The sequence below is a fragment of the Typopeltis vanoorti genome, chromosome 21 (assembly GCF_054136105.1).
Source record: "Typopeltis vanoorti isolate ZY-2024b chromosome 21, IOZ_Tvanoo_1.0, whole genome shotgun sequence".
Lineage (NCBI taxonomy): Eukaryota > Metazoa > Arthropoda > Arachnida > Uropygi > Thelyphonidae > Typopeltis > Typopeltis vanoorti.
Window position 1 is genome coordinate 53,617,978 of NC_143569.1, and position 144,179 is coordinate 53,762,156.

General features: G+C 35.5%; 1 protein-coding gene and 1 pseudogene across 1 annotated transcript; both read left to right on the forward strand.

The window, feature by feature from the left end:
* The first annotated feature begins 32,245 nt into the window (after positions 1-32,245).
* Positions 32,246-90,598, forward strand: LOC150094855 (glutamate receptor ionotropic, kainate 2-like). The gene is made up of 7 exons (XM_090411680.1): positions 32,246-32,329; positions 66,213-66,368; positions 82,806-82,964; positions 83,267-83,411; positions 84,255-84,484; positions 89,874-90,133; positions 90,328-90,598. Exons 1-7 carry the CDS (start codon positions 32,246-32,248, stop codon positions 90,596-90,598), a joined length of 1,305 nt encoding a protein of 434 aa, XP_090267806.1.
* A 45,892-nt stretch (positions 90,599-136,490) lies between these two features.
* Positions 136,491-137,479, forward strand: LOC150094856 (mitochondrial glutathione transporter SLC25A40 pseudogene; annotated as a pseudogene).
* Positions 137,480-144,179: the final 6,700 nt, after the last annotated feature.

Below are 144,179 nucleotides of genomic sequence, written 5' to 3' on the forward strand. Positions count from 1 at the left end.
AACCTCCCTCCCTAAAGTACCATTCATTCACCACTGGTGCTCATTGCGGGTGGGGGTCTACATGGACATCAGACCTCTTGCATTTTTCATAAAGAGGGGGAAACAGTAGGTTTCAGACTCTGTTAGCGCCAGTGCAATGTGAGCTTTCCGAAAAACCTTGCACAAAATCTAATCAGGCTCAATCTAAAAATAACACGTCTGATCTCAAAAATAGTCTAAGACAACATCTACCACTCACAACTCTTCTGGCCTTTATATATATATATATATATATGTGTGTGTGTGTGTGTGTGTGTGTGTGTGTGTATCTGTGTAATTCCTTTTTTACTGTATCTCGAATTCTTGTTTTCAATAAATGTTATATTTTAATGTGTGATTATTCTATCTATTTTCTTAAACAAATCATTATTCTATTTTCCCTAACACTTTCAGATATTAAATGATTGTCTATCATAATCCCATATCACTTCTTCTGGTGAGTTTACAATAATGTCAACAGAGCCTTCTATATCACTTTTTCTGCACGTATAAAATTGCATATGTAATAGAAAGCTGCAAAAGCCATTTATTATCTACCATGTGATATTTGTAAAAAAAAATGTCATGATGATGATTGGTACACAAAAACAGATATTACAGAGGAGGGAAAGAGCATATGATAATTTGAAATCATAATTTTATTATAATAAATTTTAATACTCCTTTATATAATATCTAATAACTACCATTTAGTTATACAGTAAATCCTTGATTTAATGGACTTCAATTTCCTTATTAATTAATTTCCTTATTAATTAACGGCCATCAATTTCCTATTGATGGCCTATTCGCCAAAACACATTTTGGCGAATAGGCCATCATATGTTGGAAAAACACTGTAGTACTTTAGCCGACATGAATGAGTCACCGCTCATAAAACATGTTCGGCGAATGATTAGGAAGTGAATATCACACCAACCGCACTGTAATCGATTCTTTTCTCGCGTGGCGTGAATTTCTGCGGCAGTTTTATTACACACATTTTCATAATTTTAGGGAATTAACTATAAAAAAAAACAGCAGAATTCAAAAGTTCAAAAAAGAAAACTTAATAGTTTTTTTCAAAGCAGGATTATCTAAACCAAGTGCCTCAACATCGAACATTAACTTCATATTAACTTATCTAAAAGTGTGAAAATTGTGTGTAAAACAATTTTTTTTGTTATTATATTATATTTTTGTTAACACAGTGTAAGTCCGTAAAATCGCAAAAAATTTGCGATTTTACGGACTTTCGATTTACCGGACACCCCTTATCCCGTATTAGTCCATTAAATCGAGGGTTCACTGTATAGAAATTTTATGAAATTAAATGTAATATTTAGTTATTATTAAATGGAAGTCAAATTATTTATATATAATCAACAGGAGTACGGTTTCGGTTATAGAAATATTTTAAAGTCTTTATAATAGGTTTATGCCCATAGCTGGCCTTCGTATCCTTCCTACACGTCCATCATCATGATGACTTCTACGGACATTCTTATTTTAAATTCAAAACATAGTATCCTGTTTAAAATCTTGCATTTTTGTCATCCTCTTTATGACCTTGCATTTTGTAAGAAATTCGGCTGTGAGACACAAAAATGAAACGATGTAACCCATAATCAGTAAGATAAAAGAACCTTTCATATGCTTCAACTGAAGAGCTTTAAAATGGTGCTCAGGAATTTCGTATTTCAAAGCACGTAAAGAGGTTTTAAAAAATATGTCATTGGTCCACTTTGTATCAAGTCCAGCTTCTCGCATTTTCATTATTCTGAAAAAAAAATAATAAAATAATATAATATACATATAACAAACAATCTGGAATTGCAGAACTACAACAATAAATAGTTGTATTGAAAAAAATTAAAGAACTATTGCTATTTTAAACAGTAAATCAATTTATCAAAATAATTAAAAAATATGAAATTAAAAGTACTAGATGTGTAGACAATCGTATATGCTATTGTAGTACAAGATTACACTTTTGGGAAAACAGAGAATAAATGGCTAACATATAAAACAGCCACTCAAAAATGTAAAATATATGAAGGAAAAATAGTGTATAGACTTAATAGTTTTATCTTACCGCCCCCTTCAAACACAGTGCATAACTTTCAAGCATGTGATCTTGATACGAGCCTTAGGATTAGGTTATTTTGATTTTATTGCCGAAGCAACTCAGGCTATTAGTTGTGTTATGTTTTATAATCCATAATATGAATTGTATTATGTATTAGGTTATATTCTAGTGCATTATGTAATATTCTGTAAACTGCTTTTGTTCTAATGACCGGTTTTCAGGATGAAAAATCTGAGTTTCCGGGATACAAAAACTCTGCCACCTTCATATAAGACCAGATAAGTCACATTCGGTTAAAAATCCCTTATAAATGTTCGTCGTTTCATACAAAGGGGCATTGTCAAAACCGTTTGAACTAAAGAGGATCCACAGCCTTGGGAACACATCTCATGAATTGTGGATCACTGTTTTAAATCTATAAGAACACGAGAGGCAGCTATCTCAGATTTCGGTTCATTGTTCTCTTCTTTCAGCTGGTCGGGTAAATTCATTTTTGTAGGAAGTCTTCTATTAGTATTTATTTCATTGTGTTTTAAAACCAAGGTGAAGGAATAGAATTCTTCAACAATAATTGCAATACCGCTCTATGCTTCTATAGTTTGCATTATTGTATTAATTTAAGCAACGTATTAGTGTTTAAAAAGAAAAAAAAACTTTGATGTGAGGCTAAAAGAAATTTTTTGTTGGTACATACTAGCGTGGTTTATTCTGTTTCGTTCTTATTAAACCACGCTAGTATGTACCAACATAAATTTTAAAACTATCATAGAATATTTATTTATCACACGAATTTGTGAGTTTTAAAATTTTAATATTGCTTTCAAAAATAACCTTAATTTAATTCAATTTGTGTTTTTAAACCTAAATCAAACGTCATTTCTGAAAATTAAGTATTGTTTATACAAGTCTATTTTTCTGTTAAATTAGTGTAGAAGATATCTCGAAAGCACACCAGGTGGAGCGACTTGATAGATGACTTGAGATTATTTCTAGTTTGTTTCTTTGCACTGTTTAGCTAATCAAGTTAAAGTATTGTTTTAATTTCTACGGTCTGCTTTGTTTAGTCAGTAACGTTCAGTAAACTTTATTTAAATTTGTGAATCTGTAAAAGTGTTTGTTACTCAAAGATTTATACTTACAATACGTTAAACGTTTCTCGACACGGATGAGAATGCTGCATGTAAATGCCATCGGAAAAATAATAAAAATAATCTCTTGATAATAAACAAATTCCACTTGGATACTGAGCACATTGCAGTTTGATTCCAGCATCGTAGGAAATAAAAGCATAGTTTTCTTCTAGCGCTCTTTTCACACCATCCCTAACGTTAGTCCTAATCAATGAAGATTTGTGGTTCCTTAAATGTTTTGCAAGTACTTTGAGAGATTCGATATCTGCATTCTTCAAAGAAAACAAATAAAAATTAAGAACATATAACGCTTTTACAAAAATAAATATTCCTTTAATTTTATCTTATACCAAAAGGACTAAGTTCAAAATTTTAATCGGAAATATATCGGAATACATTGGAAATATATTTTCGGTTTGTTTTTAATTTATTTATTTTTATTGATATAGTTATACTTCTGTTGCCATAGCGAAGTACGTAACCAAAGGAACAAAATATATATACATTTGGCGATTGACGATTGATGTTTCTGGCTAGATGGATAACAATCCCTTGAATGTTGATCCCTTTATCGCTTAGGAGTTAATTATGTAGGATGGGGGAAGATTATCGAGCACCTGGCTCGCCCATATTATGGCTGTGTGAGAGCGCGTGCACCGAGGAGCTGAGCTGCTTTCGGACGCTTGTGTGTCCATCTGTCGTTTTTGCTGTAATTAGACTACTCTTGAACGAATTGGTTGGGATGGAGAGCCGCCTGTGTGAAGTATCTGAAGGCAATTTCCTGAAGTAGCGTGGGAATATCTGGTATGGCTGCGTCTCGATGAAGATGAACATTTCTGACGAACCACCGGGCATCAAAAATCATTCGGAGGTATATATTTTGTAACACTTGGAGTTTCTTAATGTTGCTGGGGGAAGTGTGACTCCAAACCGGCGATCCATAGATTAAGATGGGTCTTAGGATTGTTTTGTAAATGCGCAGCTTGTTTTCAGTGCTAACTTGGCTTTTCTGGTTAATGAGGGGGTAGATTTGTGCAATTGCTAAGTTGGTTTAATTGCAGACATGTAAAATGTGGGGGTTACAGATGAGGCGACTGTTTAGTTGTGCGCCTAGGTATTTGGCTTTGGTTTGCCATAGGATAGCAACGTTGAACATTGTAATTATTCCGTACTGCGATGTTTATCTTCTTGTAAATAGCATAGTAGAGCTTTTGTCAACATTGACGTCATTTCTCCATTTCTTGAAGCATTTTTCAAGGTTTGTTGCTGCGTTTTGAAGTCGTTGCGTTACTAAGTGCGGCCTGAGTGATCTGGCCATACCGCCATATCATCCTCGTAGAAAGCCATTGTGGTTGATACTGTGTTTGGGACATCCGAAATATAGATGTTGAAAAGTAACAGGGATAGTAGGGAACCTTGTGGGACGTCTGTTGTGACTCTTCTCTCAGAGGATCTGAGCCAGCGCAATTTAATTTGGAATTTTATATTTTTCAGGTAAGAATCAATGTGTTCAGTGAGCCAATTTTACGTCTGCTCCAGGTCGTCAGCGGAAAATTAGCAGCTATTAATATGTAAATGAGGCCTTTGTGCCAGACCTTATCAAAGGCTTTTGCCACATCGAGGAAGATTGCGCCGGTATGTTGTTTCCAGTTGAACTCAATTGTGATATATTCTACTAATCTGTTAACTTGCTAGGTTCTGCTGTGTTCTGCACGAAATCCAAATTGGTCTTTAAGGATTAGATTGGTTTCGTTTGTCGCATCTTGCAGACGGTTAAGGATTATTTGTTTGGCAATTTTTCCCCACCATGATAAGAGGGTGATGGCTCTGTAGTTCTGGGGGAACTGAGGGGCTTTTCCCAGTTTTCGAACTAGGATTATATCTCCCAGTTTCGAACATGTGGGGAAATAAGTGAGCCCAAGCATTGCATTGATAATGGCTACTACATGCATGACAGCTTTATGAGGGAGTGCGTTTATAATCTTGCTGGAGATTTTGTCAGGTCCAGGGGCTTTTTTGTAATTAAGTTTTCTAATGACAGCATATACTTCCTTTGGTGAGGTGTGACATATATTTTCACGGCTGCTGAATTGACGAAGTGTACATCGAACGTGCTAATGAATTTTTTCAATGAATAATAAGTCCGCAAGTGTGTAGTTAGGGCTGCATTGTAGCTCCAGGGCGTCAGGGAAAGCGTCTGCTTTTTCATCGTCTCTGCACTATGCCTCTTTTTTGAATTGGTTGAATGTTGGAGCGGTCCATGCAGAGGACTTTGGATAGTTTCCATAGTGATTTATTCTCAACTTTCAGGGAGCTCAGCTGTCTTTCCCATTGTTGGTTCCTGTAATCTTTAAGTACATAATGAACTAAGTTTATTGCTTTGTTTAGCTCTTGGCGATCCTGGGGAAATAAGGTTTTGCAATATCAGTGTCTGAGCTTGTTTATGTCTCGGATTAGGTTTAAAATTTCAGCCTGGAGCAGGTTGGATTGTGCTGGGATTGCAAAGGTTGAGGCTTTTGTCAAGCCAGCATGTATTATGCTTTCTAAATTTATGACTTGCTGCGTCTATTTCCTCAGGGGAAGATAATAGCAGGTGCGGAGCTTAAGTGTGCAGAGAGTTACGTTGAATTTTGAGAAGTTTGTGCATATCTGGCTGAGGATGAGTTCACTGTCCACACCTACGTTTAGCAATACCGGGTTGTGGTGTGGTCAGAACTGAGAATCAACCAACTGTAACTGAAACTGATGTGAGGTGTTCCTGATTATGATATACAGTACATCAGGTCTACCGTGCGGACTGTGGTGCGTTGGTTTATATCTTTGCTACATTGTTCTCAATGTAGCATAGATATAAAGTGTCGCGCCATTTATATTAAAGCTTCTGCAATTCCAGGAGGGATGTTTTGAGTTCAGGTCTCCCGCCACGATTACCGCTTCATTAGTATCGAGGAGATAAGAGAGGTCAGAAGTTAGAAGAAGTTTGCCAGGATTGTATACCAAGTAGAATTTCAGGCTGCCTGCGTTATTGGTATGGATTTCAATTCTGGTTGCTTCAAGATTAGTGATTGTTGCCATCTTGATTTCGTTGTATTTGGATGTTCTTCTTAACAAGGATGGCTGTGCCACCTTGTCTGGCATTGGGCCTGTCATTTCTGAATAGAGTATAATATTTGAGTTTGTCGAAGGGCCGAAGATAAGTTTCGTTAATTAAAAAGATGTGAATTCTGAAGCGCTTGGAGCTCATGAAATTTGTTTTTTTGAGACGGTTGTCATTCTAGTATGCTATCTGTATGGAGTCATTTGAGATTATCGGGTAATTCATTATTTAGCATTGAAAATATGACTTGCGTATTCTTTAGAAATTTGTTTGCATTACTCTGGTTGAGAAGGTTTTTGTTAAATCTGGTTAGCATTTCTCCTAGGGTAGCAGCTTAGTTTTCACTGCTTTGGATGGCTTCAGCCGGTTTAGTTTGTGAGGCGACTGCTACGACATAAGAGCTGTGTCTTGTTGACCGCAGAGGCATTACTGATACAGGATGTGTTGCACGCTTCTGTGTTGGTGGAGTTCTTGCTTCTCTTGTTTTCGATAGACTGGTGAAGTGCACAGCCTTTGTAGTTCGCCAGGTGCTGACCACCACCACAGTTGGCAGGAATGATTTGGAGCACGTATAATTTGAGTGCTTGTCCACGCATTTGACGCATCTGTATTCTGCCCTGCAGAGCTTCTGCGCGTGTCCGTATTTCTGGCAGCGGTGGCACTGGCCTGCTGATGCTTTTCTTCTAAGTGGTTCCGTTTTTATTATAAAATTGCGTATAGTTTTTAGATCGTAAATCTCTCGCTGATTCTTACTGATTTCAACCAGAACCAGCAGCATGGGACGTTTGTCAGCACGATCCTTGAGGGAAACCTTTATGGATTCTAGGCCTTGTGACCTTAGATCATTAGCTATTTCCTCTGTTGTTATTGTTTCAATTATTCCTCTAATAATTACTTTTAAGTTTTTCTCGCTCTTCAGTTCAACCGTATGGAATGGGATCTCCAATTCATCCAGAAATTTGGTGAGCATACGGTAGTCTGATCCCTTTCAGCCTGAATGCGGACTTTTCCATCTACGTTTTTGGCCGACGTAAATTTAATCTCAGTGGTTTTCATAACCTTTTTGACTGTCAACTATTGATCTTTAGCTCTGAAAATTACCGGTGGGATATTCTTTAGAACGTATCCCGCCGGTAATTTTCTTGCGTTGCTGTGTCCATTGGTGCTTCAGGCTCTTCGGCTGGTGCCTCCTTCCGTTTCTTTTTCCCACTGACTACCTGATAGTCATCAGGATCGTCCAAGGTCTGAACTTCAGCTGTAGGTATGTAGCCTCTGAAATCGTTCTGAACAGTACTGGGGAGAAGGACAATGGAATTGTTTCCTCTGCTAAAACTGCTCGGATCTTGTGGAACTGTACCATACCAGATCATTTGGTGTTGAGCATTATTCTGATTTTCCGGAAAACTGAAAGAAGTTGTGCAGAATTTAGTTCTTGAAAAGGAAAGTTCTCCATATTGAGACTAGAGATAGGCTAATCTCTGCGAGCAACGATCTTAAAAGGGCACAAATAATATACATTAAATTACTAGAAATACGAATAACAATATTGCTTAAAAATAAAATTACTCAAATCTTCGAAAATTGACTGCTGTCCAACACATCACTATCAAAACACACCACTGATAAAAAATAAATTAAAAATATCAATTTGCCTCCAAAATATGATCAAACATATCCATTGAAACCGACGACGTTATAATCAAAGTGGGATATCTGTTTTTAGGAATAGTGTATGAAAACGTGCAGAGAGAAATAAGTATAAATAAAATATCATCGATATTTGAATGGTATTGAATAAGCCTTATTGAAGAAAGTAAACCTGAATTGAAGAAATATTATATACGTATTTAATAAGTTACGCATAGCCCTTCTAGGTTTATACAGGCTGGCCCGTAAATCACAAAGCAGTTTAAAATAAGTAGTTTTTCATAACTAATAAAAAAAAATCCTCCAGGTTCTTTACATTATAACAAAATGAATAAAAATAATTAAGAAACAAAACGATTTAAACTCACCATCAGAAATAAGTGCTCTGCAGAGTTTTTCGTTACACCAGAAGAAATTATTCCTTCATTTACTGCATTGGCTAATTTGTTAACTGTATCGATAGCTTTTGGTTTGTCAGTAACTGTTAAGAATGACAGCAATGTAGAGGAATATGCAGATACAATAACCAACATGGACAACCTCCAGAGGACGTAGAATATTCTAACTGAAGGATAAACTAGTAATCGTTCCTCTGCGCCTGGAAATGCCATGATATATTATTTATTTCTTTAATAAAAGCATATAAAAATTGAGGATTTCGAAATTATTTTATACTCGTAAATTGCTGCAACAAAGAAAATTTCAAACTAAAGTGTTTAAAATGAATCGTTTAGCTTAAAGTAAAATGGTTTGAATTTGTCTTACCGCGAGCCAGAAAACTTCCGAATACCAACCAGGCAAATTTAAAAATGCTAATCTCTCGTCGAAGGTACATTCGCGAAGAAACACAGGAAATGGTATACATGAACACGGATATAAGGATAGCAGATATACCCAAGGACATCCACAGCTGAAATAAATTCATCGGATAAAAATACATATAATAAAAATAGGATTGTTGAAAAACTTATGCAATAAAGAATAATTTCAATCTTATTAAGTCTTCTACGACTGCTTCAAATTTCAAACTTTGATTATTAATAAATACACTTTTCATTTCGTTTCAAATACCCTTACTAACAAAAATAAATAAATATAAACACAAAATAAAACTTACTTATGGCCATAAATTTATTGGAAAGTGGGTGAATCCACATCGGCTCTATACTTTTAATTGAAGGTTAGCCAAATATTTACACAGTGACTAACCGATACATTTTGGCTGGTATTCTGTTAAAGTCCATCCAGTTTATTTGAAGTAATATGAAAAAATTGCACTTTAAGCAAGTCGTCGTTTTAATAGTCTTTATGTTCTACATGTAAACAATAAATATTTTTTAACATAAAAATTCAGCCAATCCTTTAAGGCCACAACTGCCTTTTCAATCTGTTCGACCGCTCTTATCTCAGTCATCAACATCGTATTACTTGTGATTCGAATTGGCTCAATTATCTTTGTATCCACGGATAAATATCCTATTTGCCGACTAAGGAAAGTCTAAATCAGGGGTTCCCATCCTTTATGTTTCCTAGAGCATATTCTAAAATACCGATAGGTCGATGGGCACCATCTATTTTTTATGCAATTTTTTTTAATTCTTTTGTTAAATGAATACATACAAAGTTTACATTATAATCAAATGTTTTATTGTTCAACAGTTTACATTATATAAAAATTTAAATATATATATATATTTAAAATGTATAATCTGAAATGATCAAAATATATTTTGATCATTTTAGGATTAAAAATCTAAATATTTAAAAAATTTAATTGCAAGTCACCGTTAAAATTATGCGCATATAACTAACAACAGATAATGAACAGCTTCGAATGCGCGTCTACTTGACAATGTATGCGTTTAATACTTGTCACGTGTCATTAACGCATGCGTCATATAGCATGCCATGAATTGTTGCGTGATGTGCACATGATTATTTCAAACTATGCTGCACACGGTTGAACAGCGGCTGGCACACACAAATTGGTCGACGGGAGCTATGGTACCCGCGGGAATAGGGTTGGGAACGCCTGGTCTAAATCATGAAAGGTTTTGAATAGCTGCTAATCAATGATTTGAAACTAACAGAAGTTGATGAATGATTTAGCAACCTATTCAACACATTATAAAGATTATAAAAGATATGTAACTAGACATCGTTTGTCCCTCGAATGGCGAAAGTCAGAACATTCACCTCCCCCATCACCGGCGATAATCACGGATAAAAAGCGAAAAGCAGCGTAGAGCAAGAACAACCTCTAAAAAAGCACTAACTTGTTTAAAAAAGAATAACAATAAAAAAGACTTGACTGTACATAATTCCATATTTCTAATTCCTCCCCATATATCACCTTCCCTTTACCAACTAATGGGATAAATAAAAAATTAGCGAGTGATTATTAATATATTTATCATTTGTCAGCTCAACTTAAGCAAATTAAGTTTTTTAATAATTAACAAAAATATTTGTTTATGTTTATAAGATAAATTTAATGTAATTATCAATTTTTATTTGAATTGGTGTGCGCATTTAAAAAAATATTCATTATAGCTGCAAACAATATGCAACTTCATAAGCAAAGTGTATTAGTGCTTCCGTAGCGCAATTGAAAGGACGGCGGTATGTTGGGCACTTCGATTATATTTTTTTTTTCCCCTTTTAGAAAAGGCCTTAGTTCGATTCTCGTCATGATGAGAGGAATCTTTATGTGGACTTTTTTAATTGAAGGTGAGTTAGCCGATCTCATATAGAGGTAACAGGGTTTTTTCCTCCCGGAAACTCGGGTTTTTCATTCGCATACAGACAAAAAATATTAGCTGTAGTGGTGGTGGGTAGCAGATGGCGCTGTTGTACATGATTAGTAGTAGAGGTTCGGTGTAGTGATGGAGATGGAGAGTTGTACAGTGGGTTTCCTCCCTCGATGAGTCTTCTTGGAGGTGTCACGAATAATAATAATAATAATAATAATAATAATAATAATAATAATAATAATAATAATAATAGATCCAGCATTATTTCAAAGCCAAATGTAGGAACTATGAAAGCTTCGTAAGGTAAGTTGACCAGAGAGCTTACAGGAATACTCATCCCGGCAACCATTTCGAAACAGCTGTCAGATAGTCAAACATTATCAAAATGGACTAACAAAAGGGCGAATATATAGACGTTTGGGAGGCTCCTATGTCTTCTAAGTAGTCCATACTACGGCAACTCGTGAATGCCGGGGAGTATATTCCCGTAAGCTCTCTCTCTGGTCAATTTATTTTTACGAAACTTTCATACATTCGTCTTTGAAATAATGCTGGATCTCATATCCACTTTACTTATATAATTTTGCATCGCAGAACTGAAGCCTTTTGGCTCTTTATTTTAGTAAATTGTGAAACTAATTTATCTGTAATAATATATATCAAAATGAAAATATTTAATTTGCATTAAATAATGTTTAATTACGAAATTAAGCTTCTTATTCTTCTCATTATATATCATATGTATAGAAAGAGCAGAAATTACTTACCTGTTCAGTAAAAATAAAAACAATTACGTCAGCTCTCAATTCTTGATTTCCGGGTGCTCTCGTAACAAATATCTCCTTCATGTTATGGAAAGGGTAAAGTGTATCCGCTGCTAATGACCTTTCATAACTAAGCGTCAAGCCACATCCCGTTAAATCAGCTTTCTATAAAGAATTTCGTTTTGTACATTTTCTAATATTACATTTTTTCGATAACAATAACAACAACAACAATAATAATAATAAAAAACAGAAACCAAATGCGGTTACAAAAAGGAACAGCAAAATAACCGATATGTGCACTGGAAAAATAAACCTCTGCATGGCCAATTTCTAGCGATACTGAGGACAACATTGACGTGAACAAGACGTGGCAATGGCTACAATATGGATAAAAACAAAACAGACGGATTTATTCTAGCAGCTCGAGAATGCAATCAGATCAAAAATTTTGAACATCAATAATAACAGCAAATGCAGATTATGCGATCAGAAAGGTGAGACTGAAGAACTTCTAATCAGAGCATGCTGAAAGATTTCTCAAACTGACTATAAATACAGCAATAATCAAGTGGCCAAAATAATTCATTTGCATGTATGCAAAAATATGGCTTTCCTATATCTATAACTGGTGGCAGCATAAAATAGAGACTGTATTGGAAAACGAAACAGCAAAAATTCTCTGGAACTTTAGAATACAAACTGATCGGCATTTGGAACACAATAGACCTGACATCACAATTATCGAACATCGATTTCGCAGTACCCAGTGATAACAACATTAACAACAAAGAACTGGAAAAATTACTAAATATCGAGATCTGGCAATCGAAGTTGGCCGACTGTGGCTTAAACACACCAAAGTCATCCCAATAGTTGTCGCTGCACTTGGTGCAACTTCAGAGAAGCTATCCAACTATTTACAGCAATTAAACATCAACGAAGTCAACCCATATGACCTACAAAAAACAGCAGTACTTGGAACAGTTCATATTTTACGACGCTTCCTGACGGACTATTCTTCGATTTTTGGGTAGAATCTGAATTGTTCTGCATCACTAGTCAAATTGTTGTTTAAATAACGTTGTCTAAATATTGTTTTGACTGTGTATCAATTATGTGAATGAGCAATAATAATAATCTTTGTAACAAAAGAAAAAAATTACCCTGAATAAGTAAACAAAAATAAGTATAAAAAAAAATCAGTAAACAAAATTCAAGATATCTGCCATCTTCTCGTTTAATAAAAATTCGCAGAGTTCTTGAGTCAATTTTTGAATGGGAGCTTATTTCCCTAACACAGATAACATTCCAACTTACTTATTTGCAGCCGAATTCAGAATCGAAAATTTTAATTTTAATGAAATTTAATTTTACAGATTTATTCTCCTTAAACATATTAGAAAACTTGCTTACGTGTTGATACACCATTCCAACTATTCCCGTAAAAGTGCGGTTCAAAATCCTTCCTTTCTCTCCATCTTCAGAAAGCATAATTTTTATTCTAAAAATATAAAAAGGCGAATCATAAATAGTTATATAAAATAACTAATGCCTATAATTTCTTTTATATAATAGTAATTCGTAACTGAAAATTAATTTAACTATTTAATTGACTTAAAAAGTTAGTTTGGTATGAATTACGTTACATATTGTTTACATGGAATCCAGATATATATACTCACTTAAAATTCAATTTCTCTGCAAGAAGTTTAATGTAAAATGAATCTGGTCCTCCAGAGAACTCCCACAGTCCTTTTCGGTCTTGTGTAATGCGTGAAAATGCATCCTGAAAATATTGAAAATATTTAAATATTTTGCGAGAAGGTAAAGAATCAATTGTCCAGATAAAAGTAGTAGCAAGTACTTTTGTTTAAAACCAATTAAAATTAAACAATAATAGCCACGATCTTACTATCCAGACATGTCAGTGTTTTAATATGATCATGTTTTGGTGGCAACAAAAATTCGATATTCGTGATTTTAAATTAAATATTTATTTTAACCCAATATTTAAAATAGCCACATTTAATTAAAAAAATGTTTATCCATTGATTGGAACATTTAACATCCGTATTCGTTCAAGGTTGCTTTCCATCACATTCTAATTTTGCAGAAATACTAAATGTACCCAACCTTAAAGTACTGTTTCTCAGATTTCAGTGGTGCACCTTTAAATCTCTCTCTCTCTCTCTCTCTCTCTCTCTCTTTCTCCAAATTGTTTATGACGACTATTCTGCTCTCTTACAGACTCCTTCCACCCACTGTCTCACATAAGGTCCGTTATTTCTTTTGTACAGATATGTTTACCTGCTTTTCAGTAGATAAGTCATTCTCCATGATTATCAAACCTATTACTAATGGCAATCGTCCCACATCTGTTGTACATTTCACCTGTTTACTCATTAAACCTGTTACTCCCATATATCTTTCCTCTCAGCTTGCTCTGGATTTTTGAACAGCTTAACCACATAAAGTATTGCTCAATAACTACAACTTTCATTTCTTCCAAACCTAAGTTTCTAGATTCGAAAATTTGATAGAGATTGTGAGAATTCTTCTTTCTTCCTGTATGGGAATGATATCAAAATAATTCTCTTAGAAAAATAATATTATAAACAGAAAATTCCACTAAATACAAATATTCAATTCATGAAACAGTACAAACTTTATCATAATCATAAAATAAAAAAACGTTGTTGTTGTGTCATGAATAATAATACAGACAAACTTCCTTCAGAATTACTTGATATATTGAGTTAAATAAAATATATTTAAATCACACATAGTTCTTTTGTATCCAAAACAATAGTTATTTCAAAAATTTCTAAATTCATATAAACCAAAATATATTGAAATATATTCATACACACCTTTTAAATTTATATAAAAACATAATATTTAAGGGGTGCTTAAGGGTCAAAGCTGTATAACTGAGAGGAGACCTCCACATAGCCTTTAAAGGAATGCGGAGAACCGACCAGGGCTTCTGACCTAATGTCCAATCCTCACCTTCTCGTGGTGCACCCTGTTGGGTATCTACTTTGATACTGAACGAATGAGGATGGGCTGGCAATTTGGGATTTAGCCGACCAAATTGTATTATTATTGGTTAAACCAAAATAAAAAATGATGGTACAACATGACAAAATTTCATGCCGGCTGGGGCGTCGCCCGGTTAAACAAGGCCCCCGTTGTTTTCGCCAGGGAACCAGGGCGAACAGCGAAAAGTCAGCTACTGGAACAAATCTGAAAACAAACCCCAACTCAACATCACCAGAGTTAAAGATTGGTACTATCAACGTAAGAAGCCTGAATGGCAAAGAAATGGAGCTAGCTGAGGAATTAGATAAGTACCAGATCGACATAATAGGGGTGACTGAAACAAAAAAGACCAAAACTGGTGAGATCTTTCTGAGCAATAAATACAAAATGTTATATTCAGGCAATGACAATCAAGGAAAAGAAGGAGTAGCCATAGTATTCAACACAAAATACGAGGCTAATCTTCTTGAATGGCAGTCAGTCTCAAGTAGAGTAATGTGGGCAAATATGAGAATGGGGAACTGGACAATGAGACTTATTTGTGCCTATCGTCCCACAGAATGTTCTACTAAGGTAGAAGTGGAGGAATTTTTTGAGGCTTTAGAAAAAGCAACTGACACAATGAAAAATGAAAAGTTGGTCCTTGTTGGGAATCTAAATAGTAGAGTAGGAAATGATTGTGAGACATACAAAAATATTTTGGGAAAATTTGGAGAAAAGAGCAAAGCTCATAATAATGGCAAATATCTGTTGGATTTCTGCTCAGGACATGGACTGGTTATTACTAACACCATGTTCCAACATAAAAATGTGCACAAATTCACATGGAGAGAAGAGGAAAGGAATAAGAAAAGTCTCATTGACTATGTTATTGTTGATAGTGATGTTTTCTCCCTGGTGCAGGACACCAGAGTGTACAGAGGATTTGAAATTGGAAGAGATCACTATTTAGTCTTGAGCAGGATAAATTGAATTTCATATTGAAAAGAATAACATGTAAGAAAGTTTTAAAGCGAATTAAAGTTGAGCAGCTCTCAGATGTGAACTGTAGAATAAAATACAGAAATATTATTGAAAAGAAAATGAAAGAGTTTGAGAACAGGAATCAAACCTTGGAGATTCAGTGGCAAACTCTGAAGGAAACATTGATCGATTCTGCCAGAGAGGCATGTGGTGAGGTTGTGTGCAAGGATAAAAAAATCAGAACTCCCTGGTGGACACAGGAAGTTAAAGAGGCAGTGAAGGAAAAGAAGAAAGCATATCAAAAGTTCCTGGCAAATAAGTCAGCTTTTACTCTTACAGAATACAGAGACAAATGTAAGAGAGCTAAACAGTGTGTAAAACTAGCTGAACAAAAGTCATGGGAGGACTTTGGCAAGAATATAGAAAATAAATATCAAGAAGGTGGCAAAATATTCTGGAGGTTGTTGAACAAGCTTAGGAATGGAGGAAAGAGTGCTGTAAAAGGAATTAGAGATGATAAAGGTGAAATGGAAACAGGAGAAAAAGATATCCTTGAAGTATGGAGTAATTACTTTGCAAAACTGCTAAATGAAACAAGCAGTGATGACAGCACAGTGATAAAAAACACTGACCAGGCATGCAGTCAGGAATACATATCCATACTTGAAGTAGAAAAAGCCAACCAAGGCTTGAAATGTGGAAAAGCAGCAGGAGTAGATGATATTCGACCAGAAATGCTGAAGTATGGTGGTATAAGAGTCTTACAGTGGCTGCACTGCATAGTTCAGAAAGCCCGGACAGAGGGACGAATTCCCGATGATTGGAGTAGAGCTCTCATAGTACCCATATATAAAAAGGGAAATAAAACTGAATGTGAGAATTACAGAGGTATTTCCCTACTGAGTGTTCCTGGCAAGATCTATGCAAGTATACTTGAGAAACGGTTGAGAAGAATTGTGGAAGAAAAGCTTGGTGAAGAACAAGCTGGATTCAGGCCAAATAGAGGCTGTCAGGATCAGATCTTCACTTTACGACAAATAGTCGAGAAAGCATGGGAATATAACAAAGATCTGTATTTAAGTTTTGTCGATTTGGAAAAGGCATATGACAAGGTGCCAAGAGAGAAGCTATTCAATACGCTGCAGTTATATGGTGTCAATGGGGCATTATATCAAGCAATACTTAGTCTTTATTTGAGTTGTGAGTCAGCAGTTAGAATTGAAGGAAGTACAGGAAGATGGTTTAATGTTAAATCTGGTGTGAGACAAGGATGTACATTATCCCCTCTGTTATTCATTATCTATATGGATCAAATTATGAAGGAATGTGGTATTAAACCTGATATCAAAATTGGAGATGTTAATGTCAGCTCTTTGCTTTATGCGGATGATGTTATACTTCTAAATAAATCCGCTACGAGTCTGCAAGATTCTCTGACTAAATTGAATAGCTGTTGTAATAGATATGGTATGAAGGTCAGCAATAAAAAGACAAAGACAATGAAAATAGGCAGAATCATTGAAAATGTCAACTGTGTTGTGAATGGAGAACCTGTGGCACAAGTAAAACATTTCAGCTACTTAGGCACAATTTTTACTGAAGATGGTAAACTAAATATAGAAATAGACAACAGAATCAGCAAAGCTGGTATGGTGGGAAGTCAATTGAATAAATTCATATGGAATAAGAAAGAAATTAGTCGGAACACTAAATTAGCTGTATACAAGACTGTGTTCAAACCAATTTTAACTTATGGATCTGAGAGCTGGGTCAGAGGTAAAACACTTGACCAAAGACTAGAGACCGCAGATATGAGAGTCCTGAGAAAGATTAGAGGCATGAACAGATGGCATCAATGGCAATATCATATTAAAAATGAGGATATTAGGAAAGAACTTGACGTTGTCAGCATCTAGGAATGCGTTAGCAGAGCTAATCTCAGATGGTATGGTCACTTAAATAGAATGGGAGAGGAAAGATTAGCAAAACAAGTGTTCTCTGCCAGGTTGGCAGGAAAACGACCCAGAGGAAGACCAAGATATAGGTGGATTGATACGGTACAAAGTGCCTTAGACGATAGAAATATAAGATCTGATAATGTTGGAGTCTTGACAAGTAACAGACTGATTTGGAGGAAAATTGTAGATAGGAAGTTAGTAATGATGTAATTTTTTCATGTAGTACTGTCATATCCTGTACACCCCTTGAGGGTACACGGCAGGAATTTGATGATGGTGATGATGATGAACATAATATTTCATAAAATTACGTATAGCATTTATTACGTGGCAGATTGAAAAAGACGGCGGCTCGCAAAGTAGTCTCGCATGATGGTTGTTGTTGCGAAAAATGTTTTTTGATTTCAGTGGTGATTAATGAGTTTTAGATATTGTGAATCTGCTTTGTTTGCGGAATAGAAGGTAAGAATTTAACTTTTGATACAATTTTCTGGCCCTAGCCCGTTCTATTCGCCATCATACCTATCCGAAATATATCTTAATATTTCGTACACAAGAATGGAGAATGTAAACGATATCAAGGACGACATTCAACAGCTAAACAAAGATATGTCACTTGACATTATCAAATTCATCCTTAAGAAATTTGATACAGACTATCCTGGTTGCTTGAATCTCTTCATTCAAGTAAATGACACTGAAGATGATGATTTGGACATAGAAGAGGACATTACACCTGTTCTACCTACAAAGATTCCCCGACAGTTCGATTGTTTTCATGTGGAATAATCTAATAAAAGACGCAGAACATCGGGAGGTGGATTGGAAGATAATGTAACAACTCAACAAAATCAGATCTCCCAAGACAGAAAAGAAAAGGTTCCTCCAGTTATCCTTCGAGATAAAGACAAATGGACCTCAGTCTCAAGATCCCTAGGAGAACAAAATATCAATTTTTACTGGGCAAGAAATACTGAATAGGGTGTAAAGATCCACCCTACCACTGTCACTGATTATCGCCTGATGACGAAAATGTTTGACAACTCCAAACTGCCCTTCCACACCTTTGCGCTAGCAAGCGAGAAGAACTTAAAGATAGTTCTAATAGGAGTAGCTGAAGGCATCAAAATTGATGAGATCACAGCTGACCTCATCAATCAAGGACTGACTCCAACCAAAGTCAGTAGAATGTTGAGGTCAGATAAAACACCAATGCCACTGGTGTTGGTCGAAATCTCCAACACACAAAACTATGAAGTAACGGACATCTGTAAGCTTAAAATCACAACCGAACCTCTAAGGAAGAAGGCATCGGCACGGCAGTGCCACAGATGCCAGAGGTTCGGGCATGACCAAAAACTGTGCAGAGCTGCATATAGATGCCTAAAATGCGGTGAGGGTCATCAAACCAACTCCTGCACCAAACCCAGATCGACACCTGCCTGTTGTGCCAACTGTAGAGGACCACACCCCTCTAATTACAAGGGTTGTCTTTTCCATTCAAAAAACCGTGGATCATTAAGAAGTAACCACGCTCCTCCAAGAAATGACACAATGCACATCCAAGCAGTTCGCCCTCCAGATCATATTACCTCACATTCGACAACACAGGAAGGCACTCGACCCTCAACCATGTCCAAATCATATGCGGAAGCGGTAAGAACCCAGACTTCTTCATCGCAAGAGCGAACAAGCTCTAATCTCACATCAGCTTTAACCTCGTCACTTGCAACAATGCTGCATGAATTCAGCAAAGCAAGCACCTCACCATCTTCCAGAAAAAGATTCTACCTAGAAACCCAATCCATATTAACAGCTCTCTATAATGTTTAAAAAATTTAAACCAAATTCTCTCATGATAACAACATGGAATGCCAATGGCTTAACAAACAAAATTCTCGAGCTGCAAGAATTTGCAAAAAGATACAATCCAGACATAATCTTGATCAGTGAATTCCACCTCAGACCATCAAACAATGCAAAACTAAGAGGTTATATTTTATACAGGACAGACAGACTTAACTCTAGTGGAGGCGGAACAGCTATTTTTATCAAAAATTATTTAAGCCACAACTCGCTGACCAACCCCCAAACTCTAAACCTTGAGGTGACGGGTGTGGAGGTGCACACTAATAACGCTGGCAAACTCAAAATCTATGCAGCGTACAATCCTCCCAGTATTCTACTACTGACAGCAGACTTAGACTCCATCGTCGGCTCCACGGATTCCATAATTATAGCTGGAGACCTTAACTCCAAACATACGGCCTGGTTCAGTTCTTCAATCAAACCAAAGGCCGTACCTTATACAACTACACATTACTCAACTCATCAATAGTAGCTGGACCCACTGAGCCCACCCACTACAGCCCATCAGGAAGTTCTGATGTATTAGACATAGTTATCCTCAGAAACATCAAATATCAATACCAGCTGGAGACAGTAGAAGAGCTTAACTCAGATCATAATCCCATCCTACTCAGGTTAGGACTTCAAGACCAGCTCTCTCCCCATCATTCTTTCATACCATGGGACAAGCTCTCTAAGGTTCTTCCAATCCACATCGGTCCTCCCCCTGTTATTCGTAAAAAAGAAGGAACAGATCAAGCTGTAAACAATTTAACTAGGCAAATCAACACAGCAATAGCATCAGTCACTCAAACCACTGTCATCCACGCTCCTAACTGGATCCCAGAAGAGATAATAGACCTGATTAGGGCCAAAAACAACAAGGCAGAAAGCGATATCACAACACCAGAGCCCCGCAGGACAAAGCAATCTTAAACACTTTGAACAGACAGGTTCGAGAAGCCCTCCAGGTCCACAGGAACTCCAAATGGGAAACCAAACTGAAGGAAATCAACCCAGAAGATAACTCCATGTGGAAGTTTGTAAAATCTCTTCGTACCAAAAGACAGCCACTTCCCCCTTTAAAGACCAATCTTGGAGTTGCACACACAGATGAAGAAAAAGTAGAAGCCCTAATTGACAATCTGGAAAATCAATGCAGCCCATCTTATGCAAACTTAAATATCAATCTTATTTACAAAGTTCATCGTAAAGTTAGAAATGCACTAAGTCAGCCCAAGGATGATTCAGAAACCATCACCCCCACATCTCCAACAGAAATAATAAATATCATTTCCCATCTGAAGAATAAAAAGGCCCCCGGCCCTGACGGCATTACCAATAGAATAATAAAGCTACTCCCACGGAAAGCCATAATTCATTTAGTTAATATTACCAATTCCATTTTAAGATTCCAATACTTTCCCTCTGATTGGAAAATCGCGGACATTATAACTCTGAAAAAATCTGGTAATAACCCATAACTTCCCCAAAGCTACAGGCCCATCAGTCTTCTTTCCAGTCTTGGCAAAGTAATAGAAAAGGTCATCCTATCAAGACTACAATCAGCAGTGACCAACAGAAAATAATCCCAAATGAGCAATTTGGGTTTCGTAAAGCTCACAACACGGTGCAACAAATTCACCGACTAACAGAACATATCACTCATGGCTTTAACTTGCACCTTCATACTGCTGCTGTATTTTTGGATGTTGCCAAGGCTTTTGATAAGGTCTGGCATCCAGGCCTTATCTTCAAACTAATTGAAAACAATATCCCATTTAAACTAGTGAAACTCATATATTCATATATCAATGAAAGATACATGCAAGTAAAACTCAACGGAATTGTTTCTTCAAGGCGCAAAATCCTGGCGGGAGTACCTCAAGGTTCTCTTCTGGCCTCAATACTTTTCACAATTTACATGGCAGATATTCCTCTCAACCCCAAAACAACTACTATGGCTCTTTATGCGGACGACACCGCTATTCTAGCTAGATCTCTCAGCCCTCACCTAGCAATCACTAGACTCCAAGGAAGTATCAATGAGCTAGCAAACTGGTTCACCAACTGGAGAATTCAAGTAAACCCCCTCAAAAGCTCAGCCATGATGTTTTCAAGAAGAAAGATCTGCAACAAAGAAGACATCCTGCTCTCTGGTCAAAAGATCCCATGGCAATCAGAGACCAAATATCTTGGAGTATTGATGGATAAGAAACTCCTTTTCAACAAACACATCAATCTCATTTGCTTCAAATCTTCCAAAGTCATAGCTCAGCTCTACCCATTGATTAACCGCAAGAGCAAATTGAGCCTACATAATAAATTGCTTCTTTACCGGATGGTAATACGTCCAGTCATTACCTACGCCTCACCAGCATGGAGTCACACTTCAAGATCAAACATTTCAAAATTACAGAGAATCCAAAACAAATGCCTTAGGATGATCCTGGATGCACCGTGGTTCATCAGAAATTCACAAATTCACCTAGAAACCGGCACTCCATACATCTCCTCCCTTCTTCGTGATCTTGCGGAAAAATTCTTCGTGAAGTCAAGTTCACATTCAAACCCACTAATCGTGCAAGCTGTCAATTACAATGAGACTGATTACTACAAACACAAAAGACCGAAGGCTATTCTTCTCTCAACCGATCATAGCTAACACAACTGCCCTAAGAGGGCGAGCTTAATTGCTCACAAATCTCCCATTCCCAAACAACTCTCATTACAGATAAAGGGGAATATGAAAAGCACTTGTGCTTCACCCATCCTGTCAGTAACGTCAATGGTCAATGGTCATTTATTACGTACGTGTATTACGTACGTGTACGTCTGTTTTTAACGAACTTTCTTGATGTTCATAATACCAACCAATGAACTTGTTTTTCGTAATTTCTTATAGTTTTTGCTTTAAACTGTTCTCTTTATCCCTGAAGATATTAGTCTAACGAAACTTGTCATGTTATTTTTAGTACTTGTTTAGTTTAAAGAAGTACTACATAATTATCATAATAAACATGTGGTCACAAAACCGGAATATTTCTATTGAACTTCTACGCATGAACATAGTTATTTATCAGTTATAAACAGAATTTACAGCTATTTTGTTATCTAGTGAGAACAATGAAATAAAAAAAAGAAGATTTTAATGCAACAGTATTAATATAGAAGTATAGAAAGTGTACACTTCTTTTTACCGGTTGCAGAGCTACGTTAACAGTGAGTCCTTGTAGATTTTGACAAATGTTTCTTTGTGAAACGAAAACCCTTCTGAAATATTTTACCGTATAGGAAATCGAGTTGACAGACATGAATGAACCAAAGTAAGGTTTGCTATAATGATGCACTTGGTAATTTAAAATTTCCTGTAAAAACAAAACAGAACGAATTATTGTTGTAATACAAATTAAACTTGAAATTTCATTTGTAGTTTATTTTGTTTTAATTTAGGAAAGCTAATTTATATGTAGCAAAGGAAATTGGATAATAAGTAAACATAATTGTAGCTATTATTACATGAGTCGAAATAAGTAAAAGTACTGTATTTAGTAATTGCTTACAACTCTTAGCGATATTTATAACACTTCCAAGTCGTTTATGAATTATTTAGAGTTCAACCTATCACTTACGAGTATTGAAATAAACTGTTATAACTACTTTAATATATATCAAAGGTGTCTGCTTACTTTATTCACCATAATGGTATCATTTGCAGGACTAAAGAAAATGATTTCATACACACCATGCACTGAAGTTAAAAGCATATCTGATATATACGAGGCATTTACTGCTTCGGTAACGAAAACAAACCATCTGTTTGCAAATTTCGCTCTCCGATGAACCTGATGAAATAAGAGAAAGAGTCATGATATGCAGATGTAATGATACATTGCATGCATTATAACAATGAATACATAAAACCCTTGTTCTCTCTCGCTCTCTCTCTCTCTCTCTCTCTCTCTCTCTCCGAATTTTATAAATTACCTTCCGCAGCCTCTCTATTGCATGGATACTTGAATCCGAATCCAGAAATACAATGAACTTTGTGTCACCGAGACATGGTTGCCTAGTAACAAAAGGATCGCTCATATCACTAACGTACTTGACTCCTTTCGTGTCGTGAAAATGACTCAAAGAAATTCCTTTTTCCATAAACTGTTCAGTACGATATTCATGGGTTACCATAGCAACTCCTGAAAAACAGAAACAATACCAATTCTATAGATTACTTTTTTCCAGCTACATGCTTCAGATGTAAGAAAATATGTAATCATATATATCCGTTATACTGATCTTCGTTTCCATTTATTGAATATTACAGAATGTGTTCCACATTGACATTTCTGTTCGTTTTTTTAAAACACACTCATTAAACTTTGAATAGATAATACTGAATACTTTTCATAAATATCATTTTTTTTTATAATTTTAAAATTCTCTTCGCATATAAATATTATTATTACGTAACACCTCCAAGGAATCCAATGTCTCAGCGAAAGAGGGCACCTGCTCTACAGCTCTCCACCGACTACAACTACTCCAACGCCATTTACCGCCTACCACCACCACTAGTATTTCCACAGACAACCACAAACGTCCATGCCCACGGCGGGATTCGAACCCGCAGCCTTTTGGATGGAGAGCGGATACGCTAACCACTCGGCCAACCAGGCCGACAACATTATCTCGAACATTGCGGATCATTTCCCGAAAATATCGGCCATTCTTCATTTAAAACTAAAACCGAACTTACCAAGATTTCAGTTGTTTCATGTAGTACGTTATCTGATGGAATTTAAAACCAAATTCTTTTCAATATCTACATATTAAACGTATTTGTTTCAAACACTTTTGTCATCTTAATAGAGGTTTTATTAATTTCACACACACACACACACACACACACACACACACACACACACACACACACACACACACACACACACACACACACACACACACACACACACACACACACAAATATGTTCATAAAAACCTCATCATCTGCTGTAACCATGTTTTGTTTTTGGTAATTAAATTTGAATGCCTATTTGAAAAGGGATAACGACATAATAATTGTCACAAATAAATTATTTATTTATTTATTTGTGAAGGTAATATAACATTTTAATTTTGATTATTATTTGGCTCTTTTTTAGTACAAGATGTGACATAATTGGGAAATGACAACAAACCGGACAAATGCAAATATTTCAAAATGGAGTGGGCAGTGATATTTTCACTGGATAAGCAAATACCGGTATCAAAATTTAGTTCAACTACACAGTTTTACTAACATTTTAAAGCTAAAAAATTCACTTTTTGCTGTTTAGCACTTCGTGGGTCCTGTTCTTGCCTTTATTACAGTTTGGCATCGGCTGGGCATCGACAAAATCAATTTCCTGATGGATGCAACTGTTAATTCACGGTTCCATACCACTTATAATCTAATTATAATGGGTATAAATTATTGGATTATGGAAGATAATATTATTGGATTTCCCAAAGTGTTTTCGGATTCTTCTTTTGTATTTCAGTCTCCGTTTGGTTCCACAAATTCGGAATGGGATTGAGATCCGGACTGTTTCCTGGCCTCGGTAGTAGCTGAATCGAGTGTTCATTGAGCCACTTATTAACCTGCAATAAAAACTAAAGCTTTCTAAGTATACTGAACTCAATTCGTATGGTACATTTTAGAGTTATGATAACATTACTTACACTTTTATTGCCCATTGACAAGAGACAGAATCATCCTGAAAGATGTTGTTCGGCGTTACGGTCTAGTAGGCAGCATTTCTTCTTGTAAAATTTTCTAGTACGCTTGTGTATTCTCTGAACTTTTTGTGAAATCCAAGGGACCAACATCATGATGTGATATGCCGCGCAGATCATCTCCCTGGCTGAGAATTTGACTGTTAACACCAGACATTAAGGGTTGAATTTTTCCCCTGATCGTCGTCAAACTGCCTGTCTGCCGTCATCACCCTGCAGTTTAAACTTTTTTTTTCTCTAGAAAAAAATGACTATTTTCCACTGATCAGTGGTCCATTTAGCATGCTCTTTGCACTAATTTAACCGAGCCGGTCTCATATTTTCGGTTAACAAGGTCTTCGTTTTAGAGCTCCTGGCTATTAGTTCCTGTTGAATGTCTTCTCCCCTCAGTTACAGAGCTTGCCACAACTCCCGTTTGTCCTTACAGTTCAGTTTCAGTTCTCCGGGCTTTGTACGGCGGTTTTTAAGGCAGAGCCACTTTAGAACTCGATCTAGTCATGACGTAGACAGTGGCTTTCTTCACTTTCGACATTTTCATTCTTGAACACGTGATTTCATTCATGAAATCACGTGTTCAGCATATCCTAAACTTGACTCTCCGTCCATTCATAAGACAATTTTGCTATAATTCGTTGATTAACACACCCGCGTATAGCATTGCTCTTAGAAATCAGAGGAGTTAAGAAAATTAATTCATGGGCCGAAAATACATATTTTTACATATAATAATTGTTGATTCTTGGGTAGAATCTAAAATGCTCTACATTGCAAATCAGGCGTTTGAATATATTTTTTAGCTGTGTTTCAAGTCTGTGAATAGAGTCGTAATTCGTTTTTATAGAACAAAAATGTTTACCTTTGGCTTTAACGGCAACTAGAACACTGACAGCTGTATTTTGGGACGGAGTACTAGCTAATATAGAAGAAATTATTTTTTTTTATTTTATTCTCAGCTTGGATCAGGTTGTAACTAGCTCTCAGGCGTCAGAAGTGCTACAGGTTTGTTCGAGAGGGAAGGTACCATTTGCATGGCGTTACATCCAGTTATTAGGTAGCATTGACTATTAATTTGAACAACTGGTAATCATCAATACCACGTGCTTGTCATATAAACAAGTAAACAATTAAATAAATATGTATGTACAAGTACACAGTTTTTTCTCTCATAACAAAAATAAAGTTGAAGGAAAATATATAATCAAGAAAGAAGTTTATAAATTTTGAGCAACATACCATAATAACATAGATTATATGAATAAATTATTAATTTGCAAATAAATTATATGGTTAAAAATTTCTGAGAATTACGGCTATATTAATTTATCCGCATTCTTTTTTGTAAAGCTCATACAAAATAAAAATTGTGTTATTGTTTTAATTCTTCAACAACAACAACAACAACAATCAAATGACTTCTATTTTATTTTCATGCACTGCGATCACCATCTGATATAATTGCTTGCTATCATTGGTTTACCCACATTGGCCTAATTACAGGAGAGATCTGATACGAACTGCCTATTGTCCTCTCCGAAAGTTAGTTATTTTTTTATATAAATAAAATGACTAATTAGATATATTAAGAGATACGAAATTGCTTTTAAAATGCATGTTAAAGTAGTTATTTTTTAAACTCTATATTAAGGAAAATATAAAGAGAATACTACCTGGATTCTTTGAATATAGATACACCAAACTATACTTATCTCCTATATTTTTCATAGGAATTTCTTGTATCACCTTTTCCATTGCAAGGTATTTCCAGTCTGATTTGATTAAAAAATGTATATATATTTAGGCTGTTATACGTATGGTATAATATAATATAGTAATACATTTCAGAAAGAAGACATGGAGTAAATGCATAAATAAAAAATGATTTGTGGCAATATATATAATATCTTTTATATTATTACAGTATATATATATATATATATATATACTAGGGGGATCTGCCCCCCCCAGCGCCTAGGGCGCCCAACCCTTCAACACATTGTGAACTGGACTCAAACTTCTAACATCCATGTGTGCTATGATGAACTCGAGAGAAAGATTGTCGAATCTAGGGAAATTTCTCTACATTCCTCTCATATCAACAACAGCCTAAGTTTCAATCTCTCTGACGCACACGTTGCCTCTGTTCAGTATTGGCGCACTCGCGACAGCGCGTAGTATACTTTTGTTTGGAATTCAAGCTGGCATTTTGTTTTCAAACACGTTACTGTCTTTTTTGTACTTGTTCTGTTATTACAATTTTAAGTCCCTGTAATTCTTTATATATTTCTTTGATTGTGATACCTGAAGATGTTGATCAATTCAACGAAACTAGTAGTATATTTTCAAATATATCATGTCATCTTTTTATCTCTCGGTATCAGTCATTAAAGCTTGTTCATAATATTCCTACCGAGTAAAATGAATTCTGAAAAAAAAAAAAAAAAAAAAAAAAAAATATATATATATATATATATATGTAGAAAGTATTTTACCTTGGGTATAATAAATGTTAAAAATACCAAGCAATTTTAAACCTGGTTTTACTCCATTTCCCAAGTATGCAAACAAACAAACAAGTCAAGTTTGCGCCTGCAAGTGATGTAAGTCTAGCTGATCCTACAGGTAGTGCAAGACCAAGGCAACTCGTGGTAAAGGTGGCATATATATATGCCACCTTTAACTATATATGCTTTAACTAAAACTAACTAACTATATATGCATATAGTTAGTTAGTTTTCCAGACCAAGTTCCATCTTTGATAACAAAGCAACAGAGATGAGGGTTGGGCGTTTCCAAAAATGGCAGAAGTTGTAGTAATAGAGTATTAGAGTAATGATATATTACTGATGGACGATTAGTAATAAATCTTAGATGATTTGAATAGATATCGAAATTCGTTTCCAAATTTTCTTCAAGATTTTCTATAAAATATATGCTGGTAAACTGTACTATATTTATACATGAAATTACTGTCTAATATAAATGAAGGCAATTGGACAGTAAATCTACTTACCGGAATGCAACGAATGTGCCAAATAGCTGAACACCAAGACAGTAAGTGGTAAAATCAACATCTATAGAAACATTTCCAATCATTCGCAGACTCTTTCTGTGAAAATAAAAATAATTCATTTAGCTATGCTTATTTTTCGGTATAACTTAAATATCTCGGAAGCAGTGCAGAATATAGATAATAAATCTAGATCATACAACTCTTGAAAGTAGCCTATATATTTGTGTCAGTATGGCTAATAGAATACGCGCATGCGTGGATTGTATTGATTTGGAATTCAATTAGCCACTGTTAGATTAAATACAGGATGGGATGTTTCAAACTGCAGTGAAATATGATATAAACATGTATATGATATAAATATCTATAATAGATAACTATGGTACCCTGCCTATATGCGAAAATAATTTATCATCACTTAGAAACAGTGAAAAATTGATCTTCATGAATCATAATACTTAAATTAATTCAACATTAAAAAAAAAGTAAAAGAAATTTAATTTAGTAAATCCATGTTTGGTCAATGAAGTGGAATCATCAGAGATGATAGATAATATGATATTATTACTGAAAACAATGCGTTATACTAAACAGAAACAACACAGTAAATGATACTGTATTCAGTAAATGAAGTTTCTCTGATTAATACAAATTCATGTTTAAATGTGAAGAAATTTTAAAGAGTTAACGGAAGCGATAACACCTTCCAAGTTTAAACCCCAATGTTGTAATGCCATTCAGGTAACATTCTCTATATAAGAATAGCAAAACATGTAGAGAAAAATATTTTAAGTAGATGCGTTGCTTAGTTAAATCCTTTAACTAACAAACTTTACGAATCAGTACTATAATATTATCATGGCACTGCAGTATTATAAATTTAATATTGATTAAATTGATAGCATTTACCTGTACGATGCATACGCTTTCTCTATATTCTATAAATCACCAATGTATAAAGAAAGCAAGGTAACTACAAGTACAACAGCTTTTTATAAACAGAGTCGATTTCTTTCTTCGGATCTTTTTATTCTCAAAAATATGTAGCTGTCTGGATAAAAAAAAAAAATCTGGGGATAAAAATGTCAAAGCAAGCGGAAAGGTTCAGTTGCTATGAAACTTCTGTCATTTTGTTTTAGATACAGAAATATATTAATAGTAATGGAAAGTCTCCATTTAAAAAATCTGTCGTGAGTAATTATTTTTTCATTGAATGATTTTTTTCCGTTGTTATACGCATGCACGCACACTGTAGACTTTCTGTTCTTCCCGTTATTTCTCTATATGTAGGAGTACCGGTAATATAACCCTGTTTATTTTTAAAATCATTTTATGTAGTTCAAAACAGATTTCTTTATTGATTTCAACTTTAAAATCATTTTAGTTTGTTGGTTTATTTTTCAGTTGCCCTTGGTGTCTCTCCGAAATTTGGAACTTCAAATTAGGAACTAAATGACGAGCAGAATAGCCGTTTTTTAACATCATAATTTAATAATATTTCCTTCTCTTCTGCGGATTTTCGATATGCTTTTCTCATATTCACAGTTCAATGTAGTAAACATGTTTCGGTTTTAAGTTTGGAAGAACTTCAACATATCCCAACATTGTAAAACTTGGTTAAATGTTTTGAAAGTCCACTAAAATACATCAATTTCACTTAATGGCGAACTAACAGGATATCAAATGCTAAATGATACGACCCATCAGAACATTGTTGTCGATCAAGTACTCACTACTCATGTCATCTATTTGGCCAATCCTAATTTGGTAATGTGCGATTGAAATCTGACATTATCAAATTGGGTAATGTAAGATTGAAACCTCACATTACCCAATTTGTGAAACCTCACCAACAACAGCTTTGATTTACTTATGCTGGTTATGGTTGAACAAGCATTCTTGTGAAGGAACCACATCCATTTAATCCACTACATATTGGTGAACTGCACTCATGTTAGCGATCGAAAGCTGCATCAGAAAAATGAGTATTATTCTAATAAGGAAATGAAGTATCGATGAGCGCGCTACTGATAAATATTGTCTTTTAATAAACTCATATGCAGTGTTTTATTATTAATTGTATATGCATCTCTGAATTTCGTACTTCTGTTTATCATTCATTGAATGCAATCCTCAGATCACTCTTTGTGGATTGTCACTTTGCGTGTATAAGATATATATTTGGTATCTGGATGATATGCAGAAGGTTGGCATATCATGTTTATTTCATTAACTTTCATTTATACTACCCTTTATTTCCGTACATTTCCAGGAACTATCCACAATCAATTGTATATTTATTTGCGTGACGACAAGCTTCAAATCAAATCTGTTTCTGCTTCTTGAATTTCTTTGCGTGTCGTGCACACCAACAGTTACAAGATCGGATATGAAATTTATTTATTTTGACTTTTTGACACTGCAGTGCTGTGTGTGTTTAAAATCAAAATAAGCTTCTCGATACAACCAACATTAATTAGGAAATAGAAAAATAGATAGATAATTTACGAAAATGCGATACAATTAAAACATTTAAATATATAAATGATAGCAGTGTAACGTTTGCATTAGTCATAATCCGCGCTGACTGTAACAGGTGCAACGTGTAACCAGAGAAAGAGATAGTTAAATACTTAGAAGCATTGAGTCTTGAGTGATAATTTCAATAGTTACACGTAAGAATGGAATCGTATAACCCAAATGCAATGCTGTTGCTGTACTCCGACGTTTGGTGGCTTGAACAAATGTCGAGAGGTCCATTATCTCCGTGTGTTCTGTGACGAATGATTAGTTGTTTGAAGAAATAGGATTTTTGGAAGATAGACCTGGTAGAGGTCACAAACCAATCAGTTCACAAGTGAATGAAGTTGCTTCTGCCGTTGTGGAGCAGACCATGAATAACAGCATTGGTTCCTATAGTGCGTGTGCAATGTCGAGACATATGGATGTGCCTTACGCAATTGTCTTGAAAATTCTACAGACGATTCTGTATATCTACCTATTCAAGGTAATTAATCCTGACACAGGAGTTGTGCCGACAGGACTTTGAAAGTCGACCGACAATCGTGTTAAGATTCCTTGATCGAGTGTAGTTGGATGCTGTGTTGCCTTGGATGATTTTGTGGGGAAAATGAGACTTATTTTCAATTGAATGGAGCTGCGAATGCCCACAACTGCCGGATATTCTTCTTTGAGGATATTTGCTAGTCGGTTCCTGTGAGCTGCTCAGTTACTGCCGAGAGGTAATCGCTACATGATAAATAATTTTGTTATTTTACAGTGGCGTCTGTGCATGGATTCAATCATTTTCATGCAGGATGGGGGTCCATCACACGTCTGTTCGTTTGTACAGGAGGTTCTTCGAGAACCTCGAAGAATCTCCTGTATGAACGAATTCCATCGAAGCCACAGTGATCACCCGTGCGTTTCCTACTGTATGGCTCCTCATTCACCTGATCTCACCCCACTGTGACTTCTGGATCTACGGATTTCTTAAAGACAGGGTTTATCTGGATCCTCCTGATGACTTGCCAACGCTGAAAGACAGCATAATGCAGCATGTGAGCAAAATCAGTCCCGACTAACTGCGTTCTCTCGTTGAACATACTATGCAAAGGATAAGTTTATGGTTTTATACAGTAAAAGGGGAGGTACAGGGCACATTATCAGAGTGGCCTTTAGCCATAGATTTCGTGTGGGTTGGATTTGTGCAAATAGAAAGCTAAAAACAGGGGGAAATGGGGGGGAGAAATATATATATATATATATATATATATATATATATGCTAAAACGAGATACTAAAGATCACAAATTTAAGTTCAAATTGTCTCTAATCCACTGGACTGCATCCGGAGTGACTTGGAACAGGTCCATTAATGTGCCCCTAAAATTCCTCAGTGGGCAGTCCTAAATAATATGATTGATGGTCTGTTGACCAGCACCACAGTCACATATTGGGGATTGACGCAAGTCCCACTTGTACATCACGGTAGCACACTGGCATAGCCATTCCTCAGGCGGTTGAGTATGCTCCATTGTGGTCTGGGCAGGTCAAAGTCAGGGGCCTCTGTTCTGGGGTCTTTAATGAGATGTCCATTTTTTATTGTTGAAGTAAGCCGGCGATTCTTCCATTCAATTTCAAGAGAATATGTATTTGGTTGCTGGTTTTTGGAGATCGGGATGCGGAACTTTAAGAGAACAGATGATAGATTTCGGAGGTCCTCATAGATGGGTGAGTTGTTATTTCCCATGTATTTTATCTACTCTCTGTTAGTGGTAGCTTTTCTCCTTATGTCTGGTGGTATCATCTTAGAGAGTGTTGGTAGCCACTCAACAGGTGTAGACTTTACGCAACCCGTGATAATTATCATGGTATCATTAACTTGAACTTCGACCTTGTCATCTTGCTGACATGGTGACTCGAATATCGTACTGGAGCACAGTATTCTGCACAAGAATACACTAGTGGCGGGGAAGCAGATTTTAAAGTGTTGGCTCCTGCCCCCCCCCAGCCCAAACGCACAAGCTTCCTGATGACGATGTTCCTAGTTTTTAGCTTTAGGCAGACATTTTCCATGTGTTTCCTGAAGCGATCTAAGGTAACTACGAGATATTTTGGGTTGGGGTTGTGCTTCAAAGTTTCTCCTTTGAATGAGATACCTTCATCCGTTTATCAGCTTGATGGTTGTTCAAGTAAAATGTGCAAATTTCAATTTTAGAGGGAGTTGGGCAAAGATGCCATTTTGTGTAACAGTTGTACAAAACTGAGCACAGTCTCTGCCTCTTTCAGGTGTTTAGTCTGAGTTGCCAAAACCAGATCGTCTTCGATGCGAACTTTAGGGAGGAAGCTTGTAGCATGTCGCTAATGCATAAATTAAAGAGGAGCGGAGGTAGCACAGAGCCCTGTGGTAGTCCATTTTTTAGCTTTAAAGGAACTATTTTTACCATTCAATTGTACCTTGAATTTGCGCTTTGCTGTCATGCCCTTTAGGATGTTAATCTTCTTTGGGTCTTGTGTTACAGTTGCAAATTTCAGTATGAGTCCATTCACCCAAACTGAGTCGAATGATAGACATATCTGAATGCTATTGAGGTTTTAAGGCCTTTTTGAAAAAGTACTTGGCCATAGCAGCTTTGAGAGTCTCTGAATCGGGCTTGTTCATTTGGTACTATTGAATTAATCAATGGGTACATTTTAATTTATAATCGGCTCTTTGCCGATTATAGCTTAAAAATCGTTCAAACCGTTTATAGGGAATACTTAGTAAAGATATTGGTCGATAGTTTGCTGCATCAGTAGGCTCTTTTCCAGGATTTAGGAAGGCTATAACTTTGGTCGTCCTCATGAATTCCTTTGGGATGTTCCCAAAGAATTTTACAAAAATTCTTTTCTAGAATTTTACAAAAAAAAAACTTCAAAATCCACTTACGAGCATTACTTCCAAGATTTTAATGAACTCAGAGTAGCAGATAACCCAAGCCTGCCATTTTGCTATTTTTCAGTGATTTAATTGCTTTAATCAGTTCGTTTTCAGAGAATGGCATTGAGATGTGGTTATTTTGTTTGATACTTCTATAAACATGAATATATTTGGTCCTAATTTCTTTAGAATAGGATGCACTAATCTTTACGTTGTTATATGTTGCTAGATTCTAGCTGTTATGTCTTTACGAGTGATCTCCGTGAACTTTCTGCTTAGAAACTGATGCAGTTCCGAGTTTTCGAAGCAAGGCCCAAGCCTTTCGGCTAGAGTGAGTGAAGTCTAAATTTTCGGTTTTGATTTTCCAACGTTGACGTCGTTGTTCATTAAGCATTTCTAAAATTATTTTTTCCAATTTAAGAATCTGAATCTTTCTTGTATTTTTTTAACAGTTCCTCAGCTTTCAGAAACAGTACACCCTGACTAGCATGGGGTGGTGTACTGTTTCCGGAAACCTCTTGGTATACATAGTTTTGCAGCGCCTAACAGTACTCCTACAAAACGTTCGATTTTCGACTTCAGGTTGGACCCAACGGATGTTAGATTCAATTTGTTTAGAGTACTGTTTCCAGTTAACTTTGCAAAAATTCCATCTTGATCTTTCCATAGATTGTATAATTGGTGTTCCTATAGTGACTACAAGTCTATGTTGAGATCGTGGAAGTTTTCAAGTACTTTCCTATCAGTGGGTAAAGGATTATCCTGTGTTACAAGTGACAAAGCAGAGGTTAGGATTTAAGTCTTTCTTCCATCTACCTGATTTAATAGTTTCAGAGTCTTATGCATCAAAAACCAGTGATAGTCCAATGCTTTCAGTCCATTCCATCAGTTTAGTAGCGTTGATATCATTACTACAATAGCCCCAGGAGTAATGTGGACTTAAAATGTCCCATGTAGACTGCTGGATGTTAGTGGGCAGGAAGAGCTGGGATAGACCAGCTCTTCGTCCAATTTGTTTTGTTGGTTTATAAACTGATACTATGGTTGTGTCAGCTGTACATGGATGTTGAATTCTTTAGAGCAGGGGTCTTCAACGCATGGCCCGTCGGCCATTTTGAAAAAATAACTACTTCATATTGAATCACGATTAAATAAAAAATAATTTCAATGAAGCCCGCGGGTTACTAAGCTACACTGTGATATTTATAATTGTAAGATTAATTTCAGATTCACGAGGAACGCTGTGCATTTCATACTTTACATAAAATTCTATAAAATAAATATTAAATAGGCATGCTTCTTCAGCCATCTACTAGCGTCAAGCGGTACTTAAGTACCGCTTGGCGCAGATGGCTCAAGCAGTCGTTTGAGTGTGCTGTCTAGTACCCTCCAGATGCATCTCGAAGGTTCTCGATTCTTCGTTATTTTCATCTAAATACAAGAGGATCTCATCCACAGTCAGTCAGGCTTATACACGAATATCACGCGTAAACAGCGTGATCTTCGTGTATAAGCCCACTCAGGTTTGTCGTTTCAGCCAGAGCCTATTGTGGTTTTATATTGCCAGAGTTTTTTCATTAGTGTGAAACATATTCAGTGGATATTAACCGTTACACGGCCATTTTGGATCATTTTTTGGGTTCCCCTTCCATATGGAGTCTACGAGTAAAAAGCGTAAATCAAGCGATTCTTGTCTGGTTTTTAATGAAAAGTGGAACAATTTTTTACTTTTTTGTGCCAATCGACGATAAGCCAGTGTGTTTAATTTGTTCGTGAGTCAGTATCAGTATCAAAAGAATACAATATAAAACGACAATGTAAGACAAAGAATGAGTCCAATTTCGATCACCTTCAAGGGCGGCTTCGTGTGGACAAAGTGAACCGCCTCCAAATTGATTTAAAATGCCAGCAGGGTACGTTTAAAAGGCAGAGGGAAGAGAGAGAAGCGTGCGTCAAAGTAAGTTATGTAATAGCTAAAAAACTGCTAAAAAATCAAACGCCTTCTTGGACGGTGAGTTTGTAAAATAGTGTATCATCGCTGCTGGGAATATTTTGTGCCCAAATAACAAGAAATGTTTAACAAACCGAGTTTGTTTGGGGTACTGTAGCACGACGTGTCGAAGAACTTGCCAATGACATTGAAGGAACTTTAAAAAAACGGTCGTACGAATTTATTTCATATTCACATGTTTTAGATGAAAGCACAGATGTGAAGGAATTCCACACAACTAGCTATCTTTGTCCGTGGCATTGATCAACAATTCAGTGTGACAGAAGATCTGCTAGCGCTCGTACCTATGAAGAGAACGACGAAAGGCACTGATATTCTTGAAACCGCCAAGAAAACGCTCCAGCGTTTCGACCTCAGTTAATCAACCTGGATGGTGTGGTAACTGATGGTGACCCTGCTATGGTGGGAAAGAAAGAAGGAGTTGTTGCGATGCTACAGAAAGAACCGGAACTAGAAGGAAAAGATTTCGTACACTACCACTGTTTAATCCACCAGGGGAATTTGTGCCGGAAAACTATTGCATTTGAGAATGTCATGAAAGTTTTTGTGACTATCATTAACATTATTAGGGCAAGAGGATCGAATCGTCGTCAATTCCAAGAGTTTTTGACCCAAGAGTGCGAAGCTGATCATGGCGATGTGGTTTATTATAGTGATGTGCGTTGGTTGCGCAGAGGGAAGGTTCTTAAAAGTGTCTTTGACTTAAGGAGCAAAATACAGCAGTTCATGCAAACCAAGGGGAATCCGATTGCGGAATTTAACGATCCGAAGTGGATGACAGACTTTGCCTTTGTGACCGACATCTCGTTGCATATGAATGACCTAAATACGTGGCTACAATCCAAAGACTGATACACACTCTCTTTGATCAATCACATCAAAGCTTTTGTTGCCAAGCTCAAACTTTGGGAGGCATAACTCGCAAAAAAATACAACTCATTTTCAGCTTCTCGCTGATTCCAACTGTTCGTCTCTTGATGAATACGCTACAAAATGAGCAGTGTTGCGAAGTGAGTTCGAAGAGAGATTTAGTGATTTTCGTAACCAACAGTCTTCTTTAGATTTATTTTCAATGCCATTCAGTGTCAACGCTGCCGAAATGCCAGGATCGGTACAAATGGAGATGCTTGAACCCCAATACAAATCCATTCTTCCTATAGGGTAATTATTACTGTAACAAATTACACTAATCTTCAGCAAATGTAAACAGTTGATGTTTAAGATATATTCTGAGGGTTTACGTTTCCGAAAACAGGAAAGCCGGACATAAGAACACAGATAAAGGTGTAATACACTTGTCTCATGTTATTACTTGCTTTGACTGTAATTGAAAACAACCAACCCAAGACATATGCGGAGTTTTATTGAAAACATAATGTCTTATTATGAGAGTGTAAGGTTTATGATTTTCTATAATAAGAAATCAATTATCGGCATATACAAAATGACGCAAAAACCAGTACTGAATAACCACAACGATATATATGGAGTAAACGGGTTTATTAACAAAGAATTACACATGTTGATATGTACATCTACAACTATCATAGAATCTTGGTAGAATAAAACATTAACAATGGTAGATTACGTACTCGAAATGGACACCTTATCTTTCAAGACAAGTTTCTTAGCGCATACTAAGGTTCTGTCATCTTGGAGAATATGGATTAGGCCATCTGCTGGGCATATCGTGTCATTTTATTCCTTAGTTCATCAAGGTTTGAAGGTAGGTCATGGTGGAATATCCATTTCTTCAACATACCCAAACGAAGGCACACCAAGTGTTGTTAGATCAGCAGAACGTGAAGGGTACGGGAATCTACAACCCTCGAAATAAGCCTCCCGGTAAAGTATTCTGATAAATAAACTCTAGAACCACGTGATATGACAGGTTGCTCCGTCCTGTGGAATAACAGTGTACGAAATGGAATGTTTTTGCACGACACTTTGTATGCAAATCGTGGATGAACGGAAAATGAACACATTCTTCATGTATGTTCGCTATTCAAGGTCACAGTTACACTGCCCTCTTCAATGAAGTACCGTTCATTTATGCCATGGACGGAAACCGCACACCATGCGGTGACCTCCTCTCTGTGAAGAGGTTTCTCATGGACAAATTCAGATTTCAAAAAACCAAGAAACCCCATAGGTTCGTTTTTACATGATCGCTTAGATGGAAATGCGCTTCGTCCGTTGCTGTTTGAACACTGACCCACCTGAGTTATACGAAAAGGCACCCAACTTCTTTAGGATTCTCTGTAGTGACCGCCTCGGTATTCCAAGTTCACCCCTGTTCGGCGTTGACTGCGTTTCGGAGATTGTATCCTTTGCTCCAGCACACCCCCGTGATTTTCATTGATGTTAACAGTTCGTGGTCCCCCCGAATGCCCTTTACATTGCGGCAGAACACTGCCAGTACGTCGGAACCTCTCGATAAGGCAATGATGAATGACACTATTATTTGGTGTACGCTTACGGAAACGACCAACAAACTGCTCACAAACATGTCGTAGTAGTCTTGGGCCATTTGTTCTACCAACTCCGTATGAATGAAAATAATGCTAAAATTAAATGTCTTTTCTTCCAGCATCAACACCATTGCTACAGTTAAATGCAATCTCATAAACTCTCTCATATCTTATAGTAATGCACATGCAGTCGAACGGCATAACACATAGTGCGTATACCGAAGAGAATGTGTGGAAGTTCAGTACTTTTTTTGCCATACGATATATCGGCTGCTAAAAATGAAGTGCTATTTTGGCGTCTGTTTTACAATGAGTTTAATTTCGGCATTAAACCTTGTGGTCATAAAGTATAGCACATAGTATCGTAGATGTGAAGATGGCTTTCGAAGTAATTTGTGAAAATATACTTCGCAAATAGCGCATTTTAAAGAGTAATATTCGCTGTTCCTGTATGACAATATTAAAAAATAATAACAATAAACTTTCCGTCCTTATTAATATGAATCGAATATTATTGTAACATGTGAGAATAGAATTAAGTTTCCTATATTTACGGGCCCTTAAGGCCCACTATCTACCAAGCCTTGGCTTTCATAATTATAATTTTAAAATTTTCGTACGAGAGGTTAACTCACCTTGCATCGAATAACCTTGAAAAAAAAAGGTTTTTTTCCATCCTAGATAATTTGAACACAGCTCTCTGACAACTTAGGACAGAATCTGAAAAAAATTCGCCTAACTTATCCAAATGAGACCACACTTACTATTCTTCAATGCCATATTTGTTTATTGTACGTGTTATTAGGTTACCTTACTAAATCTTAATGAAATGTCCATCAGCGGAAGAATAATTAGAATCCACTACCTTGCTGCTTTATGCTATTTCTGAACAAGAAAGAATTGTAAATACACTTATATAAATTAAATTCTTGCAAACACTTTTTCTTTATTACTCTCACACAGCCTAGATTCCAATGCATTTGTTGAATTTGGCATACATTAATAAAGACAATTCTGAAGAAAGGTTTGCTATAATACCGTTTCAATTATCTTGCTTTGTCCTGAATGAATATTGGTGTCATTAAGTTTCCTAAACAGTTTTTCTCATTTTTTTCCCACAAAATTCGAAAATATCCCAATAGATTCATTTATACGCATGTGCGCATGTAATTAATCGTTTCTAGTTGGATGGGTTTTGTTGAAAACTGGTGTTTGTAATATTTTTGAAAAGATGTTGAGTCACCTCATTTTCTATTGATATCGTAGTATACGAAGGATCAAAAAGAGGTATAAAATATTCAAAATTGTCAAACATCATAGCACCGCTTTGGAGGGATGATATTTAATGAAATATTTTGTTATCTAAAATTATCAAAATTTCTTGACAATTTGATAGACACTTTTAGTTGCGAAATGTCGCAAATTAATTCAAACCAATGAAGAGTTGTACATTACAAGTAAACAACATAAAAAGCACACGTGTTAAAAGTAGTCTTGGGTCGATTATTTTGATAATATTAAGCTCACTGTACAAACCTTCGTGGCCTCAGATTATTTTCATATATGTCTGAGATAAATATGTTCACTGTAAAGATGGATTACTGTAATTAAACTATATAATCAGCACTTTGTAGATCTCTAACTATTGAAGAATATATAACGAAACATGACATTTAGAGAGTGTGGATGTTACAAACGCTGAAGGCATATAATATTAGAATTCACGAACACCACATAGTATACAGTAAAACGTCCACTAGATATAGGGTAGCTATAATATTCTCAAGACATGACGAGATTAAGAAATGCAAAAGAACTAAAAAACTAAATTAAAAGGCATTTGAATAGAAGCAAACCAATGCCTCGAGTGAGACATATAAATCAAAGATTGCACTAAATCAGAATGCGGTAGAAAATCAGGATCTTCAACCTGAATTAAGCTGAGGTGTTGTCAAGTGAAAATTAATGTTTGAGTATCCAAGCAAAGTCTAACCAACTGAGCATGTCACATTACGCTATGGAAAAATCTAATTCATATTAGCACCTATTTCTGTCTTGAACAGAACATCAGTAGGTCAGCAGCCACGATCTCTTTTGGTTACAAAGATCTGACTTCGAATCGCCACTAGGATGTCAAGAACTTCTCTGATGAGTTTTTCAACGTGTGTTAGCCAGTCGCGTACGGGGTCAAAAGATTCTTGTTAGCAAAACAGGCAAACACTCCAAAAGAGCATATGCATTTAACATAATAAAAGTGTCTCATAGCCTTTGTAAGCTTCGGTGATAATTATATACAACAACAAAGATGAAGACATCTTATGGCAATGCCACGTTTAAGCGAGCTGCCAAAGAAGTGACCTCGAAGGACTTAAAGGGAGATTTCGAAATATTCACTTTTCAAACATAATGAATTTGAACTCAAAGTGAATTAAAGTTTCTGTTAATCTGTAATAATCTGATGTGATGTCATGTGATGTTGTTCTGCCATCAGAGTTGGCCCATCTGTTATTATTCAGGTACCATTCTTCCTTGGAATGAAAATCTGTTGTAACTTGAGTCCTGAATATTTCTTTCAAGCCCATATGATTCATTACATCCGTGAAAAACACATGACGACAATACTAACCAAAGGTTATGATCAGTACCGACTGAGCTACGGAGGCTCCTAAGTAGAACTACTCCCCTTAAAGTTACTACCACCATTATCAAACTTATACTTCCACTATATATTTTTCTTCTTCTCTTTGGGTTAGAATTCTTAAAGAAATGAATATTGGTTTCTTTATCACTCGTCACTAGTGGCGTGTCAGTTTCTTAAGAAAATCTAGCACGTGACATTCATAACTCTATTGAATTTAACTCGTTGAAATAAGAGACTCTGAAATAGGAAAATATTTGCTTTCCTGGAGTTACCTGTCTTTACTTCTCTCAAAGCTGTCATTTGCCTAAAAGAGTTTTGTAAAATGCACTCAACGTAATTTATCAAATATATTTAAAATGGTGGACGTCGTGCAGTCATTATTTTAGGAATTTTTCAGTATTCTGCATCAGGATTTGTCGGGTTTTTAAAAGTGCACGAAATAGCTAGCATTATTGATTTTCGACTCCTCGTAGAATAAGAAATAAATATTGCATTACTGAAAGAGAAAAGGTGAATTAGTATTTGAAAATTCCTATTAGATAAATGCATATATAAATCGAAAAGTAAAGCATGTTATTTTATTTTTTATGTAATGTACAGAGTGAGATCTATAAGCTGTTCATGTGTACTTCTAGCGAAGAACCTTCATTGACGTAAATGGCTTTCAAAAGAAGGATTTTGGTGAAAAAGTTCAATCGAAAGGAAGAAATTGCATGTTTATTAGTTAACTATAAGACGCACAATAAGCATTGACAATTGGGAAGACAGGTTTACACTGAATAACAAAGAAATATAATATTATTCCCAAAATATAAAAAAAAATTAATCCAATATTTCGCCTAACATTGTCCAGGATAACTTAGAAGACAAATCAATCTGAATAATAGCATAGGGCATCAAATACGCATTCAGTTAGTTTGAATACGCCCTCCGAGCACAGTCAAAGTTGACTGTGCTCGGAGGGCGTATTTTTCCAATTTCAATTTCAAATTACAGTCGGGCAGTTTTTTTTTTTTTTTTGAATTTTTGAATTTTATTCTTTTTAAAGTAATTGTCCTACTCTATCTAAATGCATTTACTCTTTCGAGTACGTGGGTTGTTGATTCACTTTGTCCATGTTAATTTAAACACATATAATTCTGGTATAAAACATACTCCACATACTAATAATGGGTGAACTTCATCTTTTGGTGGACGAACAATGAATCTACTTTTAATATTGGTCTAGACGAAGTTTGTAAACGGTATTTAGTGAGCAAGAACCTCCATAGCTCATCTGCGATAGACGAGCCTTTTTCTTTGTTAGAATCTGGTCTAAGACTTGTGGAAACCTTTATTGGATCTTCTCAATGAAATGGTGAGTTAGCCTTTCTCATACGAAGGTAGAGAATGGCTTTCTCGCGGAAACTCGGGTGTTTCGTCTCTCAGAACAAGCAAAATGGCCCTGTGAACATAATAGTAGTTTTACAGACAAAATACTTACCCGTAGAGTTGCAAGCCGTCTGCATTAAATTACCGCAAGTTCCCTAAGAAACGGCAAAACTCGGATAGCTTGGACGGTTGGGAAATGAATGGATTTAAAGAGTGGCATCATATTTAGACAGAAATCATTACTGAAGTATGGCTAGAGAGCTCTTGATTAAAATCAGAATGCAAATCCTTTAACAAAATTTGATCTTATTATAGGATCTGTTGTATGTGCAATTAAGCATAATGAGTGTTACAGATAGACGAATATTGGTGACAGTATCCATCGATGCCAAGAATAATACATTAATTGGAAACAAAAACTGTTGACGAGAAGTTAGTAATTTTAATGTAAGTTGAATTAGGTGGTACTGTCATAGTATCCTGATTTAGTCATGTAGAGGACATGAGGAGCTTGATAAAAACATTCAGCTAAATGCTGCGTTAGCCAGTCTACGAAGATGAATATGTCTTCTTAATGTAACTGAGTTTTTCCCCTTGAAAAACATAGAAAGATGCCAGAAAGAGTACACATACTGAAAATCAATTAAGATTAAATACATTATCAATATAAGATTTAGAAGCAGACATGTTACTTGGCAGTAGCAGGCTTCTCAGCTTAACACCAAAAGAAAGATGGTGAATAAAAGACACTATAAGACCTGCTGTAATCATACAAAGCCCACAGACTGCGAAACGTAGAAAATTTGAGTCAATATTACTTACATCCCCACTCGCTCTAACGAATTCTGCTAAATTTCTAACTACTAGTGGGATGTAACATCATACAAGACAGTGTTTCCCAACGTGGGACAATTTGAATATTTTGGGGGGGAAAATAGAAAATAATGTTGCAATCATCACCTCATCACTGATATATAGTGAAAAAATCATCATTGTCGGCGATAAATTGTCGATGTTGCAACTCTGACTTTCCGATAAAAAAAAGCTGACAACACTAGTACAACAGTCAATATAAATTCAGTATTTTTTAATTACAGTATAATTTTTGATTAAAAAAAATACTGTTGCCCTCCCCGTTGTCATATTTAGTTGAATGTGATTTTAGTACTGTAAATGACTAATTAGTGAAAAAAATAAATCAACTTCATATCACAAACCGTGGAGATTGAGAAGGAAATTGACTCAATTAGTACCTCAAACAAAAACTCTTTGCAGCAAACATTAAGTTCGATTTATGTTTTATAATATACGAAGTGTAATATAAAATTATATTCATTGAATAAAGTCAAATTAAAAATTTGACCTATGTTTCTTTTTTTATTTAAAGTACTTATTTATATTCTACTTTTTTCAAAACTTGGCTGATTATTATGCTAGGGGGGGACATCAAAATCTTTGAGGAGTTGAGGTGGGGCATGATCCACAGACGTTGGGAAACACTGATACAAGGTGATAATGGAAAAATGTAGCTTATATATATATATATATTAATTATGAATAGAATTAATGTGTTATGTTGCTTAATAAATGAAATGATCATAAGAAATGTCTCGCAGGACAATTACCATTTAAGTCACCAAACAATATACTACTTAGTCTTTATGCATTGTTCATCAAAGTATTGAATGTCATGAAAGCTGTATACATCCATTACTCACTGTTATTTTTACTTTTAAAGGTGTCATAAATGCTTAGCCGCTTGTCATTTTCTTTTTATTGGTTCTCTGTTGAGAATCATGAGTGCAAAAGAAATGCCAGACGAATGGCACACTTGAAGACAAACGTAAAAATTATTCGATTATGTACGTATCGTTTATGTACAAGTATAGGAAGGAAACTGATGGTAGAAGGTTGCATTCTTGTAAGGTTCGCTATTTTTTCGTATAAAGAGCAGCCAGATGAGTACTACAGTGGGCTCTTCTAGTTTAGATTCTAATGAATAAAATAGTTATTATTTTCTTTTTTATCATGCCACGAGACATCTCGTGAGTTGGTAAGCTAAACATCGCAAGGTAACTGCTAATTGCTGTGTTATTATTCGATCCGATTATATCAAAATGAGATGAAATTTGAGGGTGTCCTTCACACATAATGCGAGATTACACATAAAATTCTTTATATCAAGCTATTATATCTCTTCAACTGCTACCTATGTCAGTCATACGACAAACGTTTTCTTTCATCATAAGAACACTCCTTATCGATACAAAGAACACTAAGGGCATAAAATGTTATCATATGTAATAAATTCCGAGGGGGATTGTATGCAAAATTTTTATCTCTTCCCCTTGCAAATGCTGCCTTCTTCTTAAACTGGATTTACTAATGTAAACCCAGTTTTAGAAGAGGGGTTGTTGTGGTTTTAACGACGTGTTTCATGAGTGAGGAATTTTCTAAGAGGAATGCCATGTTATGAAGTGTAATTTTTTACCCGCAAGCTGTTTATTTCTACCACTGTCATTTTTAAACTTAAAAGTAAGCTTATTGCATAAGATGCCGTCGAAAATTACTAATATGTAAAGTAGCATATTCACTTTTCGTTCATTATTCGTGATTATAAAAATATTTTATAAACATCTTTAAACGTAGAATTTAAACAAAATGTGTTCAGTTTATCCCTTTTTTCGTGACTCAGATACACAAAAAGAGACAAAAATATTCTTTCTTCTTCCCTTTCTCACGGCGATATTGGTTGGATGGGTGACGCAAATTGCTTTTCATATTGCCCGGTTATCTGCTAAGAGAGTTTACTTGTTTACGGCTGGTTTATTAGCTTTTCGCTCTCTCTTTAGGGGTGGGGGACTGTAAGTTTAGATGTGATCTGCAGATAAGAGGATGGATTTGGGTCTATTGTGCTTATAGGAGTTTCTTTCATTGTAGTCTGTAGCTTGTTTGATATTATGCTTTGGGAAATGGGCGTCCGATAAATACTTTACTGCTATAGAATGGACTAGGGGGTGGTATCTCGGTACATCTATTCATTCCTAGTAAACCATAGTGCATGACCTGTAAACCATGTCATGCGCAGACATTTAGTTTCAACTCTCTGGATGTAAGAAATCTTTGGACTTAGGACATAGTATCTTTTCAATGAACAGTACTTACATTTTATAAAGCTCTGTCTGTATATTTACATCTGAATAAGTAACAATCGTGAATAAGTAACAATCAGATTTCTAAGAATCCAATTTACATGTCCACCACAAGTCATACAACCTAACAACAAAAAAAGGAAGGATTGAAACAGAGATTATTGGGAGAATGACACACAGGTTGGGATGTGGTAAAGATCATTTCAGTAAGCTTCCATCCTACAGTTTATATTCCCAAGTTCAAATGTTGTTAAAGACCTAATGAATATAGTCTAGTTCAGGTCAATTATGGCTAAATTTTAATTCTCATCTGTCAGAAATTCCACCAAGTGGCCCACAGAAACATTAACAAATGAAATACTCACACTTCATTGGCTTTGCTGCAATTTATTTGATTCAAGATTCTAGTATGCAATAGGAAATAAGAAATAGAATTTCATACCAACTGAATTCCGTGCTAGTCTTCAACTTTAGTGACCGATGCGTAACTAAACATACCACTAACCAGATATATTTCATTCGATATATCATACTTGACAATTCAACTCCTGCCGATTATTATATCGCAAGTACTGAATTTTCGACTTTTATATCAATTTAAATCGATGATCAATTAATTCCTTGTAGTTTGTAGGTGTATTTCTTTTTTATTTCTAGAGTATTTTAAGAAATATTTCCATCATTAATGGGTGCAGAAACACACCATTTTGACACACCTTTGACTTGCGTTGAATGATAAACAAATACCGGTGCCATTCAGGAATACAGCACACTCTCCACCCCCCCCCCCCTGCCCAATAGATCGTTTCGATTCCTTTCAACTAGTATTCAAGAATTAGAACATCTTATGTATTCGTTAAAATTCATCCCTGCACTGCGTTGGTTGGTTATGACTGAAATATGAAATATTCAATAGTCATTGGACAATTGAATGAATCTAAAGATTCACCTTGAGCAAACTGTGAAATCCATTGAACAAAAGGAGAAGAGTTATGAGATATAACCATCCATCGCATTTGTGCCACAACCTTATGATCCCATATATTCCTCTTACAAAAAATAATCCATAGAAACACAACAGTACTGGATCAATAATCCTGCGAGATAAATTAAAATCATTTTCTTGAGAACAAGGACAGAAAAACTTTGGAGTTAATAGAAATATAACATGCTTCAACGGTCCTAAATTGAATGATAGCTTTTACCTGTGATTTAATGTCATTTACTGTACTAACTACGCAATAAATAATGCTGGAAATCGCATCACATATGCGTGAGGACTGCTTGAAACCCTATTCCATTTTCGTATTAGAAAAACATACAAAGTTAACAAGCATATAATACTTCTTTCGCAGCATCAGCATTCTATGCTTGTTAACGTAGAATACTGATGCTGCTAGAGCAGTATTCTATGATAGAAAACATAGAATAGAATACTGCTCTCGCAGCATCAGTTGTTTTGACCATAATTCTTTGAGATAGATGATCACAAAACTTTTCAGTATATAATGCATCGGTGAATTGGAGTAATGTAGTTATTTGACGCAACTCTTCCTTCCCTTGACTGAAATTTATTTTTTATATTCCGGTGTTCTTTTATTATAGACGCATGCAATCTGTTTTATTCAAGAACACTTGAGCAGAGTTAAAACTTGTGCGCGTGTGAGTGAGTGGGTAGTGTGTGAGTGCGTGCGCTCGAGCCTTTCAAACTATCATAAAATGTTTAACCACAATACATTTTGATAATGAAACCACCGGTCTGGACTGAAGTGTTCAGCATTATTATCATTTTTCTTTTATTCCGTCACAGTGGTGACTAACATGAAGTACATAAAGCAAACTAATTAAAATTAAGTGATTTTATTCTTCATTCCGAGTACCTCTAGAAATATCAAAGAAACTCGTCTTTAAGTGATATGCCCAAGACAGTCATTACTGCCAACAGACCATTATTCCGACACATATTGTGGACAAAAATACATCACAAAGCACTCAAGATAATATCTGGACTGCTTTTTGATTCATTTTTGTCCAATATAGAGTAAACAGTCAAATAACTTGACATATTTACTCTGTAATGTAAATCAGACAATCGTTTACCAAAATGCATTAAGATTAATATTTCTAATAACAAAATACTTTACAATATCACAGAAAAAGGAGAATAAAACTTCGAAACCTTAGAAACGGTATTGAAGAAAAACTTCCCATACAGCAAACTATTCGAAACAGATATCAAACTTATCTAATAGGTTATACGGTTCTATCTCATGCATTTAATTTGATTTTTAATATATATATATATATATATATATGCTTAGTAATCTCATGCTGGTCATTCGGAAGTAAATATTCTCTGTCAACTCATTTCTGAATGCGAGCCCAAACTATTTTTTCCATAATCGTCACCGCCACTCCTGAGATACTAATTGGTCGATAGTAGGATACATCACCACCCTTCTGCAATGGGATTACCATACATTCTTTCCACTCCTGCAGAATCTTCCCTGTCCTGAGACTGAAATTATGCAGCCTGGTTAAAGTAATAACCAGATCAGCTGAACACTCTTTAAGTACTCGTGCTGATATCCCATTAGTTCCTATTGCTGAATTCTTATTCAGTTATTGTAACAGCTACTTCCGCCTTACACGCATGAGTTTCTTCATACAGTGAGGAAGTAGCAGTGAGTTCAGTGTTGCATAAAATACGTAGACATCATTTAGCAAAAAGCCTTGATTAGCTAACCAATTTCTTCTGCTTCACACACCATCTGCATTCAGTCGAGTTGTTATTATTAGTATTATTGTTATTACTGTGTAGGCATACGAAAATGGGTGCACGGTATATCGCTGTCCCAGTTTTTTTTAAAGATTTAAAGTGGTTCCAACTCCTGTTATTAATTTGAAAGTATTCCCAAATAACCCTGCTTATCACGCCAAAGACAGTGATATAAGATTCACCGAAATCGGCTAAGAAGAACCCAAATTTTGAAGTGTTGAAAAGTGAACAGAGAGGAACGCGGTCAACAACGAGCGAGGACAAATGACGTCGCCATCTATACAATCACGCCACAATTGCTCAAGGGAAGAAAGGTGAGTCATGAAGTGTATCAAATGCCTCGAGGATTTATCGTCTGACGGAAATCAAATAGCCTGTACGAAATGCAGTAGGATTCTACACTTAAAATGTGCAGGCTTTCAGATTTAAGGCAGCCACCTACGACGCAGCCGATTATACCGGAGACAAAATCAGATGACGAACTGAACAGACAAAAAAAATCCAGGTGAGTCATATAATTTGAACTCTTTAAATATACTAATAGAAAACGGTCTAGAGACCATAAAAGCCAGCTTAGTAGATCTTGTGTAAGAACTCTTCGACAAACAGAACAAACAAATAACAACAAAATCTAGCGAATATGAAGATTTGGTCAACCATAATAACTTAGCAGTGACAGAAGTGTTGCAAACGGTAAAAGACATTAAAAATGAGCATTAACGCGCTAAATGACAGGCAACACAATTTGATGAAAGAGACGTCCGAACTCTATCAAGAACTTCATTCTCTAAAACTACAATACGAACGTTTAAATCAGCAACAACATAAAAAAGATCTTATATAAACGGTCTTCCTGAAACAGCACCTACACAAAACCTCAGAGACGTGGTTTTAAAATTAGGCCATGCAATTGACATCCCCATACAGATTGAGATCGTAAATCGGAGTCCTAGGAAGAGCAAAAAACAAGGCTTGCCATGACCAGCACCAGTCATAGTTAGTCTTACAAACAAATCCAAAAAGAGAATCTCATAAAAGCCATAAAAGCCAGCAGACAGAAAAAAATACTTGCCAAGGACTTGAACGCATTGCAAGACAATACACCAATCTTCCTATCCGAATATTTAACACCATTCAACCAGAATCGGTTGTACCAAGCAAAAAAAGCAAAAATAGGAAAAACATTAACAATCTTTGTGGATGAGAGATGCCGAGATATTCCTGAGGAAGTCACAAACTTCAAAACCGATACAAATTAAAACTCAGAAAACATAGAAAGGCTGCCACAGTGAAAATAAAGTCTCCTAATTAGTTCAAAAAGAAGACCACAATAGAAACGAATGTGAACCACCAAGACAGATGCAATAACACCAGAACATTCCGTCAATTTCACTTTGATCAGACCTTTCAGATCATTCATTTGCACTTCCAAACATTAGCCTACTTCCAACACAGGAATCAGATCAATAAAAAATACATATATCCAACCGGTGTCATCCTCAGATAAGCTCATTAAAAAGCTTCGAGGATGCAAGCTTTACATCTCAACTGAGATCAACAACAAAAAAAAATTATTACTTTTTTTATTATTACGGGCTACTTCAAGGAGTCCTTACACTCATCGAGGGGGGGGCCCTAAACATCATATCAAGAACTATCCAACATTTGTGCAGTATCTATCATACTTTGCTTTGAACTCATTCACAGTCATGGCATCCGCAACAGACTCTGGCAACTTATTCTACTCATTCACTACTCCCTCCAAGCAAAAAATCTAGTTCTAACACCATTGTTAACTACACTCTTACTCAGTTTTCATGGATGTAGCATAGTTTTCCAACTACCAGATCTGTTCTGAAACATTCGCTCTGAATTATTCTTGTACAAATCTCTCAATAATTCGAATTCCTCAATCATATCACCCATTTTCCGCTTATCAACCAATTTCTGTAACCCACAAATCTTCTACCTGTTCTCGTACGGTTCATTTCATAGACCTCCTACCATCTTGGTCACTCGCCTCTGGATCCTCCCCATCTTCTCCTTCTCATCATCGCTAAGAATCCCTGGTGTCCAGATATGTCTGATCCAGATGGAATCTAATCAAAGCTCCATAAAGAGGAATGATAACTTGCTTGTCTCTGTTCGTCCAAGTAGTTTTAAGCAACCAAGTAATTTGATGAGCTACTTTAGTCATTTATGCTATGTGTCCCCTAAACTTTAACTCCCGATCCACTAACACTCCCAAGTCTCTGGCTTTGTCAATTTCCTGGAGTACAATTCTACCAATGTGGTATACAGCTGGTAATCTCCCGCCCCAAACAAATACACACAACCTTACAATTTTATCACTTAAAAGTGATATGCATTCTCCTTTGTCCAGTCTCCCAATCTATCCAAATCATCTTCCAGTGAGTTTTGAAGTTATTGCAGGATGATTTGGCATCATCTGTATTAACTGTTGCTCTACCTAACTTGGCATCACCGGCAAATAACCGAACATTTCCTCTCAGATACTTTCCTATATCGTTAGGAAAGGATCTGAGAGAAATGTAGAAATTAAACAGTAGCGTCCTAGAACGCCCTGAGGCACGTCACTAGTCAGAAGCCTTTTTTTTTTAGACTGTACTCCTGAATAAACTACTCTCGGATATCTCCAATCAACCACCCTCCTATCCATCTCAGTAACCGTATGTCCATTCCCATATGATGTAGTTTACTGATTAGAACTCCATGAGGTATCCTGTCAAAGGCCTTGATACTGCCAAGTCCAGCAGTATCACTCTAAAACCATTAATTTTGTACGACTCAGCTGTTACTGTATAATAAAAGCAAGCAAGTTACTGAGGCATGACTTACCCTTCATAAACCTTTGTTGCTCCCATATCCATTTCCATCTATCCATTCTTGTATATTGCTCTTGACCAACTTCTCCAATACTTTGGTAACAACTCCTGATATGCTGATCGGTCCGAAATTTGCTACATCAATCTTCAAGCCTCCATTATTCAATATAACTATTTTCCACACTTTCCACCCCCTCTGGATTAACCCAGAGCTGAGAGTTAGATTAAACAATAAGGTCAAGGGTACTGACAATTCCCTCGCCGCTATACCTAAAACTCGAGTTGGTATACAATCCAATTACACAGCTGTTCATTTTGAGTATTGAGATTAACCCAGCCACTGGCGAGGGCAAATTAGTCTTCTCAGTGCCGGTCCCAAGCCCGGATAAATGGGGAGGGTTGGCGTCAGGAAGGACATCTGGCCATAAAAAAAACCATGTCAAAACCAATGATTAAATGTTGGATAACAGAGAAAGGACCACGGCTAGGGTGTCCCCCATAAGCGACGCGCAGTTCTGTCGCCCGAGGACTGTGAGAAGTGGGCTAGGGCTACTGAACCAAGGACAGGTTCGGCTAAAGAAGCGAGTCCAACAGAAAGAGAGTGTGTGTAAAGTAAGAATCGGGTCGCTGAATGTGGGTACGATGAATGAGAAGAGTAGGGAGATAGTGGACATGATGAGAAGAAGGAAGCTGAAGATCTTGTACATGCGGGTTGGAATAGTGGTGAAAGAAATGAAGACGGTAAAAGAATCATAGAATATGCTGTGGTCTTCGATCTAGCTATAGCTAACACGTGGTTCAAGAAGAGAGTTGGGCATCTGATAACCTATAAGAACGGGGATAGAATGAGTCAGATTGACTATATTATGTGCCGTAGGAAACATCTGAAGGAGGTGAAAAACTGGAAAGTGATTAATGGAGGAAGTGTAGCGGCAGAGCACAGGTTGGTTGTGATAGACTGTGATATAAAAGGGGAAAAGAAGAATAGACGGAAGTGGTGGAAATTGGAAGAGGAAAGCCCAAGGAATAAGTTTAAAGAAAAGGTATTGAAAGAAATGAAGTTACTAGATGATGTGGAAGAATGGTGGGACGTTAATAGTCGGAATATTAGAAAAATTGGAGAAGAGGTACTTGGTATAACATCAGAAAAGGGACCGCCTGAGGATAAGGCGGCATGGTGGTGGAATGAGGAGGTGCAGTTGGAGATCAAGGAAACGAAAGAGGCAAAGAAAAAATGGGACATGACTGGAACTAGAGCCAACAAGGAGGCACATAGATTAGCGAAGAAAATGCAAAGAGAGCTGTGGCTAGGGCGAAAACGAGGGCAGTTGATGAGGTTTATGAAGAACTGAAGAGAAACGGTGGTGAAGCTCAGTTGTTGAGAATAGCGAAAGCCAGAGATAAGGCCTCGAAAGACATAACATCAGTCAAGCAGATAAAGGATGCCTCAGGAGTAGTATTACAAGAGGAGGACAAAATCAGAGGAAGATGGGAAGAATATTTCCGTAAACTACTAAATGAGGAGAATCCGAGAGAGAGAGGTGTGAGGATGGAGAGGCAAACGAGAGATCGGTGCAAGGTATAAGTAGAGAGGAAGTGGATTGGGTACTGAGAAAAATGAAAAATGGAAAGGCTGTGGGGGCAGACCAGATACCTGGGGAAGGGTGGAAAAGTTTGGGCAGTGAGGGCGTGGATATGTTATGGGATCTGATGAGGAAAATAGCCCAACAGGAAAAGATACCAGAGGAATGGAGGGAAAAGTATTCTCGTCCCAATCTACAAGGGAAGAGGAGATGTTCAAGACTGTGGCAACTATAGAGGGATCAAGCTGATGTCACACACACATTGAAGATATGGTAAAGAGTAATTGAAGGGAGGATACGGCAGGAAACGAAAATTGGTGAGGAGCAGTTTGGATTTATGCTAGGAAGAGGGACAACGGATGCGATATTTGCGCTAAGGCGATTGATGGAAAAATATAGAGAGATGCAAGTGGAGCTGCACATGGTGTTTATAGACCTGGAAAAGGCATACGATAGAGTGGCCAGGCAGGAGGTATGGAAGTGTATGAGGAAGAAGGGGGTGTCGGAGAAGTACGTGAGATTGGTGAAGGAGATGTATGAGGGAACAGAAACTCAGGTCAGGTCTAGTGTCAGCATGACAGAAGGGTTCCCCATTGTCGTAGGGCTACACAAAGGGTCAGTTCTGAGCCCCTATCTCTTTGACCTGGTCATGGATGTACTAGTGGAGGATGTCAAGAAGGAGGCACCATGGAGTATGCTGTTTGCAGACGACATTGTTCTATGCGAATCATCCATAGAGAAGCTTGAAAATACCCTGGAAGAGTGGAGAAAGGTATTGGAGGAGAGAGGCATGAAAATTAACCGGAAGAAGACTGAATATATGTCAACTAGGAGTGACGAGGGTGAAAGGCAGGGAAGAAATTCAAGTACCTTGGGTCGGTCGTCGAGAGGAATGGTGACCTGGATGAGGAAATACAGAACCGAATAACATGCAGCTGGATCAACTGGAGGAAGATGAGCGGGGTCCTGTGCGATAAGAGAGTGAGTTGTAAGAGGAAAGGAAAGCTGTATAAGATGGTGGTGAGGCCGGCGATGCTTCATGGCGCGGAGACGTGGCCTATAACAGAGGCACAGGAGAGGAAGATGGAGGTAGCGGAGATTGAAATGGATGAGTGGTGTGACAAAGAAGGACAGGATAAGGAATGACTACATCAGAGGGACGGTTAAGGTGGGACCATTTGGCAAGAAGATACAAGAAGTAGGCTGAGGTGGTTTGGACATGTAGAGAGGAAGGGTGAGGAGTATGTTGGTAAACGAGTGGAGTATATGGAGTTGGAGGGAAGGAGGAAAAGAGGCAGGCCCAAGCTCAGGTGGAGGGATAAGGTGACAGAGGATCTTAGGGAGAAAGGATGGAGTCTGAAGGACGCCCTGGACCGGAGAACTTGCAAGAGGAAGGTTAAAGATCAGTGCGCTGACCCCGTTTAACATGGGATAAGCATAGTGAAAGAAGAAGAAGAAGAAGAAGAAGATTCTCACTGAGATTCTATAATATGCTATGCACCTCATTTTCATTTATCTCAGTTTCTGTATAAGCATTTGGCTCTTTCGTTACTGCAATATCACTACCTGGATGATATTCTCTTGCAAAGTGTTCACTTAGTAATTCTGCTATTTCGACTGATTCAGTTACCCCCCCCCTACCATCAGCACTCGTTAAAATCATTCTGCCTTCTATCTTTTACTTGCAGCATTATGTTTTAAAAATCTTTCTTTCTTTTACTTCCAGCATAACGATACAATTCTTTTGGGTTGTCTTTAACTTGCAGAGCCAATTTCCTTTCATTCTCAGATTTCATACAACACTTTTGTCTCTTCTGGCCTGCTACTTATAATTATCATAAATGATATCAGATCAAGTGATGCATAATGATGATGCACAAGGTTTTCCTTCCACATCATGTTTCTCTTATGAATCTCTTGCTTAATTTGATTACACATCCATTTCACTCCTACCTTATATATTCTTCGAACTATAGAGACTAATTCTGATATCATATCGTTAAAATATTTTTAAATACATCCCACGGACTATTGATATCCTTCCCATCCCACAAGTGATAGCATGCGCAGAACCCAGCATACGTCTCATGCGGTCATACGTTTCCTGCTCTGGAGTTCAGCAAGTCACTTTTTCTGAACGTAACATTCATAAACTTAGCTACTTCCAAGTGATTATCGCATACTATCACCAACCGGAGATGGAATAGTTACTTATTTAACTAAAACCCAGTCTGACACTGTAATCAGATCTAACACTCTTTGACCTCGATTTTTTTTTCTGTCATGTGCTGCTTGAGGAAGTTGTCTCACAACAGCTCAATAAATTCGGTTTTATTCTTCTCTCATGAGATTTCACACCTATCCAATTAGTGATCGGATAATTAAATTCCTCCTATTATGATTACTCCTTTCGCACCCATAGTCTTTATTTGGTAATGCATTCCTTAGTTACTAGCAATCGATCCCCTAGGTCTGTAACAACACTACACTACGTATTTAATCTTGTTCGACATCATATCACACCAGACGGCTTCAAAGGTACTGATCATGAAAATCTATTACTATAATTGCAGTCAAAAATCTCAACTATAACTGGATTCGAGGTGTATAATACCATTAGTAGCACACCTACTCTCCCATACTGTGTATCCTTCCTAAATGCTAAGTGGAGAAATGCTAAGTGGTATCGTCTCCAGCTGATAGTGGTATCTGATGTTTCTACGAATGAGATGTCAAGTACATCTGAGCTTCTAACTGGGCTGTGATGAGTGGCTTTGGTGTGTCCGGCTATAACTACAGAGTGTTGTGTTGTATATTTGTATAAAATACATAGATACCACTCGATACCACTTAGTATTTCTGCTTCTAAGAGGCTGGTCCTATTAATGCCTACAATCAGAGATCCCAGCGTATTGAAAAAAGGCAGCAAACTCTATTCCTTCATTTGTTTCTGATACTCCTGAAATTCGTGTACAGACATACTAAGTTACGTGCATGTTTATTTTTTCATATTCTTGTGTAGGGTGTGCGTCATACAGTTCGACAAATTACAGATCTCTTTTCTTATCTTAAGTATGCAGACATCGTTACACATTATTGATAGGTCTGAACCGGACGAAGACACGTTTTCCCTTCATAATCATTTCCATAATAACAGCCATTCTCATCATTAACACAATTACCCAACATTGTCACTCTTATACAGATATTTTCACGATTCCTATCATCAGAATTCAGTTTCCCTGCCTCTTTGTGTTGCGTCTCATATCAATTCATAATTTTTGAAGACTCCTGATGCCAAACGCATTCAGATGCAGGTCATCCCTGTTACATAAATCTATGCTTACCTCAAACTCATTCCACACATCCCAAAACTCTCATCCATTGCTTCTACACAGTTTACGTCTCGAATAGTTTGCCATTGTAGCCCTTCGTAATCCTTGCATGATAACTATAGTTTCTTTAGACAACTATAGTGTCTAACATGAGAACTTTAAGACGATCATAGAATACCTTCTTCAAATTATTTTGTACGTATTGTTTTCATAACTTATAATGATACTTTTAAATGAACTTTCAGTTTTATTATAGATATCATGAATTTATATTAAAATTTGCATTTCATAATATTTATGATAAATATGGTTCTTTTATTTATTAAAGAAAATATTCGATTAAAATTTGGCACACCTCTTTACCATTTTACCTGTTTATATATAATTCATACAAGGAACATTTACATCCACAGGAACTTAGAGATGACAGGCATTGAAATCCACAGTAACAATATTATGATAGAATCAAACTTTATGCTGTATACAACCTACCTAGCATTTCCATACTGACTTCTGATTTAGACTACATCATCGAGTGCACAGATCCACTATTATAGCTGGAAATTTTAACGCCAAGAATACAGCTTGGTTTAGCTCCACAACATACAATAAAGGACCTACTTTATACAAATATACAAAACAAAACTCTAGTTATAGCCGGACATACCCAAGCCACTCATCACAGCCGAGTTAGATGCTCAGATGTACTTGACATCGTCATTTTCAGAAACATCAGATACCACTCAGCTGGAGACGATAAACGAGCTATCATCAGATCACAACCCCATCTAGCTTCAATTAGGTATGAAAGAGCAACTCTCTCCCCTGCACTTCTTTATAGCATGGGACAAGCTTTCTAGAATTCTCCCAGAGCACATCGGCACAGTACCCGTCATCCACAAAAAACAAGAGGAGATAGACATAGCTATAAACAATCTAACCAGCCAAATCAATAAAACAATAGAATAAGTTACGCAAGCCACTGTCTTCCACCCGACCAGTCGGATCCCTGAAAAAAATCATGGACCTAATCAGAACAAAAAACAAAGCTAGAAAGAGATACCACAACACAAGAGCCCCGCAAAACAAAACATTATTAAATAATTTAAATAGACAAGTCCGTGAATCTTTTCAAAAACACCGAAATCACGAATGGGAAACCAAATTAGCTACTACCAATCCAGAGGATCCCTCCATCTGGAAATTCTTGAGACCCCTCCGTACCAAAAGTCAACTCATACCCCCCAATAAAGGAATTGCTCTAATAGATAACCTAGAAACACAATGCAATCCGTCTTATGAAAACATAAACATCAACCTTATCTACAAGATTCACTGCCGGCTCAAGAAAGTTTCACGTCAGCATAAGGATAACTCAGAACCGATCATCCCCACTTCTCCAGCAGAAATAATAAACATCATAACTCATCTGAACAACAAAACGGCTCCAGCTCCAGATGGCATCACCAACAGATTAATAAAATTGCTCCCAGCACTTTCCCATAGCTTAGAAGACTCATGGTATCATACCTTTAAAAACCCGAAAAAGAATCCTCCACTTCCCGAAAGGTACAGACCTATCAGTCTTTTATCCAGCCTTTCTAAAGGTTACCGAAAACGTTATATTATGAAGGCAGAAACAGATGAAATAAATAAGTTTGTTTCATCTGTTTCTGCCTATTTGGGATAATTCCAAACAGATAAGTTTGGAATTATCCCAAATGTGCAATTCGGATTCCGGAAATCCTTTTGTGATATGCTTGTGGAGCGTATCACAAAAGGCTTCATCTGGAATCTTCATAAAGCTGCGGTTTTCATGAAGGCCCTGATGCCACACGTTATCGAACGGCATTCGATAACGTGTGGCATCAGGGCCTTCTTTATAAACTTATAGAATTTAAGATGCAAATTAAGTTAACAAAAATAATTTATGGATACCTCAAAGACAGATATATGCAAATTAAAATAAACCGAATAGTATCAACCTGACGTAAAATCATGACAGGTGTACCACAGGGCTGTCTTTTGGCTAATCTTCTGTTCTCAGTTTACATAGCTGACATCCCACAAAACCCGAGAACAACCATCACTGCACTTTATGCAAATGATACTGCACTACTAGCAAGATCTCACAGCCCCCAACTGGCAATCAGAAGACTTCAAGGCAGTGTTAATACATTGGAAAAGTGGTTGGCGGACTAGAGGATCCAAGTAAACTACATCTCTTCCCTTTTCCGTGATCTAGCAGAAACGTTCTTCACCAAGACAAGCAATCACCCAAATCCGCTGATCAAACAAGCTACTGACTACAATATAGCAGAATGCTGCAAATACAAAAGACTCAAGTCAATCCTACATCTAGCTGAAAACAGCTAATCTCATTGCCCTCACAGGGAGAGCTTAAAGCTCAATAAAATTCGACTCAAAGATTTTCTTCTACATAAAAAGGGAAATATGAAAAGCATATATGCTTCACCCATCCAGCCAGTAAAGTTCTACTTTTCTACGTTCTAGGTCTGATAAACAAAGCTTATCGTTATCTCCAAATGGATATGAATATCGTTAAATTCGCTAGCTAACAATGCTAGTTTTATGTGCATCAGTTGCTTTCTGTGCACTAATGAGTGTACTTCAATGAGTACACAATCTACTCATTTATTTTTAATAATGTGCTGCATGAAACACTTGTTTACAATGAAACTAAACAAGGTAAGTGTGTCTATAGACGCTTTTGCTTTTGTTTTGTTTTTTCGAAAATCATTCATTCGAAAGTGAAAAACTAATTTCTGCTAGACAAACATATTAATGGATGTTTACTTGAGGCTCTTAAATGGATACGTGACAGAAATTGTCTCAGAAAGTAACGTTTATCGTGTCAGGACTTTTCTGAAATTTTTGCAAGAGTTGCAAAAGTAATCGATTTGTTTAACTATATATATCAACTCTATATAGATTAACTCTATATAGATCTGTTAGAACTAGATGTTGCTATTGTCTAATGTGGTAACTATGGCAATATTGCTTGAAATTGCAAACGAAATAAATAAATATCTTTATCATAGCATCGCATCGTGCATTTTATTTTCATGTGCATGTCAAACTATAAGACCACAATAGAAGAATAATAATGGTGTTTGGCGGATCACTTGTTATGTTGTTAAGATAGCATTTTCTCTGCAGAGAATGATGAAAAAATCGAATATGACACACAACATCTACGCGTATTCACCAGGCTATTCTCCTGGAATCGTTGTCAAAATAAAAGCGTGTCCACAAACTTCTAATTATATATTCAAAAAATAAATGTTAAGGTATAGTCGTGTTCAAGGATAATAATACGACTTTGCTTTGAATACCAGTGGGTATGATTTGGATATATAATTTTAATTTATTCATTTGCATATTGATTGTTGTCAATGGAAAGCTGAGAGACGCACTTTCGTGTCTGTTGTTGAATAATGATGAACTTCATGGACATATCATATCTGTTTTCTTGAAAGCCAAGTTAGATACACAAGTGAAGTTGGTGCTGAGAAAATGCAGCGATGGTTTCTTACTGGACTTCTATGCTAATACTGGTTTTATTAACGTGCGACGTAAAATATTCTACCCATGACACATATTCAGGTAATTTTGGAAAATATCATTTAATTTTTTTTTTCCAAAATGTTTCACAGAATTATTTTAATATTTCACATAATTATTTTAGCATTAAAAGATAACTTTGATCGGTGTTATTGTATTGATATCAGTTACCAGTATATTGCAGAATAGATGGAGTGGGAAAAATGCAAGCTCTATATATATATATATATATATTTTTTTTAAAGTGTGATTTTTGGTTCAATTAGCATTAATTATTTCATCATCTTCTAGGGATAAGACCTAACTTTTCTCCCCACCTACCAAGAGTTAAAAAACCCGCTTTATGTATACTGCAATATCCCTTTCGATACGTGTCAATGATATTTCCTTCTTCTATTTCTCAAACTTTTAAGATCATCAGTCACTGTTCTTATGTATAGTTGCAGTATATGCAGCATCTTTTAGACTATTTTTCATATATCCATCGAATTGAGATATTTGAGCACATAGTCATCCACTGTTACCACGGCTTCAGAAAGCTGGTGAATAATAGTGTTATTCTTAGAAGCAAGTGGTATTTTTGAACATTGCAGATATACGATGTGATATCATAATCACGTTTGCAAGTGGCCTGAAAAATTGACTCACTTTTCACTGTCAACTAGGTCTAGAGAACTTGCGCAGAAAATTACATTAATACAATATTCAGTCCTGCATGTCGGTCAATTCAACATGCGTGACCTGGCACTTAGTAAACTTAAAATGACTGTTTAATATTATAGAAATCAAGTGGATATTAAATTCAGCATTATTTCAAACCCGAATGTAGAAACAATAAAAGTTTTGTATGCAATTTGACTGGAGAACTTACGGGAATACACTCGCCGGCATTTACGAGTTGCCCTAGCCGGATCTTATAGGAGACATGATCGCTATGCCATATATTCGCCTCCTATTGTTCCATTTTGATAAGGTTTCACTGCCCTGACAGCTGTTTCCCACTGGTTGGTTTTCGCCAGAGACCAGACAGAAACCGTAAGAGAGCAAAAACTCTCTTTCAACACTAAGGAACTTGAAACGTCGGAGAAGTGCATTTTTCGTAAGCGAACTCTCGGTTGTTGCGTAAAAGTATTTATTAAAATAAAGAACCAAAAGGCTTCAGTTCGACGATGCAAAGATTCTATATCAGAGATGTTCCTTATTACCCAGTCCAACTAAGCATCACCAACATATATTTCAATATTTCTCTCCAGACCATTGCCATTTTCCTTACCATACAGTTAAAAAAGGGGGTCTAACCACAGATCCTCATGTATCTTCATTGGTCACTCATATTACTCATGTTGTCTCCAGTTAGATATCCTCTCCAATCCACTAGAATAAGCCTATTTTACATAGCAACTAGCCCGTTACAATTTAAATAATAATAATAATGTTTTTTTTTTCAATTTCAAATAATACTTTATTATCTGTCAAATAAATTATATACAGGGTGACCATAAAATAACTTTCCCTCTTTTGGGGCATCTGTAGCTAAAAACAATAAACGGAATGAGACCAAATATTATATTGAGACTTTTGAAGGCATGGAGAGAAGAATTCCGCGAAAAAAGATTTAGTACCAAAAGTCGCCGATAGGGAAAATTTTGGCGCTGGAGGAGCCGAAAGCAGTCAAATATTTGCAGTAAAACGCAGGTAAAAAAGATTATGCAAATTTTACTGTACGTACGTGACAGCACCGCCACTAATTCCACTTAAAAAGAGCTGTACATACAATTTAATTATGCATGCAATTTATATAAGACATATAAATTGCACATATTTATATAATACGTACAATTTAATATAATTACATACAATTTAAGAGATCGTACTACAATTTTTCGCTTGTGGTTCATTTCAGATTCCAATTTATCGCATGCTTTGTACTGTGCGCGAGTCATCGAGTTCAACAATTCGTGCGTTATTAGTAGTAATGACGATTTTAGTAATAGTTTATAATCAGTTATAGTTCAGTTACACAGGATAGAATACACAATTATCTATCTATCTATATAATTTTATTTCAGTACAGAATGCTAGGAAAATAACTTATTTAAATTGCATAAATAATGATAATAACAACACGTTTTAGATCTTTTTTCACTTTCATATTTACAATGATTCATTGTAAATTTAAATTAATAATAATAATAATAATAATAATAATAATATTAATAATAATAATAATAATAATAATAATAATAATAATAATAATAATAAGTATTTATTATTATTATTATTATTATTATTATTATTATTATTATTATTATTATTATTATTATTATTATTATTATTATTATTATTATTATTATTTAAAGCACCTTTAGGGAATCTAAAGACTCATCGAGGGAGGGCCCCTACTCTTCAACTCTCTGTCTCCACCACTCAATCCATCAACTACAACGAACTACGACCACCGTCATCATCTACACTGCCGCCATCTATCGCCCATTATGATTGAAAGAATTCCGCATAATGTGCAGAATTCTTTCAGATGGCTTAGCAAAATTCAAACGTAGCTTGGTACATTCATCATCAGTATATATTTACACTATATATGTGCCAAGTATTCTATTTTTTTTAATTCAATAAAAACACATTAATTATATCCTTAGTAATTAATTCAGTATTTTCGTTATAATTCAGTATCATGGTTTTCTCAACATTTAAAATTTCTATAAAAAGAGAAATATTATTTTAATATATGTATTGGTTTATGTTTTATTATTATATTTTCCAGGATTAACATTCAAAACTGGAATATGTTTATTTTTATATTTATCCTACTCCTAAGGAAGTTGTAAATCCGTGAATGGTAGCACAGTAGAGTAGTTAAGGGTTACAGAAGCCGGAACGTTTTAGTGTGTGTGTGTGTGTGTGTGTGTGTGTGTGTGTGTGTGTACACTGTTATTAAAGTTGCCTCTGTTATACACACATACGCAAGCAAGCAATGCATTGTTAAAATATGCACGTATGAAAAATTTGTAATTTGCTTGTGCATTTATGTTTTATTGTAATATTTTATTTTATATTTTATATTTTTTTTTTATATTTTATCTCAAGAATCAGGTTCGAGTAACAACAGTGGTTTGATGACGTTGCTCATTGAACAACTTAGTCATCAACTTTCGGTCAGTTATACGAGATATCTCCTCTTATATTCCACGCATTCAGGTAAGAATAAACGTTTGGAAACAATTAATTTTTTTCGAATAAAAAATATTTTCTTTCAAAAATCATATTGAAATTCCTTCATATTATATATAAATACGAAACTATTTCCAACTAAATAAAAGTATTAGCATAGCCGAATTAGATTCAGTAAATATTGTGTTATAACTGGATACTAAATTTTATTTATTTCTTTAATTTATGTTGTTATTTATCATTTAATATAATTAATTAATTAACTGAACATGTATTAATTGCTCTTCTTTATACTTGTCACTCGATAAACAATCCGTGCATGCATTTCTGATAAAGTGTGATATTTTTGCAATAACAAAATCGCCAATCTTGTGATTTGTTGCAGATAACAGTTTATTTAATCGTGAAAATGAAGCTAAAGCATTATTTGAAAGGGGAATTTCTATTAAGCTATTTCAAGATAAGAAAGGCATGAAGTACTTAAACCGCATAAACGATCCCATGCATTTACGAGAGCAATATAGAAAACAGAATCGGTTCGTCGTCATTTACACATCTACAAGTGTTTTTCGTGTATTAAGTTTCCTTAAAATGGTAAGTACTACAGTTTTTCAGTATTATATATTCCTTACTCTAATCTTTTGCACCCAAGTATACTTATAAAACTTAAGAGTAATTTAATCACTTTATTATTATTATTATTATTATTATTATTATTATTATTATTATTATTATTATTATTACGAGAGACTTCCAGGAATTCAGGAACTCATCGAGGGAGGCCATACTATCACCACGAGCTGTTATCCCTACTCTTGAATTCATTCACGCTACTTACCCACAGAAAATTCAATGACAATCCATTCCAATCACGCCCAGCTTTCTTCTTTTTGCTAGTGTCTGCAGTCTAGAAATCTCAATATGTCTTCATAATCTGTCTTCCGCAATCTCGATATCATTTTTGAAACACTTTCCTTTGCACTCTCTCCACTGTATCAGAATCAACTCGTAAACGAGGAGACCAGACCTGAGAACATTAGTTCAAGTGAGATCTTATCAAGGCCTTCTAAAGCGGCAAAATGACATCCTCATCATCTCATGTCAAGGCTCGTTTCAGCATTGCAATTGTTCTCTGACTTTGTTTTACCAATAGTACCCTTGAACTTCATTTTCCTGTCTACTAAAACTCCAACATCCCTAGCCTCATGAGTTTCTGCAAGCATCATCCCTACAATATAATACCACATTGGATATCTAACCACACCAAAGTGAACGACCTTACATTTATTAACATTGACATGACAACCATTTTCACATGCCCACATTTACAGCCTATTCAAATCATCCTACAAGTACTGCATATCATCAGCATTCTTGATTACCCTACCTATCCTTGCTTATGTTTATATTGCTCATGATTACCATAACTGACATCATCCTTTGCACACGATATGCCTTCCACATCATCTTTTTCTTACAAATCTCTTGCTTAATTATATTACACATCCATTTCACTCCTACTCTCTTTATTCTTCGAACTCTCGGGACACATTTTGATATCGCATCATTTAACTATTTTTTAAATATTTCCCACTCAGTGTAGCTATCCTTCCCATCCAATAATTGATACAATGGCACAGATCGCAGCATAACCCTCAGTTGGTCATAATTTCCTGCTTAGTAGTTCAGCATGTAACCTTTTCTGAATGGAACATTCATAAACTTAACCATTTCCCAAGTGAGTATCGCATGATCACTCTCACCAACCGGAGATGGAATAGTTACGTCTTTAACTGAAGCCATCCCCCTGACACTGCAATCAAATCTCTTTGACGTCTAGTTCCTTCTATCACATTCTGCTTGTGGAAGTTGTCTCGCAAGCGCTCAATAAATTCAGTTTCATTCTTCTCATGCGAATTCAAAGCTCGGCAATCAATGTTCGGATAATTAAAGTCCCCCAATTATGATTAATCTTTTCGCACCCATCGTATTTTTTGTTGATGCATTTCTTCTTCACCAGCAACCGATCTCCCAGGTCTGTAAACAACACCGCACTGTGTATTTAATCTTGTTAGACTCCACCTCACACCAGGTGGCTTCAAACGTACTGCCACATGAAAATTTGCCACTCGTATTGCATTCATAGGTCTGAACTCTAACTGGATTCAATACATTTGATATCATTAGCAGCATGCCCCGTCTTCTCCTATCCTGTCTATCCTTCCTAAAAACACTGTTATGTTTTCACTCCATTCCAGTTAGTACGTATGCTTCTGAAAGCCAAGTCTCATTAATGCATGAGGTCCCAATACTCTACTCCTTTGTTTATGATACTCCTAACACTCTGGTACATACATAATAAATTACTTGCATGTTCTTTTGCATGCACATGTCTGTGGTCTGTATGACACAGTTCAACAACTTGCAGATCTTTGTTATCTAGTTCCTTACTTATGCAGAGATTGTTGCACATGCTTAATAGATCCGAACCGGACGAACACAGAATCGTTCTCTCTTCATAATTATTTCCATAATAACAAACATTCCCGTCATTAACACAGTTACCTAATACCCTCGCTCTTACACACAGATTCTCTCGATTTCTCCCATGAGAATTCAGTTTCCCCTGAATCTCTGTGTTAGGCTTATACGAGTATCAGTTACTAATTTTATACAAATACGAGCGTATACAAATTATACAAATCCAATCTTCCCTCAAACTCACACCACACATCCAAAAACTCGCATCCATTCCTTCTACACAGCCTACGCATTGAATCATTTGCCATCATGGCTCTGCTTCTTAATTCATTTTTATGATATTGAGGTGATATACTTACTATTTTCACTTTCTCACTCTTCAGTCTCGCTCTTCCAACAACTCTTTTATGTCTTCTCTCACACTGAACTTATCGCTAGTCGTTAGTGCCTACTAACAATTACGGTCTCGTTTACTTTTTTTTTTGTTTTTGAATTGCTTTCGTTATAGTTTTACTTTTTGCACCGAGAAAATTGACGTTATAATCCCCTTATGAATGGCATGTTTTATGGTAGGGTCACCGTACCAAATAACATCATTCTTTTTATAATCAACTTTACTTAGAAGATTTTTGTTACAAGATATTACGCACTAACTTCCTTTTTATTCTTCCTGTGTTTCTATAAACGCCGCTCGATTTTCTGTAGTTCCCTTGTCTGTCTTAATCTGCGTTAACCCAGCGATATCGGAGGTTAAATTATTTTCATTATCCTCTTTAATGTCTTCTTTAGCGGAGAATAACTATTTGTTCACTACTTCTCTAGTTCTTGTTAGCATTTCATTTCTTCTGCGTTTTTGGCGCCATTTTACCTCTAATTAATATTAAAATATTACAATAAAATATATTATAAAGATTAAATACTCTAAAAACGCGAAAATCTACTCTAATACACTATAAAACTCTAATTTTCTTATGAAAAAATACAATAAAACAAAATTCACCAATTTTAAAGGAGCGCTAAATTACACCGACCACTCAGAATATAACCTCGATCCCACTAATAAATAATGATTTATTATTATTATATTGTTTTAATTTATTACCGTATGTCCCTTTCACTCATATTTTTGCAGATTGTTATATTTTTCCATACAATCACTATTTTTTAGTTTTAATAATTTCATATATATATATATATATATATATATATATATATATATTGTTTTTTATTTTTTTTCATTTCATATATAGGTACCTCTTAGAGCAAAATTTACTTGTACATGGTTTATATTACTAGAACAATCTATTAATGGTTCCTATGTATTACACACGCTTTCAACTTCTCTTCCTGGTATTTCTGATGTGACTTTCATTAGCCCTGAAGAGGAATTTCCTTTACTACCTACGGTAAGTAAATCGAAATTTATTATCAACCCAATTGAATAAATTCATAAGTTACATTTTAAAAATACCCCACTGTATTTATTTATTTGTTAATTGTGGGCTATCAAATAATTTCTTTTCAATTAATTTTTAATATCAGAGACACAATAACAGATTTTCCTCTTCTTTTGAAACAAATTAACCCACGTCTGTCAAGCAGACGAAGGTTTAACTTCGTCTGCTTGAGAAACAAAGTTAAACCTCCATCTTTCAAGCAGACGACAGTTGGTTATCTTTTTCTTAGTGCGATTTAAAGACTATAGTGGCGATAGTGCACTATAGTCTTTAAATAGTCGATAGTGCGCGAAAAAGGCGCTTATTTGTACACCCATTCAAATAAAATGTCATTAAGGTGAAAAGTTTACGTTTTAATAACCAAATTTCAAACAAACCCTATAAATACAAAGTTGACATCGCCATTAACCCAAATAAAAAAAAAATTAAAAAGTAATAATTAGTACAATTTTCTTTGATTTGTGTTTCTGAAAAGTCATAAGCATATGAAAATACATGAAAAGTCATGTGTAATTGTTTCTATTTCTCAAGAAAAAATTGCATCTTTGATGCCATTTATTTCAAATATTTAATAATGTAACTTTATTTTCGTTAGCTGTTGGACGAAAGTCGTCTAGCAGACGAGGTTGGAAGTGTGCAATAGTACTCTCATCATTATCCTGAATTGATGGGCAGATAATTCATTGTATCATTTGGATAATGCTCGTGAACATGTGTTCAATGGAAAACATGTAATAAGACATGAAGGCCGGAACAAAAAACGAAAAAAAAAAAGACACTATTAAATAGTAGACTTTTATTCACAATAAAAGACATCACATATAAATATGTAGTAATTCACAGGTTTACTTTGTATGTTTACAGAAACATCCAAAATATAAGGTTGTTCACTACAGAAAGCCTGTCTTTGGATCCTTATCAGTGCCCACGATGATTTCCTATTCTACAAGAAACTTTCAGAACTTTTCTTTATGGGTTCCAGAGTGTCGAAATTTGGAAGGCCAGCACTTGAGAATAGCGCTTAAAGAGGTATGTATCTTAGCTAAAAGAAAGACTCTACGATGTAATTCTGAAGTTAAGATAGGGCTTCAAAATGTACTAAAGATTGGTTGCTCGTCGGTCTGAATATTTTATTAAAATTTAATTCTGTACACACAAAGAACAAATTATCTGTTAGTAGATTAAACCATAAAAACACGAAGACGCTAGTAATTAATTTTATTAATTAGTTTAGTTATTAAATAGAAAACTTAAGTGCTATGCTATGATTGCACCCTATAACGAACAACTCCACACAAAACCCTAAACTGTGGATAAACACAGCTGCATCCTGCATTGTAATTAACTACAGATGATATAAATATAAAAAGAGAAATAAAAGTTAATTATTTTTGTTGAAAATAGTTTAATATCACTGCAATAAGAGATATTCTTGGGATACACCATTAAGGGTGCTAAATAAATATTAAGGTATTTTATATTTATATAATATAAATAATTTTATATATTTAAATATATAAATATAAATAATTTTATATATTTAAATATATAAATATAAATAATTAAATTAATAATTAATTAAAGTATTTTAGATTCAAAATTAGGAATTTGTATTGGAAGAAATGACTAAGTGTGATTTTGTAGAAATGAGGAAGTGCATTTTTCCTTTTTATTGAAAATACTGAACTTCTGTCATAAAGAAAATGATTCTACTGGATCGATGTCTTAAGACTGTTTAGTTTTCATCAATCCATTCAAGCTTATTTCATATTAATCTTATTTTACTTATTTTTAGTGGTTTGTGATATAAGCTGTCATCTAAATGACAGAGAAATAAAAGTGTTATTTTTTTATTTTAGTTGTTATTTCATAATAGTATTTTTTTTCTTTAAAGACACTCTTTGCCAGCCTGACAACATCCCCAAATGGAGAGTGTAAAATGTCTTCTGGATTAGACGTGAAATTCATGAAGACATTTGCTGAAAAATTGAGGTTTAAGTAAGTGCTTATACAATATCTATATTCTTATAAATGGAAGAAATATATTTTACAAAGAAGCATGTTTTACTTCTGCCTGTAAAATATAAACTTCATTTTCTCTAATATTTGTGCATAATATAATTGGAAGATATCACTTTCTTTATACTTTATGTTACACTAAAACCAAGACAATTGCAGAATTAAAGATAACAAGAAATTATATACTTGGTTGTATCCAAGTGTAAGCGAACAAAGTTTGCGCCTGAAGTATTTTCAGGACTGAGGCAACTCGTGGCAAAGGTGGTCTGGCTTCACATCACTTGCCTTAGTATCCCATAATGCAAAGCACATCTCCTTGCGGACATATATAATGCTATGCATTATGGAAATGTTCACTACCCAGACCCGTTTCGACCTTTATTGAGGTCTCATCAGTGGTATCCAGACCCAGAGGTGATAATTTTGTTTGCTTACACTTGAATGAAAGATTAAACGAAGTATATAATTTCTTAGTATCTTTAATTTATAGTATAACCAAGTGGAAACTTTCATGAACTTCGGTAACTATCTCTAATCCAGAGTATTATAATAATAAGGTGTGACACCTTTTGGCAACTCGTATATAAAAATATGACTTCTGCATTACTTCAACATTGGTATCACCTCTGGGTCTGGCTCCCGCTGATGTGCTTTTGTGCTGAAGTGGTTGTGGCAATGCTTCAGTCAATGAAGTTTTAAATGAGGCTCGGCTATTGCTGTTTCCGGGTCTGGCTTTTACGGATGTGCTTGTGCGCAAAAGGGACTGTGCTTTCTCCGAGATATGAGCGGCTCTGCTTGGGGGTAGGGTTTTGCCTGTCTCTGAGTGGGGCCACCCACTGCTGAGATTATGGTTGGGTAAAGCCAGCCACTTGGGGGGAGCCAACGCTGAGTTAATGATCACTCCGGTCGCTCATTGTTGGGTGATGGCCCGAGTTTTTGGAGAGGTAACCCCGCACTTAAACAGGAAAACCGGTCTGGGTAGTGGCCCTTCCCGTAATGCATAGCATTATATATGTCCGAAAGGAGATGTGCTTTGCATTACGGGATACTAAGGCAAGTGATGTGAGGTCATACCACCTTTATCACGAGTTTCCCCAGTCTTGAAAAGACTTCAGGCGCAAACTTTGTTTGCTTACATTTAAACCAAGTATATCATTTCTTGGTATCTTTAATTTATAGTATAACAAAGTGGAAAAACTTTCAGCAACAATTGCCGAATAATTTAAGAATATTACTGTAACAAATAAGAGTTGACGATTGTATGCTGGCTTTGTTGGCGTATCTGTTCGTCAATCTGTGGCTTCTATTCATACTTTGGCCATGGATGTTTTGAGAATGTCTTCAGGCTCTGAATGAATTCCATTACATCATAGGTCACCTTCCTTACTGCAAACTTGAAGTGATTTGAAAATGTCCCAGGTTTGTCTTCCAGAAGAGTTTAAAACTTATCTTCATATGTTTTCACGATTAATGCTAGAACACCCCGGAAAAGTTTGAATCTCGACATATCTCGCTAGCTATGCTCGAAATCATTGTTTCAGAATTAACAACAGTCCGATATCGTTTTGCTAGCTCTCACATGTGTGTGTGTGTGTGTGTGTGTGTGTGTGTGTGTGGTAAGAGTCCTATAGCACAGGAGCAAGAACGTATCGAGCTCTTCATCCCGTTAAATATTAAAACGAAAGAAAAAGAAAAGAATAAATTAGATAAGTGAGTCATTAAAATAGTCCCACAATCCTCAAATTACATCTCTCAATGGAAAAGAACAAATACCTTTACCAACACACTTTCCATGACTCAATACAAAAAAGTTCCAACCATAATCACTTACATTTAGATAAAAAACATGGAAAAATTGTGGGGAAAATAATGTAGTCGTCGATGACATAGCACTGGATGGAGTGGGTGATAAATATCTACTTACTAAGCAGTAATTTTATAGTCTTTGTTCTGCTTTTTGCAACTCTGGCCAGAGATTTCTCTCTTTTGGACATTCAATATCCATCATTATGGACACTTTCATTTCCACAGAGTTCCCACTCAATGCCGAATTACTCTAAGGCATACTCTTACTAAGAGCAATCCTTTCCACTGTTTTGCTGACGAAAGTACATATTTCCATTTTTCTTCTATAGCTCGCAAAAGCTGTAGGACTCAAATGATCCAATCTACATGGTCTTCCAAATCTGAAGCTAATAACAGAGATCAATCTGCCATTCTTCAATGAGCGAAAACCTACGTTATGAACTTTAGTACTGTCAAAATCACATTATATCTTATCCATAGCCACTAAGATCTTGTCTTAAAAAATGGATAATATTCAGTTTATAGGCAAAGACCAGATTTCTCTTCTTGAGAATAACTTGGTATTTCGTTATCATTTATCTTGGCATCAGTTCAAGACTACGTTTATAATTTCTAACATTATATACCTTCCAAATTTGCCCAAACCCTAGACCACTCCCATTTTGCATGATGCATCAAACTTCTTCCTAAAACGCATCATGCACAGACGAAGATATTTACTAGATAACTCTTCGTTCAGGACTTCTTCCAATAATTTCCTCAAGCTTTCTATCTTTTGCCTTTTTACGAATATATAGTATACCTGAGAGCTGATCTGCGAAATAGATCACAAATATTCCCCCACTTGCTTTAAACCTTTATTTTATTCCATGTTCTCTAAAAGTCTCCTCATATGCTGATTTTCTGAATGACGGCAATTGAATACCTCGTTTCTGAGGAAATATATCAAAAGATCCGCCCTTCGCCTTAACTATTTATCCACGGAAGATATTAATGTGCTGTAGATTTTTCAACTGCTTTTATATGGGATTAGCAAAGCCAAAACCATTCCATGCGCTTCTGAAAGAAAAAATTAACTTCCATTCTACAAAGCAGGATTGTTTTGATTTCGACCAATGGTAATAAGCACCTTGATCGATTTCTCACGTGTAGTAAGACTTCAGAATTAACTTGGATATATCCTGTGGGCTCATCAGCCATTACAGAAAGATTGCGAGAAAGAGAGATAGAGAGAGAGAGAATTGATACGGGAGGAAATTTATCCCATCACAAATATCTCCACCTCCGCACACATCCACACAATGTTCAACAAGCGATAAAAAGTCTCACTCTTTTAACATTTTGATTGTTAACGTTTTTTAAATGTGGAAGGAAACTGGGAAAGATCATAACTGCAAAACCAATGGGTGATGTCCACGCCTCATCGCTGCATGTGCTGAACTCAGGTTTTACCAAATTATGCAAATCCAAACAGAAGAAACTATGGCCCGGCTGACCATGAAATTTAACCAGAGTATGAGTGGCAGTTTCTCAGTCCACACTCCAATCACCGCATCATTGAGTTGTGGACATCATTAGTTCTGCAGTTGTTATCTTTCCCAGTCCTTCCACACTTAAAAACGTCAACAATCATTGCCATATCCAGGTTTTAAAAATGTTAAGAGTGGGACTTTTTTCATATGTTAATCATTGTGTTGGAAGTGTGAGGACGTGGAGATATTTTAGATCTGATCTAGTATTAGTCCTCGAAGTAGGCGCCTAATCATGGTACAAGGGCTTATCCCCAATCATTAAAATTGCATCATCTACAGTATGCATCTAAAACGTATCACTGAACCAATGAAAACTGGAAACTATTTTTTTATTATTATTATCCCATGGTATTATTACACCAGATCATAGAGGTCAAGTTCATGTATTTTATACAGCACCTTTTCTGGATTGTTATAGAATTCACATTTGGAAATATTCATACAGCTTAGCAAATGCATTGGTGATATGCTTCCTCGATGTTAGAGATTTTGCAGGTGGGGAAGATTTTGATGGTAGCTCCTGGGTTTTCTGCTGAGTACTAGTGGTGAGTCATGTGCTGAAGAATTGTTCTTTTTGTGTTTTCTTTTTGGGTGGTTTTAAAAAGATCGAAATCTGTGGTATCACTTGATGTTGCTGCCATTTTTGCTACTTCATCTGCAGTTTCGTTTCCCTTTAATCCCACATGGGATGGGATCCATTGGAAGATTATTTTGGAATCCTTATGTAGTTTGTTTATGTTTTGTGATGAATCCAGGTTTCAGCTATGCCTTTAGAATGACAGGTGTTACGATAGGCGGAAATCTTTGGTGAAAAGCACTGAAATGTCAATGTCAAGCAGAATCAGGCAAGATTTATGGTATGGGATATTATAATGGGGATCTCTTTGGGCCCTGATATCTGTAGACCGAACTATATTATAATACTACTAAAATAGTACTAAAATTAACATCTTCAGAAAGGTATGCATGTATACATATAACATTAAAAGTAACCAGAGTGTACCGTCGTAGGCTAACCACCTTACCGGCCATTATGGATCAAATCCGCATACGCTTCGTATCCATCATATATTTGAATGTAATATCAATGGTATTACATTAATATGCACTTCGCATCCATGATAATCTTGAGGTTCTATAGACGTCTTGGCCAGTAGCGTGGTTACTAATTACCGTACCTGACCTGGCTTCTTGTGGTGAAAAAAATTAGCAATCCTAAATTCATTACTCAAAACTTCATAACAAATGCTACTGACGAAGAATGACTGGATTGCCATTCACATCAGAGAATGACCAGCCTGCTAATTTACACTCACCGATAGTACTAATGATAAAGTCAAAAACGAATACAGTAACGGGAATTCTGCATGTTTGTCTTATACAGGGTGTCCCAAAATTCAAGCAAGATTTAAATTTAGCGCCATTTGTGCAGTAAAGTGTTGCCAACGAGAAAAAAAAAGACAGCGTGACAGCTGACAGTTCAGGGTTATTAAAAATGACCACACACAGCGAAGAAAGTTTGTTGAATGGATTATGGAACAACAACAAGTGGATGCTTATTTTTCGAACAAAATCATCTTCAGCGATGACGCACATTTGCATCTTGATGGCTTCGTTAATCGACAAAATTGTCACATTTGGGGTTCAGAAAATCCACGAGTGATTGTTGAGAAACAAATGCATCCACAACGTGTCACTGTTTGGTGCGGATTTTGGGCTGGAGGCATCATCGGTCCAATCTTCTTCGAAAATGCAGCTGGTAAGACAATAACAGTTAATGATGCTCGCTATCGCGACATGATAATCCAGTTTTTTATGCCTAAATTGCAAGGAATAAGAAAAGTCTCATTGACTATGTTATTGTTGATAGTGATGTTTTCTCCCTGGTGCAGGACACCAGAGTGTACAGAGGATTTGAAATTGGAAGTGATCACTATTTAGTCTTGAGCAGGATAAAATTGAATTTCATATTGAAAAGAATAACATGTAAGAAAGTTTTAAAGCGAACAAAAGTTGAGCAGCTCTAAGATGTGAATTGTAGACTAAAATACACAAAGATTATTGAAGAAAAAATGAAAGAGTTTGAGAACAGGAATAAAACCTTGGAGATTCAGTGGCAAACTCTGAAGGAAACATTGATTGATTCTGCTAGAGAGGCATGTGGTGAGGTTGTCTGCAAAGATAAAAAAATCAGAACTCTCTGGTGGATACAGGAAGTTAAAGAGGCAGTGAAGAAAAAAGAAGAAAGCATATCAAAAGTTCCTGTCAAATAAGTCAGCTTGTTCTCTTAGAGAATACAGAGACAAATGCAAAAATGCTAAACACTGTGTAAAACTAGCTAAACGAAAGTCATGGGAGGACTTTGGCAAGAATATAGAAAATAAATATCAAGAAGGTGGCAAAATATTCTGGAGGTTGTTGAAGAAGCTTAGGAATGGAGGAAAGAGTGCTGTAAAAGGAGTTAGAGATGATAAAGGTGACATGAAAACCGGAGAAAAAGATATCAGTAGTATGGTATGCGCTTTTGACCAAATGCTTCCGGTGGGCGTGGCTTCATGAGTTAGGAATTTCCCTGAGGGCATATGTGTCAATGGCTTGTGTTTTGGTTCGCGTATGGAATTGTGGGGGATGTAGATAAGTGCCATCATTATTAGTTGTAAATAAGTGGCATTGTTGTTTTGAATGGAAAAGAGATATCTTAGAGATAAGGAATCGTGTCGTGATTGGTGGACACTTCTGACCAGATGAAGATGAAGATTAGATAAGGAATCGTGACGTGAATGTTTGTTGTTATGAGATGTAGATAAGTGACGTCATTTGTTAGTTGTAAATAAGTGACATTATTGTTTTAAATGGGAAAGGGAGATATATTAGTGTATAACGAATCGTGTTGTGATTGGTGGACACTTCTGACCAGATCAAGATCAAGATAAGATTAGGAATCGTGACGTGATTGTTTGTTGTTATTGAGTTTGGAATGATAATTTAATTTAATTATATGCTACGTCACTCAAACATACATTTTTTTAACTCATGATGGCGACAGTCTTTCGAGGTTTTCTGAATAATTTAATTATATGCTATGTCACTCAAACATACAGTTTTTTTTCTTCTATAGATGGTTGTACTTTTTCCAATACATTTTAGGGTATTTCTTTACTGTTAAAGGGTGGGAATTCTTAGAGTATGTCGAGATGACGGATGTGATTAAGTTTTCTGAAGAAATTTATTATAATGGTGTCCTTAATCACACACACACACACACACACACACACACACACACACACATTAGACATGAAAAGTTGCTAATGTATCCATGTTGATACTTTAATATGTATCCTATGATTATTCTTACGAAAAAAAAACTATTCAGTATTAGAATTATGCTTACCAAAAACATACGAACAGTGATTATTGTATTACAATTATCAATTGTCATGTTCAAGTTAAAAAAAAAAAAAAAACTTACATTTCTTTCCAGAATAGGAACATTTTGGTACATCTAGGTTTTCTGAATATTCCAAATTGTTGATTAATGTATATTCACAGAACACAAACACAAGTCTGAAAAGACATTTCACTTTTTCAATATAGGTTGCTGTGGCTAACATATATTCACACCACAAAACACACAAAACATAGGAGTTGAAAGATATTTCTGTAAATAACCAGAAAAGCTAGTGGACTACTTAATTTACTTTAGTATCCGATTGGTTCTCTGTATTAATTCTTTCCCACTGTTGCCCAACCTTGGTGGGAAAGTCTACGCACCGTTTTGTTTAGGGTAAGTGTTATTTCCGGTTTCGAATTCCGATTGCCATTAGGGTATGGAATTCTGACAAGTGAAATTATTATTTTTTTTTTTTTCCAAATTGAATCGTTATTTTCTGTATTTTAATTTTACAGGTCATATTCTAACAGAATTACTGAGCAAAATTAATAAATATATAAAGTATATGAGAAATTATTTTCCAACACTGTATATTTCTCATTAAGTCTTATCTTTAAGGTATCTATCTTATCCGGTCGCCTTTTGTTATATGTAGGTGAGAAATCGTGTGTTTTGGTTCGAACTCTTGGTTTCCGTTGGGAAATTACCAATATAACTATTAATTTTACCTTCGATTCCTTGTGCTTTTAACCTATTTCTGTAAGTGGAATTTATTTATTTTATTTATTTTTTCTTTAGCATTAGTAACTTTTAAGTAACTGATATGAGACAAACAAGGTTTTGAACTCTCCGCAGTTTTTCTACAGCAATCTTTTTAAGAGTTTTTGTAACGTGTCGTTGGTTTTAAATATCTAATTGCTCTGTAAAATAACCAAACTCTAACAGTATTGTGACTTTTCAGGTGAAATCTTCACCACTAAAATTCTAGCTATTAATTTAATACCCGATTATTTCTTTTGCTTCCAAGATTTGACAGGAGTTTCTTGAAATATTTGAGGGCTTCCATGAACAAATAAGACTTTAAATTCAATGAATCAAAAAAAATTCTCTGGTTACTTTGTGGTATGAAATTTCACAAGGAAAAAAATGTTATCTTCCTTCTTAAATTTGTATTACACATCTACGACACCCAATTTGTTCATTTAAATTTACACATTTTATTTGAACGAAATATTATTTACAAATTGTATTTACTGAATCTAACAATACAGAAAATAAATAAATTGAAAAATACATCAATGGTTCTTCCATGCTTGCGGAATTGCCATCGTATGGTTTGACAATGTGACTCTCATCTGAAATTTAAATTTTCATTTGGTGTTCGTTGGGAATTTATTACTGTAGTAAAATTAAGGGTTTCATATTTATATTTTCGAATCCAATACATATACTTCTGAGAATTATTAAAAGCACAGATCTTTCGTTATGTTTCCAAAAGCATTTAAAAGTACACGTTATGTTTTCACGTTTTGGGCATCCAATTTCATTTAAATCAAGAACAGGCCTCCCTATTAACATCGCTAATGTTTTTGAGTTTTCTCTTCCTTTGGCAAATAATATATGATATTTCTATGTTGATTCTATCATCCAATTTCTTAGTTTGTCCAAAGATAGTGAACCAATTTCCCACTTCAGCTGATGGTTATATTTTATTAACCAAGAATTCTGTTTTTTAACTCTTTCAGGTAATTCTTTCCAACTACAAGGTGATTTTGTTAATGCATATCTTGCACTAATTCCATCAGAAATACAAATTTCTTTAGGAAATAAATTTGAACTCTTATTCAAAAGAAATTGGCAGTCAATTATAGCAATGATAACTGAAAATTCGTATTTTTCACCCACTGTATTTTTCATTATCGTTTTCCTTCATTCTTCTTCTTCTTCTTAGATTACTTCATATGGCACCACAAATAAATAGTTATTTATTATTATTATTTCACTGATTATTAGCTCTGATTGTATACTTTATGGTAACTTTCATTTAGAAAATTCTAAACAAATAGAACTTTTCACAAATAAACATTCAAAGAATTTGTGGCACACGCATTATTTTTACATTACCAAACACAAAACACCACAACACAAAACAGCAGCTGCAGTGGATGAACGATTACCTTAAGTCCAAAGTCACTCGACTCTATGGTATTTTCTTATAGTACTGTTTACACTTACTATGCCCTACCCTGACCATTCATTCAAAAATGAACCATTTGTGCAGATGACTCACTGACATGTTTTCGCATGCTGCTGGTTATACTGCTGGTGTGTTTTTATCTTACTTTGTGTGGGGAAAGGTAAAATTTGTATATGTGTTATCTGGAGAGTACAAACATTTTTCTATACCAAACTTTAAGAGTTAAAGTCACGTTTTGGGTTAATTAGGTGCTCACTCTCTCTCTCTCTCTCTGTGTGTGTGTCTCTGTAAAATAACCAAATTCTAACAGTTCGGATTTTCGATTATGTGAACGATTTGTTTTCAGATAACTCAAATAATGTCAATAGGTAGCATTAGACAATGTCTAAAATAATCAATACATCGATATTCGTTTTCAACACTTTTTTTTCCTTGTCCTGGCATTAATTTCACAGTTGTGATTTTTTTTAAATAATTAAACAGAATTGCATTAAGATATAAAGTTGTGGATTTAAATATCAAGATCTAATCAGAATAACTGAGTAAAAATTCACTGTGGAAAAACACAACAACAAAAACACACATCTTTGTTCATTTAAGTTTACAAATGCACATTTTTATTTTGCTGAAATACTATTTACAAGTATATTCACTGAGAAAAATTCGAAACATGTAATTACCTAAAAATATTTCACAATATTTAGTTTAGACTCTTAACATTTTCCAAAGAGTTCAATGAATAAAATTTTTATTACTCACTGTTTCTTGGTTACATTACATCAAAATAGCTGGCCACTCAAAATAATTTTTAAATCAGATACCATGGTAACCACACTTCCATACGTTTGATATTGTGTCAGTCTGGAAATGACACCATGCCTCCTCCCTAAACATTCTGTGTAGTCTTTCTCAACCATCACCCATAATTCCATACGAGAACCAAAAAAACACACCTCACAATTCCATACGCGAACCAAAACACAAGAACTGAAGCCATTGATAAATTCATAAATTCAGCCACATTTATGCAAAACGGTCATGGAAAATTTCGACAAAAGAGAGCTTATGTTCCAGCAAAGCCGTAGTGGCCATTTACCGACATGCTATTCCATGCATAACCCTATACTGTATACTTTATGAAGCAATAAGAAATTACAATTTTTAATTAAAAACCTGTGTTTTCTATCAAAATTACTTCTTGCGTTTGGGACACCCTGTACATACGTCTAGAAGATTTTTTTCCAGTACTGTATCAAGCGTCTTCAAAATACGATCGAACCCTTTCAACGGTAGTGCTTCCGATACATACTTGTATTGTTGATCCGGTAATTTTAATTAACTTATGATTTTTTTTAAAATCAGTTATATTTTAGTGTTTATCCAGTTGGTAGCAAAATCTTGTTTCTAATTTTTTTACTAACTAAAAATTAAAGCGGAAAAGAAAATTATTTTAAAATAAAATTCTAATAGCAAATGATGTTATTTCTCATTATATGGTTTTTAGAATATTATGTTTATATTCGATAATATTACTTTTAAAAATAGGAAAAAAATTTACAATACAAATGCCAATAAAAAATGAATAATATTTATTTTTAAAAAAGGAGAAATATTTCTAAAATGTCATGAAATATAAAAAAATATATATAATATACTTGAAAAGTTTTCTGATAATAATTTATAAATTAGAAAAGCAATAATATTGGTATCGTCTTCCGTGTGGTGGCCGATACGAATAGCCCCAATGTAGCCATGCATGTCGTACGAGGCTACTAAAATGGGTCCCCAGGGAGGGTAATGGATAGGACTGCTGCAGCCAATGAAGTTCTAACTGAGGCTGGCTATTGTTATTACCCTCCTGCCATGATCAGAGCTTTATATAGCTCAATAACACCTTATCCTTACACTGTCCTCTACAGATAACGGGGAAGATGAAAAGCATTTTTGCTTCGCCCTTTTAAAATTCTAAGATCTTAGAACTCAAAAACAACGGTGCCTAGGTGCTATAGTGTTTAAGTCTTATGAATATTATTAGCCTTATGAATATAGAATGAACATTAATACAAAAATCTTAGGAAAGTTATCAAAACAGTGCATGCATTGGACATTTTTAAGAAAAATATATTTTCAATATTGACGCAGATTTTCAGTCTTATTTCTTAAACTTCTAACTGTGTGAGACATCGGCTTATTTTTTATTGTGTTGTCGATTACTGTACGGCCAATCCAAAATACAATGGGGGTAGGGGCACATTGACCGTTACACCTGCGAGAATTTGATAAACCTAAGTCTTTTATCTTCTTCCTTTTACGTATTAGGCCTAGTGACCTATTACGATTCGAAACCGGAAAATCCCAGTGAATAGATCGGTCAATCCTATTCCAGAAATGTCCTATGTCTGTGGGAGCGTGTGTTCACGTAGCCAGTTTGCCTGTTCTGGGGGACGAAAAACCTGAGTTTGAAGGTGAAAAAAAAACCCTTACTTCCGTATGAGATCAGCTAACTCACCTTTAGTCGAAAGAGACCAGATAATGGTTCCTCACGTCACTGACAAAAATCGAATCCAGGTCTTTCCGATCAAAGGGCTTCGTCTATATCGACCGAGCTATGGAGACTCAAGTCCTTTATAAATAAGGAAAAAACATTATTGAAATCGCAGAGCGCATTTCGAATGTTAGTGCCTGTTAAAAATCTCTCCACTTACCTTCATGTTCGTCGCATGTCGTTTTAGGAAAGGATAAGCAATATGTTATTAAAGTAGTCTAAATAAACCATCCTTTTTATTATTAATTAATTAATTAATTTTGACTGTATGATGACAGAACTTTTAATATTTCATTTAGGATCTCAGTAAGCGTTCCTGAAGATGGAGAGTTTGGACGATTATATAAAAGAAATTACACTGGAGTGATTGGAATGCTGTACCGACAGGTGATGTATATGTATCTCTATTATTTGAATGTGCGTAGATGTTTTTAAAAAAATTATTATTACGTACTGAAACCTAATAGATTTTATAGTTAGCATATAACAGTTGCATAAGAACCGCTTTTTGTATATAAAAGTGATTGTACTGAGCAAAGCTTTTGAGATGTTCGTATTCTTTCAGAATACGAACATCTCAAAAGCTATAAAGTTTTTTTCTGTATAAAGATTATCAGAAATTTTAGAAAGTTATTGGGGTGTGTTTAGTTAAAGACTCGAAAACAAATTATTTTATGCGGCTTTCGGCATATTCTAAAGGACATCATAATAACATGATACGATATTTTTGTTGCGAAGTATTTACATTTTCATCCGTGACTCATTTTGCCGATTTCAAGAGATGGCAGGCATTCTCTAAGACCCATGGGACTATTGTATGATATCGTCAAACAAAACAATAAACTGAGAATTTTAAAAATTCTCAGTGTTGTGGGAAGTGAATACCACAGAGAAATGATACCGTCTCTTGATTTTAAATCCTAATCCTGACATTGGTATATCTATCACGAGGAGAAGTCCCTTTCTCACACTAACGTAATGAAAAATAATTGGAAATAATTATCATATTGAATTTTTTTTTACTTTGAAAATTAATCAGTAATCACTGGAGAAGTAAAGAGAATGGCGAACAGGTCACCTACCTAAGGAAGATACTGGTTAGAACTCTATATGTAATTGTAAAGTATGCATCGGTGGTATAAAAACTACATGTGCCTGTGTGCATGCTATTGATGTGTGGTAGTTATCATCCTGGCGTTAAGGCATTGTAACGCGAAGAATTAAAAACAAAACATATAATTTTATGTTTATTTCATCGAGTGGTGTGAGTTCACTGAACTGAATACTGTATCAATGAAGTGGTCTACAAAATATTCAATGTTTTGTCTCTAAATACGAGTTACCGGATTATGCAATCTATAGATCTTACGACTAGGGGGGCATCCGAAAGTTCTGTTAAACATTTAGAACAAGAATAAACACAAGAAAGAACAAATTGTGGAGAATATGTAGAATAATATATAATTTACAGGTTCTATATGAATTCCTTCATGGTTATTATCACAACTTCACAGCACAGCCTTGTATGCACGAAAAACTGTCAAACTTTCTTGGACAGCATTCACATAAAATAAAAAAGATGGCAAGCGAGGTATAGAAAGGATGCATTTAGGAATGTGCTAAAAGGACTAAATATTAGAACTAATGAAATCAGAAGCCTGACAATAAATTGACGAACTTTGAAGAAACTTTTTCCCAGTAGGTGATGGCGCATATTGTGTTTAGTATTAATATTATATTATAATATTATGATATTATAATTATATCATCATCATCATCATCATCATCATCATCAAATTCCTGCCATGTACCCTCAAGGGGTGTACAGGATATGACAGTACTACATGAAAAAATTACATCATTACTAACTTCCTATCTACAATTTTCCTCCAAATCAGTCTGTTACTTGTCAAGACTCCAATATTATCAGATCTTATATTTCTATCCTCTAAGGCACTTTGTACCGTATCAATCCACCTATATCTTGGTCTTCCTCTGGATCGTTTTCCTGCCAACTTGGCAGAGAACACTTGTTTTCTTAATCTTTCCTCTCCCATTCTGTTTAAGTGACCATACCATCTGAGATTAGCTCTGCTAACGCATTCCTGGATGCTGACAATGTCAAGTTCTTTCCTAATATCCTCATTTTTAATATGATATTGCCATTGATGCCATCTGTTCACGCCTCGAATCTTTCTCAGGACTCTCATATCTGCGGTCTCTAGTCTTTGGTGAAGTGTTTTACGTCTGACCCAGCTCTCAGATCCATAAGTTAAAACTGGTTTGAACACTGTCTGGTATACAGCTAATTTAGTGTTCCGACTAATTTCTCTCTTATTCCATATGAATTTATTCAATTGACTTCCCACCATACCAGCTTTGCTGATTCTGTTGTCTATTTCTACATTTAATTTACCATCTTCAGTAAAAATCGTGCCTAAGTAGCTGAAATGTTTTACTTGTTCCACAGGTTCTCCATTCACAACACAGTTGACATTTTCAATGATTCTGCCTATTTTCATTGTCTTTGTCTTTTTATTGCTAACCTTCATACCATATCTATTACAACAGCTATTCAATTTAGTCAGAGAATCTTGCAGCGGATTTATAACATCATCCGCATAAAGCAAAGAGCTGACATTAACATCTCCAATTTTGATGTCAGGTTTAATACCACTTTCCTTCATAATGTGATCCATATAGATAATGAATAACAGAGGGGATAATGTACATCCTTGTCTCACACCAGATTTAACATTAAACCATCTTCCTGTACTTCCTTCAATTCTAACTGCTGACTTACAACTCAATAATTATATTATTTAGTATATCCATTAATATAAGTATAAAATATTAATTATGATGTTGATGATAATATCTATGTTTCGTCCTTTAGGAGGCTGATATGTCAGGAATTTTTATTATCAACACATTTGAAAGAGATTTTGCTGCAGATCCACTGCAGCCTCTTTATGGTCTGAAGATAGTTTTCATTACGAAAGCACCGAAAAAAGAAATTCCACCATCGGTTTTAAGTTTTCCTTTTGGAATTAAGGTGAGTTATTTATCCCGGGTGTCAGCATAGACATTAAAATTAAAAGAATACTCTTTACCTGTTAGACTGCTGTTCCAATATCGTTATTACACGAAGTTAAACTTCTATAAATTTTATCAGATTAAGAAGAGAATTAAATTACATATACAAATATGAAACGTCAGTTGAATACCATCAGCAAATTACAATCATTTTAAATCACTCAATGCATCATAATACTCATATTATTATTTGCTGGACACTTTGACAACAGAGAATATTTAAACAGCGTAACTTTTTTTTTTTTTTTTTTTTTTTTGCAGATTTGGGTATCACTGGGGATTACCATCGTTTTAGTATTCATCTTCGTCTGGGCTTGGACTTTGATCTCATCCCGGATTTATAGATTACCACGAATTAAGGTTGTAGAGATCGGTTGGATGGTATTTGGAAGTTTTCTATGTCAAAGTAAGTAAAATCACTCTAATTCATTGTAATATTCTGATTTTTATTTACTAAACGTTTTCCAGATGGTGTTTTCCTTGACTGGTAATAATCCTGTTTGATTTATTTAATTAGGATTTCTTTCCATTTGGGAAACAAAAATGCAAGTCCTTTTATTGAGGAATATTGATATCTCTCAGTTATGATTTAAGCATCTAAATGATGCGAACAGTTTCCTAATGATATTCAACAACAGGCGTCTCCTCGGGAATTTTTTTTTCTAACTTTTAGATAATAAAATGCACAGGTGCATAATTTTATAAACAGTATAGTGCAGTTTAACCTCGCTCAGGATAAAAACAAAATGCATATTAATCTTTCAAAGTTGGAAGTTTAATTGCATAATTAAGATGGGATTTAAAAATGAGTCAGACATACGGGAATCATATAATGTTCACATTACTTAAATGAACTATAAATAGTATTCATTTACATAATGATATTATCACACAAAAGCTGTGTTTGTGGAGTACTTGTTTTGATTTAAAAAGCACTAAATAAGATAAAATTAGAAATCAAGTATTTTAACTGAATTTTGATAAATTCTGATACGACAGGAAGTAAATCGGCGAACAAAAATCTGATTTATTTTTCGTCAGTTTGACATTTTTGCAATTTCTTCTATTAAATAAAATAATCCATACATAAAGCAAAACATCGCCCCCTTGATTAGCCGAGTGGTTAGCTTACCCTTTCTCCAACAAGTTTTACAAATAACCTTTCGTGGGTGGTAGAAACATCAATATATGTATAGCTATTTTTATTATTCTTTTTATTTCTACAATTTATTTTATTACACATTTTCAGATACAGATAAAAGACTTCTTCTTTATCCCTCGATGAGAATGTTTTACGTATTCTGGAGAATATCGTTAGTTGTCATTGTGGCTGCCTATAGCGGGACTCTTTTATCGTTTTTGACAATTTTGCAAAGTGAAAAACCACTGGAAACTATTAGCGACTTAGCATCTGCAGTAGAACAAGAAAAAATTTCCTGTGGTACTACAGAGCATACTCCGATGCACAAAATGTTTCAGGTAAAAACCACAATTATATACGTTATTCAAAATATTCAAATAAATATAATAAATTCAAATAAAAGATATTCAAATAAATACTTGACAAAAGATCGAACTACTTATCGTTATTTATACTTAAACAAAAGATCGAGGCACCTATATTAATAGTTTAATAACATGATGAATTTTCAAGTATCATGTAATCGAATTATCTACATCCGTGCATTTTACGTAATATTCATTTCATGGTGGCTAATAATAATTTACTTAAATATTGATATTCTAAGTATGTTATTGAGTGAGTAAGTTTTCATTAAATTTCTTAGTTAATATATACACAGAGTTCGTTGCATGGGATATTTCTACTTAATATAATGAATATGTATCACGTGTTTACGGTATAAGGCGTGTAATATAACAATCACATTCACATCGAAATATTCAAAGCATCTATTTAGAAATAACTATGAAATTTTTAAACCCACTTGAATTCCAGCTAGACTTACACACGATCGAAGAACGCAGAACGTTGCTGATTTGTTGGGTGAAGCATAAATGCTTTTCATATTCCCCTTTGTCTGACGGGGAGTTCTTTGAGTGGAGAGTTATTGAGCGTTAAGCTCGCCCAGGAAGGGCAGTGAGATTAGCTGCGTTCAGCTGAGCATAAAATTGACTTGGGTCTTTTGTATTTGTAGAATTCTGTTTCATTGTAGTCTGAAGCTTCTTTATCAGCGGGTTTGGATGATTGTTTGTCTTGGTGAAGAACTTTGCTGCTAGATCATGGAGGAGGGATGCTATGTAGGGAATGTTGACTTCTCTGTGAATCTGGGAGTTTCCGATAAACTATGGGGCATCCAGAATCATTCTCAGGCATTTGTTCTGTATCCTCTGCAGTTTTTGAATATTTGTATTCGAGGTGTGGCTCCATTCAGGAGAAGCGGAAGTGATGACTGGGCGTATTACCATCTTGTATGAGTACTTTGTTCCGGATATCCACTTTACTTCTTCTGTTGATCATGGAGTAGAGTTGAGCGATTGCTTTGGATGTCTTCGAACTTATGTGTTTTATATGATTGGTGAATTGGAGTTTTTTGTCAAGCATGACACCGAGGTATTTGACTTCACTCTGCCATGGGATCTTGACAGCTAGCAGGTGTATGTCTTCCTTGATCTGAAACTTCTTTTTGGTAAACAGGATGGCTGAACTCTTCAATGGGTTTGTTTGGATCCTCCAGTCCATCAGCCATTTTTGCAATGTGTGAATGCTGTTTTGGAGTCTTTTCATAGCTAGTTTGGGACGAAGAGATCTTCTAATAAAGCGGTATCATCCACATATAATGCTGTGATTGCTTCACCTGAATTTTGTGGAATATCAGCTATGTAGATAGAAAACAGCAAGGGAGCCAGAAGAGAACCCTGCAGCACACCCACCAGGATCTTGAGTCTAGTTGATACGGTTTCATTTATTTTTACTCGCATGTCTTTAAGGTAACTATCTAGGATTTTTATTAGATTAGCTGGCATGTTAAATTTGATGAGTTTGTAGAGAAGACCCTGATGCCACACCTTGTCAAAAGCCTTGACAGCGTCTATAAAGACAGCAGCAGTGTGGAGGTTCCAGTTAAAACTTGTGATGATAAATTCAACCTGGCGGTGGGGGCTATGGTTTTTTATGAATCTCAATTGCTCATTAGGGATAATACCTACTTTATCTGTTGCTGATTGAAGCCTTGTAAGGATGAGTTTTTCTGCAACCTTACCTAGGCTGGACAGTAGGCTGATAGGTCTGTAGCTTTCGGGGAGTTGAGGGTTTTTTTCCAATCTTTTTCATTGACGTGATGTCAGCCGTTTTCCATGCTAAGGGAAAATATTTGAATCTGAAGACGGCATTAATAATATTGACTAGGTGCACAATGGATTTTCTGGGGAGTAGTTTGATTGTTCTGTTTGTGATTCCGTCTTGACATGGAGCCTTGTTGTTATTCAAGTGGGTTATGATATTTATAACTTCTGCTGGAGAGGTGGGTATGATGGGTTCTGCCTTCTCCTTTTGTTCTATTATGATCTGCCTAACTCTGCGGTGAATCTTGTAGATTAGATTAATGTTTAAATTCTCGTAAGAGGGGTTACACTGAGTTTTCAAATTGTCAACCAAAGCTTCTGCTTTTTCTTGGTCAGTGTAAGCTGTTCCTTTCTTGGTCTGAATTGGGGGTATGAGTTGCCTTTTAGTGCCGGGGGTTCTCAAGAATTTCCAGATGGAGTTATCCTCTGGGTTCAGTTTGTTCAGTTTGGTTTCCCAATCTTGATTTATATGTTTTTGTAGAACTTTCCGGACTTTTCTATTTAAATTATTCAGAATTGTTTTATCTTGAGGGGCTTTTGTGTTATGGTACCTCTTTCTGGTTCTGTTGTTCAGCCTGAAAAACAGGTCCATAATTTCCTCAAGGAGCAGTCCACTGGAATGAAAAACTGTGGTTTGCGTGACTGAAGTTAGTGCTTTTTTTTAACTTGGTATCTCCTCTTTGTTATGGATAATGGGTGCTGGGCCAATGTGATCTGAGAGAGTTTTGAAGAGCTTTTTCCATGAGATAAAAGAGTGTGGAGGAGAGAATTGTTCTTGTGTACCGAGCTTGAGCAGAATGGGATTGTGATCAGATGATAATTCGTTTAGAGTTTCCAGTTAGTATTGGTATCTGATGTTTCTGAGGATTGCGATGTCCAGTACGTCTGAGCTTCCATTTGGGCTGTGATGAGTGGGCTCTGTGAGTCAAGCTATAACAATAAAATTTTGCGTTGAGAAATGGTTTAGGATGCTGCCTTTTTCATTGATTGTGGAGAATACCAAGCTGTATGCTTGGCATTGAGATCTCCAACCATGATGATGGAGTCTGTGGAGCTGAGAATGGAGTCCAAGTCAGATACCAGTAATGGAATTCTGGGTGGGTTGTATACTGCATAGATTTTGATACTGCCAGCATTGTTTGTATGAACTTCAACGCCTGTTATCTCTAGGTTCTTGGTTTGTGGATTGGTCAGTAGATTGTAGCTTATGTAGTTTTTAATGAATATGGCTGTGCCTCCTCTACTGTCAGTGAGTCTGTCTGTTTTGTACATTGCGTAGTTCTGTAATTTGGGTTATTAGCTGGCCTGAAATGCGTTTCATTTACTAGAATTATATCAGGAGTGAACTCTTGTAGGTCAAGGAGTTTGTTGTTCAATCCATTTGCATTCCATGCAGTTATGGTAAGTGAGTATGGCTTATATTTCCTATTATTCATGATTGAGGGCTGTCAGAATGTAATGGATATCTGAAGCATGGTAGCTAGTGAGGCAGTTAGAATTGATGTAAGGTTGGAGCTTGTAAGGTTGGAGGAAGTATTCTTGGATCGTGCAGCCTCGGCATATGTTTATGTCCTGGTTTCAGGTTGATTTCCTTTCTGAGCTGTCAAGGTGGAGGTTATTTGAACTGGATGGTGATCTGCACAGTTTCCCACGGTGTGACTTTTGGGTGATGGATGAGCGGTTTTGGGAGACCCGCGGTTCTTTTGGTGTGCTATGTATCTTTTATATTTGGCGGGGTGATGACTTCCGCAGTTTACATTTAGCTGGCGTAGATCTTGGCTTGGCTTGGTGCATATAATGTTCTGATAGCCTTCACCACATTTTAAGCACTGAAGTTGGCCGGGCATAGCTTTTGGGCGTGCCCAAACTGCTGACATCTGTGGCACTGTCCTGCTGATCCTCTCTTTCTTAGAGGTTCCGTAGTAATTCTAAGGCCGCAGAATATTTCTTCTGAGTGTTATTAATCTCCACGAATAGTAAAGGCATTGGCCTTTTATCATACCTGAGCACCCTGCTTACTTTGATTGGGGCCAGGATCTGGTTGCTTAAATCAGCTGAGATTTCTTCTTGAGTGATTCCTTCTGTGACTCGACGGATTTAGGGTCTTTTCACTCGGTAAAGCGAATGTATGGTAAAGAGGATTTTTGGTGTCCAGTAGCCTTGTCATTCAGCCTGTAGTAGTGACGGTGTCTGGCTGGATTTCGACTCCCTCATCTGAGTTCTTTGCCTATGAGTATGTGATGTTTTGCTCCCTGAGGGCTGATATGACAGAACTCAATTTCTCCTTGTCCCGTAGAATAACTGGGGGACCTTCTCCGAGTTTTTTGGCGCGTTCTGTGTGGGTGAGTCATCCTCCATAAGATCGTCTGCTGTTCTTCTCCATTTTTTTTAGTGCTCTTCTTGTGAGTTGCTATGACAAGGGTTTTTAGATGGTGGAACAGTTATGAATTCCCTTTGAGATTCTTCATTCTCTACTTCTGGATCATTTGTTTGGGCCTACAGGTTTAAATAACACGGCCAGTCAGTCTCAAACTTTCCCATGATAAGTTTTAAAACTTCTAATGACTCCTCCTCCTTGTTTAGAGTCTTAATCTGTTCCTTGATGCCTTCCATACCAATCGGGAGTCTTCTGGAGTTATGTAAGGGCTATGAAAAAACCCTTCAACAAAGTAGGGCAGTGAGCCTACGATTCAGTTGCTTTTAGTAATTAATCAAAAATGGCAATTCCAACGACGGTTAGGCCTATCGAATCGCCCAATTACAGTCCACTTACCTGTGTTGTTAACTTTCTGTTGTTGTATATAATTTAAAAACTATAATCGCGTCTCTGCTAGTTAATCTAGCAGATACACTATAAAACCAGAGCTTCACATTTTATTAACACGTTACATAATCCCTAAAATTCATTGAAACACTTGAAGCATCAATCCTATAACTCCCTCTACTGCCTATCCTTATCCTTTATAGTCCTTATAAGGACTGGCTTAAAGGGGCGAAGCAAGAATGCATTTCATCTTCCCCGTTATCTGTAGGAATAAGGCGTTATTGAGTTATTAAAGCTCTGATCATGGCAGGAGGGTAACAGCAATAGCCGAGCCTCAGTTAGAACTTCATTGGTTACAGCATTACCTTCCAAGGGTTTTAATTACCGCATCTCACGGTCGATTTTCCATTACGTTTCATCTGTCTATCCTTACACACGATGTACATTTTATATATATTTATACTTTATAATAAAAAACGGTGTTCTAAAATTCATTTGTCAAAACTTGAAATTTTAAGATTTTTGAATAAAAATTTTTAAAGTTTATTATATTTTATGAATTAAGAGAAATATTTTATAGAGAAATTCATATAATTTTGAAATAATTGATTCAGAGCTTATGCTATGTTACAATTTAAGGTGTATCTTACAATTTAGGGCATGTGCGCGCGCGCGCGGATTTAATCTTCTTTTTCTCATATATTCCTATATTTAAAAATGTACCCCTATAAGATTATTATTTATTGAAATTTAACTGTGTCACTAAATTAGGTTTAAATGCGTCTTTTTTACCTGTTTAAGAACGCAAAAATCAAGAACTTGAAAATAATCGGCTCTCACTTAAAGAAGCATGAATCGTCTCTAGTAGAATCCCATTCGGAAGGGATCATGAAATCCTTTTCTACAAAATATGCCTTTGTAGGTGTTGATGGTCTCATTCAGATGATAACTGCATCTCTCGGATCAGATGAATTCTTTGTGTCAAAGGATTATTTTTATGCGTTTTCAGGATCGCACTTCATTCAACATTCTCATCCATGTAGAGAAGCATTCAATATCATGTAAGTATGTTAATGTAACTGTTATCACGAAAACAAATGCCTTATAATGCTTTGCAATCTGTTAACTCAAAATGAAAAGACTAGACATTTTTTGTATTATTTAAAATTGTATGAAATATACATTTAAATTTATTCTGTTTTACCTTTTATAAACGTTTAACGCTATGAATAAATCTGTGATTGTTTTGTTACAGGATTCTTAAAATAATGGAGTCTGGTTTACACATGAAATGGAAAAACGATGTGATCTTCAGAAAAGAGTCGTTACACAAATTATGCGAGACTCCCAGCACTCTTTTTAATCCAATATTGTTAGTGCATCTTAACGGAGCTTGGATCGTTTTGAGTTTGGGATATGCTTTATCTGTCATTTGTTTAATCTGTGAATTTTTGATGCATTTTATTTATCGGTTAAAATTTAAGGTTCCAAAATTTCTCAATAAGCGTAAGCGATTTAAATGGTAAAAAGCTATTTATTTTCCAATTACTTAAATTTAAAATTGCTGTGAAATGTTATCGCTGAATATATCTGGAATTTAAATATTTCAGTAATTTACAGTGCCTCGCAGTAACAACCGACGTTGTAAATCTACTACATGCTTTCTTCTCTCTTTTTGGCTAGATGGGTGAAACAATAATGCTTTTCATATTCCCCGTTATCTGTAGAAGATAATGTAATATAAAGCTCTGATCATGGCAGAAGGGTAACAGCAATATTCGAGAGTCAGTTAAAACTTCATTGGCTACAGCATTGCCATCCATTACCCTCCCTGGGTACCCATTTTAGTCGCCACGTACGACATGCATGGGCTATAGTGGGGATTTTTAAGTAAAGCCCTCTCTAAAAATTAGAACGATCCCAAGACCACTTCATAGCGGCTGAAAGATCGTCCAACTCAGCGTTGACCTACTCAGTGAGAGGCTCACTCTACCGCCGAGCAGAGCCGCTCATATTCTAGGGAGAGGCATCCACCGACAAGGCCCCACGCCAGAAAACACCCTCCCCGGAGACCCAAAATGCTCTCTCAGGGCAAACACTCCGAAATCTAAGTACCCCCTCACCGGGAGCAAAATTCCGGAAGAAACCTGAGAGAACGAAACAGTCGAAACTCTGCGTCCATTTTATTAGTTGCGACATGCATGGGCTACAGTAGCACTATTCTTAGCCCGGCCACCACACGGGGAATTCTCTCTTTATATATGTAACTACTATATTATTATAATTTTTATTTAAAAAATTGTGTGGTGTATTTAAATTTATAGAGATTTTACATAAAATTCTTAGTTTACCTTTAGTAAACATATAATATAAAAAGTATAAATAAATTCCTTTAGTTGTATATTATTATTATCTAAAATAAATTAAACTAAATTATCAAAACATCTGGATAATCTTTTATAAATCGATTCACTGAAAACATCCTATTGCCAGGTAACATTTCTACAATCCATAACATTGCCTTGCTGTGCTTTGATTCAAAGCTGTTATTTTTACATAATTTTTCGTCTTACAATATAATGAGTTGAATATCCAAATTAATGGGTCAAATATTTAACCCATTAAAATATTTCATGTATTTTTTCTTGTTTGTGTGTCAAATTGGTGTGTCTAATAAACTGTTCATTTTCTTTTGCTCTGTAATTATTCTAAGACGTGTATGCATTTTTAGTTAAAATTATTTCCCAACGGTGCTTCTTTCATGTGCAAAGGAGAGTTCCTTCATAACAGATTTGTCATATTGCCCTTTTTATGGCCAAAGTTTTCAAATTTGGTCTTTTACAAACGCTACTGTTTGAAAAAAGTTTGAACTCTTCGAAAAAAAAAATATACATAATATCACATTTATGTTATGAAACAAATACGATCTGGCCAAGTAAAGTAAAAGTTTAAAACACTTAATCAATGAACTGGTTTGTTTGCCACTCAATAAGCAATAATAATCTCATTACTGTCTATGGCTGCCGAATATTTTAAAACTTATTTACCGAGGTATAAAGCTGTTCAGGTTTCTTTTAGATAAGCTTAGGAACAAATTGATTAATTAATTAATGAACATAAAATAAGATAATACCCACTTCTTGCTTTCCGCCATTTGCAAAAGCAAGGACTATTTCTTGAAAGTGGATGAACCCACATATGCTCAGTAGTCTTATCTGAAGATTAGCCAAAAATCCAATTTAGTCAAAAAAAAAAAAACCCGAAAATCTTGATTTTCCTATTTTTTTATTCGTAGAAAAGAGACTTTATTTTAAAGAAAAATCAACAAAAATCGCTTTCAAATTGTAATAGGTGAATTATTCTAAGCTATTCATTATTCATCAGCAATAGCTGACTTCAGGGCGAGCGACGAATTGTAAGAAACCGGGTGGGTGGAAGAGAGAACCACTGTGTGCTGCAATCCCGAAACTATACACCATAAAATTTGTATTGTAGTGTGAAATAATGTGGTGATTTCTACAGTGGAAGTTCTTGGGTAGGGGGGTGAGGGTAAATGCTACTCGGAAAAAAAAAATAAAACATGTCTGTGCCAAAAATCGATTAACTGTGCAAGGTGCTCAAGAAAGGTCCAGTAAAAATTCTTCTAGTCGGAGGCTAGAAACTTACAAGTAAAGATCTTTCTTACGGTTATAACATTACGAAATAAGCAACGTTTCCATAAAGCTATGCAGGCCTTCGTTTTAATAAATCATAAATATAGATTTTTATTTCCAAAAGGAACTGATTATTTTATTCTAATATCCCCCTCGTGCTAATGTAATGTACACCAATAACAGCGTGGATAACGACCTAGGATGAAAAGCAGATCTCATACAAGAAAGAACATTAGATTTAACATTCGATAGAAATCAAATTCACTTGAGAATAGTCAGTAAAATTAAGACTTACAAATATTCAAATTAGGACTTTCAAAATGGTCGATTTTTGAACCATTTCGACTTGCGAAAGGAAACATGGAACCGAATATTTTCAAAAGTAAAAAAGAATGTGTATCGCTTAATAAAATATGTTGTATTTCAGAGTTCGAAGTATGGGGTTCTATTTCTCAAGTCAAACATTTAAATTCGGCCATGTATTTTTTATAAGAAATGGATATATTTTCCAACTCGTTATTGTAAAAGTATCTGGGTTGTTCCAAATGAATCAAAGTGCGGTTTTGGGTAATGCACTTCGAAATGTAAATCCGGAAAAAAAATAAAGTTTAACTAAATACTAAATGATATTTTCTCCTAATCTGGTTTGAAATTCAATGGATTTTTGTCTTGTTTTTTGAAAATTATGAGGAGCTGTATTTTAAGACGCAGTGGATCATTTTTACACATAAACTTTAATTACTTTAGAAAACATTTAATTTTCTGCAAGAGAAATGAAGATGACTTCAAAAGTATCAGGAAGAGAGATAGTAAGAGAACATATAATATATTAAAATCATCTAATTCTTTCGAAATGAATATAAACGAATTATATGCGAACTTAGCCCTTGGATGAATCCCTGAAACAAGAACACATGATAATATCTAAAAGATGATTTTCATAGTTTGAATATAAAAACGAAAGTTATCTATCAGAGATTACTGAGTGTATTTGTAACACTTCGAGAAGAAAAAATGACATGCTTGTTATCGAGGTCTACTTCAGTGGAAATAAAAGGATTATCTCACTGATGGGTTTAATTCCTTCTTTCGCACAATATTATTATTACATGACACCTCCAGGGAGTCCAAAGACTCATCGAGGGAGGGCACCTACTCCACAACTCTCTGTCTTCACGACTCAATCCACCAACTGCTTTCATCATCATCATCCACTACCACTAGTTTTTTCACAGACAATCGCAAACATCCATACCTACGGCGATATTCAAACCCGCAGCCTTTTGGCCGGAAAGTGGATAAGCTAACCACTCGACCAAGAAGGCCGATAATATCTTTAATGAAAGATATTATCGGCCTAATGGAAATTCCTGAAAAGGAATTTCCATTAGGTATTGGAATGTATGCGTAATGGAAAAAGTATGCGTAATGGAAATTCCTTTTCAGGAATTTCCATTACGCATACAATACAGTACTAGTCCATTCCACTGTCACGGAAGGTCAGCTTCCGTTCAGGTATTGTTGTGAAATTAAGGTCAGAGTATCTAAGGCTATGAGGTGTTCTTAAAATGCGCCTGATCTTCTACTAGTTCGTCTGTTTTGAGAAATGAAACGTTTGAGATTTTAAGAAGAAAACCTTAGAACGTTTGGATTAAACCGTCTAATTTATCTGACGTTGAGGAGGGGAAAAAACTTCAAAATGCTCTTTGAATTCCCTAGACGGGATTTAAAAGAGGTGCTTCTAGCTAGAGGGTATTATCATTACCAAATGAGCTACCGAGTTTGATTTGTAAACAGAAATTCTTAGTATATAGCTTAAAGGTTGTTTATAGTTTATGCAGCTTGTTTTCCGAGCGTGTACGCAGCTCAGTTGGTATTGAGAGTGCCCTTAATTTTGGTGACTTGGGTTAAAATGACATCTAAGACGTGAAAAACTTTTATAACCAATTCCCAATGCTGTACGTGAGTTTTGCCGGTCTCATACAGAACTTGATAAGTTTCACTACTACAAACTGTATGTTAATATACACTGTCTACCAATAATTGTGTGGACACTCCTGTTATGTGAAGTTATGGAACACTCCAGGTGTTTTAATAACATAAAATCGGTAGAAAGTGGTATTTCATCGTAGCAATTAAATTCAGATGGTATAGCAAGATGACGTGAACTCAGTGCCTCAGAGAGAGGTGTCATCGTGAGCAGTCGCATTGGTGGCATGTCCATACATGCCATTGCGCCTAAATAGAGCATGCAAAACAACGGTTGGTAATGTGATCAATAAATGGAGACGATCTGGCATCACTAGTGTAGGAAAACATCCAGGGCGGCCACTGAATATGACTGACAGGTACAGGGGGTGATGTTAAAACTGGTGGCTCGCAAAAACCGGCTACAGTTGAAACAGACCAACCTTGATGAGTTCCAGAGCGCCAGTAAAAGGTGAGCATTAATAATGTACCAAAAGAACTCCATTTACGGAGTTTCCACGGAGGAGCAGCAACACACAAGCCAAACATCGCAACAACGAAAAGGCAGCTCGTCTTGTCTGGTGCGAAGAGATTGTGAACTGGATAATTGAATAGTGGCAGGTTGTGGGTGTGGAATCAGCCTAGTGAACGCTTGTTACCATAGTGTGTTGTACCCACAGTAAAGTTTGGCGTTGGAGGAGTGATGGTGTAGGGTGCATTCAGGTTGTTTGCAGTGGGACCACTGGTCGTTGTTCGTGGTTCCATGGTGACAGGTCTGTACCTTGATATTCTGGATAATCAGATGATGCCTACCCTCTGGAGGTTTGATGGAACGTACCCGTGTTACTATCAAGACCACAACGCCTCATGTGATAAAGCTAGAGCTTTTATGGAATGGTAAGGAGAGATGGGTGTTAAATGACTGCCCTGGCCTACGCAGAGTCTTGACCTCAACCCTATCGAACATTGTGAAACGAATTAGAGCGGCGATTGAGGTCTAGATCAGCACGTCCTCAGTCTGTCGTTAATCTCAGTGCTGCTTTGCTGGAGTAATGGGGACAAATTCCTCCTGATGTCTGCCACACACTAGTGGACAGCCTCCCTCAAAGGGTGCAGGAGGTGATCAAAGCCAAAGGTGGACATACCCGATATTAGGTTTCGCATGCTGGTATGAATTGTAGATTGCTGAAGTGTCTCGACTATAATTGGTCGATAGTGTATTACAAAATTAACAAGCCTGTCCTAAGGGTACACTCCATTAACAGGCATAATAACCTTAGTAGCTTCAATTGCAATTCAAAACAATCTAACCTTTTTTCTACCACATCAGGTATTCTATGAGTTTAAGCTTACATGTCTTTAAATGTTACTTCGGTAACAACTAATTGTACAATCAGAAAAAACCCGGATTGATGACACTCAAATTAATAAACTTAATTTATTAATGTTGGCCATCATTACCAATGTCATGTGTCATTGGTAATGATGTCATTGATCATTGGTACTGAAACAAAAGGTATCTGAATATGAATCTTCTGAACATATTCATACAGATTAGCACATATTTCCTCTCTTTTCTTGATTCTTCAGTAAAAAAAACAATTGAAATTCGTCCACTGCTTAAAGAGAGCAATAATGTGTTTAGGAAACCGATGGGAGACTTTAATTTTCCAAACATTAATTGTGTAGCAGTAAAATCTCATGAGAAGAATGAAACCGAATTTATTGAGCTGTTGCGAGACAACTTCCTGAAGCAGCATGTGATAGAAGGAACTCGAGGTCAAGAGTGTTAAATTTCATTAAAGTGTCAGAAGGCGTTTCAGTTACAGGCGTAACTATTCTGCCTCCACTGGGTGAACTACAAAGCAGGAAATTATGAACAACTGAGGAGAATACTGAGTTGAGTGCAATGGTATTGGTTTCTTAATGGTAAGAATATCGACAATGCATAGGAAATATTTAAAAATACTTAAATGATGCGATATCAGAATGCGTCCCGAATGTTCGAATAATAAATAAGGTAGGAGTCAAATGGATTTGTAATCTTATTAAACAAGAGATTCGTAAGAAACGGATGATGTGGAAGGAATACATTGTGCATAAGGATGATGTCCGTTATGAAAATTATAAGCAACAGTCTAGAATAGTCACAACTCCGTGTGTAGAGGCTAAAATGCTGGAGACTTACCAGATTGTATACAGCACTCAGAAAGGATTAAAACAGAATTTAATACTTCCTATATTTCGTATTAGTCAATGAGACATCTTCATGGATTACAAAAAACTAATGTAACATATACACAAATACCACACAATACTAAGCCCAACCACGTGGGTGACTCTAAAGTCCTATCTAGATGGAGCGCCCTCTAAGGGCGGTTGTAGGTGGCCTGGAATGTAAGGTGAGATCTCTGATGATAAGTGTTTCCCAAATCTTAGGAAGCTTAATGCAACCATATTTATTAAGATTTCGTTGATTTCTGAGAGCTGCTGATTCTAAAAATAGTCCCTCGTTTTTGAATTTACTGTGGTGGAGCATGGTGGTTTTTTTCCAAGTTGTTTAATATGAGTGAAGAATAGGGAAGATTCCTCAGGAATAGAAAGAATGCATGGTAACCCCAATTGCACAAGTGTGGTGCAAAGACCGATGTATCCAGCTATCAACCAATCAGCATCTCAGGAGTAGTGGTGAAGATTTTGGAAAAATAAGTTAGGTCTCGCAATCAGAAATGGGTTAATGTTGAAGCTCTGCTTTGCAATGCATGGGTTTACTAAGGGAATGTCATGTTTTAGTAATATGTTATATGTTACAATTGAACTAGACAAGGGAATGGATACACCATGATACGTTTGGATTTTGCTAATGCTTTTGACAGAATACAGCATGGCAGACTGCTGAATAAATTAGAGAAAATTGGTTTGGGTGCAAGGTTTAAGGTAACAAGTGATGTACCACAAGGATTAGTGCTTGGTCCACTGTTATTCAATCTGTACATTAATGATATTGGTAAGGATTTGACAAGCGACACACAGCTATTTGCTGATGATACAAAGATAGGTAGGGTAATCAGGAATGCTGCTGATATGCAGTCTTTGCAGAATGATTTGAATAGGCTGGAATTGTGGGCATGGGAAAATGGGTGTCAGTTCAATGTGAGTAAGTGTAAAGTCATTCACTTCGGCATGATTAGATATTCAATGTCGTATTATATTGGTGGGATTATGTTAGAAGAAAATGATCAGGCTAGCGCTAGCGATCTTGAAGTGTTAGTAGATAGGAAGTTGAAGTTTAGGATCGATGTGGGAAAGCTTGCAAATACAACTCATACGATAATTGCAATGCTGAAATGAACGTTCATATGTAAAGATCAGGATGTCATTTTGCCTCTTTACAAGGCTTTGATAAGGCCTCACTTGGACTATTGTGCGCAGGTCTGGTCTCTTGGTTGGTTTTTTCTGATTCTGATATAGAAAAAGTGCAAAGGGAGTGCTAAAATGATATCAGGATTGTGGAATACTGATGATGAAGACAGATTGAACATTTGTAGACTGCAGACACTAGCCAACAGGAGAAGGACGGGTAATATGATTGAGACTTACAAACTTCTGAAAAGGTCATACGTTAATGAAATGTTTTATTTCATGGAGGGTGGGGAACGAGAGAGGACATCGTTGGAAGCTAAGAATATATGCCGCTAAGAAGGGGTGAGGGCTATATTTTCTCTCATAGAGTGTCTCTGTCTCTCTTAATAATAATAAAAGTTATGTGCAGCCCAAGTGAAAACATTTCCAACTGTGTTAAGAAGGCGCATTTCCAGTGGACTCTATGCAAGAAAGCCAGTGTTTTGTACCTTTTTAACCACAAACCAGTAGAGTTCTTAAAAACTAGTTCCACGAACATGTGAATTGAAGGCAAATAAAACGACAGTTAACGTTAGTTTGAGAATTCGTAGTTGGTACTCAGAGATCACTAACCACGAAATCTCAATCTAACGCTAGCTTAGAAAGAAAGAAATAAGTCTAAGTTTGGTTGTTAATACAAAATACGTTCGTAACTGGGATTTAGTAGTAAAAACTGGTATTTAGTAAGTAATTCGCAAAACTTGTTACACAAAGTTGAACTTGTTTCCGATATGTATTCGGTAAAACGTACTCAGGTACTGATTGTAGATTAAGTCTTCACAAAAATAATGAAAGGAATCACTAACCCATTTCATACGATATAAGGGATCGCAGTTTACGAAATGGAGTGAAACAAATTCAAAGTTGAGTTGAATGTACTAGCGTGCATATTCATTTTTAAAGTCGCATTTGAACTCTTCTCCTAGGGAAAAGAAGAAAACTTCGGTAAGTAAATGTACAGAATTTTCCAAGAAAGCAAACCTTGATAGGAAATAACTTTGCATCATGACCTATGAAATTAAATTTCTCATCTAAAAGGAAAATTGATGTGGGAAAAACTGTTTATTTTTCTTGTAAATGCGCTCTCTTATAACATTTTACGATATGGTCATATATCGTTGGTACTTACCAGATCAAGTATTAAAAGATTAACAGTAGAATGCTAAATATATTAACTCTTTTCATAGTAACACAAAGACCTTCTTTTACATAATAAGCTTATTAAGCTTAGTGACATATCTAAATATGATTTTAAAAATATTTAAAATTTCAAACTCTTTCCTTTAAACTTGAGTTAAAAATTCGCAGATGAAGCACATAATTGATGTTGCATATCCAAGCCCTAAAATAAAAAACAGTCCCTTAAGATGGGAGAGTTGTATTGCTTGAATATCGTCTTCTTCGGTTAGATTTAATTCGCTCATTAACTCGGATCTAAATATTTCATTCATTTTCCACTTAATGTCCAGGCCAGCTTGAATTATTTTCAATATCCTGCAAAGAAATATTACGGAATAATTGAAGGTGGTTAAAGGTCATATATACATCCTCTGATATATTGTATCGAAACATATTCTGAATTCGAGGATTAAAAAGCAAGACAATACGCATAAAATTCAGATTATAGTTACGGATTTATTGAAGGACAAATAATACCATTTAATCTCATGATGGTATTATTAGACCTTCAATAAATGTCAATTATTAATCCTTCAAGAATGCGTCCTATATGGTATTTTCGAATAATTTTTCTAATTCACGAATTTCTAAAAAAAATATTAAAAGTACTTACATGATATTAAATGGTTCCTTGCATGGGTGGGCATACTGAAGATAATATGAACCAGAAAAGGAATAGAAGTAATCCGTAGACAAATAGAACTTCTCCCGTCCATAAGATGCGCTTATGACGTGAATGATGCCGTCAATTCCAATGAATGCGTAATTCTCTTTTAGACATTTCTCTGTTCCTTCCTGATGTGAATGAACCATTGCCGAAGGATGATTTTCCATGTAGGTTTTAAGTACGTTCAGGCTGTGTCTTCTTGATTTCTTATGAAACATAAAAGTACTTAAAATTACTGGGTATGCCCAAGTCATTATTGATTTTGTTTAATGTCTTCTAATAACATTATTATTTGTTACTTATGTGGCAAGGTTTTGTTACTGTTTACATTGGATCACATATAACCTCCAATGATAATCAGAATTTTGTAGTTAGGAGAGTAATTTTTTAAAGTTTCTAGTTCCATTAAGTTTTAAATATATTATTATTATTATTATTATTATTATTATTATTATTATTATTACAAGAGACCTCCAGGGAGTCAGAGACTCATCGAGGGAGCGCACCAATGGCCTTCCTCGATGAGTCTTCTTGAATTCATTCACACTGCTTGCACTTACAACATCCAATGGCAATCCATTCCAATCACGCACCACCCTCTGAGAGAAAAACCTAGCCCTTACACCCTTCTTGGCAGCCTTCATTCTCAGCTTCCAAGGATGCCCTCTCGTCCTTTCCCTACCCTCCACAAATTGAAAAATCCAATCAATTGAAATCCTGTATGACCTTTTCAGCAATTTGTAAGTCTCAATCATATCACCCCTCTTTCTCCTGTTTGCTAATGTCTGCAGTATACAAATTCTCAATCTATTTTCATAATCAGTATTCTACAATTCTGATATCATTTTAACACTCGCCTTTGTACTCGCTCCTATATATCAGAATCACAACGGAAACCAGGAGACAAGACCTGCGCACAAAAGTCCAAGTGAGGTCTTATCAAGGCCTTATAAAGAGGCAAAATAACATCCTTATCTTTACATGTGAATGATCGTTTGAGCATTGCAATTATCTTATCTTCAAACTATTATTCACACTGTTATTATATAGTTTGAACTAATAACTCATGTAGCTCATATTAATAATATATTGCTTGCCTACTAAAACACTGTTTTGTGATGAGTTTCCTAAAATTGAAACCAAGTAAATCAAATTATTCGTATAATTATTTTTTTAGATGAATCCAGTCCGAAAAATGCTATTAACTAAAGTGCATTATTTTGGTAAGAGAGAGATAATTCTAACACTCTGCTCTAGAAACGAAGCATTATAAAATCAAGGTGATAATTTCACACTGGACGATGACAGTTTCGAAACGCTAAACAAATTCACATCTATCCATGTTAACAAAGGATTTCGAATCCGAAAGCTGATCAGCTTCATGTCAGGTATATGCTAGACTAATCTTATACATCCGTTCCTTCTTAGCCGACGAATTGAGAGACGAAAAAACCCGATTTTCGGGTTACAAAACTCTACCTCCGAATTCACCTTTGGAAGAAAGAGACCAGATAAAGGTTCCTCACATCATGGACAGGAATCGAATCCAGGTCTTTCCGACCAGATGTCTTCGTCTATACCGATTGAGTTACGGAGGCTGTTATTCTTCCATACATAGAAGAAATTACTTTACACTACATTATCGTAGACTATCCTGGAATTATGATATTATTATATTATATTATATTAATTATATTATATCCTGGAATTATCTTAGAAAATGAAACTAGCTTTATATTTAACTTACTTTTATAAACTGATGGACTGGTGTATGTTCTACAGTTCCGCATGAAATAGTGCCGGCTTGTACAGCTTTTGCTAACTCAATAATTGTTTCAATTGGTTTTTCCCTCTCCACAATCGTCATAAATGATAGCAGAGTGTTGCTGTAGCCTGCCACGATCACAAACACCGATATACTCCAGAATACGTAAAATATTCTTATAGTTGGATACAGAAGAATTTTTTTCTCTGCGCCTACATTAATGACAAAGAGCATTAGAAAAAAAAAAAAATATATATATATATATATATGTATAAAGTAAATGGTAATTACAATTAGAAGTATGTCTATGAAATAGTAAAGGGTGTCCAGGCTATTCAAAAATAATGGCTTACAATGTGAGAACCACTCATTATATTTTCTCAAACTGAACCTCAGTCGATATGAAATCTTTCCAAGGTTTGTTTTGTCAGACTTAGAATTGAGAGATGGACTGGTATATGGACTGGTATATATGGACTGGTATATATGGTATATGATGGACTTTTAAGACTTTCAAGGTCAGTAGTGTGCATGCGCAAAATCGATATTAGAATGGTATTCTTGGACGTTGTATTGGAAGAGGAGACCCAACTGCCTGGACGCCTAAATCTTCGGATATGATTCAATTGGACTTTGTTGCAAGAGGCTTTTTTAAACGCTGTGTGTGTGTACCAGAGAAAAGTTCGATATTTGGACGATTTCGTTGCAGCATTTGCTCTATATAACGTCTGAGATGCTGGAAAGCACTTGAGAAGAGCTTACGTAGCGACTTGACGTCTGTCGAGCTAAGCTGCCCACATTGAACTTTACTAACCTTCATAAAAACTTGATGAATTACTCTGCATAATAATAAAACAAAATAACTAACCTTATAGCTGTTGAGATATGTGTGTGTATATATTTGGATAACTCTAGCCTAGACACACTGTTTTTAAAGATACAAGGTGACTGTTCTTTGAATTTAGGATTTTGAACGTAGTGGAACTTCGATGACTCAGTTTCTGGAGGAAGACATGAAGACATTAAGGCTTAGCCAATTTTATGTTTTGCATTTATGTTTCAAAAATCTATAATTCACTTGAACAATCGGACAAAGAATTCTAATTCACTTGTACATACCTTGATTAACAAAATTTCCGAATACCATCCAGCCAATCTTCAGCATGCCTATTTTTGATAGAACATACGAATGGTAAGATAGCAAACTTATTGCATATAAGAAAGCAAAAATCAACACAGACGCAATTCCTAGAGAGATCCATAACTGTAAAATAAAAGAGAAATGTACCATTTTTAACAAAGAAACTTTCCTTAGAGACAGATAAGAATAATATCGTCCTAATTGTGTGATATGCATATGATAAAGAAAGTACCCACCTTAAATGTAAAAGGAAAAAATAATACAGACGGATTGATGACCTTTTTAGGAGCTCTGGTGACGTATACCGTATTAAAACTGTACATGGGCTGGAGTTGACCCGCAGCAAATAATCTTTCAAGTGTGTTACTAAAGAAAATTCCACTTATGTCAGCTACCTAAAGATCAACAGAGATATATTACTAACAATTAATATTTTTGTATAACAAAAACTCCCTGAGTATGTATTGAGTTGCATTAATTAGATAAAACCATTTAAAACATGAAATAAATTATTGATACAAAGAGAAAACAGAATACCTGATATTTCATAGTTTACATCACGTATAGAACGTGCTGTTGCCAGTTAAGAACAGTGAAGTTTAATATAGGCAACAATGGTTACTGGCTAAAACTTTTCAACGAACTAGGGAAGTTATTGCCAGGTTGCTAGAATTTTATGGAACTCAATATGCAAATTATATATGATATTCCAAATAGAATTTTATTAATATTAAAAATTATAAAATTAGTGTGCATCCAATTTACTGTGTATTGGATTACTGTGTATCTATCGCTAAATTCAGAACATAGCAAGATATAAAAAGTCAAAGAATATCATGTAAAGGGCTGGTTCTGTACACTGTAAAAGTTCAATGTCCCTCCATATCAGAACATCATCAATAAAGGACCTCCTCGTGATTGGACAATAGAGAATATATGCTACAGCGAATAGTGAATCGTGTATCTGATTGCATGTCTTTAGTGCCATGATTAGAAACGTAATCTTCACTGATTTAAAAGGTTAGGAGGTTAGGATTAAACCTTCTAACCGGATTGCATTAAGTCTGGTTGCTATAGCCATAATGCCAAGCAAAATTTCAACAGCTTATTAGCAAACGTATATAGAAATCGATGGGAGTATACTCAATAACGTTAATTAATTTCATATTTTATTCTAGGATATGTTGAGAATATTAACCTATTTACTTACTTCCGTTCTCAATTTTTCTGTTTCAAATTCGGACTTACCTGACCATAAAGCATTCCTAAAACGCCTGTGAAGCTTCCGTTGTGTAGTCGACCAAACTCTCGGTCTTCAGGAACCACCACTTTAATTCTTAAACAAATATGAAAATTAGTGTAAATATTTCCAAAACTTAGAGATTTTGTAATAATTTTCTGTGAGTAAATAAAAACAACCTATTCATTCTGCGCTAAATAAATCAAAATTATCATCATGACAATTCCTGACATGTATCTTCAATGGATGTAGTTCATAAAGTGATATCACTAAATGATTAAATTTGCCTTATTCCAGCTTCTTACTAATAATCTTCTTTCAATTCAATCCGTCATTTATCAGGGCTCCAATATTGTCAGAGATTATAATTTGTTCCTCAAACTTATGCATCAGTCAACTCAGATTTTAATCTTTCGATATGCTGCTTTTTTGCTGTCATTCTGGTAACAAACACATGTTTTTCTAACCTTTCTTCTCCAATTTTGTTTAAGCGATTATATCACTTTAGATTGACTCTGATTACACTCAGGATTTTAAGAATGCTAATTCTGCTGTAATATCTCCATATTTAATATCATTCTTCAACTGATGCCATTTGTTCACTCTCCTAATTTTTATCAGGTCATTCTCTGTTTTCTAATCTTTGTTTAGCTTTATGTCTAAACCAACTCCTGGATCCATAAGTTCAAATTTTTTGGAACACTGTTTTGGCCATTTTTTCATATAAATATATATTCAGCTGACCCGTACCCCATCACCTCTGCTTATTCTTTTATCCCTTTCTATGTTTAATTTTCACTTTTAGTTAAATATTGTGTCTAGAATCTGAAACATATTACTAACCGTTTTTGTATGTTCCACTAAGACTGCAGATGATATTGTTGTGTTCCTGCCTATTTTCATAAGATTTTGTCATTTTATCACTGAATTTTATAATTGAATAATTATAAAACGTAAAACGTACTGAATTCATTGATAAGTATGACATTATCTCAAAACACTAAAGAACTGATTGAGTCTACAATTTAGATATCATATAATTCCACTTTCTTTCGTAATGTGATTCATATCGATGATGGCTAACAGTGGAGACAATACGCACTTTTTTTAAATCGTCTAAAAGCTCCATATTATTTTAGCAACTCCTTCAACTCTAACGGATGAATATAAATATAAATATAGACTATGTATAGTTCGATAAAATATCCCATTTACTCGTACACAATAAAATTGTAATATTTTGAACAGCTTTACCTTCTCCATATCCAAGAAACTTAGTTAATAGATTCTTGTTATATTATCAGTTCTCAAATATTTGTCTTAAAATTAAAATGTGATCTGACAAATTTTATTTGGCTAGAACCCAGCGTGTGTCTTACTAAAGTTTCTCTTATATAAATTTTCTTAGCTTCTTCTCAAAGATTCTTGCATAATCGTACCTGGAACACTCAGTTGTGAAAAGGCTTTGTAATTTGGACTTTTGCTTTTTAAAGATGTGAGATCCCTACTCCAAGCATCGGGAATTCGTCCTTCTGAACCAGGATTTTTGAATTGTTAAGTACAGCAATAATAATAATAATAATAATAATAATCATAATAATAATAATAATAATAATAATAATAATAATAATAATAATAATAATAATTTTTAATAGTTTAATACTTTATTTTGTCTCAGATAAATTACATACATATGATATAGAATTCAAGCAATGATATTACATTTTCTTTCATGTGTTTCAAGAACAATTTCTAATTAAGATCATAATTTGCATAATGTGCAATGCTATAGCAGAATAATTCATGTATTATTAGTAACAATTATAATACCACCATAATTTACGTGTACTATTGTTAAAGTTAACATTGTAATGCAAACTGTAACACTGCATGTTGAAATTTAAAGTTTATTTTTGATCATATACATACATACATACATAATATGATCATTCATATGAATAATATATAAATATGTTTAATATCAATAATTTTTTACCTGTAGTAACGTTTTGTTATACAGGGTATTTACATATATACAATAAAGCATACTATTATGATTTCTGTTCAATGCAAAATGTAGAGTACAGTGATTTTTTTTTTTAAATATAAATATAATTTTTTTTCAGTATCAATATCATAGCTTATTTTATACAGCCTATTTACATATACACAATTAATAATAATAATAACAATAATTGTTTCTTTTGTTTCTTTGAGAGGGAGGCATTTTCGATATCTTCCTCGAAGTTTTGGTGTGCTTATCTGAGGAAGATAATAGATGGCGGTGGTTTCGTAGTGATGTTTCTATACCGGTCGGAATCCGGGTGTTGATTTTACTGTTTGTTGGTACGTGCTTGGAAAACTTCAACTGCCATTACACAGTTTAACTTTTTTTTTTGGAAGTAGGGTTGGTTTTAGACATGATGTGTTTGTTTGTGTCCTTGTAGTGGTGTTTTTTGACAGAGGTTGGTCATGAGTTTGTGTGTGTGTGTGGGGGGGGGGGTGAGAGAGAGACAGAAAGAGGAATTATTCTAATTTTAATTCTCGCTATAATATTTATATAGCGCCTGTTTCAGCTCTGTATGTCCCTAGGTTTCTGTCGTCGAACGGCAGTTTGTTTATCATGTCAGGTACGTAGAAGTTTCGAGTGGCTTTTCCGTATTGATTGTTGTACTTATATGTTATGTAGTTTGTTCACCGTGGTCTAGTTATCTAATATGTTGTTCTGTTACTCTATAGGTTGGGCGGCTGTAGTAATATTTTAACATGACTGTGTAGTTGCATAAGTGTTTCACCTTAAATATTTTGTGTTCTCTCCTGCTGCCTGCATAAGTGTGGATTGTTCATAGAATATCAGTTTTACCATTTTATCTTGCAATCATTGTAATAATAATAATATTTATTATTATTATTTTTTATTGATTGCTAAAGTATTTATGCATAAAATAAATATCTTGTGTCACATTGCGCCTTATAATTTTACAGAGTTCAGCACTAAGTGCTGCAATTCCTACATTGGATTTCAATTAAAATTTTTAATAATACTTTTTTGCCTTTATATTATGTATTTACAACACATGTTCTTCTAATATTAACAATGAAGATTATACAGAATTTTTTGCGTAATTTTTTATTTTTTTATTTTATTTTTATTTTTATTTTATTTATTTATTTTTTTTAAGTTTGAGAAAGAGTGATTATACATACAAATTTTTGCATTTGCTTATAACGATTACTTGTTGATGAGTGAGGCAAGTTAATCCCACCTATTTCGAAGCTTGAGTTAGCTTTTATGAAGAGAGTGGGATTTAGCCTTCACTATTTGTGTTGTTGCTACTGTTTATGTATGGGATGTAGGCATCGGATGCTAGTGATTTGTGATGTATATATTAGTGTTAATGGTTTCTTAACTTTGTTGGTATATTTTCCAGAGTTCGTTTTTTAATATTCTGTAGTTATCTATGTGTTTTAACTTTCTTGGTAGGTTGTTGAGTTGCGTGGGTATCTGATGTGATCTCAGAAAAGAACCGTATGAGTTGTTGAAGGGTGTGGGGATGTAGAGAGTTGTTGTAGGTTGTATTATACGATATGTGTCTCTGTTGTTTCGATAGGTGATATTGAAGTAATTCCTTTTTAATGTCATGTAGTGTTTCAGGTTTTTAATGCTCAGAATTCTGTGTATCGCCATGTGCTTTTCGGATATTGGTTGTTGCGTGTAAGGTGTCCAGATCACTGTTGACACGATTTTCCTGTGTAGTGTTTCTAATTTTTTTAGGTGGCTGTTTGATGTATTTGTATAGACTGTTATTCTGTATCTGAGTAGGGATTCGCAGATACCGTGATATAGGAGTTTTTTTTTGTTGGGTGGAATAATGTCTTTAACTTGGAAGAGTTTTGCTGCGATGATCCGGAGTTTGGTTTGTAGATATTCTATATGTTTTGTCCATTTAAGGTGGGAATCTATATAGAGATCGAGATATTTTGCGTGTGTTACAGGTTTGATTTCGAAACATTGGCAGGTATTTTTGTTGTTAATGCAGCGGTATGTGTGACAATGTATCGATAGTGATGCGGGACGTATGATTCTTGGGATGTGTATTATCAACATCTGTGTTTTGGTGCCGTTGATCAGAATTGCGTTTTGGTGGAAGTATGTTGTGATTTCGTTTAGGTCTTGTTGTGCTTTGCAGAGAGCTGTGTTAATGTCTGTGTGGATTGCTAGCAGTGCAGTGTCATCTGCGTATTGAAATATTTGACTTCTTATGGATATGTCATGAACATCGTTAATGTATATGTTGAATAGAGTGGGTAATAATATGGCACCTTGAAGTACACCGTGTTTTATTTGTATACTCCGACTGTGACATGTACCTATTTTTGTTACTTGTGTTCTGTTTGAGAGTTAGTTCTTGAACCATATATGCAGTGTTCCTCTTATACCTATTGAGTATAGTTTGGTGGGTAGTATGTCATGTTCAAGTGTGTCAAATGCTTTGGTTAGGTCCAACAGTATGAGGACGGCATACTTGTTTTTGTCGAGAGCTTTGTTTATTGTGTCGGCGATGTCTTCTAATAAAGTAATGGTGCTTTTTGTTTTCTGAAAGCCGTATTGGTTTTGTGAGATGATGTTGTACTTCTGTAAATAGTTCTGTAGTCTGGTGTGTGTTATTTTTTCTAGAATTTTTGAGATGACTGGTAGTGTAGCTATTGGTCTGTAGTTCTGAGTATCGTTTCTTTTGCTGTGTTTGTATATTGGAGTAATTACTGTAGTTTTTAGTTATTGTGGAATAATGCCTGTGTCGAATATTATGTTCACAAGTTTCAAAAGTATTGGGTTTATTTGTTCAAAGTGTGTTATAAGGTCTGTGAGTCTTATTTTGTCTATTCTTGACGTGGTCTTTGGTTTTAGTTTTAGGAGTGCTTCTTTCAGTTCCTGTTTTGTTATGGGTGGAAAATACATCGTTTGTTGTTGACTTTGTGTCAGTAGGTTTTTGTTGATCGTTGGTAGTTTGTCTTTTTTGAGTTGTATGATGTTGTTTTGTGTTGTTTTGTGAAGTTTTATTTTTTCGGGTTACTAATTCGTTGAGTGTAGCCCATGTTTGCTTAATGCTGTCGTTATATTCCATGAATTTTTGGAAGTAGTAGCGTCTTTTTGCCCTACGAATTTTTGTTGTTAGTTTATTTCTTGTGTTTTTGTATAAGGTTTGTAACTGGGTGACGTTTTTAAGTTTTTTGCATAGATTTTCTTTTTCAGTAATAGTATTTAGTATGTCGTCATTTATCCATGGATTGTTGTCTGTTTGTCGCCTCGTCTGTGTACGTTTTGTTGCTTTTTTGTATATTTCTGTGAACTTTAGTTGAAAATTCTCATATAATGTTACTGGATCGTTTATTTTAAGTAGGGAATTCCAGTCTGTATTTTTTACTTGATTATCGACATTGCTCTTTAGTATGATCGAGTTTTGTCGATTAATAATAATAATAAATGACGTGAACAAGACGTGGCAATGGTTACAATATGGATGTATTAAAAAAGAAACAGAATTATTTATTCTAGCAGCTCAAGAACAGGCATTACAAACTAATGCAATGAAGGCTAAAATTTTGAAACATTAACAGCAAATGCTGATTATGCGATCAGAAAGATGAGACTGTATAACATCTAATCAGTTAATGCAGCAAAATAGCTCAAACTGACTATAAATACCGCCATGATCAAGTGGCCAAAATAGTTCATTGGCATGTTTGCAAAAATATGGCTTTCCTACTTCTGATAACTGGTGGCAACGGAAAATAGAGACAGTATTGGATAACTAAACAGCAAAATTTCTCTGGGACTTTAGAATACAAACTTATCTACATTTGGAGCACAATATAGACCTGACATCACAATTATCGAACATCGACAGATTTGGATTATTGATATCGCAGTACCCAATGATAACACATTAACAACAAAGAACTGGAAAAATATTAATAAATATCGAGATCTGTAATCGAAGTTAGCCGACTGTGCTTAAACACACCAAAGTCATCCCAATAGTTGTCGCTGCACTTGGCGCAATTTCAAAGAAGCTATCCAACTATTTATAGCAATTAAACATCAACGAAGTGACCCCATATGACCTACAAAAAACAGCATTACTCGGAACAGTCCATATTTTACGACGCTACCTGATGGACTATTCTTAGATTCTTGGGCAGAATTCTAATTGCTATGTATCACCAGTCAAATTGTTGTTTAAATGATATGTGTGTATTGGCTGTGTGTTAATTAGGTGAATAAAGTAATAATAATAATAATAATAATAATAATAATAATAATAATAATAATAATAAACTCATTGCAACAAAATAATCCGTTATCTACTTACTTAAAGTTCAGTTTTTTCGAGAGTGTATTAAGAAATTCGAAGTTTATTCCTGTTGTTATTTTCCAAGTTCCTCTTGGCGAAATGGACAAAGGCAGGTAAATTGTCTTTAAAAAGAAACTGAGTTAAACACAGAATGAAGTCTATGTGTGGTAACTAATTCAAGAATATAAATATAATTTATTTAATTACAATAACGGCACACTGAAACTCAGATTTCAAAGGCATCCTGAAATACAGTATTATTCCTAATACCAGAAATTCGTGATGAAATAAAATCCTATGTAATTTAACTAATGATACGAAGTCTGATCAAAAATTATCAAAATTAAGTTTTTTATAAAACGAATCTTAAATCGTTTAATAACAGAATAAATTAGACTGAATGTATACAGTGCTTATTATATCAGTTAACTAGGTGTGAATTAGTGGACATAATGCACTGGCTTTAGTCTTTTTGCTTCAGCCATATTTCAAATACAAAAACTAATCCAACAAAAATATGGTCTACCCTCAAAAATCATACAAGCAATCTCAGCACCGTACAACGATTACAATGCTGCAGTAATTTTTAAAACAGAAACATCTGAATCCTTTCCGTTGACGACAGTAGTCTTACAAGGTGATATACTAGCACCTTATTTGTTCTTAGTATGCTTGGACTACATCTTCCGGACCATCAAAACAGAAAATCTTGATTTTACCATTAGTACCACTCCACCCCACACTACGCAAATAACTGATCTAGACTTTGCTGACGATGCTGTACTTATTGATACAGAACCAACAACTGCACAAAAACATCTCAGTCTATTAGAGGCACAGGCTAAACTTATTGGTCTGCAGATCAACATTCAAAATTCCAAAGTATTCTCAATAGGTTGTGACAATTTTATACTTCATATCAACAATAAATATCAAGGATTAGTCTGAGACAACTACATGTCTCAGACTAATCCTTGGATACACTTGGATGGACCGCGTCACTAACTCTGCTGTGTTAAATCCGGCTAAGCAAGAACCACTTGTCAATACAGCTAAAAATTACAACTTTAAAATTACAAAATAAATGCTACCAGGAGTTAGACAAATTTTGCGGTCTATAAAGATAATCGGTGTGCTCAAAATAAAACTTAGCAACGAACATAACGCGAATAAAAAAGAGAGAGAGAGAGGGAAAAAACTCCAGACGTTCTTCCTGTTGCTTCTGCAGCCATTATCATTCTGAATTTTGTGCGCTGTTGGACATGCGTAGTGTGCAGAGAATACATTAATGTTAATTCCACTCCGAACTAATAACTGACCAACTACTAGGTATTATATCAGGTATTACATCAGGTATTATATCACAGTTCAGCTAACCTGAGAACAGGACAAAGAATGTTGGTCAGAAAAGTCATACACATATTCTCCAATGCTTCCTCAGAGACCAGCCGTGAAAATCTCCAAGCATGCGCCTTTCGGTTGCAGCGAGACTTAAGTTAAAGTCCTGTCTAGGGCGGGATAAACTACTTTACCATATTTTTCAGTTGAAGGTAAGTTAGTTAGTCTCAGTCTCAAGTATCCCGGATTTTAAACAAGAAGCTAGAGTTTATAATTCCCGAAATACAGGCACACTGGATAGAATACAATCATATTCCTCAACAATCAACAAGAATACAATCAACAGCCTCAACAAACAAACAAACAAACAAACAAACTCCTGATAGCCTGAGCTGTTACAATAGTAACTCCAATCAAATAAAAAAAAGTTTAACTCTGGACGCAACAAAAAACAAAAAATAAGAAAACCAAACATTGGAGGTGATTGGATATGATCGCCGTAAATATTCTAAATTCTAATTAAGTTTATTTTTTTTTACCTGTGAACATGTATTTGATTTAGATTTTCTTGTTGCTGTTTAAGGTTTCAATGGTACGTATTCGCAGTCGACTATTGTAACAAATGTCATCTAAGATATACAAGAAATTTACAATAATTTTTCACAGCCAAATTAGTACTTCCTTAAGTGATGTCAAGGATCTTTTCCACTTCTTCTCCACACTATCACTGCATATGCATTTCCTCCTTTATTCAATATGCTCTAATTTTATAAAATACAGCTTTGATATGTAATCAGAATAAATAATTTAAAGAAAGTTAGCAGATGTCTCCATACACAAATTGCTATAAACAAAATTGATGGAGGTTTTATAAATCATAAAAAAATATTTTTTTTTTTGCAAAATTAATGGATGTCTTCAAACAAAACTGCTGTTACTGACTGATGCCAAAATGGATTCTGCAGACCAACAAATTTTTGTCCTATGTAGCTATATTCTTGAACACATTCTTGTGAATATATCGTTCATTAGCCCGGTATGCGGGCCGAAGCTTAAAAAATCCATAGACTTTAAACCGACTTGTTTTCTAGCACTCTAATCACTTAGACTTACTCGAAAAGAAGATGGTGGGCTCACATCACGAAGTGAAAATCATACTCACGACACTGAGGAATTGAATTCTGCTGCCTTGTGTTTAAAGCCCAGACACTTTCCATCTCCTAACTTTGCAACTGAATAAAAGACGCGTAAATCTAGACAAATCTGTATGAATTGTGTATGTTAAGCAACCTAACATAAGACTTTAACATTAGGTGTGTCTTATTCTTTGATACATATATCACATTGATACTGGATTACTTTTACGAGATTTATCTTTACTTAATTTAATATACATACCTTTTTTCCAGCTACGATCATAGTGATATTCTTCAAGTTTTGACAACTGGCTTGTTTCTTTGAAGAGTAACCCCTGAAGTCACTTGTAGAATATGAAGATAAGCTGGGTGTTGATGATGTGCCAAAAAGAGGCTTTTGATAGCGAATAACATCATATTTCCAGTAAAACTGAAAGAACAAAATAATACTAAAAACTTCAGAGAAAGTATCAAAAATCATAAGCCTGAAAATAAGAGAAATATTACATGTTGGGGGTATAATAATCAGAATGAAGGCAAAAATAGGAAGATTCTTTAACATATGTTTTTCTTAATTGCAATGGTACCATTTACTTACGCTTTCTAACCTTATAAATCTCATTATTGAAAGATTTAATAAAAAAGGATAAGATTTTTAAAAAAATAAACAGATGGGAATTTTTTTCAGACAATCAAATAATGTTTATATATTTGTTTTCTTTAACATTACGTTGTGTTTGCTAGGCATTATAAAAATAAAATAAAAGCATTATAAAAATAAACAGTGTACGATATGCTTCTGATATCGTACACACATACACACGTACACACAAAGTTCTGATATTATATCAGAACTTTGTTTCACTTACCGAAGACAGAACACGTGATTTTCTTTGAGGCATGATAAAAGTCAAATCATAAATTCCAGGAAACGAATCTGGTAGCAGGTCAGTCATACGGGAACTATTCATTGCTTCGCTTGTGAATATAATCCACTTACAGGAAAACTTTGCCCTGGGCGGCACCTACCATAGAAAACTTATAAACATGAAACATGAATATTGATACATGAAAATATTAAGGGGGAAAATGCAATTATGAGAATTTAAATAATGAAAACTACACTTTTTATTATTTCGAAATACACTTAGTCGAGCTCATATAACATGTACTTTTAAGTACACGTTAAAGAATGCGTTTTACTGTAATGTGTATTTCTATTACAGTAATGTGTACAGTAATACGTACATATAACTGTGCTGGACCACAAGGATCTGTCTTAGGGCCAATTTATTTAATATTTATCTCAATGACTTCCGCAATCTTAAACGAAACAGTAAAATAAATACCTTTGCAGATGATACAGTACTAAATTTTCTCTACGGACACGACCGAACAAATGAAACCATCGTGAATGCTGATCTTTTAAAAATAACAAATTTGTTCCAATCAAACAAACTCAGCCTGAATGTCTCAAAAACTAAATCTGTAAATTTTGATTTACGAAATACAACAGGCAAAATGAACTTCACTGCATAATTAATTTCGAATGATTGGCATTGCAGTACAAATTTAAATTGCAACTGCGAGGAAATAGAAAAAGTTAGTGTAATCACTTACTTGGGATTAAAAATGGATAGCAATTTAAGCTGGAAACTGCATATCACGGCTGTCGTAAATTTAAATACGCTAAAAATATTATATTCTGCCTAGATTCAAAGCACATTACAATATGGTATATTGAGTTGGGGAGGAATCTATCGCACTATGCTGAAACCTATAGTTTCGACTCAAATAAAGCAATTCCAACCTTAACTAAAAACAAATACAAGGATATTGCAATGTGTAATAAATACACCATACTAAACATACTACCCCTTAGATATTTATACGTCTATAGGGTACTGTTATTTATAAAAAAAACGATAACGAATACGTAAATTTCTGACTAGATGCTTAATAGACACAAGGCCTAAAATATATAGTTCCAAAAGCAAGTAAAGAAGCAATACACAAACATTATACTTATTTAGCTGAAAAAGTATTCAACAACTACTTTTAACAATAAGAAATGAAACTAATCCAAACAAATACAAAACTTGAATGAAAGAAAATTAATTTTCACACAGATATGATGGAGCTCTGTTCAGAATAATTGTCTAAATGATTGGTTTTTGCGTAATGGTATTAAAAAATATCCAGTTTCAGGTGTAAAATGAAAGAATTTAAATACTATTTAACTACTTTGTCTTATTTTGTTCCTAATTAATTTATGCAACTTTCTCTGTACATATTAGCATGTATTCTGCGATTTTATTATGTTACTATATTATAATAATATGTAATATGTATATTATATGAATGTACATATGTTTATAAAATGATAATGCATTACATAACTTTTTTAACTTTATGCATATCATAACATGGACGAGCTGTTGCTCGTAGGTTACGCATACGATTTTTCAAAATTTTATACTAGAATAAATAGAATAAATATAGTAAAAAATATGTGTTGCAATGTACATAGTAATGTGTACTTAAAAGTACCCATTTCTGTATTTCCGTAAAGTGTCTTGAAGTTGTGATTTTTTTGAGTGTCATATCAGATTGAGTTTTCAATCGGATCATATTTATTTTCAATAATTCAAAACAATACAAAATATGATAAGAACGACAATTAAAATGAACAGCATACATTCTTCAATAATCCCAAGGGATTTCAGGATCGTTGTTGTAATGATGTGTCTATATTTATCAGCGTGCAATAACAGTCACTATTATAATGTTCAAAATTTACATTCTACAAAAGAAAGATCGTTTTGATAAAGGAGAACTAAATAACTTTGATAAAACCTTAAGACAGTTGACACACATTTATGGAATTTCAAATTAAGACGATTCTTACAGGCGTATTATTTCAGGTTATTTGTGGATGCGCTATCCTCTTGGTTCAAGTGCTGTGTAATATCTCATCTAAACTGCTCTCAGTCCTTTGGTACGATTTTGAGATACATAATATGAATCCACAGATATTGCAATAGTTTTCGTGCTCGTCGATCATTATCCTAAGGTCGATAGCAGATTAGGTAATTAGGATTAGGTAATCTGGGAACCCTACTTTAGAGATTTAACATGGAACTTTTTTTCGAACATTTAGGAATCCAAAAAGCATAGTTCACATTCACAATCCTAATACGATTTTACATACATAATATTATTGTTAAGTTTTTTTTTTTGAACACAAGAGGGATGGTTTATCCTCCATGAAATTCGGTTCTTTTATTCTTACAAATCAAGCAAACATGCCACCAAACCACAAGTCGTTAATAAACAGAACGTACCATTATTTACAGCCTAAGTTACTTGGGCTTTGATTTCAAACAACCAACCATTTTATACATCGATTTTCTGAATCAGTGCGTTTGTTTTCTGTATAGTTGATTCTTAGCGAAAAAAACATTTCGAGTTACCATAGTTAGTATTTACCAAGTCGAAGAATCGATATTTTTCATTACCAAACGCTGGGGGGGAAAAATAGAACCCGCTGTTATTTTACAGGAAAAAATATCTATCAATCTTATCCTACCTAGTTGTGTACTTAAATAGCACGTGCCTGTCACCGAATATAAATAATTTCTTACAATCATTCTCGACGCATTCCAAAAAACAAAAATATAGTAAGCAATAAACTCCCATGAAAATAATGTTAGACAATAACAAATCGCATTTAGCTATTAGAAATTAGAATGGTTCCAATAATATTTCGCCTAGAGATGGCACCCAATCTTTTACTTTATTAATCTAATCAGATTAATAAAGCAAAAGATTGTTATCATCAGAAAATAAAATAAATTTATTTTTCATGATGTTAATTAGAAACAACGAAAATATATAAAACAGTTTTAATACACAATTCATTTACAGTGCAGCAGATTAGCCTTACCTTTTTGAGTTGAGTTACAACACGAGAAATATTGTCAGAAGCGTAAAAGATAATAAGCTGGGTATCCTCTCTGGACATTTGGTGCAAACTTGCAGGATCGTTTATGCGATTTATATATAACAGTCCTTTGTGATCTTGAAATACTTTCATAGAAATCCCCTTTTCATATAATAATTCAGCTTCGAAAATAGCATTCGATAGGACGTTACCTGAAATGTGAAAGCAATTAAATACAGTGATGGTTTGCAGTTGAAATGTTTGCAAGAAATTTAATTAAAACCTCAGCTATGGTTGATAAGTACATGTAAGATTTTATCCGGCAAAACTACAGTCTGACCACAGAACTCGCGAACAGTGTGCATGTGCGCGCGCCTGCACACTGTTTCGTGTTATGTTTCTAAACTGTCTATGTGCTCTCCGGTTGGTTTCCATGCTAGATGAAAACATGAATTTCGGATGTAAAATCCTATCTGCATTATCTGCAGGTAGGGTTAACATTGCATGCAATGTCGGTCATGTTTGTCCATTTTCTATTCAATGAAAAATCGGTTGCTGGAAGGAAAAACTCCTTTGATCTGTATATGTGAGTTTCATTCTCAATCATTTGAAGAGCCTCAGGGTGATCTAAAAGTCGCGCTTATCATAATATAAAATTGAAAATTTCAATATTAGTGGCGAACTTTACGGATCTAAATTACTGTAACCAAAGCTTATAATCGCATCTTTACAAAAGCAGAAATATATAACATTAGTAAAACAAATGTTCAAATTCCCCTCCTCGTTATCGTACGCAGGCACGTGATACCTTTACCAAATTGGAGGGAGACCACCTACAGTAGACTAGACAATACGTTTTTCTTCATCCAGTGGCTTCAATTCATAAACTGAGTGAACACGTTATCGATGAAAATTTAATTGTTTGCTCTCTCCACTGCCATATGACATACCTGTCTGTAGAGAGAGGTTTCTAAGGATTCTTAGAAGGTTAACATCGCAAAACGTCATCTTCTGCAATCACTTTAGCCTCACTCAATGAGGCTAAAGTTTTCGTTTACCTCATAAAAAAAGATTACTCAATGGACGACCAATACCTGACACATGGCAGATAGATTACACTATAATGGCCAAGTCCTAGGGTGATATCTATAGGAGAAACGAATAATTAGAATTGAAAGATTTCGATGTTTACTCTCTCTTTGGTTTGATGCAGCTAAGCTTCAACTTAATAAATAACTAAATAAAAAAATAAATAACTACAATGACAACAGAATAAACGCATTTTTCAACTTAACGGCAGCAAATAAAGTTTCCTTCAGTGAAATCATGATTATATGTATATATTATTATAAATAAAGTTAAATCAATCATTTTCAATTATTTATTTATTTATTTATTTTTGATTTCTATGGATTGCCGAAATATTATTATCGATTTGTGATTTTTTTAAAATAAAAAGCTTACCTTGGGATTCATAATACATGTAGAGGTATCTAACGTGCAATTTTTGATTCTCATCAACAATCTCATTAATCAGATTTTCAATTCCAGAATACTTCCAATCTACCAAATAAAAAAATAAAAAATAAAAATAAAATAATTATCGAAAATATACGGAAAACAGGGTATTACAGTTTGTAATATTCGTAAGGAAATTATGTTAGTAAAAATACAGCATAAATTTAGAATAATATTATGCTAAGAAAACTATGAAGTTTGAAAATAAAGTAAGATCTCCGTTGGTCAGCGAATAGCAACGATGCCGACGGATTGAAAAGCTCTGAATTAAAATACAAAGAAAAATCGCACTGGTTTTTTAAATGAGGATGGACTGCGGAGTCATTTGGACATCGTGAATTGGTTGTTGTAAACGTATGTTTATCTCTATGGTCAGAGAGAGATTTAAAGACATAGAAGCCAATGGATTAACTGCCCTATCTAGCAAAAATAAAAGTTTTAAATACAAGTTATTATTCCTAGTGAAGTCTTACTATTCGAGGTGTTACCGTTATTTGTATTAGATTTCGTGATGTTAACGAATAGTGCAGAAGTTGGGATACACTTTATCAGGTGATTGTCAACTGATAGAAACCATTCATAAAGCGATCATCCAGTTTTTGAGCACAACCTGGCCAGGTCGTATTGCCCATTTATCAATACTCGAATCTAAACAGGTACAATTTATCAAAGTATCAAAAGGAGTATGGTCTAGATATCGGTATACTCTAACCATGGAGGTTAATGGTTCCCATGGTATGTTGGATAGGCTATTATAGAATATCACTATCACCTAGAGGTAGAGCTGGGATCAGTGTTTTCCAGGTTGTCTATTTTGCTAAAAAGACCACATCAGTGAAGGGTGGATTTGATTTAAGTGAAAGAATATGGTGAAAAAAAAATACAAATCTATACCTGCAGTTGTAATATGATATTCTCCTATTTGAATACTGAATTTTGAATTGAACATCTTCATTGATAGTAATAAAGCGTTGACGAGAATCATGCGCTTTTCACTGGAGAAGCATTTTTGGAATTAAACAACATGGAAGCGAACTTGACGCTGAAAAATATAGCTTTGCCATGTTTAAGTACGAATGTTGTCTGAACAGTAATTAAACTGGCATAGTACTCTTACCAGAAGACTATTTAAATGAAACATGAAATACTAGATAAAATGAAGTAATTATTTTACCTGAATATACGGAGTTGTGCGAACAATTTGATTTATGGAGAAGCCACCAAATCATCAACAGAAATTTAAAACTGTTATCCATATTTTTGTTACTATTTCACTGGAACCGCTTATGCGACGTGCTTAAAGTAAAAGACTCCTTTGCTACCTTGTCCTCAAAAACTTAATGAGAATAACGAGAAATAGAAAGAAGGTAAGTGTAGTATTTGATCAATAAAACTTTTTAATGTCGTATTTTGCAATATGTTTGCCTGCTCTGATTTGTTGCTCAGATCTCGTCCAGTCTGAGTTTACGAGCGAAACCCATTGATTTCTGCATTTAATGCACGAAATATAAATGAAAAATGCTCGCGTTTTTTCACACGAAAGGAGAGCATTTTTCGTTTATTCTCCTATTCATTAAGGGAAATACAAATGAAAAGTTGTATTTCCCTTAATGGACAAAAAGGACAAAAACGTAATTGTGTCCTCAAGTGACTGACATACCTTACATGCCGCATTGCATAATGGAAGGTTACTTTATTAAGACAATCACTATAAGTCTTCTCAAAGATTTCTAGCTACCGGCAAACAGTCTACAAGGTACTTCCAGATATATTCAAGAATGTTACGCCGTTTTAACATAAACTTCGTAAACGTTTGCAGTGATGTCGAAGGATTAATATACTAGATCGACATTGAACTACAAAAAATAATGGAGCCCATGTGGAATTAAGCGAAATATTACTATTATTATTATTATTATTATTATTATGGGCAACTCCAGGGAGTCATTAGACTCATCGAGGGAGGCCCCAAATCATTTTCATCACAACTATTCGACATTCATACAGTATCTATCATACCTCGCCTTAAACTCATTCACTGTCACAGCATCCACCACAGACTCAGGGAGCGCATTCCACTCATTCACTACTCTAAAAGTAAAGAACCCAGCTCTAACACCTTTACTAACCACACTTTTGCCCAGTTTCCATGGATGTCCCCTAGTCCTCCCACAACCAGCCCTGTTCTCAAAAATATCTTCTGAATTAATTTTATAGAAACCCTTCAGTAATTTGAATGTCTCAATCATATCTCCCCTCCTCCGCCTGTCAACCAATTTTTGCAACCCACAATTCCTCAACCTGTTCTCATACGGTTCATTCCACAGACCTGCTATCATCTTGGTCACTCGCCTCTGGATCCTCTCCACCTCCTCCCCATCAAGAAGAAACCTAGGTGACCAAATCTGAGCACAGTAGTCGAGATGAGGTCTTATCAAGGCTCGATACAGAGGAACAATAACCTGCTTGTCTCTGCTTGTCAACGTATTCTTCAGCAACCAAGTGATTTGATGAGCTGATTTGGCCACTTTTGCAATGTGTCCCCTAAATTTCAATTCCTTATCCACCAACACTCCTAAATCTCGTGCCTCATCAATTTCCTGGAGCACGGTTCCACCAATGCAGCAAACTGCCTCCCATCTTTTCACCCCAAAATGCATAACCTTACATTTTGCCACATTAAATTGACATCCATTCTCCCTAGCCCAGACCTCCAATCTATCCAAATCATCCTGCAAAATTTTGACGTCATCTGCATTCACTATTGCCCTACCCAACTTCGCATCATCCGCAAACAAATGAACTGTTCCTCTCAGATCCTTTCCTATATCATTTATGAACAAATTAAACAGCAGTGGTCCAAGAACAGATCCTTGTGGTACACCACTAGTCACAGGCCGTCTAGTGGACTCTACTCCTGAGTAAACCACTCTCTGATATCTCTCCGTCAACCACCCTCCTATCCATCTCACCAACCCTATGTCCATTCCCATATGCTGCAATTTACTGATTAGAATTCCATGTGGTATCCTGTCAAAGGCCTTAGCAAGGTCCAGCAGAATCACTGTAAACCCATTACCCTTATCCAGTTCAGCCGTCACTGTGTTATAATACGTGAGCAAGTTACTGAGGCATGACCTACCCTTCACAAAACCATGCTGTCCCCGATACAGTATCCCATTTTCTTCTATCCAATCTTGTATTTTCCTCTTGACTATTTTCTCTAAGACCTTGATAATGATTCCTGTTATGCTGATTGGCCGGTAATTTTCAACAGCAGCCTTGGAACCACCTTTGTGCAGTGGAACTATTTTCCCCTCTTTCCACCCCCTTGGGACTGACCCAGTCCTGAGGCTCAAATTAAACATAATGGTCAAGGGCACTGACAATTCTTTGGCCGCTTCACGTACGACACGAGCTGGTATACCATCCAATCCCACAGATGTATTGACATTGAGGTTCTGTAATAGACTAGTTACCTCTACCTCATTCATCACAATTCCAGTATAAGCTGTTGGTTCCTCCATTTCCGCAAAGCCACCACCTGGATGATATACTCTTGCAAAGTGCTCGCTCAGTAATTCCACAACATCGACTGATTCAGTTACCTCCCTACCCTCAGCATTTTTTAAGATCATTCTACCATGAGCATTTTTCCTTTTACTTGCAACATATTGAAAAAACTGTTTGGGATTCTCTTTATCCTGCATGGCCAATTTCCTTTCGTAATCTGCTTTTGCTTTTCTTACCACCCTTGTTACCATCCTGGCCTGAGCTTTATACTGTTCATGCACCTGATGGTCACCCTTCTCCTTAAATTCCCTCCACAATTGTTTCTTTTTTTGCAGCTCAAGCTTAATAGTGTTATTCATCCATTTAACCCCTACCTGATTTATTATTCGGACTCTTGGTATACAGTCAACCATTGCCTCCTGCAAACAGTTCTTAACCACCTCCCATGCACCATCAACATCCAGCCCTTGCAGTTTTACATGCCATGGCATTGAGCCAAGCACACACCTAAGCTTGTCATACTTACCAGCCCGGTAATTCCACATATACCCTGTCTTAATTGTAAATTCGACTCCTTTAGCCACCTCCCAAGTCATGACCTTATGGTCACTCTCACCAATTGGTGGCAACATGGTCATGTTCGTTACAGCTACATTCTCAGTTGCAATTACTAGGTCCAGCACTCTCTGCCCCCTGGTATTTTCCAATACATGTTGCCGTAGATAGTTGTCCCTTAATAACTGCATAAAATCCAATTCCTTCCTCCCATGTGCCCTCTCCTCTTTCCAGTCAATGTTACCATAATTGAAATCACCCATAATAATTACCCTCCTTCCATTCATTTCTTCTATTTGCTTATGCATACTATTCCCACCATCCACTCCATCACCCGGTCTATAGCAGCACCCAATTGTATATTTTGTTCTGCTAGATTGTATCTCACACCAAACAGCCTCAAATGTGCTTTTTTCCCCATCCTGCAGTTCAACTTCTATACTCCTTGGCTGAAGCTCATCAGCTATCATCAATAACACTCCTCCCCCCTTTTTATTCACCCTGTCACTCCTGAACACGCTATACCCATCGCATTCAATCCCACTAGCTTTATCATCTTCTGTCAGCCATGTTTCACTAATACCGACAACCTGTGGCCTGGAAGTGCCAACCATGGCCAAAAACTCTTCCTTCTTGTTCCTAATACTCCTGGCATTAGTGTACATGAATCGCAGAAGCCCATTTGTCCCATCCCTACTTTGATTCCTTATACTAATTATCCCATTCTGATTTGTTGTCGGTCGTACTCGCCCGGGCGTAATATACTCATTCATACACTTAACTGCCCCCCCTAAAGTCTGCATATCTACTCCCCCCTCTCTTAATAAATCTAGTTTCCCTGAGTCTGTACATCCACTTCCACATCATTCATCAACGCTCTTTCAAGTCTCCGTACACCAACTCCATTCAAATGTAACCCATCCATCTTATATAAGTCCTTTCGCCCATCGAACTCATTCCACACATCCACAAATTCCACACCACTCTCCATGCATAACCCACGCATAAAGTCATTGGCAATTATGGCCCTCCTTCTAAACACTTCGCTGTCATACCGCGGTAAGATACTCACCATCCTAACTCTCTCACTCTTCTCTTTTGCTACCTCAAACAACTCCCTCACATCCTCTATCATTTCCATTTTGTCCTGTTTCAAATCATTCGTTCCTGCCACGATTATCATCTCTTTCACCCTCTGTTTTTGCAGTCGAATAGATTCGCTGACGTCCTTTATGTTCGCACCCGGCTGGTACGACTTCGTTAAACTCTCAATTATTACGCCTCTTAATAGCGAATCCCCATACAGCACTCGCTCCTTCATTTTATTGACGGTTACGTACATTCTATTATTTGCCGTCACAGACTTCCGCCGGTTATTTGTCGGTACGTTCAACACACATTTTTGCATACGCTCCAGTTGTCGTTTGGCTCTGTGTATCGCGCCATTTAAACGGGCAATTTCGCTACTCGCATTTATCTCACCATTTTCATTATCGATCAAATCATCCATTCCTTCGGTGTTTCTACCTTCATTTACACTTTCAGCGACGCTCTCACACATATCTGGCACTACCACGCAATTCTCTAGTACACCGCCATTTTCTACATTCTGACTACCGTTAACGATATCAGTCTCGATACACGAAACACGCTTGAAGTCCTCATTCTCTTTACACTTTCTACACATATTAACTCCACTATCACTCTCTAACCAGACTCCTACCGCTCTTCGCAAGGCATACATCTCACAGACAGCACATTGCATAAATTCTTTTACATCAAAACTCTTAAGCAAGCATGGCGACCTGGCCGCCATTTTTTTTCTTTATCGGTGCCATGTGTACGCTATCTTTTCTTAAAAATAATAATTAAAATAACAGAAAACACGCAAAAATTGCACAGACACACCAAGAAACAAAAAGCAAACAATACTACTTAAAATTCTGGTAAAATATCTAATGTTAACACAAAATAATACTGATCTTTCCAGGAGCTCTCGACAAGCCGACGATCTAATCAGTGCGACACCAAGCGGAATTATACAGGACAAGCTAAGTTACATTACACACAGTAAGCTAGAGAAATATCCTGAAAGAAATTAATAATCTCATTTCCCTCCATTGGCAATCATAACATAACTGTTTTCCTGCATCGTCAAAGACTATCTTCTAATTTTTGATGGTAATGTGCTATGCCCTTCCTTAAAAGTATTAGGAAGTTCCACTAATCAACAATCCCCTCATTCGGCGTTCGACTTCATCCCATTGGTGTTCTTTTGGATTCACGCTGACTCTCGTTTTGCCACTATAATGGTATTATCTTCGAAGCTCATGTTTATAATATTGATTTGTAACAGAGAGCAATATTATGTTGAAAAAACATAAGAGCCGATGGAATAAAACTGCTACAATCTGGAACATGCGCATTGGCGTGAACATGAAACGGTATTACTCATATTTCTACAGGAACGGATAATTCAAGATCATTTTTCGGGATCCTTCCCGGTTCTAGATCCATTACGGATATTCGATAGAAATGTAACAAGGAGAAGAGATGTTCAACCTTTTCCAAGTGTCGTCAAATGCTCTTATTCAATATTTAGGTCTTTTTTTAATTTATTAATTATGCTTATTCTTTCGTTTGTAATAATAAAATAGAGTACTTGGATATTTTATATTAGTAATGATAAACAATATCGCATAAATGCGTTCCAGTTTCGGATTCGCAAAGACGTTGCTTTTCTAAGGCATGATCCCCCACAGCTGTTAATGTTCCTGGCGTCAACGTCCTAATTTCTGTATGAATATTTTTCTTTTGAATTGTCTTGGGCTTGTTCACATACACCTTTTGTGAATAGTTTTAACCCCTTCAGATAACCCCACAAGAAGAAGTCGGGAGGTATCAGATTTGAAGAACGTGATGGGCAATTAATTTCAGCTCTTCGCGAAATTATTCTCGAATATTCGCTAAAAAATAAAATTGCACCAGTTTTATTTCGTTGTTGGGAATTATGCCTTAATTTTTCAAAAGGTTTTGGAGAGAAAGACATGACACTTCTGTATTATAAGAATCTTGAAAAAAAAGGTAACTGCTCATCCAAGAAGAGATTTCAATCCAGAACTTTCCATCTTAAGGACATTGTTGAAACTGACTGAGCTACAAAGACTCATGTTTTCGGAAGATGCGTCTGAAAGTAATGAGAAACCGTGAAACATTTTTGTTTCTTATTGCTTTAAGATTTCTCTTGGATGAGTACATAATTAGAATGGAAACATAACTTTCTAAACGATAAAGACGTCTCTGCGCATATATTAATTGTAGTTATTTAGTATATACTGTAATTAGAAATATCCTTGCATTCACCGGTTCCACTTCATCCTGAATTTATCTTGAATCCTCATTCCTTTTACAACGCTTTGTTGCATAATCTGAATGTTGTTCATTCTCCTGATGTGTTCATATTCGTTTGACAGATTAAATGGGAAAAATATAATTTTGTTGCTATAAGCTTGCTGGAGTGGTAGATGCCAACTGTTTTAAAAATAAACATATCCATATGTTAATGAAGGGAGTTCTTTGATGTTTATCTGCCAGTAAGCGAAACTCTAAGAACTAGGACTAAGATATATGAGTTTCATACCGAAAAAAAAAGCCTTTTGGCTTTTATTCTATGTTATATCCACATGTTTTTCAAATTGTCCCTTATAGCTCAACCTGATGAGTGTTTGTTTGCAAAAGAACGTAAATGGAACGCTTGGGTTCTATGACTAACTGTTGTAAATTGGTGGACAGCTAATCTCTACCCTTAATCTCTACCAATAGTTGAGCTGAATACATGAATATTTGATGATTTGCAATACACTCGAGCCAGAGTACGTCAGAAAACTGCCATCATCTTGTTATCATAGGATTTAACATTCATGTTCTAGTCTATATCTGGTCTACATCTGAATATCGATGTTTCTCAGGTGGGGTCTACTATTTGACATTTTTACAATTCATTTCAAGATTTAAAACTGATATAAACCGAAAGATTTAAAAATAAGAATTAAAATCATCATCAGTAGATTCCATAATAGAGCATATAGAGAATAAATACAGCTGAATCATCCTAGATGAATTTGTAGTAGAAATAAGCATATACATATAAATATACAAATTAACAAAAGGAAACAATTCGCGAAATTTTAAAGTCTTGTAGTGTAATTTATCGCTTTCCCTGCAAACCGAATAACAATATCTAGTCTTCTAGTAAATCTCTATATCCCAGCTTATGTGAACATTATCGTGAAGTCCCTTACTGTCCCCTATATTTTCCTGAAGAAAACTGAAAAAACAAACTAACTAAACTTCTAAATCCACAAACCACAGAAACATCTGCATATGCAGTTGAATATTTTCATACATCTGAACTAGAAAAAGGGTCAATTTTCAACGCGAAATATATTTACGAATATCACAGCTTTAGCGATGCAAATACATTGGAACATGTCAATGTTCGCTTGCCCTGTCAAGTGCCATCTCCATCCAGGAGTTTGACTTTCATGGCTGTCTAACCGAGATCAATAACGTGCAGTATAGATCTCGGTGAAGTGTAGTTCACGGGACCAGTTTTTCTGTTTTGAAAGGTTTAAAGTAACACGTTGTGTACCACAAGGATCAGTGCTTGGTCCACTGTTATTCAATCAGTACATTAACGATATTGGGAAGGATTTGACAAGCGACATACAGTTATTTGCTGATGATTCAAAGATAGGCAGGGTAATCACGAATGCTGCTGATATGCAATCCTCGCAGAATGATTTGAATAAGCTGGAATTGTGGGCATGGGAAAATAGGTGTTAGTTCAATGTCAGTAAATGTAAAGTCATTCACTTCGGCATGATTACCTATCCAATGTCGTATTATATTGGTGCGATTAGGCTAGAAGAAACTGAGGAGGCTAGGGATCTTGGAGTGTTAATAGATAGGGAGTTGAAGTTCAGGGGCCATGTGGCAAAGGTTGCAAATACAACTCAAAAGATAATTGCAATGCTCAAACGAACATTCACATGTAAAGATAAGGATGTTATTTTGCCTTTTTACAAGACGTTGATAAGACCTCACTTGTTCTATTGTGCGCAAGTCTGGTCTCCTGGTTTCCGATGTGATTCTGATATATTGGAGAGAGTACAAAGGCGAGTGTTAAAAAATGATATCAGGATTGTGGAATACTGATTATGAAGACAGATTGAGAATTTGTAGATTGCAGACACTAACAAATAGGAGAAAGAGGGGTGATATGATTGAGACTTACAAACTGCTGAAAGGGTCATACAGGATTTCAATTGATGGGATTTTTCAATTTGTGGAGGGTGGGGAAAGGACGAGAGGACATCCATGGAAGCTAATAATGAAGGCTGCCAAGAAAGGTGTAAAGGCCAGATTTTTCTCTCAGAGGGTCGTGCGTGATTGGAATGGATTACCACTGGATGTTGTGAGAGCAAGCAGTGTGAATGAATTCAAGAATAAGTATGATAGCTGGTGTGTGTAGTATGTGCCCCCCCCTCGATGAGTCTCTGACTCATCGAGGGGGGGCTCTCTTATAATAATAATAATAATAATAATAATAATAATAATAATAATAACTCACAGTTTGTTTGAAACACCTTATAAAGGTGTCTCTCTTCATTGACGGGACTCGAAACCCCGTCTTTGCAACCAAAGGGCTCATCTAAACCAATTGAGCGACTGAGGCTTCAAATGTTTACCAACCCCAACGCTGATAATTGATAGTCCCATAACATAAATATGCATGCGAAATGTTTCACCTATCAAAACGTTATGTAAATAGAGTGCACTACAACCTTCCCCTGTTGTGAAGGCGATTATTACCGAAACAGCTTTACTTCATCCAGTACATTGATTTGTTCGTCACCAATTCCATCCTTTTTGTCATATACAGTGTTATTCTGAACTCTTGGGCCAAACTTTAAGGGGTGATAGAACGCACCTAAACAAGCCCTTTTCATAATACAATGCATGGTCCGAACTCAAGCGGTGAGACGCTAGGGATTAGCAAGTACTGTGTCAGGAAATGAAGAAACACAAGAATGACTGAGGCGATTTGAAACAATTGCAGAAATTACAGAACATAAATTAAAGAATTTATTGAACAAATTACAGAAACTGCTCAAAAGAACGACCGCCAACACTAATTCAGGCTGCACACCTTCGACGTAGTGATTGGCGTTCATTGGCGAAAACAACAGGCATTTCTCGTACAGCCGCACCGGCAATAGAAATCCTGGCAATAAGGTCCTCATTGGAATCTGTGGGGCTATCGTAGATCAGACTTTTCATATGGCCCGATAGGAAAAAGTCCAGATATGAGAGATCGGGCGATCGTGGCGGCCAAGCAATGAGACCACCCTGAATAATCTATCGTCCTCGAAATGTTGCATCCAAGGCGTTCTGCGCATCCGAGATGAAATGGGGTTCGCTCAGTCGTGTTGGAACCACATACGTGTTTGAATGTTTGCTGGAACAGGGTTCAATAATTCTGGCAAGACCGCTTGTAAAAATACGAGGTACATTCTTGCATTCAGTCGTGCTGGCAGAAGGTATGGGCCAATCAAATGGTCATGTAGGATTCCAGTCCAAACATTTATGGAGAAACGCCACTGGAACGAATGTGGACGTGTGGCGTGCTGATTTCTTCGCCCACACATGATAATTGTGGTATTAAAAATTCCCTCACGCGTAAAAGTGCATTCGTCAGTGAATAAGACATGTGCATCAAAACCGGCTGCACTGCAGTCTTCTACAGGAACCACTGCGCAAAATCCACACGAGGCCGGTAATCTGCAGGTGTCAAGGTGTGCACCCTCTGTGCATGGTAGGGGTGTAATCGTTCGTCTCGTAGAACTCGCCACACCGTCGATTGGGGCACATGTACGGCATGGAAAATTGCTCGCGTGCTACATTCGGGAAGATCTGCAACCCTACGTAGAATTTCCTCTGCGACACGTGGCATCCTCACACTCCTTGCACACCCTGTATCCTGCATGCCACTGACAAAGGAGCCCATTTCGCACAGATACCGGTGCAATCGCTGAAAGGTTTTACGATCAGGCACGCGTCTGGTCGGAAAGCACTCTTGGTGCAGTCTTTGGGCTTCCCTCGCATTCCCATCCGCAGTTCCGTAAATGAAATGCATGTCAGCCTTCCTCCTGATTTGTGAAAGAATCCATCCTTTTTGCACTCCACGGTAGAAGTAACGACGACTGCAAAAACGAGCGCTTATAAGTGTTCACTGGAAAGCGACATTTAGCGCTTCACCTGTTGAGTTCGGACCATGCATTGTATAAAGAAAAGTACTTGTTTAGATGTGTTCTATCACCCCTTAAAGTTTGGCCCAAGAGTTCTGAATGTTTTATGACATTTTTATATTCTTAGGTTAATTTGTCTTTCTTATATTTCAAGAAATGTATTGACAGAAATGGAGGACTGAATAATAATAATAAATATATCTGATATAAAATGCAATATTTTATGTCACATTGATTTCTTCCGTATTATTCTAATTTTCTCTATCTAAAAATCATATGTATTCACTATTGGCGTGTTTTATTTCGTTTCTGCAACCTCTCATGTGTTTACTGATATAAAAAAGTATCATCTTTCTCGGTGGTTACTTCTCTGATTATGAAAGAAAACTAAGAAAGTTTCCCTAAAGATTTCCATGAAGGAAAAATCTTTCAAGAAGGAATGTACAACTTAGTAATACCGAAGCAATAGCTTCGCATGTTCTGGTGTAAAACCACAACCATTGAACTTACTGGAGGTTCGAATGAAGCTCTATTCGAACCTCCTAATTCATGGATTCTTCTGCAGTAATATAAAAATTGGTTGCCATTTTGTTTATTGGAATTATCTTAAAATATGAAAACAATTTGGAGTATTGGTCTCATAATGTTACCTGCCTCAATCAGAGTTTATAATTACTAAGCTAAGCTTATGAGCTAAGTTTATTAACTATACAAACATAATACATAATACATAATACATAATACTCATATATCCAAAAATCAGATTTCTCTTGTTCTACTAATCTAAGAAGCCTTTTCTTGAAGAGTTCAGAATTTTAAAATTTAGGTTCAAAATTAAAAAAAAGCATGTCTTACTGATTTGGATGCGTTAATTTCAGAAACAGTATTGATTTCATCAGACATTTTTTTTTTAAATTTCAGATAGCGATGACAGCAAAAAGAAAATAATTTAAGGTGAATACTAATATCGATATCACTGTTTCTCTTTCTTCATAATACCATTGCTAACGCAAAAGCGCACTTTAAGTGATACTTTTCTTTATAACTATTATCTGATGAAGGTTTCTTCGAAACTGATCTGATTACTTTTTCCACTATATTTTTCCATTAATGGCTGCATTGTAAACACGTGGATATTTTTTCGCAGCGAAGCACATTTGCATAGAAAAATTTGAAAAATAAACACACATTCAGGAGCAGAGTTTGCTACTTAACTGATTTATTCAAGAACGAAAATAAGAAAGGAAACATTATAGCTTGGCAAAGTTAGAGATGACGCTGCCTTAGGAAAATTAAACTTGTAGTTTAGATTCAAAGCACAAAATGATCGAACTTCCTGTGTTCGATCGAGATTACCAACAGGACAGACAACCGCATTCGAAGCTAAAATTCAAAAACGAAATAGAGCAGTTTGAAAATAGAATAAAGTATCATTTTATATACTGAGGAGCAGAAGTTTGTCTGTACCGTACATTACCATAACAAAGCATCAACAATAAAAACAAAATCCTCTTTTATAAACGGCAATGCTGGCATCCTCTGGATTTTTCAGAATATCACCAGTGCTTGCTTTAATGACAAAGAACAAAATAATAGTAATTATGTACATGCTCATGAAACCGGAAGTAAATGACCAATAGTTCCAATTACCTTACGCAGCTAAACACATTGATTCATTCTAACTTAGAGATAGATTATTCCAGACATGGTTATTCACAATGGTATATGAAAATATGGCTATCTTTGATGCACTACCGTTTCTCCTATAAAATGATATATGCCTGCCAAAAAAAATCGCAACCTGATAGAATTTCTGGCAAAATAAATAAATAAATAATAGAGCTTATGGGGAAAATATGGTTTGGGCCAGAACACTCGAAACCTGTGCGTCGTGTAGGCAATACTTTCTATACAAAAATGCAACATGTATTACCATAATAAAAACTCTTTCTTTTGTCTTGGTATAGTAGACTTGACACACTTGCAGTTATTTCGGCTAAATAGTTTTCTTCGATTTTTGTAGTAACAGCTCTGATGGTGCGCAATATAGATTCCTTTAAGCCTATCTCGCGATAGCACAAATTCATTAGTTTCTTTCAGAATTTTATTACTTCAAGCTTTCTTCGATACTCGAGGCTTTTCTTTGTCGTTCACTATTTCGATTCTCATAACCAGGACGATTGCTCATGTTTGCGATGATGTGTTAAACATTAAAAAAAGAAAAGTACATGACCTCGAGAGAACAGCGCAATATACTGGGAAGGTAGCACTTGGGAATTATTATTATTATTATTATTATTATTATTATTATTATTTTAAAAGTCGCACTATAGTCGATAACGGGAAGAAAGGCTAAAGGTCACCGAGACAGCGTAGTTCAAGCAAAATGAGTTGTAACAAATGCAATAAGCCATTAAGCGATGAAGGGGACGGGCCGCACTGTTCCGGATGTAACAAAAAACAACACTGCCACTGTTCAGGGATCTCAGAAAGCACGTGGAAAGCAAAACGAGCCGTGAAACGAACCGAATGGCGATGTCAACAGTGCCGTGAGAAAACGAAGAACAAAGACAAACACCAAAGAAAAGTAACGACGCACATCAAGGTAAGCCGCTTCCGGATCCTAAATTTGATTCATTTAAATTCATGGTGAAAGACTTATTAAATGCACACATGGAACAAATTAACAAAAAATTCGAGGAGTATGAACATTAAATACAGTTCAATAACGAGACCTCTGAAGAAATGTTAGGAACCGTGCGAGAAATAAAGACGAAATTAACGGTAGCGATAGAAACGCAAGAAACACTCCAACGCGAAAATAAAGAATTGCGGAAAGAAGTAAACGCACTCAAGTGTCAATGGAACACATACTACAAAAAAAAGAAAAAAAGAACTTCAAATTGAGGAAATAACCAGAAGACTTAAGCAACATAATGCAACTGATCGGCAGCAAAATTGGAATTCAAATCGCAACCACAGATATCACCTATATCAACCGAGGCCCACAAAAAAATAAAGAGAGACCACCACCAATCATCGCTCGTTTTACAACAGAAATCTGAGAGACTCCATTCTTACAGCAAGCAAGAAAACAAGGCCGACAACAACGATCCTATCTGATAAAAAAACTCCCAACACCAATCTATATAACGGAACACTGGACTCCATACTTCAAAAATCTTCTATACCAAGCAAGGAAGACAAAAACAGAGAAAAACAACAAGTTCCTGTGGACAAAGAAATCCCAGATATTTTTGAGAAAGAGTGAAAACACTCGAGTATACATAATTACAAGTGAATCCGACTTACACAGCCTACAAACATAAAACACTAACTTTTCACATCCTTAAGAATAAGATTAAAACTCATTTAAAAAACTACATAATGGAGATCAAAAACATAGGCGAACATATCCAGTCAGACAGCATGAACTTCAAAGTCTTTGACTCTTTGAAGAAATGGTCAGACAACATTTCCACCAACATCAACTTCACTATCATACACACAGACATAAGAGGTATAAAAAAAAAACACTGGCTTACATTGATAACACAGCTCAATTATACCATGATGGACATAGATGCGCTAATACTAACCGAAGTTGCAATAAACGACACAGAAATTTACCCATACAACATAAATAATTATCAAACCTACAACTTATGTAGACCAAACAAAAGAGGAGGTGGCATTGTGGCATTTATCAAAGAAAAATACAATGTGACAGAAAAACAAACTCACTTCGAACATGCGGAAACACTAATTTTGTAACTCACAAATAGCCACAATAGTATCAAATACACAATAAACACAATATACAGACCCCCAGATAATAATCCACTCAGTTTTCTTCACGAGTTAGAAACATGGCTAAGCGGCATCGAACTGCGTACAACACACAAGCTCATCCTAACAGGAGACCTTAACATAAGTACTCTTGACCACGCTTCTTCAATCACTAACACATATCTTGATATACTAAGTCAGTACAACATAAACCCTATTAACTCCCCAACAAGAGAAGAAATACTCAATAACTCACTAACACAATCATGCATTCATCATATCAACATACGGGCTCCCATCCATACATATACATCATCAGTAATTAACAAAAAAATTGCCAATCACTACTTTGTCTCAACTTCGTTTTATTATGTTTTCTACCCCCCCTCCCACCACCACAAAAGTCGACAAAACTCGATCATACTAAAGAGCATTGGCGATAACCAAGTAAAAAATACAGACTGGAATTCCCTACTTAAAATAAACGATCCTGTAACATTATACGAGAAGTTTCAACTAAAGTTCACAGCAATATATAAAAAAGCAACAAAACCTAAACAAATGAGGCGACAAACAGACAACAATCCATGGATAAATGACGACATACTAAATACTATTACTGTAAAAGAAAATCTATGGAAAAAACTTAAAAAGTCACTCAGTAACACACATTTACAAACCTTATACAAAAACAGAAGAAATCAACTAATACCAAAAATTCGTAGGGCAAAAAGACACTACTACTTCCAAAAATTCATGGAATATAACGACAACATTAAGCAAACATGGGCTACACTCAACGGATTAGTAACCCGAAAAAAGAAAACTTCAGCACAAGGTTTTATTGCAAAAAGCTTCGGTCAGAACACAAAACAACATCACACATCTCAAAAAAGACAAACTACCAACGCTCACCAAAAACCTACCGACACAAAGTCAACAACAAACGATGTATTTTCCACCCATAACAAAACAGGAACTGAAAGAAGCAATCATACAACTAAAACCAAAGACCACTCCAGGAATAGACAAAATAAGACTCACAAACCTTATAACACACTTTGAACAAATAAATTCAATACTTTTGAAACTCGTAAACATAATATTCGACACAGTCATTATTCCACAACAACTAAAAACTGCAGTGAGAACGCCAATATACAAACACGTCAAAAGAAACGATACTCAGAACTACAGACCTACAGAAAAATAGCTACACTACCAGTCATCTCAAAAATTCTAGAAAAAAATAACACACAACAGACTACAGAACTATTTACAGAAGTACAACATTATCTCACAAAACCAATACGGCTTTCAGAAAACAAAAAAGCACCATTACTTTATTAGAAGACATCGCCGATACAATAAACAAAGCTCTCGACAAAAACAAGTACGCCGTCCTTATACTGTTGGACCTAACCAAAGCATTTGACACACTTAAACATGACATACTACCCACCAAACTATACTCAATAGGTATAAGAGGAACACTGCATACATGGTTCAAGAACTACCTCTCAAACAGAACACAAGTAACAAAAATAGGTACATGTCACAGTCGGAGTATACAAGCAAAACACGGTGTACCTCAAGGTGTCATATTATCACCCACTCTATTCAACATTTACATTAACGATGTTCATAACATATCCATAAGAAGTCAAATATTTCAATACGCAGATGACACTGCATACTAGCAATCCACACAGACATCAACACGACTTTCTCCAAAGCACAACAAGACCTAAATGAAATCACAACACACTACTACCAAAACGTAATTCTAATCAACGGCACCAAAACACGGATGCTGATAATAACACAACCTAAGAATCATGCGCCCCGCACCACTATCGATACACTGTCACACATACTGCTGCATTAACAATAAAAAGACCTGCTAATGTCCCGACAAAAAAACCTGCAACACATACAAAATACCTCGGTCTTTACATAGATTGCCACTTTAAATGGACAAAACACATAGAATACCTACACACCAAACAACGAATCATCGCAGCAAAACTCTTCCAAGTTAAAGACATTATTCCACCAAACAAAACAAACTCCTATATCACGGAATCTACGAATCCCTACTCAGATACGGAATAACAGTCTATGCAAATACATTAAACAGCCACATAACAAAATTAGAAACAGTACACAGGAAAATCGTGTCAACAGTGATCTGGACACCTTACACGCAACAACCAATATCCGAACAAACACAGGGCGATACACAGAATTCTGCGCATTAAAAACCTGAAACACTACATGGCATTAACAAGGAATTACTTCAACATTACCTATCGAAACAACAGAGACACATATCGTATAACACGACCTACAACAACTCTCTACATCACCACACCCTTCAACAACTCATACGGTTCTTTTGTGAGATCACATCAGATACCCACGCAACTCAACAACCTACCAAGAAAGTTAAAACACGTAGATAACTACAGAACATTAAAAAACGAACTCTGGAAAATATACCAACAAAGTTAAGAAACCATTAACACTAATATACACATCACAAATCACTAGCATCCAATGCCTACATCCCATACATAAACAGTAGCAACAACACAAATAGTGAAGGCTAAATCCTACTCTCTTCATAAAAGTTAACCCAAGCTTCGAAGTAGGTGGGATTAGCTTGCTTCACTCATATTATATATATATAATTATTACATCATCTAGGTATGCAATTTATCTGAGACATAAAAAATAAATAAATAAATAAAATAAATAAATAAATTATTATTATTAATAATAATAATAATAATTAATAATAAAATATTAATAACAGCTTGAAAGAGTTCGGCATGTGGTTAACAAGAGTGTTGAAGAATGCTCCGTTTACTTAACTTTAGTTGTAACCTGCGCAATATTTGCGAGTCTGTAAATATGTACATATGTGTTTAATTACAGTTTTAATTGCTTGTTTTATGTAATTATCCCCAATAATGTCTGAAATTTGTTCTAAGCAGCCATGTGCATGGCAACCGCAATGCATCACACCAGTTCAGCAAATGATTTCTTCCTGTACAGGCGCTTTTGTTACTTCATTATTTGTTACACCTTTAGATGTGGTAAAAGTTCGTCTTCAAGCTCAGAAGAAAGAACTCCTAACCAGTAGTAATAAATGCATCAAGTGGTGTGGTGAATTGGAAATGTGCTGTGGAGGAAGTCATAGTTCTGCTTTTCAAATGTCTTATTGGTGCGAATCACAACATTTTAAAGGAACTCTGGATGCTTTTGTCAAAATAGCAAGATCTGAAGGGCTTAGTTCACTCTGGAGTGGTTTACCACCAACCCTCTTCATGGCTGTTCCATCCGCTGTTCTTTATTTGACTGTTTATGATCAAATGTGAGAAAGAATAATGAATTACTTGCAGAATTCCCACCAGCCACTTTGGGTTCCTGTTCTCTCAGGTGGCGGAGCTAGAGCCTTTACAGCCATTGCTGTTTGTCCCTTGGGATTAATCCGAACAAAAATGCAGTCAAAAAAACTCAGTTATTTAGAAATTGGTCAAGCTGTTCGTGCTCAAGTACATGCCCAGGGTATACTGTCAATGTGGCGAGGTTGGGGACCAACTGTCTTAAGAGATGTACCATTTTCTTCACTCTACTGGGCCAGTTATGAATCACTAAAAAAATATTTGAATCAGCAACAACAACCCACTTTCTGGATCAGCTTTTTTTGTGGTGCGGCATCTGGCACAGTAAGAATAATCCTAAGGCTTCCACATTTGTCCTGTTAAAAAATTTGTATATTAGCTGTGGTTTTACATCATGGTTTACTGGTATTGTGCCACGTTTGGTGAAAGTTGCTCCAGCATGTGCAATCATGATCAGTACATATGAATATGGCAAAACGTTCTTCCATCAGTACAATACATCAATGATGAATGCAGAGTTGTGATAAATATTTGTGGTATTGCATTAATATCACTAAAAGATTAAGGAGTTCCTATTGTGTCCTAAGGACATGTTTCACTGGTGTATGATTTAAGATGAAGTAGTTTCATTCGTCCTTTATAGTATCGTGTATATTTAAATGTCTAGCCATATGTTTATCCTTCCTGCATATAATAAACTAGATTAGAACTAAAAAAAAAAAATATTATTATTATTATTACTATTATTATTATTATTATTATGTATATTCTATATTCAAAAATTCTGTATAATCTTTATTGTTAATATTAGAAGAACATGTGTTGTAAATACATAATATAGAGGCAAAAAAGTGTCTTTTAAAATTTTAATTGGAATCCAATGTAGAAAATGTAGCACTTTGTGCTGAATTCTGTAAAACTATAAGTTGCAATGTCACTCAAGATGTTTATTGCATGTGTAAATATTTTAGCAGATTAATAAAAAATATTATCATATCAAAAACAAAATTATTATTATTATTATCTGAGACCTCCAGGGAGTCAATGACTCTTCGATGGAGACTATAAATCACCCAAATCAGCTGTCATACCTTTTATTAAATTCATTCACACTAGATGCATTCACTATCCACTTAGGGCAAACTATTCCGCTCACTCACTCACTGCTCTCTGGGAGAAAAACATAGCTCTTATCCCTTTCTTGATTGTGAACACACTTAATTTCCACGGATGCCCTGTGTTCTCGCCCAGCTTCCATATAACGAAACAGTTGATATCCTATAACACCCATTCAAAAGTTTATAGACCTCTATCGTATCAATCCTGATTCTCCTGTTAACCAGAGTCGGCAGTCCACATAATTGCAATCTGTCCCTCACAATCTAAATCCCATAATTAGGATATAATCTTCGTATTTCTTCTTTGCATCATTTCCACAGCTCCTTTATCCCCTTGCAATCCGGGAGAATATTTTGTCCGCACAATAATCCAGGTGTGGCCTTATCCAAGCCTTATAATGTGACAAAATGACATCCTTATGCTTACATGTCAAGGTTCGCTTCAACGTCGCCATTATCCTCTGAGTTGTATTTGCAACGTTTGCAATATGACCTTTGAATTTCAAATTCCTATCTACCAATACGCCAATATCCCTTGCCTCCTAATTTTCTTGTAGGATAACCACCCTCCTATAACATGCCGCTGGAAATCTAATCAGGCTAAAGTGCATTAACTTTACACTTACTAACATTAAACTGTGAGCCATTTTCATTTGCCCAAATTTCCAGTATATTCAAATCAATTTTTAATTGCATCCCAGATTGCCCTACCTATCTTCGCATCTTCGTCAAACAGTTGAACATCTGTTGTTATATATTGCCTGATGTCATTAATATATAGATTGAACAATAATTGTCAGAGGTCTGAATCCTAAGGTGTACGCTACTTGTCCCCATAAATCTGTCAGATTAACACCCACTGTATACCACTTTTGGATATCTGTCTGTGAACCATCCCCTGATCCAAGTCAAGAGTTTATATTCCAATACCATCTTCTCCAGTTTATGCAACAGCCTTTCGTGTGGTATCCTAGCAAATGTCTTAGCAAAATCCAACATTATCACAGTGTATCGATTCTCTTCATCCAACTCGGCAGTAAGATACTTATAAAATATGAGCAAATTTCTAAAACATGACCTTCCTTCAGTAACCACATGCTGCTCCTTGCAGAGTACAGCTTGTGTTTCTATCCATTTCTGCATACGAGTTCTTACTAACTTCTCTAAAATTTTCACTACCACGCTAGAGATACTGATAGGTCGGTAGTTAGACACATCTGTTTTTGCACCGCCCTTGTACAATGGAATATCATCCATTCCTTCTATTCCTGTGGTATCATTCCTGAGCTGAGACTCAAGTTATACAAACATGTGAAAGGCGTAGCCAATTCGGCTGTACATTCCTTTAGCAAACGGGCTCATATTCCACCTGTTCCTATTGAAAAATTGTTATCCTGGTTATGCAACAACTCTTCAGTATCACTTTCATGAACCTCTGACTCTTCATCCAATGTAGCAGTAGCACTGTACACCATGTCACATACACCTGATTGATATATCTTTAGAAAATGAGCACTCATTGACTGAACAATCTCATTAGCTTCCGACACTCGAGTATACTTGTCCTACGTGCGTTATCCCTAGTAGACTAAGGGACACGACGAATTAATGCAGCCAGCTCGTAACTTCTCTGCTGCATCCCGTAAGGGAAAGTAATTTTTGGCTGCAAATCTGTGTGTTAGTTTGAAAACAAAACAAACAGTTCCATTCAGACTGTTTTCATGCTCTGTGTTTTGGTGTGTAGAATACTGCGAAGATTGACAGCGCTTAATGGCGCTATGTGATAATACAATCCCGTCTGTATATTTTTTGATAAATATTCCTCCTGTGAAAATGGTGTTTGTATGGACAGCGTTAATCTCAATAATGAAATAGTAATGAATTTCTGAAAGAATGAAACGATTCCAAAAAATTCGACCGTAGAATTGGTCATTTCAGACAACATATTGCATTAGGATTAGGGACAGCCAGATGTCGTGTGCTTCTCTTCAACCGATGCCGATTAAAACTAGTGACAGTCTTGGACCTGCAATTTCTGCTTTGTTCTGAATTATTATAATATATTTATTATTATTATGTCATTAGTAATTACACGATGCCTTAATAATAATGCGTTTATAGTTCAGTTTTAAAGAATTTCTTACTTGGATTTCCAATAAAAAAAGATAGTGCTTGAAGTAGTTATAGAAGTAATGGCAATTATATAAATGGAAACTAAACTTTATTACTAAAAACTGAATTCTTCAATTTTTCGCTCAATTAATTTTCTTGTTTTACGCAGAGAACATGTATAAATCCAGAGCAGATTGTTTTATGTTCTGGCAATTAATAATATCTAGTACAAAAATGACGTTCGTAGACAGCATTAACACATGTTTCTAACTCAAATGATATATATATATATACAGTATATATGTGTTCGGTTTGTTGATCGCACCCTATTGGATAGGAAACAATACCAGAACGATTAACAACATAGTGCGTCATAGGCAACAAAAAAAAAAATAAATAAATAACTCCAGCATTATTGATCTCATCAGTTTTATTACTTTCGTTTTTAGTACATGCATAGAATGCACTGAAAATAATAAGTAAGAAAGCATTCTTATTTTTAAAGTGATTAAGAGAAAGTGAGTATATGGAGAGTGGCCCAGCCTTATTCCATTTAATATACTTTTAGTGCATTTTGGCAACATCATTGATCGACAGAGTGTACACGCTAGTTTCAGCTCCTTCATTTCGATATCATTCTATAAATTCTTATAAATTAAAAACTATATGTGGCAGTATATTCTATTCACGAAAATGCACTAATTAAAATACTAATATTTCTTAAAGTTATTAAATTTAGTTCCCTTTTAAAATTGGTAGGTTTAACTGTCATTCCCAATTGCTAAATGGAATCGTCTGGATACATTCCTTGCATCTGAAACAGGAGTAGTTTGGTGAACTTGCATCAATTATGAATTTTCGCTTTTGTATCGAGAAAAGGGATATTTAAAGTTCTTTACGTAGAAGAGTTGTTTTTCATCTTTAGTGGTGGAAATGGCAACACTTCAATTCTCCAATAAGTAGAAACGGCCTTAAGTTATTCTGCTTACTGGATAACCGAACAGAAATGGAAAACCGTAGTTAATTTCAACAGCAGAACTGAATAATTAATCCTTTGTCCACTCTTGAACGTTAATCGAAAGTAATTCAACTCAAATTATAAAGTAGGCAGAATTGATAAATCGGTATTATAGAAAATTTTCTGAAAAGGCTGTATTTGCTTTTCGGAGGACCGGAGATGATTGAAAGGTTTTGCTTTTGGTCTCTCCAACAAAATTTCCACACCTAACTTTTAGCCCTCGTCCATTACTAAATATACGATCGATTTATAATTTTTTGTGATTGAGATTTATAGTAAGATGTAAAATCTACCATTCGTTTCTTACATTGATTCAAGTTATCTTATTAAGAAATATGTTCAGTCTGAAATATGAACGTGATTAATCTCCAAATGTATTTAAATTGTAATTAGTAAGCATTTAAACAAAATTGCCTGATATCTCCAAATATTTTCAAATTTTTAAAAACAGAGTCAGAAAGATTATCAACTTAGACCCAGGTGGGAATAAACAAGCATGAAGTTTCCTGAATTTGAATTGAGTACACCGAATGATTAACAGTGGCATAATATCATTCATATTCGGATAAAATAAATTTAGTGATTATTATATTTACCGCTATTTTGCCTGCTTCTGTTTAGGAGTGCCCCTGTTTAAATGTCATTGGCTCTTTTCTCACGGATTCTTAGGGCATTGTAGATGTATATTTACCAATAAATATATGTAGCATAAAGGAAGAGAAATTTACACATACCTTTCTCTAGGTGTTGTGGCTTTTCTTCTTTCTGCGATGTCCAAACTACTGTGTGTGTGGGGGGGGGGGGCGGTTAGGCAATGTGGGAGAAATAAAATAGAAATGGAAAAAACCTGGGTTTTTTGAATAACGTATATATACATATACATTATATTATTAGGGATGGGCGGCGGAGCGTTTTTTTTAAATATTTATATAGGGTGGGGAAGGGGTGAAAAGGGATGAAAACAGTAACTGATTTTAGAGGGGGTGGGTAGGAAAGTTCCCCAGGTATTATATTTCCTTCTCATTTAGCAACTATCTTCTGTTCCGTTACCCTCACTTCAGTTTTTGAAAATTACTGAGAAGGCTAGCCACACCCAACTTCTTCAAAACCTGGAAGACTGCTAGCTATGACTCTCAATACCGACCTGCCACCCTATATTCATACCAGGTCTCTAACATGGTAAGGTTTAGAGAAACTTATGTGGTCGATGATAATATTAATTGGACATGTGATCGAGTCTCGCAGAGAGGACTGCAATCTGTGATCATTCACTATGCGTGGTAGTAGAAAAGGGCTTCTCTTCTCAGATATTCCCACTGATTCGATATTAGCTCTTGATTGTTTACCCTTCTGAATAACTCAAGCTATTTTTTCCAGCTATGTATAAATGACTTTCTCTCACTAACATGAAATACTCTCCAGAGATTTGCTGGTAATGATAGACTCCATTCTTTTATTTCATCTGACGAACTTTATGCTGTACAGCTACCCCACTGTTTCAAGATTTCTAAGGACTAACGCCTTAAACATTGATTTCTTTTCCATTTTTTCGATAGGGTAAGAACCACTGTGTAACCTTGAATGCTACCAAAACACAGTTACATTTTTTTCTCTATCAAAGATCTCATTTGACTCCTGAACTCACTATTTCTAAACTATACAATTTGCCATTAAAAACTGTTGACATATTTGGTAGGGGGGGGGTCATGAAAGCAAGCTCCCTAAGAATGCTTCATTATCCTATAGAGGAGAAGCCAGTTAATGAGTAAATCCTTATCCTTTTTACAGATTCATTCCAATTGCCTTCCCATATACTTTTTTTTCTGTTTTATTACACAGGTATTTTCTATGCCACAGATATTTTATCTCGTATGCTAACTGGTCAACAATTTTGCCGCTTTTCTTTATACAGTACTAAGAAGATTAGCGACTGCTTAATATCCACTTACTAGACAGCCTCAAACCTACCGAACCAACACCTCTATGATTTCATATGTCTCTGGTTGGAACACCATTCTGATACTCGTATTTTAGCAAGAGATTATAAACTTCAGTTGTTTAAGAAGCACATCAATGAAACTTGTGCTCTGCCTTTTCGTGTTGTCCATGCACAATACTATTTTAGGTTTTGCAAGCCATGATATACAGGGATTGATTTAAAAGTAAAGGTATGCTTCTTGATTAAAGAACTAAACTTGCGATATGTTCATTAAATTGCACCAAAGCGATCCTTAAGGATAACTAAATGAATTACATAAAGTAAATAATTTTCATCATCAAGTGTGACATTTTCACCTTTAGTGGAGCTTCGAAGTGGTTTGAAAAGTTGCATGTTTGGCGTCAACAGAGGATCTTTTCTGGAATTATTTTTCCCTTAGACCACACATGGCACTAATGTGACATACATTGGCAATTCTATCGGAAGAGGAAATCAACCATAAATACAATGCACAACGAAATAAAGATGCAAAATGTTTAGCTATCATTGTCCTACCTTAAAACCACTCAAGTAAGCAGTAATTTTGATACAAAGCGTATAAATTTTAAAACGTTAGAGAGAACAACTGATGTTTGCAACAGGATATGATCTTACAAGTTTCCACATTCATTTACACAAAATAAGATTAAAATCTGAAAGCAATTATGGAACTAATCAACTATGCAAATTGAACTGCCTTCTATTTAGGCGAAGAGAATAAAGAAACGAGAACATGATAAAGTTAAGAAAATAATATTCACATATTCACTCTTCTCTTTCTCTCTCCACATATATATATAATGCTTTCTGCTTAATTTCTGTTGGATTTTATTGAATACCGCTTTTTTAACTGCTATCATCCCTCATCTTTTCTGTCATGGGAGAAACATCGGAAAGCCCGCGAAGTACATTGACCTCTCAGTTATGGAGGAGATAGTAATGCACACTATTTCGATAAAACTATGCTCATATTGACGGAGCTAATGTTTTTTCTACAG

Bases quoted from the DNA above. Each gene is read 5' to 3' on its own strand.
- LOC150094855 (XM_090411680.1), top strand. From the start codon at position 32,246: ATGTATTTGGTTGCTGGTTTTTGGAGATCGGGATGCGGAACTTTAAGA. The intron at 84,485-89,873 runs GTAAAAACCACA...TACCTGTTTAAG, and splicing joins CGATGCACAAAATGTTTCAG to AACGCAAAAATCAAGAACTT. The intron at 90,134-90,327 runs GTAAGTATGTTA...GTTTTGTTACAG, and splicing joins AGAGAAGCATTCAATATCAT to GATTCTTAAAATAATGGAGT.